Source organism: Pygocentrus nattereri, chromosome 5 (assembly GCF_015220715.1).
Source record: "Pygocentrus nattereri isolate fPygNat1 chromosome 5, fPygNat1.pri, whole genome shotgun sequence".
In the NCBI taxonomy this organism is placed as follows: Eukaryota; Metazoa; Chordata; class Actinopteri; order Characiformes; family Serrasalmidae; genus Pygocentrus; species Pygocentrus nattereri.
The window spans coordinates 45,146,820-45,279,252 of record NC_051215.1 but is presented as its reverse complement, the minus strand read 5'-3'; the positions used below and the strand labels follow the sequence as shown (position 1 = coordinate 45,279,252).

Sequence of the window (132,433 nt, the reverse complement as noted above, 5' to 3'; positions counted from 1 at the left end):
CATTATATAACATTTATATATATATATATATAATTTTTTTTTTTGTTACTTTTTTGTTTTTTTGTTCAACTGTATGTGAGAAACCTTTTTTGAGATGCCAAAGATGGCAGAATGATATTTGGTTCACTAAAGAACCTTTATTTTTTATATAAAGGAGAGGAGTGAGCATGAAAACCTTTTTAAATTGTGAAGAACCTTCCAAATAATGTAAATGTTCTACACTAATTGAAGTTTATCTTCTTAGAACTGTACAGCCAAGCTGAAAACCTTTATTTTAGGAGTCTATTAAAATCATTTCCAATAACGATATCTTTCCTTTTACTTATGTCTGCCTCTTAGGCACTTTAAACCACACTGCTTGTGTCAGGTCATGTGATCCCTGCTGATGACACATTCTGTGGAACCTGCTGAGATGGAGGCAGATGAAGCTGGTGTGCCAAGTGATCAGTGTCAGCAGGGCTCTGAACCATAGTGAGCAGAGTGAGTCATCAGCATAGCAGCTTCTGTATGTTCATCCAAACACTTAAAAGACTATCTATCTAGCCCCAGGAGAGCCAGAGATACTGGTGGCTGCAGAAAAGTGATAGTCCTTTGGCTCAGGACCTCAGCCTGAGTGCCAGCCTGACGCACATAGCCTCAAGCGGCAGATAAAAACAGTGAATAAAGTGAGAGAAGAGCCTTCAAGGGCTTGATGTACCTGGAAATCATCCCACTATAACACATTTGTCAGAATGATTTTACTGCATTCATGTAAAATAAATCTATTAGCGTTGAGGTTCAGGCCGATGAATTCAGCATAAACTCCACTCTACAGTTAAAACTTCGTCATAAGCAATGTTCACATTACAAGCCTCATTGCTCAAATCTGATCTCTCTGACAGGATGGGACTCAAATCTGGCCTTAATGTGAATGAACCGGCGTCCTGAAATGGCCCGCGTGTGCACATCCTACTCAGTAACGTCACGTGAATGAATCACGTGTGTCACGTGCATCATCAGCAAACAAACTAACGAGCAGAACGAGCTTCGCTGTGAAGATCATTAACTCTGATCTGCTCTCAGCTTCATTATTAGAGAGAGACGAAGGAGAAAAAGGTGAGATGAGCTGCTTTTCCACCTTTCACAGGCTTTAACCCCTGTTTGGCTCTGCTGCCCTGGTAACGCTGATTGATGGCGCATGCCCAGTGGAAAAAAAAGCCCATGAATTCCGATCTGAGCATCACATTAAGGTCGCATGGCCCCTACTGAGCCCCGCTGGTGACATCCTGTGTAAATAAAAATAATGCATGGCCACGCCTTGTTAATGCGTGGGAACAAGATCCTAAAGCATGGTCATGACTTAGTAAGGCGTGGGAATGAGGTCCTAAGGCATGGTCACGACTTAGTAAGCCGTGATCTCGCCTTACTAAGTCATGACCACGACTTAATCATCTCATTCCCATGCCTTATTAAATCGTGGCCACATCTTAGGATCTCGTTCCAAAGCATTAATAAGGCATAGCCACGCATTACTTTTAATTATATGGGCTGTCATCAGCAGGGCTCCATACAAGGCCACGAATCAGATACAGTGCTAACGTATTAGATAAATACATTTTAAAATGCATTTAAAAAATATATTTAATGCATATATTTTGGCCATTTTTATACATTGCAAAAACATATTTGATGAATACATTTGAAATATGTTTTAGTTCCATATGGGGAAATGGTGCAGAATTATTTGGAATAGAATCTAGTACCATTAATGTACATGTAGAACAGCTGCCATTAATATAATCTATACATATAATCTATAATATAATAACAGTAACAGCATCACTATATGAGGTATAAGCACCAACTGAATTGACAGTAATACAAGAAAATGGACAATGTTTAGAGTGGAAACTCCAACTTATTAGCAACACTGTGAGAAACTGGATATATTAAAGTGAACAACAAGGTGCATCTGTGCTTATGTGAGCACCTAAGCTAACCAGGTCCAGTAGTTATGATGCCAATTTGCATCACTCGTTTCCTTTTCATTTGGATGCCTGCAGTAAAGAGCCTGCGGTGTCGAGGCAACAGGATTCTTTCCTAGCTATGTATTGTATCTCTGATCTGTCAGCAGAGCACATGCACCTCTGTGTTACTGATGTCGCTCTAACGCATTCAGACCTACGGTTGCAAAAGGTTTATTCTTTGGTGAAGGAATAAGGAATATAGCTGTGACAATCAAGACAAGAAGCATGTTTATGTTTGACGGATCAAGTCTTAATTCCTGACAAGGAAAGTCAAGACCAGCAAGTTTGGATGAAGTTCCAAGTCAGAATGCGTTCACCAAATGTGCTGTCATTTCCGCGTTTACCACCAGAGAAGATATACAGTATATTAAACGAACCATTTTAAATGTTGCCTTTAAAATAAACACAACGGTGTCCAAAGAGATGAATTTTTCAGTTTTTTAAGTGGCACAGAGATAGAATAGAAGCTGCTAGTCAGCTACCTCACTAACATTATCCAGCTCTACCTAGCAAATTGCTTAAGCAAGAATGTTTGATAGGTTTAATCAATCAAGTGGCCGTGAACCTCCTACTTTGACAATAACATCAGACACTGACCAAAAACATCCAGGCATAATTGCATCCTATATGCAGTATCCTATGTGAAAGGCCTAATGGACCCAAAAGGAAATCTTTTAAAGCAGGGCATACTGGTGCTGCAATCTCTACAAGCAGCAGCAGATTTATGCTTTCTAAAGCTTAAAGTCCAGCCAAATCAACAGCGCCGTTTGAGCTGAGGAAAAATATGACATGACATCACTGACACGACTATAAATAGTTCCAAACACAAAGACGAAAACACAAACACTGTCCGCACTTCATTGTAAATGTCTTCAGTAGCACTGTACAACTGTCACACACCGCACACATCGGCCAATGATATCCTAGCTCAACACACAGATTATGCATTAAAAAAGAAATGAGAAATAAAACTGATGAATTATGATTATTGCCAATTATTACTGGAATGAATGCCATTGCCATGTGAGAAGATGAACCGCTTGGCAATAAATGCTGAGATAAATCGGGTCTCTGAGGCCATGGAGACCAGAGTCACCTCACTAACACTAACACATAAAGCTGTAGTAATAATAGATGTGACATAATAATGCTGTAAAATGAGACATTTAACAGGTTGTAGTGAATCAAACCCATTGTGATAAAGCTGAGATCTGTAGTGTCCTGCCAATGAATAGAGGACCGCTCAACTAAAGGTAACCCATAACGTAAACAGTAGATATTGGGCAGGTGCAAGCAGTGAAAAGTAAAGGCTAATTTACAGTTACCTTACACAGGCTGAAGATACAGTCGTGCACATATAGACAGGCTATGGAATGGAATACTAGGGGAAAAGATTTCTCCATACAGACTTCAGATGAAGGAGCGATTCCATTTCAGATTCTCAACATAACAACACGTGTTTTAGACGGCATGATAATCATGTGGGCAGCAGCTTATCTTTGTGAGGACTGATGCTAGGTTAACTTCTTCCAGCAGGCCCTCTAGTGGCCACTCCACCAGCAGAATACAAATGGACTCAGATATTTTAAATTGATATACTCTAATAACAATAGTATTTTTTTCTCATAACTATGTTATCAGTTTAACTAGAACACTGTTTGCACCCTGTGTTGAAATGTTGAGCTGCTATCGAGCAATGAGGTATGAAGGTACAGGACAGGAAGGTGTGCGCACCCCCTGATGTAAAAACAAAACTGCACAAAGACAGCTGGGCTGAGATGAAACAGACAACATGACTGCTATTTTCTTCATATCAAACAATCATGCATGAGTAATGTCTTCAAATATCAATGGTTTTTATCAAAGGGAATGGTTCTATTTAGAACCATGAGTCTATATATAGAACTCACTGAGTTCTATATATGAGTTTGTTGGACATCCCATTCCAGGGCTATGGGGATAATCTGGAGTTGCCAAGATTTTGGAGTGTGTCTATAGGAATTTGTGACGAGTCAAAAGATCATTTGTGAGGTCTGGCACTGATGTTGGACGAGGGGGCCTGGCTCACAATGGACAATCCAATTCATCCCAAACATGTTCAGTGAGGTTGAGGTCAGGGCTCTGTGCAGGCCACTCGAATTTCTTCACACCAAACTCATCAAACTAGGTCTTTATGGACCTCACTTTGTGCCCAGGGGCACGGTATTGGGAACAGGAGAGAGCCCTCCCCAAACTGCTGCTACATAGTTTGAAGCATAAAACTGTCTCAACTGTTTTTGTATGCTGTAACATTAACATTACTCTTCACTAGAACTAAGGGGCCAAACACAAACCCTGAAAAACAGACCCAGCCCATTATCCCTCCACCGCCAAACTTTACTGCCGGCACTATGCATGCCAGTAAGTAGCATTCTCATGGTATCTGCAAAACCCAGACTTGTTCATATGACTGCCTGATAGTAAAGCACGCTTCACTCCAAAGAACACATTTCCACTGCTCCAGAATCATTTTACACAGTGATCTTAGGCAGAGGTGTAAAATTCAGGTCCAGAAAGTAAAAATCCTTCCCAGGATTTTGTTACAACTGCCTGGACAGCCCTACTGGTGGTGTGATCCAACTAGAGAAGCCAGCCTGCTGGAACAAAATCCTGGATTTTTACTTTCTGGCCCTGAATTTTACACCTCTGATCTTAGGCTTGTGTACAAGTACTCAGCCATGCAAACGAATTTAACAGCTCTCGTGCTGATGTTGCTTCCAGCGGCAGTTTGGCACTGGTGGTATTTGAGCTGCTGTTCCTTCTAAATGCTTCCATTTTACAATAGTAACACTCGGTCACTGAACTCTCCAATATGATCCATTCTATGTGCTTGATTTTATACACCTGTTAGAAATGGCTGTAGCCGAAACACCTGAACTCAATAATTAGAAGGGGTGTCCACATATTTTTGACCATGTAGTGTAAGTGTACTGATTGCTTTACAATGCCTTTGCAAGTGGGTTGGCCAATCAAATTTTACAACTGAAATACACTTTATACATTTTATAATTGAAGTTCACATGGACGTACAAGTCTGAATGGGTTCGTAGTGGGCCTTGCAAATGATTGCTGTTAAGCGGAGGTCTGCCAGCAGCAAGGAACATAGAACAAAACCCAGCAGCTTGGGAATGACTCACCTGGGTGCTCACATCACTGGACATAGCAGCATTGCTCAGCAAGACATCAGCTCACTTATCGAGTTGGTCAGTGCTGTGAATTGATTCGTCCACATCTATACGGCTTCCTTTGAATTCCCTGCAAAATGACCCGAATGGAATGAGTGAGCTAACAACACTGGAGAAGGGGGCAGCACAGGTGTTATTCTCTAACTTTGTGTGGACGTCTATTATAGCAGTAATTCCTTAGACTTTGAGAACAGCATCCCCTGGTGGATATAGAATACCACTGCAGCTTTTAACATACAAGGCCTAGAAACTCACATCAGGTGTAGTTAGTTAGTCAGAAATGTGCAATATTTATAAAACCAGAACACACTGGATTTAAATCTTTGTAGTTGTCAACATGCATACAAATAATTCTGTCAACTGTACACAATTTTTGATCCAAGAAAGCTGCTGTTGTGTTGTCCGTTTTTGATTTTCATGATCATCTTTGTGGGGGATTTGAAGTATTTTCACTGGAGGGGGTTCTCACCTTTCACTGCTCCCTAGCAGCTCAACACGGCCTCACAACATTTCGCACACAGAGAGCCAACAGTGGCCTAGTTCATCCGATAGCAGAGTTACAGTTAAATCTTTTATTTGACATTATTTATAAAAATATGAGTCAAATGGGGGGCGGCACGGTGGCGTGGTGGGTAGCGCTGTCACCTCACAGCAAGGAGGGCCTGGGTTCGATTCCCCGGTCGGGCGACCGGGTTCCTCTCTGTGTGGAGTTTGCATGTTTTCCCCGTGTCTGCGTGGGTTTCCTTCGGGTTCTCTGGTTTCCTCCCACAGTCCAAAGACATGCAGTCAGGCCAATTGGACGTGCTAAATTGCCCCTGGGTGTGAGTGTGTGAGTGACTGTCTGTCTGTCTGTCCTGCGATGGACTGGCGACCTGTCCAGGGTGTATCCTGCCTTCCGCCCAAAGACTGCTGGGATAGGCTCCAGCACCCCCCTGTGACTCTGACGGAGAAGCGGCTTAGAAAATGGATGGATGGATGAGTCAAATGGCCACTAGGGGGCTGGTACAAAGCCCATACACAATATTTCCGTTTGACCTCAGCCAAGACTTGTCTGGTGTCTGAAGTTTGCTTCTTCAGTTTTAGCTCTGGATGAAGTTATGAGGATAATGTAGCAAATAAGGCATACATGTCAGTCCTCGCAGGTCAAAACGCTGCAGACTTCAGCACATTGCCTCATTAAACACACATTCAGCTCCTGAGCGAATTAGCAAGGCCTTCATGAACTGAATTCAGAGCATTAGTTGAGGGTAAACGCTAATCTCCGCAGCACTTTGGCCCAGAAGGTCACCACTGACCGAGCCTTGACTGACTGACTTATTTCACTTCAGTATTTTCTTACGTGTAATTTTTTGTCGATATCGTTTTAACAGATTTCAGAAGCAGTTTTCTGTGTGAGCTCCTTACTGTTAGGAAAAAAGAACAGCGTTTTTAGACATCAAACACTGTATTAATTAGTTTGCAGAGTACAAATTATTCTTCACCTTGAGCTGATGTTGAATACATGAATCATTTCTGCTGAGGGGTCAGAGAGCAGCTCCCGCGCACACCATTTAAAAGGCATCGTTTAAAAACCATTCATGCGCCAGCGGGGACAAATATAATTGAGTCATTGTCACACTTTCATCTGTTTGCACTCTGCAGTAGTGGCCCCTGAGCTGTGCTCATGTTACGGTACAGAGCTGTAAAAGGATAAACAGTAAAACCCCAAAAAAAGAGCACTGAACCTGAATAAATCAGGGCAGACTTGTTTCTTGTTAAATATCATGAATTGCTGAGCCACTCTGTTTTTATTGCCTTCATTTTTTATGTATCCATCTTTTCATATGTGGACATTTATGTGTAAGACATGCTGTTCGCCCGACTGTCCTGCTGGAATAATGTCACAGTCACTTCTTATGTAATACAATAAACTAAGCAGCAAATGAAATGTCAGACTCTAGTGTTGATGCTGCGGGCTTGTAAATCTCCCATTCTAAACGAATTCACGTCCAAATGAAAAGAGGATACAGCCGGTCAGATCTCTTCTGGATAATCACCGAATGTGTGTGTATCCAGGAAGCGAGAAAAGGATGGTTTAAAATGCATATTAGTTATTTCATTTGGAACGTACTGTGCAAAAGTCCGGGACCCCTTCGTTTCTTGTTACTAGTGAAAACGACTGGAACAAGTGCAAATTGCTTCTCAGAGTCAGTAAAACAAAAAAAGCAGGAAACATACAGTGGGGTCCAAAAATCTGAGCCCACACTGAGATTTCAAGGAATTTTTCATTTAAACCTGAGAATGAAAAGTTAAAGAAAGGCAGGAAAAGCAAAATGAATACAGTGAAATAGTCAAGACGCCGCACTGTTTATAGGTCAATACATTCACGGCATTTGGCCGTCTTATCCAGAGCGACTTACAATTTGATAATTTTACACAGGTAGGCTAAGGCGGTGTTAGGAGTCTTGCCCAAGGACTCTTATTGGTATAGTGTAGGGTGTTTGCCCAGGTGGGGAATTCCTAGTCTACAGTGTTGAAGGCAGAGTTGTTACCCACTACACTAACCAACCACCAATACTCACAGCAGGTTTGTGACATTGACCCAGGTTATAAAAAGGTCAGGTTTTTTTTTTTGTCTTATCTCTTCCATTCAAGCTCGTGTTCACTCACAGGTGGATTTCATCCGCTCATTAGAGGCTTTTACATAAACTTGTGAAGTCCAACTCGAGTATCATTTTACTGTCCCAAACACTAACATGTGTGTTTAAATTCAGACGACCCAAATGGTCATGCTGATAACACCATGTGTAGAGAAGAAAGCAAAACAGAAGCATTTTCATGAGTGGCCTCAGATTTTATTTTGGAATATCAACTATATCAGTTTGATTTTAATTCTTTCATTTTATTTGTCTGTTCTTTACTTTTGCGCCACTTTAAGATTTTCATCCCTCCAATCTGAAACCCGATGTACAGCTTTATTGCAGTCTTCTGTAAAACTAATTAATCATAATGGCCCGAAAGCAAACATTATTTGTAAATGGAGCTTTCCTCACAGCTTGATCAAACTCACAATCACAAAGCTTTGCAAATGGATGTAATGGATATCCAGTTTAAACTTCAGGCTGTTACCTTTCTATATCTATATAGATGCATCAGACAAGAATTAAGTGGAACAGCTAAAAGGATGAATCAAATATGACCACAAATATGAATGTGATTAGATAGAGGCTGTTCAACAGGTAGGCTAATTGATCAGCTTTATATGCTCTATAATTTAAAATTGCTTTAGGAGGCTGGCATTGTATAAGTTTAGTTATCTGGACAAAAGCAGCAGCTGAATCATAATGACAGTTGTTTCAGCTTAAAGAGCAGCATTAATAATGGCTAATAAATAAACAAACAAATAAATGAAAAAAATAATGGAATGAATCAGAAATCAAAGCCTTTCAGTTCTGCTCCTGACTAGAGCACATTACAGCTTTATTGCAAAAATACAAGTTCCATTTTCTACCACAGCATTTACAAAGATTCAAAGTCCCAAAGATTCAATTCACCCCTTATTGAAGATCAAAGAGTACGGATATCTGTACATACTTATATTTATTTACATCATTCACTTTTTTGCCTTGTCTGTTTCATTTCATTTCCATAAAAAAAAAAACGAAGCGAGAAAAAAAAAAAAAAAAAAAACTAAGTTAAGAGATTTTGTATCTGTGGTCTCCTGACCAAAAGCAGGGGGCAGTGTTGCACTGCACACAGGCTAAGGCTCCAACCCTGTCCCCCCACAGCAGCACTACACTCCACAGGCACTCTCCCCTCCACTCTCAGGGCCTTTCATCTGGCTAAGCTAAGCCCTGTTATTTCACATCTCAAACCAAACCCACTCCAAAGACCCTTTCAGTGTAATGCAAAATGACCTCATCTTCAGACAAGAAAAAAAAAAATAATTTAAAAACTAGCCTTCACTAAAAGTTCTTATTAAACTGAGGGAAAAATATATCATTTAAAATATGTTTTCAAAGAATTACAACTCTGTAAATGTGTCTGCTTAAGTCATGTGAAGAACCACAGATTTGAATATAAAGCGATGGCTTTAAACTTCACTGCTACCTTCATGCTGTGGTTCCAAAGATTTCTCTTGTAGCCTGATTTCATTTTACATTTATACTTTATATATTCCACACACAACCCCAATTCCAATGAAGTTGGGACGTTGTGTAAAACAAATAAAAACAGAATATGATGATTTGCAAATCCTTTTCAACCTATATTCAATTGAATACACTAAAAAGACGAGATATTTAATGTTCAGATAAACTTTATTGTTTTTTGTAAACACCCATTTTGAATTTGATGCCTGCAACACATTCCGAAGTTGGGACAGGGGCGTGTTCACCACTGTGTTCCATCACTTTTCCTTTTAACAACACTCAGTAAGCGTTTGGGAACTGAGGACATTAATTGTTAAAGCTTTGTAGGTGGAATGCTCAGCAGTCCGGGGTCTCCGTTGTCGTATTTTGTGCTTCATAATGCGCCTCACATTTTCAATGGGAGACCGGTCTGGACTGCAGACAGGCCAGTCTAGTACCCACACTCTTTTACTACAAAGCCACGTTGTTGTAACACGTGCAGAATGTGGCTTGGCATCGTCTTGCTGAAATAAGCAGGACATCCCTGAAAAAGACGTTGCTCAGATGGCAGCATATGTTGCATATGGCCCGGAGGACACAACGTCCATGATTTCCAAAAACAATTTGAAATGTGGACGCGTCAGACCACAGGACACTTTTCCACTTTGCGTCAGTCCATCTCAGATGAGCTCGGGCCCAGAGAAGCCGGCGGCGTTTCTGGGTGGTGTTGATATCTGGCTTTCACTTTGCATGGCAGAGTTTTAACTTGCACTTGTAGATGGAGCAACGAACTGTGTTCACTGACAGTGGTTTTCTGAAGTGTTCCTGAGCCCATGTGGGAATATCCGTTACAGAATGATGTCGGTTTTTAATGCAGTGCCACCTGAGGGATCGAAGGTCACGGGCATTCAATGTTGGTTTTCTGCCTTGCCGCTTACTTGCAGAGATTTCTCCAGATTCTCTGAATCTTTTGATGATATTATGGACTGTAGATGATGAAATCCCTAAATTCCTTGCAACTGGACATTGAGAAAAGTTCTTAAACTGTTGGACTATTTGCTCACGCAGTTGTTCACAAAGTGGTGAACCTCTCCCCATCCTTGCTTGTGAACGACTGAGCCTTTCAGGGATGCTCCCTTTATGCCCAATCATGACACTCACCTGTTTCCAATTAACCTGTTCACCTTTTGAGCATTAGTCAGCTTTCCCAGTCTTTTGTTGCCCCTGTCCCAACTTCTTTGGAACGTGTTACAGGCATCAAATTCAAAATGAGTGAATATTTGTAAAAAACATTAAAGTTTATCTGTTTGAACACTAAATTTCTTGTCTTTGTAGTGCAATCAATTGAATATAGGTTGAAAAGGATTTGCAAATCATCGTATTCTGTTTTTATGTTTTACACAACGTCCCAACGTCATTGGAAATGGGGTTGTAAATCAAACTTGGATGTCAACAAAAACTGCTTTAAAAATGGCACATTTTGGTGCTGCCATTAGAACCAGCAGTCACTTTACTAGTACAGCGTTCTCTGTTCTCACCTCTCACACAAAACTAGAAACAGAATGAGCCAATTACCAGTTTTAATTCTGCTTCCCTATTTTAACTACAGTTCAGTACTTCAGCAAATACTGACTGGCTGTATACTCTGTGTACAGCACAGAAACTTTGTGTATATTGTTACATATAAGATATAGATCTATAGATTACGCAGTTACACATATAAACATCGAAATATCTTGAATATCCCATAATTATGGGAAACATTACAACAGAGGTACATTTCTAACTTAACACTTGTGAAGTGCACTAAATCAGTGTTAACATAGTCAAGCAAAATCACACAACCAAGTAGGGTTAGTATATGCTGCTCATTTAGAGGAATGCAGGTCTTGCAACATTGCATATGTATATATAAATATATATTTGTATATATAAAAATGTAGCTATTGTAGCTGAGCAATAGTAACTGTTCTAAGACGTCTTCTAAGACACAAGCATCGCTGTAAGACATTTGAATTAATTCAGTTGTAGTTTACCGCTCACCCAAAAAAAGCCCAGCAGGTCCACTCGCATCACCTTCTGGTCCAGGTCAAGATGATATAAGTACTGTATACATCTAGCTGTGTTTCAACCACTTGAAATACATAATGTTTACTTGGAACAATTGGACCATACGCTTACATTAAAGCACCTATTCATTTCTCAAACTGTCTAGTATTACACAACTTTATTTAAAGCAGAGTCTTAGAAATGTTTCTCAACAATGCAGTATCAACTTCACAGAGAAGACCACTTGCTATCAAACTCACTGCTAAAAGATGTTATTTGAGGCTTAGCTCCCTGACTAGTCCTGTGACCTAAGAAAAAACTCATCCAGTTCAAACTGTGTTTCAATGTAATTACTGAATAAGTAAGACTAAGAATTTAAAGGGTTAAAAAGTGAATTACTTTGAATTGTTGAAGTGTGGCGTGTTAACACTGTTCATTCAGATTTCAGAAATATTATTCATGCCTTCTCCAGTTCATTACTCACCCAAGTACATAGACAGGCCCATTATTTTTCATGTAGCGCATTTCAGTTGCCACATGGCTGTCATGACCCTGGTCAAGAAAGCGTTGCCTCTAGCAACTCTTAAAAAATAAAGCCATTTTCCCAGGTCAAGGGCTGTTACGACTCCTCACTTCTTGTCACAGTTTAGCATTCTATGTTACTGCTGTAAATGATTATACTCAATTCTCACAATTCGTTCTAAATAGTATGCTTTAATTGAACATTCTGCTTATTACTCCATTAAGCAGAGTAACATTCAACAATCTGTGCTACAGGAGAAACTACCTGCTCTTTAATGCAGGCCCATGATTCAGTAATCAAAAAAATATATATCTCAGTTTTTAACTTGAATGTGTGCTTTCTGTCCTCAAAACATGCTCTTCCCGTAGTTAAAACACTGTAGCTTTGTTAATAAACTAAGTACTAAATACCAATCGCACACTGGCAAAGCCATTCAAGGAATGGATTAGGTTCTAACCTCAGTCAATAATTCAACTTTAAAAAGCTTCAAACAGCACAGATTCCAAAATAGTCATACTCTTCGGCCAGCATGGTGCACACAGTGCAGATCTGAAGCAATATAGCTCCAGCTAGAGGCTGTTCTTCATCAGTAAAAATGGTAGCATTAAAAAAAAAACCCACAACAAACAGGGACAGGTTGAAGGAGCAGGCTGTGGAAATTGCCTGGTACAAATCACCTTCAAACCTTTTCTCACTGAGGCACCTGAAGCAGTATTAGATTGGCATGTGTGTGAATGTAAAATAAGAAGCTGGCATCTTCGGAATGTGGTGTGCAACACTCAGCTGATTGGCCTGTAGTGGTTCATGTAGACTCGGCAGGCCTGACAATGGGTGATCCCATGTTCAGGTGGGCTCTGCTGGCACAGTGAGCAGAGTTGGGTTGGGGGGCCATGAATTGGTCTGCTGCGAGGGTCTGGTCTACAGAACGGCGGGGCGTCCATGGGAGCCGTTCTGAAATTGGCAGTCCTCCAGTCACCCTCAGGGGGCACATCCAGGCGCATGGGTTTGACTGCAGGCTCATGGTGCTGGGGGATCATGCGTGGAGCTGCTGGAGCAGGACGGCCATGACGCTGAGGCTGCTGGTAAGCGGTCTCCGTGGCTCTGCTGGCAGGGTCTGAACGGCGTGGGTGAGTCAAAGTGGCATAGCCGGAGTCCGGGTAGCTCCAGGCCTCAGGGCCAACTCTGACGTGGGGAAGGGAGAGCCCAGATGGTGCAGGCCTTCGGGGAGCCCGGGGCAGCGTGCCATAGCTCAATGCGACACTGTGGTAGTTTTCGCGAGTTTGAGCTTCACCCCGGTCAAGCACAGCCAGAAACTTGTCGACCTTTTGGGAATTTCCTGTAAAAGTTATTTAGTATTATTTTCACCTCAAAATCACACAAAATAAATAAATAAATAAATAAATAAATAAACAGGGCAGTTTTAGGGTTCAATATATTGACCAGCATATTCACAGATAATAAGAACAATTAAATTACTACTGTGGGTCTGATACTGGAAATAACAGCCAATAATTACAATCACTCTGTGCCCCATTTTTGCTCTTGCTTGCACTGACACATGCATAGTCACACTGATGCTGCTTTTCCTAGCCTAAGGAACAACTTACTGTCTTATTCTTTTATTGAATTGCACTTCTGAGGTTTGCAAATGCCTTTTTTCACATTTTTGCATCACTTCCCATTCAAGTGAACTGACTTTCACCAGGCAAATAATACTTGCTCACTTAGTATGACTGCAGCTTTACAATCACTGCAAGTTGTATATGGATATGAATAATATGAACTTATTTTAAAATGCAAAGTTATTGGTATTAGTACAACACACAATAAGGTGTTTATCTATTAACATTATCAGGGCTGAAATTCCTGATTTTAGAACTTATTTTGAATAGCAGAAACAACTTTAGAGCATAACCCTTGAAACAAAAGTACAAAACTTTATTCTTGGAAATCTACTGCCCTGCACAATTTAGCTCTAACAGGAATCTAAAATACAGTAGTATTGGCTAGATCAGCTACTGAGGATTGAGAACGCAGACTAAACTCTATAGGATGATGGAGTGGGGCTGTGCACTATGGATTTAAAACACCATATGCATGTGTGACAACAGAGTGCCTTAATGGAAATGAAAGGGATATCATTACGACAGGCATTAAAGGAGAAGACTGACGCTGGCCCCACTCTAAAGACCCAGACGAGTGACTGTCTGAGTGTGTGGCTGATGTGATGCAGCAGAGGGAGATGGTTACCTGGGTGTCCACGAGAGGGCCCCAGTGTGCTGGGCCGTGGTGCCTGCTGGCACGGAGGTGTTGGTGGAGTACGATGCTGCTGGGATGAGTGGAGGTACTGGTGCTGGGGCTCGTGGGTGAACACTGAAGGATTGTGGGGAAAGGGTGCAGCATGCAGGGACGTGCTAAGGTGACGCATGCCTGAACGTGGGTCCGCATGCTTAGCCATCCTTGTGGCAGGTGGTTCCTTTAAACAGGTGCAAAAAAAAAAAAAAAAAAATGGGGCAGGAGGATAAACAAAAATTTCAACAGAGGTATGAAAGAACAAGTGAGATAATGTTGAAAAGAAAAGAAAAAAAATATTAGCTGGGGTTACATAAATAAGATGATTTATAAAATAATATTTGGAATGACAAAAATAAATGATAAACAAAAACCTAAAGATGAAAACTACACAACACAACAGTAAGACCTCATGACAAACGCATATCCTGACATGAGATGGATGAATCAAGGGAGGACATGGGTAATACACAGCTGTCCATATTGCATGTTTAATCAGTGTGACTGCATATGCACCTTTGTACACCTACACTACTCACAAAAAGTCAGTGATATTTGGCTTTCGGGTGAAATTTCAGGATGAACCTAAAATGCACTCTAACCGTTACAGGTGAACTTAATGTGACCTTCTATAAACTTTTGAATGTACATGTCCAACTGTTCAATGTTTCAGTACTTTTTGCACAACTTGCTGTTCTCTAACAAGGAGTCTAACAGCAAAATTCACAACAGGTGTTTGATCCATGAATCAACCAATAAAGTTCCTGTTCAATTAGAATTGGTATTTAAACAGTCCTCCTCATCATGCAGTTCACATTCTGACATCATGAGACCAAGACAACACCTAACAGTTGATCAACAGTACCTCGCCATTGCGAGGCTTCAAACAGGATGTTCTCAGATGGAAGTAGCCACTGAGCTTCATCGGCAGGTTGCAACAGAGATACATAGAGACTGGATGAGTCACAGAAAGGCATAGAAGTGGACGTCCTTTGGCCACATCCCACACTGATGACTGCTTCATTGTGAATAGTGCCCTGTGGAACAGGATGATGAATGCCACACAACTCCAGGCACATTTAAGGGAAGTGAGAGGCACCCAAGTGTCACGTCAGACCATTCGAAACCGTTTACATCGGTGTAGTCTGCGTGCTAGACGACCTGCAAGGGTACCTGACCACACTGCCAGGCACAGGCGTCATCGTCTTGCATCGGCCAGGGAGCATTTATGCTGGACGAGGGACCAGTGGGCCTCAGTGCTGTTCACTGATGAAAGCTGATTCATGCTGAGCAGAAATGATGGCCACCAACGAAGTTGGAGATGTCAAGGAGAGCGCTATGCATCCGCCACTGTTGTCACCAGATTAGCCTTTAGTGGTGGTGGCGTTACTGCGTGGGCAGATGTGACTAGTCAATACAGAATTACCCTACACTTTGTGAATGGTACAGTGACAAGCCCATACTACTTGAACAACATCATTAACCCAGTTATTGTGCCTCTGCATGAACAACACAGGCCTAATGTCATCTTCATGGACGACAATGCTCCAGCTCATCGAGGTCGCATCATTAGAGAATGGCTACTGGAGACTGGGGTACCTCAAATGGAGTGGCCGGCACTTTCTCCAGACCGGAATCCCATGGAAACCTATGGGACCAGCTGGGTCACTGTGGAGAGGCTCGTAACTCTGTACCCCAGAACCTCAATGACCTGAGGGCCGCCCTTGTGAACAGCATGAGACATCGTTGTCAAGCTGTAACTGATTCTCAAGGGCACATGACAAGTTACTGAGATACTAAGATTTTTTGTTGGGGTATACCCACCACTGTTGTTGGCTTTTGTTTCAATAAATTGTTTGAGATGAGGAAATCACCATTACACGCTTATACTTAAATGCCCTACTTTCATGATATAATATCACTGTAGCGGGACCTTATTACGCTTTCCATGAATTTCACCCGAAAGCCAAACATCCCTAACTTTTTGTGAGTAGTGTGTGTGTTAGGGATAAGCTTTTTGGTCAAAATTGATATTTGTCACATCCTACTTCAACTCCTTCAACTCATACCTTTTAACTCATAAAAATTAGTTTGAGAAGTTAGTTAGCTGATCTCAAAATCTGATAAATTCACTTAAATGGTAAATCTTTTATTCCATTACATCTATACAAGTATAAAATGAGCACAGGTTTCTGGTTTATCTATGCTTTTCTGTGATGCTACCTATGTGCTACACAGCTACTATCTGTACTATCTGCTACCAGGTGCAGATCTTCTCTTCTGATATGCAGTAGTATTTAGCCATCTTTCGTTTTTTTGCTTCTTTGGGCTAAAACATTTAAACTCTGACCAAAATGTAACATGCAGGCTCTACACTGCCCTCTGGAGGAGCATAGACATGCCATGATTTTTCGATAAAAGATTGTAAAACCTAATTTGCATATGAAAAAAACTTCAATGTCTTAAACTTTCTTGGCTATTCAAATGTTTGTAGATTCTTACTCCCTTAGTCTTACTCCAACCATGTGTGTTTTTCAAGGTAACTAGCCACGTGAAACTTACAAAGCTGCGAGAAGGGACCAGGTTGTCAGATCGTCCTCCTATGACAGTCCCACTCAGACTGCGAGCAATACGACGCAGATTCTCAGCACTGTACATTTCATCCTCACCCACTGGTATCTCATTCACTGCAGCCGTCACAGGCTAAAAAAAAAAAAAAAAAACACATGCATGCACACAGTTAACATTTTTTACACCCTAATTAGCATAACGAGCATCATCACTTCTTTCAGTGCCAATTTACCTCAAGCACACCGATGTGCGCAAAATGCTCACAAAGTTCACACAGGGAAAAAGACAGAGTGAAAGCTTACTCTGTGCGCTGGAGAGCTTGTATATGCTGGCGTCCTGTAGGCACTCCGCTCGATCTCGGCGGTAGGCGTTTTGGAGCGGCCGAGGCTGCCAGAGTGTCCAGATGTGAGTCTACGAGCTGCAGCAGGGCCTGCGGAGACAGATAACAGCCAAACAACCCTTAGCCTGGCTGAAATCACAATGAAGTCAAAATTGGTCACAAAATAAATATTAATTTAATGATACTGTAGAGAGAGGGCTTTAGATAAAATCTGAAGTGCATGAAATTTGAGTAATAATGACACATTTAAAAAAAATACATTTTCTGCTTGTAAAAAGGAAAACACTGAAAATGAAATCATTTAACGAACGAGGTTCATTAATAGTACCACTTAATTGTGTGTGCATATTCAGAGGTTTGCAAGATGCCAAAAAACATGGCAGAAATAAAGCGTACTGTTATTTTAATTAAATTTTTTATTTCATTGTACTATTTAAAATCAAATGACTCAATACCTTGTCTCCCAGTGGGCTGTGGACTGGGCCCACGGGGGCCTCGAGGCATGCTGGGAGCCTGCAGACTGGCCCTGTACAGCGACTCTAGCTCAGATACCTGCTCGCCGGGTGAGCTGCAGAACGACTGCAGAGCGTTTTGGGAGTTATAATATTTAGTGACGTTTTCAGCCCAGCGCTCCACAGGCATGGGCCTGGCTGGATGATGCTCCAGTGGGGGAGAGGGGTGGTGGGGGGCAAGGCAAGGGTCTGCTGGAGAGTAGAGCACAGAGTCCTGTTTTGTTGGACCTGTGTCTAGGTGCTCGAGGATCCTGCAGGGCCGGCTGCATGGAGCTGCGGGAGGAGCAGAGCGAGGGCTGGACTCTCTGATGTCAGGTACAGGGCTATGCTGAGAATGCGGAGGGCTGCAGAGTGATGGCTGGCAAGATTGGAGCCTTTCCTCCAGATCATAGTGATGACTGGAGGAAGATGAAGGAGTGCGCGAGTGTATGTGAGGGGCACTGAGGCTCTGGGACACAGGCGGGTGTTGGCTGGTCCAGTGTGTTTGTGTAGCAGGGCTGTCTCTGGGCAGGGAGGAAGGCTGAGGTGTGCTGGGTTTACTAGTTGACTGTATACAACCACCTGGGGCAGTGGAATGCTCCCATGAGTCTGAGCGTGACCATTCATTCGGTCTGTTATCAGCTACAGCAGGGTGGTCAGGGCTGTCTCCTGAGCCGCTTTGGTGCTTGGGCACCAGGCCTAAAGAGTTGGAGGGTGAAATGTGCCAGGGGCTGGAAGGGGAAGGGGAAGTAGAAGGGGAAGAGGGAGCAGTGGAGTGAGGCATTATGGGGAGAGATGAAGGTGGACCTAAGGAAGCTTCTGAAAGTGCTTCCACAAACTCCTCTTGGGCTTCCGTCAGAAGTATTTGGATCTTGATAGGCTGTTCACTGAAAAAAATCAGAAAGCAAAAACAGAAATGACCACTTGATGGTAATGAGCACCTATACCCACTTCCAATTAAGTTTAGGAAGCAAGCAAGTGTGCTTGAGACAGGTCACTATATATTCTGCATGTGATGTGATGTTATGTCTCTGCAACCAAAGCAATCAATAAGTCAAACAGACAAATGGCTTTTTATGTTCTCAGTTATGTAAAACCTGTGTTGTTCTCTTGCCCATCGCCTGTTTAGTTAAGCACGGTGTCTTTTTTTTTCCCCCAGAGGTGCATGTGTAGGCCCCTGCAGCCTTCATCAGGAGGGTGTCCACACGCACACAAACACACCAGAGGCAGCAGCAGGTACCTGATAGACAGCTTTTGCTCTTGCTCTTCCTCTCTCTCCTCCTCCTGCTGCTGCTGCTGTTGTTGTTGTTGTTGGTGCTGCTGCTCCTGCTGCTGCATGCGTTGCTGCAGGCCTCGTGCTCTCCTCATACACTTTTGCAGTCGGGCCTCAGCCACTGTTCTGCCCTGCCCGTTAGCACTGCTCTCATGCATGGGATGCCTGAGTTTGGCTTCAATAGCAAAAACAAAATGAGAAAAGTAGAAAAAAAAAAAAGGAAACAAAAAGATGAGGAAAAATAAAAACACTGACTCATGGGATGCATGCAAACCTATCTGTTATGAACTTAAGTATCACACTGGGTTGGATAATGGGGGGGGGGGGGGGGGGGGGGGTTAGGAAAGAACAACACTGGAATATGTTGGAAAACCAAGAGAACTGGGAACTAATGCTGTAGATCCCCACAGATTTAAACTGTAACCTTTTCGGTACAAAACAGTTAAAAAATATGAAGGACTGAATTCATCAAATTAAAATGAGTTGTATTTGATCATGGAAATTAAAAAGAATTGTATTCAGCCATGAAACCAAAAAACATACATAAATAAAAATAAATAAATTAAAATGAATTTGGCCTCCCTCTGAGCTTCAGTGCAAGCCTAGTTGCAGTTTAATTACAGTGGCATGAGAGCACTATTCTAGGTTTAGTGGACCTGACAAACATCTAAGATTTCTCCTACACTACACAGGAGAACGTGTTGAACAGGCGGAGGAGCAGGGTTGAGGTGACACCACTGGGATTAGCACAGGAGGAAGAACTGTGGGTGCAAAATGCTGTGTGTGTGTATATATATGCACTCATATTTTATATATATATATATATATATATATATATATATATATATATATATATATATATATGCGTGCACGTGTGTGTCTATCACACTTCAGGAACATCATATCTAAACACAGAACAAGTGTACATGGAGACACACACAGAAGAGAAAAAAGCAGCGCTGAAACCCAAGAGAAATCCATCAGATGTTGATAACAGAGGCACAGAAAGAGTCTTGATGACATTTACAAAGCAACACCGGCACACACTCCAATGAAGCGTTTTAAGAGGTTGCCACAGCATTAGGCACTACCCCCATTCCCCTTAGAGGCTGGTTGTTGCTATGGTGATGGGTAAACAGTCTTCTGAGCGGTTTCATTAAGATGAGAGCAGAGGCCTGTGATTTCTACAGCCACTCGAACAGTAAGGAACAGTATCCCCTACAATTACTAACTCCAGTGAGACACGTCTTTGCAATCGTTTTAGTGTTGGACTGGAAAATGAAGAAATGTAAAAGCTGAATGGAGACAAAATTTGGCCTGTGTACTGCACAATATATCTCTGGGTGACAGTCAGGCTGCAGGACTGACTGTATGTCTCCATAGTAGGGCTGCAGCAACTAGTCAACAATGGGACATTTATTAGTGTGTGTACGTATGTGTGTGTGTATATTTTAGATATTACACACACACACACACACACACACACACTCATATATATATATATATATATATATATATATATATATATATATATATATATATATATATATATATATATATATATATATATATATATATATATATAAAAATGAGAGAGAGAGAGAGAGAGAGAGAGAGAGAGAGAGAGAGAGAGAGAGAGGATCCAGACTAAAGCAGTTCAGTCATCCCAGGGATAATAAAAAATAGGTCACAGGATGAGAAATTGGTTTTAGGATGTTTTAACACTTAAATTCTGTAATATATACATAGCATTGATAAATGCAGTAGGCACTGATGCATGACATCCTCTATGCAGACATGCCCCACTTTAAAACATTTTAATAGCAATTACACCACATGCTAAATAAAAGATAAAACCACCTAATTATTAACTGTTTGGAGACTTCAGCACTTAAAGGCTTTGACTTAACAATAATTTCTTGTATTCAATCATACTTTTTGACTCAGAAGCATATTTTCTAATTCAGTTTTCTTGTACTGATTAAGATTTTTTTTCGCACCCTTGCCCCGATAAAGGCAAGAACTCCACTGCTATGCAAAAAAGTCAATGAGGAGGATTCCTGTTAAATGTCACTGTAACATATGTGATTGCCTTAATTACCATGTCTGATTTAGTGAAAATGGGTTATCATATCGACCACAATGTGTTACCACATTTAACTGTTAACAGTTATTGGCCTAGAAATTTTATTTTGTTGCATCCCTAGATCGAGTAACAAATGCAACTGGAAGAACGCATGTCAGAATAATGTTTGTAAATTAATTAAGAATCAAGGGGCATCCCAAATTAAACAGCTAAGTTTGGGCTTGTTGCAGTGCTTGACATCCTGGTTCATAGAACAAATCATAATTTCTGGAAATACTACTAACAGTAAGAAAAAAAAACTGCATTACTCCAATGTAAGCAAAAGATATTCTGATTCTGTCTGTCTCTCTCTCACTCACACATGCATATGTGGTTAAGATGGTAAAGATGGTGGCGGTTGAGGGCAGAATTCTGAGGACTGGATAGGGCTACTTACACACTGCTTCATTTACCACAGAGAGAGCCGCAGCAACCTCCCCTGCCTGCTCCAGCCTCAGAGACTGATCTAAAAGTGCTTCGGCCTCCAGCACACACCGCTCAAAACTGTCCCCCTTCCCTGCAAACAACACACACCAAAGCACCACAGCGCTGAAAAGCTCAGAAACCCACATACCCGCATGCACATACGGTCATTCGTAGGTCAGTGCAGGTGTCCATAAACAGACATCTCACACAAATCCCAGAATTACACATGGTCACACCCTGACACCTAAACTTGTAACTTTTTTTTTTTTTTTTTTTTTAAATAAATCAAGTATGAATCATTATTAAATATTTAATTTCAGACAAATCTTTGCTCAGCAATAAATGACCTCTGTTAGCAGTTGCTAAAATGGCTTTATAATACCCCTATGGGCTAAATGTCTATGCCTCAGTTAAGCGTGTCAATATCATGAACTTTTAGCTGATTATAGCGCTTGTGCCAATTATTTACTCTGTTAATGTTAGTATTTAGCAAGCTTTGTTTTATTAAGCCATAAAAAATATAACCTAAACTATAATTACTGTAACATGTAATGAGAACAGTCCTTATTAACCAGTTTTACAGAAGGTTTAGAACGTGTGGTTCAGTCAGTAAGGACCGAAACACTGATACGTGTATCAGTATACGTGTTCCGTCAAAAAGACTACTAAAAAATATTGATGTACTGCTTCTAAGTGTGATTTTGAGATCAAGTACTTGGGCACGTACTAAAAATACACTCATTACACATTCTGTTTGTTGTGATATACAATCCTCAGTGCTAACTACTGGAAAATCACTGCTGTCAGCTTAAATATCTGCAATAAGCTCAAACAAGGGAACTGGGAAATCATGTAATAACTGTCTCAGGCCATAACCCCAATACTGTAGTACTATATATAAGCAAGGCAGATGGTTTACACTATGCCGGAAGACAGATCCTATATATTTAAACACTACACCTGGTGTGTGTAAACTCTCTAGTTGAGGTATAGACCTCTAATTGGATTCCAAATTTACTTGGAGTTGGCCCTTGTGTTAATCACACCACACACAGCACACTCCCAATCCTACAACCTCAAGCAGCAGCAAAGCCCCAAGAAAAAGCCTCTATCCTACCACCTCAGAGAGCATGCAGACTAATAATAGGCTGGCTCTCACCTTGGTTCTGCAGCTCATCCAGATCCATGAACTTGCTGGGTCTGGGGTTGAAGCCCATGGCTGCTTCTCTTTCCTTCTCCTTCTTCCTCTGCAGCTCCTGTTCCTTTGCCCTGCGTGCCACCTCCTCTTGCAGCTCATCCAGTTCACTCCTGCCCTCTCCCACTACACATCAACACAAAACAAGGTCATTTATTTCCAAATGCAAGTGTAAAATAAAGAGCAGTATACATATTGTATATATATTGACACTGGCACAAGCACAAACAGGCCAGTTACCTAGGTTACATAACTTTCAATATGTAGTTGAATCAGAATGCAAAAACATGCCATTAATGGCACACATACATACACACACACACACACACACACACACACACACACATATATATATATATATATATATATATATATATATATAAATATATATATATATATATATATATATAAATATATATATATATATATATATATATATATATATATATATATATATATACACATACACACACACATATATATATATATATATATATATACACATACATACATACATACATACATACACACACACATACACGTATGTACTGTGTTCACAGATCATTACATTATGTACATTTTAACAGTATGATAAGGGTTCATTAGACTATGTACAAACACTAGCTAATGACCCAAATGCTTACGTAAACAAATGAAAAGAGACCAAGGCATAAGCAGATCCTTGATGTGTAAACTGTTTTCACAAACAAATGCAGTGTACACACCTAAACTCATGTGACTGCTTCCTTTGACGGATGCTTTAACATCCTGCAGAAGGGCACTGCTGCTCTTGGACTTCTGCACACTCTTCCATGAAGGACCAAGACCAGACGGAGGCTTTATCAAGACCGTATCTTTCAAACTGAGAAACATGAAAGAAGTAATGTTACGTTTGCAAAACACCAGAAAGAAAATTCTTAGCTGAAACCAAGATTTACATTCAGGACATGTCAGAACAGAAGCTGGGGGGCAGGGATCAATTTTCTCTCCATCTATATTTGTTTATTCACCAGTTTCAGGCACCATTAGAGAAAGCTTAGCTTTTTATTTATACTTCTGAATGAAACATTTATCTACACCGTAATAACAAATGCAATTAAATATGTTTTTGTCCCAGACACTTTGTTGTAGACCTATTTCATCTCAACTAGATGGAAAATATGGAACAACATTTTATAACATCAGTTGCTGTGCTAAAGAGCCCTTCCTCAAATAGATGAATCTAATGACTAAGCACTTTGAAAGAAAACCTGAAAAAGAACTTAATCAAAACTTGAACGGCATACTTTTCAAGAATAGAAGTGAATGCTCTACTATTGCAATCATATATCCATTACTATAATGCTGATTTTGCACTTGAGATGTAAACATTCATTAAAAAATAAATAAATAAATAAAAATTTAACATTTCCTTTGTTTTTACGCTTTTGGGAGAAAAAGAAAATTTGGCCTTTTTGTCCTTTAAAAAAAAAGTTTATTGCCTGAAATTTTGGTGCATTCCTGACGTGAAGGGTGCATGAAAGTACCTATTCAAACCGTTACTGGCTGCCTCGTTCAGAGGCATGTCCAGACTAACAGGACTGTTGCTGTTCCTCTCACTGCTCTCATATCCACTCTCCATTCTCTGAATGAGCCGTGGGGGCTGCTCTGACCCCCTTCCCTGGTATGGTGGTAGAGTCTTGGATGCAGCATTGCTGTTGAACGGTGTCTGCCCGAGAGACCCCAGTGACTCTCTCCGTGTCCCCACATCCTCGGGTAGTGAGGTGCCTAATGGGCTGTAGCCAGCCTGTCTGCGCCGCTCCCTGCTGAAAATGCTGTCAATGTTTAGAGCCTCACGGCGAGGCTTCCAGGCTGGCCGGTAGCGCCCCCCAGAGGAGCTGGACTTTGACTCGCTGCTGGTGCTGTCAGCCTCCCAGTCATGACTCTTGGCACCAGAGTCAGGAGGCCCTACTGAGCTGGAGGAGGAGGCTGAAAGAGGTCGACTGAGGATGATGCTGCTCATGGTCTCCTTAAAATCCCGCAGACGGCTGGAGCTCTTGGGAGTGGCGCGAGGGGCCTGCTGCTCTTTTAAAGTCTCCCCTTGAGAAGAACAAAGGCAAGGAGGGTGTCATGTAATTTCTGGAAATTATGCAATTCCATGACAATAAAGTAGATGAAAATAATTATGATTTTTATGATTATGATTACAGGACCAGTACAACACTGACCACTGTTTCTTATTAAAAGCAGTTATCTGGTACTTTAGGGACTGTCACGGTTGGCTCCTCCCAGTCCTGTCCATGTGCTCATGTTTTGGTTTTGTAACTCCGCCCCTGATTGTTATCACCTGTCCCTCATTGTTCCGTGTATTTAAGCCCTGTGTTTGCCCCTTCCGTTTGCCAGTCTTTGAATCTTTGTATCGTTGTACCTGGTCTTTGTTTGTGTTGGTTCTGGTTGTTTTCGTCATGTCTTACCCTCAGCGCCAGGGGATTTGCTGTCTCCGGCTTGGTGGCGTTGGGACACAGCGAACTCGGGCTGCTTTAAAACAGCCGGAGTTTCGTCCCAACGGAACAACCACATGCCGGAGTCTCGCTTACCTGCTGCGTCCTGTGGTGGCCAGTCTTTCTGTAAGGGGGAGCGAGGAGGCGGACGCATACGCTGAGATAAGCGAGATTTATTACGGGCAAATCCAGGGTCGTAGTCAGAACAGTCCAGGGTCAATGAGCCGACACGGACAGATCGAGGGTAAGACATGACGAAAACAACCAGAACCAACACAAACAAAGACCAGGTACAACGATACAAAGATACAAAGACTGGCAAACGGAAGGGGCAAACACAGGGCTTAAATACACGGAACAATGAGGGACAGGTGATAACAATCAGGGGCGGAGTTACAAAACCAAAACAAAACATGAGCACATGGACAGGACTGGGAGGAGCCAACCGTGACAGGGACACAAGTTCCTTTCTATTTCTTCACTGCTTCTTTCCTCTCAAATCATTATCAATAGTGTGATATTCATCGCTTTAAAATTAGGTGTTTGTGTTGTGTTGCAGATCCTGCTGAGCTCTTAAGCTGCATACCCTCACTGTGGTATCCTGCAGAAGACACCTCATCAGTCTTTGAGCCCCGACTCCTTTCTTCAAATCGTCGAGGGCGACTGGCACTCCTCTTCCTGTCAAGGATTCCGTTCTTCCTGTCTGCTGTACCACTTTTTCTGAGTGTGTGCCGCTGTGTGGACTCACTGTCAGTCAAAGGACCTTCACAACATACCACAGTCATAAAATCGACCAAAAAATAGCAGGTGCTTACACAGTAAAGAACATCACATTACAACTCATAGAAATGGCATTATTGTCAAGAGTTAAACAAAAAAAGCTTCATTATAAAAGGATCTAGTACTGTGAGAACATTATGTAAGCTGCTTAAAAGTATGTGAATGTGTGTGCATGCTTGAGTGTATGGACACGCATGTACCTGTAGTGTCTAGGCTGCTGTGTGAGGCAGAGTTTTCAGTGTTGCAGACAACAGTTCCCTGAGAGTCTGAGGAGAAGTGTGAGGCCAACGACTCATGGTGGGAGTGGGAGTGTTTATAGCTATAGCTGTCCGTCGAGGAGTCTGTTCGTGTGTCACTCGAGATGGACGGCTCACGGCCTGATAAAACAAACAATACATCCACAGCTCTAAAGCAGGTATAAAGGCAGATGAGATCAGTACAGTAACTTATAAAGTTGTCAGTTACTAAAGAATGCACAAAGAATATTCAATCAAAGCAGGGTGCACAGACATGATGCAATTCCACAGCAATGATGCAAATGAATATGATTATTTTAAGGCCAATAAAAATTTTAACTAGAATAGTGCTTTCCTGAAGAGATTGCAGAGAGATTGTGCAGCTTAAACGATGTAAGAAGGATTGCTAAAATGGTGCCAGGCAGTTGCTATGGTATTTTACATGGTTGCTAGGGCACTGACAGATAGTTGCTGTGGAATTCCAGGCAGTTGCTGAGGTGCTGTTTGGTGGTTGCTATGGTATCCCAGGGGGTTGCTAGGGTGTTGCAGGAAGGTTGCCATGGCATCCCAGGTGGTTGTTAAGGTGCTGCTAAGCAATAGCCATGGTATCCCAGGCAATTGCTAGAGTGGGGTTAGGTAGTTGCCATGGTATTAACAGGGTGTTTATTAAGTCAATAGGGGGTTGCAATACGTTAAAAATGAAACAAGGAACTGCAAAACAACACAGTGTGTGTCAGTACTACTGGGAGTTAGAGCCGAGGATGAGTATGCACAGTTTGGTAGATGCCGGGTGAAGGAAATAATAGGACTTAGATGGGGGATGGAGTGCCCTGGGATAACAAGCTTGGCTCCCTCTACAGCCCCCCTAAATGAGGAATGAGTCTCCTCACTTATGTCTCTTTGAGAGCCCAAAGCGACAAAGCAGCACACCAAAGTAAAAATACATTTTCCCTTTGAAATCTTTTAGCTGTCTAAGTGTGCTATGTGGTTATATAATTCTAACGATCGTTTAGGCTGGTTGCATTATGTACATGGATAAGTACATTATATACCTACATACATGTATAAAGTTAGTCAGCTAATACAGAAATCTTATAGTATTTGCATGACATTTGTTTTCTGCTCCATTTTCAAAATGAAGAGGAAAAATTATATTTATTTGCACTTCCACAAAAAAAAGAGGAAGTCAAAAAAAAAAAAAAAAAAAAAAAAAATTAGAAAGAGCCAGATCTTTTAAGTGGTGGGGGAATAGCCTAGATGACCACACAGAATGAGCAGGAAGGGTATATTGAAGAAACTGCTTTGGACAGTGAGGACACAGTAAAGCAGGTAGAGACAGAAGGACGTTCTGGAAAGTGAGGCTGAGGGCAAGGTGGAAGCAGAGAGGGGGGGGGGCATCAGGTTTGTGACGTTAAAGAGCTCTCTGTTAGTAAGTTTATAAGGCGTCTATAAATATCTAAGTTTGTGATTGCCCGTAAGGAATTTAAACATGTATGTAATATTCTGATGTATATAAGGTTGACAGACGTTTACTGTAGTGTTACTTTGCTATACAAAACATCTGTGGTATTACACAAATTGAGGTTTTGTTTTTATTTTTTTACTCCAGTCCAGATATCATCAAATGCAGAGATGATCTTCCATCACAGCCAATGTACCCAAGGACTCTGATGGGAGACAGGGGGAGGAGTTTCAAGATGGCCTAGTACAATATCCACCCCTGGCTTGAATTTTCAAAAAAAAAATTGGCTCAGCCTATTGCTTTGTATGCAGACATTAATCCTCACATAAGCTCACAGAACATAGTGAAAACTGCATAAATAAAATAGTGACTTTTGCCCACATTGCACAAATAGCTACTGGCCCCAGCTTGGCCCCCCAGTTCAAATGGTCTACAACCATCACTGTATACAAGCACACCATTCCTGATCAGGACAAACATTTTGGAGTTGATGTCTCAAAAACTGTGGAACGAGTTGGTGACTAAAATCCAGCAAAAGAAAAAAATAAAAGAAAAAGAAAAATCGGATAACAAGTGTTGCTTTGCACAATCACTAATTTAAAAATTCCTTGCCACAGCTGCTAACGTTTGTTCTAGCCTACATCATGTAAACTTTTAGCTCAGATCTGAAGTTAATAATAATAATAATAATGATTACCAAGCTCAGATTCTATTCTGATGTTGTGATTGTTGTGGCCATCTTTGAACATGTATCCAGTAACATACAACTAGCAAAACATGAAAATTAATTTCATTATTTCCTTCAAACGCAAAAATGTTCAAACATTCTGGTAATTCAGCTACCTGAATCCTCGCTGTCATAGTAGGTTTTGGTGTAGTGGTGCAGCTCTAGGCGGGAAGCCAGGTCCTGCACGGACACTGGTGTCCCCCGGGGGTCAGCATAGAGCAGCAGCAGCGGCTGGTAATGGCCCTTTATACAACGGGACACAACATCCCTCCACTTTGGTCCAATCTGTAAGCAAACAGAGAGAGCAAAAGTCAGAGTTTAGTGGAAATACGAAGAATGAGAGAAGAAAATGTCATTATTTCAATTAACCACAAATAAATCACGCTTCTTACCCTTAATTAAAGCATGTTAAGCAACTACAGAAATATAACAGAGACCAGTAAATCACTATAGAGTCCTAGCAGACCACTACAGAGTCCTTATTTAAAGGATAAGACAAAAGCCTGAGACCCTTACCCCCAGCAAAGACTTCCTAAACTGGAGACTTTTTCTACACGCTGTTCACAATCAAATGGAGACAGGATGTCCAGCGTTGAGAGTATCAGATGAGAATGAGTGAGATTGGGTTTGTAATGTAGAGAGAGAGAGAGAGAGAGAGAGAGAGAGAGAGAGAGAGAGAGAGAGAGAGAGAGAGAGAGAGAGCGCGAGAGAGAGAGAGAGAGAGAGAGCGCGAGAGAGCGAGAGAGCGCGAGAGCGAGAGAGAGCGAGAGAGAGCAAGAGCGAGAGAGAGCGAGAGAGAGCAAGAGCGAGAGAGAGCGAGAGAGAGCAAGAGCGAGAGAGAGCGAGAGAGAGCAAGAGCGAGAGTGAGAGAAAAATGTGCAAGTAGGTACAAGAGAGAGCTAAAATGTGTGTGATGGGCTATCAATGGCGTCTGCAGTGTGTCTGCACTGGCCACACCCTGCCCCTGTCCAGCTGGGAGGGATAAACAATAGAGGGATATCCTTGTTTTCAGTGCACTTTTGTCCAGCCCCTGTGTGCCTCACGTGCTGCCTCTGTACTGGTCAGTCACTCTGAAGAGAGCAGGAGAAAAAAGCTGCTTTGTGTGCAATTGTCCTGGATCCAGAGTGCAGGAGTGTTGTTGTGGAGACAAAGCCTTGCTAGGCCCAAACCCAGCGTAGGACGGCACACTGCCTACACATACATACCACAGTGCAACTGAACTTTAGCCGTCGGTCCATGGAACAAACACTGAACTCCAAATTCAAGACCAAGAACTATTTAATATAGCAGTTACCAGAAAATCCATTTTTAAAACTGGTAAAAATGGTCATTTTGAACACTTGCGCAACTCATTATTTACAGCCGTGCTGTATGATCAGAAAGAGGTACCTCCAGAGGCCTTTCTCAGGTTTCCTGACTCCATAACTCTCAAATATAGCAGGCATTAGTCCCAAAATGACATTGGGTGCAGAGCAATTACAGTGTGGGCTAGAAAGGACTGACAGCCAATTATGCAAATGCTCTGACGCACGAAAAGATCTCAAGTGACAGCATTGTGTACCAGCACCAATAGTGTTTTGGGATACAACCGTGGTTCTGTAGAATAAAAAAAAAAATAATAATAATAATAATAAAAAAAAAAAACAAGACTCCTATTTGGAAATCAGTGCTTAGGGAGTATGGGTTTATCCATGCAAAACAACTTTCAGCGTGAAGTTCACTTCATTCATTTGGTCATAGTGGCTGGAATAGAGCGCCGAATCAATAGAAAGGCTACAACATCCCCTCTGCTTCTTCTATGATCCCAAGTTCTATGATGCTTTTAAGACCTTCTGCTGCTTACAGGCTTTTTTGTTTCAGGTATTTAAACTCATAAAGAATTGTGGAGTCTCAAGTATGTGTCATAAATAATGCTTGTTCTAAAATTTTATTAAACCTGGAACACCTCTAATGATACTATACATCTGTTGAGAGAATTCTCAACTGCTTAGGTAATTCTTCTTCAAATTCTGCCTCAGGCTTGTGCCCCAAGCAGCCATAGCAATCAAAAGGATTTACAACTAGAAATCCTTTCAGCTTCTTCTTCTGTAAAACAAAGAAAGCCAACCCAAAACACACTGGGGAACTCCTAGTTCCCTTACCTCCTCATGATGTGAGCAAAGCTGGCTCTTTAGACTACACAGCCTAGTTAGTAGCCAGGTGACAGTCTTAAAGACGGAATTACAGAGTATACTTCTGCTCAAGCTATAAGCACAGGTCACTCTGAATACAGATGTACCAAATCAGCAAAGACATGAAACCAAGATGCCCACATTTTTTCCAAAAACACATCCCTAAAACTTCTGCTCAGATCGCATCCAGGTAATCTTTGAGGTTGCTTAGACATATCAATGTGGTTTAGAGGACTGTGTGACCTACTATAAAATTGCACATAACTTCATAGTGTAGCCAAACACTGTGGTCAGCCACTTTAGATCATTCTACCTTCCTTGCAGAGTCCGGCTCCCTATTATATGTGCGCAGGTTAAAATTGTGATTTCTATTATTTCTATTTTTAAACATACCTTCATTTAGACTGTTGAAGATTAACCATTACATTCAGTATGTGAACAGAAACACAGGTCAACCTGACAGATTCACACATGCCAACACCAACCACTCTAACAATGTTTAACCCAGATTCACAAATGGCTCTGGATTCAAGTAGACCTAAGATAGTCTTACATTAGCCAACCACATCTACATTAGCATGCCAAACGTATCTACTGCATTGAGGCAAAAAAAAGACAACGTATGAAATATTACCTCTTTGACATGTGCGTCATCAAAATACATCCACTTGCGGATCTTAGTCTGGAAGAAAAATGTGGAGTAGTGTTTGCCGTAGTAACACACCATGCCCACTAGGTAGAGCTCCGCCTGCCTGGCTTTCTCCTCAGTCACCCTGTAGAAAAGCTGACAGAAACATCGGAAAGCACAGGTCATTTACACACTCAAACAATATGAAACGAATACACACTAGATATGTTTCTATAGTCAAAAATAATAGTATACCAGGAAACTCAATACACAGAATACTCGTTTTGTAGACACTTTGAATATTTTTAGAAATGCAGAGCAGCACTGGTTCAAGAAGGTCCCCATGATTCTTTTTGATGTTTATACAGCTGCTTTAGTGCATTATTGTTGTGAGGATCAAAGACATGATGCCCACTTAGATTGTCAAAAAAACGAAAAACATAACTCTACAAATTAATGCTACACCATCATGCAAAGTGGCATCATCAAGGCACACAATACGGTGATATAATATCTAACCATGATAAATGGTTAGGTAATTATCAGGTATATTAAATATTTATATTGGTGCATGTCTAACACACATGCCCACACAAAGAGAAAAAAATGGCAACTGATATTAACCAGTAACAACCCCTGATGGCAGAGTGTAATTCTATTAATTTAGTCATTCACATGACGCTGTTTTAAACAAGAGGAGCAACATGTCTCGTACTTAAAAAGAAGCAGGACATCCTTTTTGAAGAAGGTTGACATTTGATTGACAAGTAGGTAAACAAGACATTGGTTTAAGTGGATGACAACGGCCAAAACCACTGAAAAACATTTCCTAACAGACTTATATAATCAAAAACAGAAATGACAGAAAATAGTTCTACAGCAAAACAAGAAAGAACACAATCAATTATTTAATAACTTTAATTAATTAATTCACCATATTTCCATAGTGAAGACAGACTAGAAAGAAACCTGATTGGTCAGCTTTGATGGCATATGGCCTTTTTACAGAAGTACAGCTGAAAAGCTGAAAGTTTCTCAAGGTAAACACAGTTTAAAAACAGCAGCTGGGAGTGCTTTCAGTCATGGCACACACTGCATCGAAGATAACAATGAAAAAAAGCATGCTTTAAAAAGCTTTAAAAATGGCATCATCTGAACATACCTCTCAGCTTTAAAGCACATCTTACTCTGTGTGCATGCACTTATTATCCTTAGTTACTTTCCGTGATGCTGCAAGCCTGTTTGTTTCTATTTGTTTCATCTTCGTTTCCATCAGCACTCACTCAGAGTCATCGTCTCCAATGACCACACACACACACACACAAACACCTTTTCCACCTTCTATTACTGGGTCACACACCATTTAAATTACCTAGGCGTCAAATGCTCTTTTACAGCTCTGTCATGGTCAAAAATTCCCAAGCTTTCTGATTTTCTGGACCACAGACCTCACTGCCTGACCCAGATAGAAGTCTAATATTAGACCAAGAAGACTCATAAGAATGACCAGTCATTCATTCAGTCATTCTTTCTGTTTAAAACCAGATGGAGCTCTGGGTGTAAAGCTGGGGTGTGTGTGTGTGTGTGTGTGTGTGTGTGTGCACTAGGGGTGTGCTCAAATATCAATTCAGCAATATAGCATGTATAAGGTCATGGCAATACAAGTATTGATACAGTGCTGGTTATATTGATATTTATGAATTTAAACTGAAACTAATACTGCATTCAAGAGCATTTCACTCGGATCAGCTCTGGAGAAAAACAGAGCGCAGTTTATTTACTGGCTTATCGTCTGCTATAGTGAGTTAATAGTCTGCAGCTGCTATGAGCAGTGCTTAGCTGTTAGTACTTTGGCGACATGTTTGCAAGACTGCTTCTGCTGTTAAAAACTAAACTGAAGATGTTAGCGTGCTGTGAATGATCGGTGATGTGTTTGTGACCATTTAGTTGTTCACTGATAGTTTTAGAGCCATAGTCTCTCTTGCACGTGCATATGTGCCCAAAGACTGACTACTACTGTGTTGTTGTTGCCACCTCTGTGATAAACAGTGCAGAAAGTTCACTGCATCTCTGCGCTCTGGCCATCACCTCAGAGTAAACCACACTTACAGTTTTTAAAAGATCCTCCAGCATGATTTATTCATTATTCATGTGTTTTTTTAATAAGATCATTTTTAAGGTAAGAAGTAATACAAAAATCTGTAATCATTATTTCTGTGGTTTCAGAAGAAAATTTTACGTAAACACTGACCAAAAACATCTGTCCTGCATTGCATCATATCATAACTCTTGAATCGTGATCCGTATTGTGTCGTGAAGTTGCTGACAATAACCAGCCCTAATGTATGCACATGTGCCTGTTCTTGCATGTCTTGGTGGGGTGGGGTTGGTCTTACATCTCCGAGGCGCAGGATGGTGCCCAGGCTGTGGATAACATCCTCAGCTAGGTCAGAATGGTCAGAATCCCACACCAGCCCAATGGTGATGATCTCTGGAGAGTTCATGAGCACACGACGAATACGTAGCTTCTCTCCACAATTTCCCTGTGTATGTATGAAAGAGAAAGAGAGCAACAAAGAGAGAGAAATTCACCAATTTTAAAAATTGTCATTTTAAAATACAAATCTGTGACTCTGGAGCCAGAGCCATTTCCAATAACCAAAGACAAGCAGAACAAAAAAGTTTATTCCGAGGTTAAGGGTTTCATGAGTTTAACAAATGCTCTACAATACTTTTAGCTATAAAGTGCAAATTAATCATTACTAAGTGCTACACCACCTCCAGGACAGGAGTTTAGTAAAACCGTGTATATGGATGTTTTAGAGAGTGCTGTGCTCTGTCTTTTGAAAGACCCTGTTGTTGTTGTTGTGCTTACGGAAAGAAACAGAAACACTCATCACTCCATGGCTGCCATCTTAACCTGATTCCTCACAACCAGGAACAAACATTTTGCTCTGTGTGTGTGTTTGTGTGTGAGAAACCAGGGTAGGGAGCAGGCTGCTTACAGACCCCCTGATAGGTAGGGGGTGTGTGTGCCAAATCTGCAGTGAAGAGTGAGGGCTTTCTCACAGCGAGAATTCCCTCTCTCACACACAGCCGAAAGCTACAGAAACGTATATTTTCACCATTAATTTCACTACATTTGAAGCTGAAACTCCAAAGCCTTTGGTGAGAGAGCAGAGAATGCTACAGAATAATATTTTGCACACAAATGTTTCCACATAGTGTTTAAATGACTGATTCATTAGAGCGCAGTCACGTAACATATAGATCACTGCTTCGCTCAGTTTTAGTTGTTCAGTGCCTTTTATGACAAACCACCTCAGGAGTAGGAGTGCTTAGTGCTTATTAGTTTTTCTGATCATGAATTAGCTCTAGATCAAGGCTGCTCTTTGAAAACCAGCACAAAGTAAAAGTGGATGCAGAGTTGCCAATGAAATGCATTTCAAATAATTTCTCAATCATTTTTAGCCAATGTAACTGCCACTGAATGTTTGTATGCTTTTTTTTGTTTTTTTTAGTTATTGTAATTATAATTATTAGTGATTGTAATTGTAATTAGTAGAGCAAGTGAGCAATGGGGGAGGGTGAGAGAGAGAAAGAGGGGAGAAGTATGAGAGAGACACACACATACATAAGCCTGGCCACCAAGGCCATCAGACAAAATAAAATTCCACTCATCCTTTCTTGGTGATTAATGAACAGGGACACTCCCAATCCAACAATTCAAACACAACACTGCAGAGAGAGAGAGAGAGAGAGAGAGAGAGAGAGAGAGAGAGAGAGAGAGAGAGAGAGAGAGAGAGAGAGAGAGAGAGAGAGAGAGAGAGAGAGAGAGAGAGAGAGAGAGAGAGAGAGAGAGAGAGACACTCACAGGACAGTTGCGGAGGTCTCCCATAGTGCTTGCATTCCTCAGCAACTCCCCAAACATGTCTGGAGTTGGCTTCTCCCTGCTCTCCAGCATCCGTACAGCCTGATTACTGCAGACAAACAGTTTAGTTCTGAGTATATTTTCTTTGTTTTTTTTTTTCTTTTTCTTATACATAAATACGTGCATATAAATAGACATTGACATAAAAGCAAACAAACAATGTCATCAAGGACAAAATGCAATACAACAACAAAAACAATAATAATTGATTGGAAAAATGTGTATATATGATTGTGCCTGCAAGGTGACTTCTCATTGCTGTTTGCCCTCATTCTGCAAGGCTTCTGGGAGCAGTGAAACACACACACACAAACACACACACACACATCAAACAGACTGCACTGCAGAAGCAAAACTACCCCTTTCCTTGCCACAGACTTGGGCTGGTCTGCAGGGACAGGCACATTCTGTTGGAAACCTGCAACCAGGATAAGCTCCTCCTGAAGTGTGAGTGTGTGTGTGTGTGTGTGTGTGTGTGTGTGTGGGTGTGTGTACCAATCAGTGAGCACACTCACCCACCCCTACTCGCGCTACAAAATATTTTCTAGCACTTTATCTGGCAGTATTTTTTCCACCATGTGCTCTCTCTGTATGAGGCAGTGAAGCAATGGCTGACTCTGCACTGGATGTGACCCAAACCTCTCGTACCCCAGTGTCTCATCCCATCACACTCTGGAAAGATCCATAGTCCATTACAGACTTTATGTGGTTCAGTGCTTATACTTCGTCAGTCATTTTCCTGTAATATATAACTCTGGGAGTAATGGAAACTGAGCTTGGGATAGAATTTTTAAAGGTTGCCATATCTTACTCTTAATGGCAGTGTTGCTGCTGCAGGGTAATACACAAAAATGGGCATCAAAGAGACCCAGTGCATGTTCTAGATAGGAATGGGCATTCTAGGCAAAACTGTTATTTGACTTTTTGAAGCAATATTCAATAAACAGTCCATGATTTTTTTTTATTATGAAAATATTTTTTAGCCCAACTATATCCATGATGATATGTAAAGGTTAAAACTCAAACCTTTGTTGCAATACCAGCTCATATGATAAAATACATCCTAGAAGAGAAATGCTGTATATTTACCCATCTTAAAGCATTGAGGGCAGAAGTTATTTTCTTGCGAGAATCACATTTACACAACATAGATCACATTAGACTTAAAAAAAAAAAACATGGATTGGCCAAATTTTTAATTCCAGTTTCAATGCAAGAAACCGGGGTACTGCTATTCTGTTTTCAGCCCAAAACATCGTCTCTGACCCTCAGGGAAGATGGTTTTCTGTTCCATACTCCAGTACTCCTTATAAACATTTACGCCCCTAACTGGGACAATGTTGACTTTGCACATAAAATAATTTTTTCCATAGCCGAAATAAATACCCACAAATTAATTTTTGGAGGAGAACTAAACTGCATGATGGACCCTGTGTTGGGCCATTCTAATCCAAAAACATTTAAATTTGCTATATATATATATATATATATATATATATTTTTTTTTTTTTTTTTTTTTTTTTTTTAAGTTCTGGCTATGATGTAAAATAAGACATTTGTGTAAACCCACAAATAAAAAAATTTTAAAATACTGTAAGATACTCAAAGATATGCTTCTGCACTGTATTCGTTCAAGTGGCACTATATTTTACCTTTAGCCTTAGAAAAAGCACAGGCTTGGCTATGAGAACGTGTCACCTGCTTCTGACTGCAGGCCTGTGGAATTGAGAACACCACTGGCACAATTAATAAGCGGTAATGCAGAGCACTGCTATTCCCCAGGAGGGCTGAGGTTTAACCTTGCCTGTTGGCTGCTTTTAACTATCAAGAGAAATGTTTCCCTTTGGATGCATGTCCCCATGATGCCTTTTGATGTGACAGAACAGCCATTTGCTCTGCTGAGAGAAAGGCAGGTGCTCTGAGCAGCCTGTAATTTCCAGACCTGAAGAAGTCTGAAGTTTACAGGTACTCTTTAAGCAAATGACTGCCAATTGACTTCAGCCTTCAAATGCAACATTAAGCAGACAGCTGCTTCTGGCCTAGGAGACATGCTGAGGTGCCACCAGCAAGAGATTTCAATACTTACCAGAGAGAGGTGGTGGAGATGTAGTGCACCATCTGAATGAAGGGCAGTGGGTCTGACGATGCTCCGCAGCTACCGCAAACACACTGAGGGAAGAAAGAGGACATTGGTATGTGCATAAAATATGTTGCTGCAGCACAACAAGAAAAAGAAGTATGAAGTTATGTCTGATACAAAAAAAAAAATTTACTAGCTGGAGGGCAAATGGGACAAGCATGCAGCAAAACTTTGGAAACATACAAAAATAAAAGAGAGAATGAAAAATAGGAAAAGAAATGTAAGGGAGAAAGTGGTACTCCGAAGGGGGATGATCTCACCTGCTCAAAGAGTGTCATGGCAAACTTCTGGTGTGGAATGCAGTGTTTGGCTGTACAGATGTCCTCCTTGGACTCATCCGCAATGTGAAAGTGGATACGCATTAGGATGTTCTCCTGTGAGCGGTACAGAGAAAAAGAGCCAGAGTCATTTTAAAATGGTGTTTACATGTCAGTATTTGAGCGTCCCCATGAGACCCCATTTAAAAAGCAATATTAAGGTTTCAGTGGGGCGTAACTACCTAAGGGCTCATCCTCTGGAGATCACAATTTCAGTCCCTGGTGATGCCACAGCCACTTATGTCTAAGAGTTCAAGACAGCATAATTGGTCCTGCTTTCTGGGTGCAAAGGTTGGCACTCCCTCCATTACTCAGAATCACAAGGGACTATTAGCTCAGTTATTCAAGATAAACAATGAGCACTATCATTGATATTGATCTTGATGTTAACCACTGCTATTGAGATGCAGGTACGACACATGTGGTAGATGTCTTCAGGTAACTCAGGGAAAGCACGTACCAGCTCTTGCACTCACCTCAGCTTGGAACAGTCATGTAATGGGGGAGCCCTAGCTAGAGGAAGGAACAGGCAATAACTAAACTGAAGAAGAAACCTGAAATAAGCAAAATATACAAGTTTTGTATTTGATGAACTGCAACAACTGCCCACTACATAATGAGAACATGACAGGGAGAAAAGACAATACAGGACGACAGGAAGGAAAAGCCTAAAGCAGGATCATGTTCAAATAAATGAAAGACTTTCATAGAACATGAGACACTGAAATATGAGCCAAGAGAAGAGCAGACAGACACTCTGTCCTTCATGCTTCATGCAAATCGATTCTTGCGGTCACAAGGATTGTAGGTAAGGCTCTCGCAGCTCTTTCTGCTTTGAGGCAACAGGAGCACTTGTCTCCATGTGGAAAGAGGCACTATTCACTGAGCTCCCAGTAAATACAATGGTCAGAGAACAATAACCACAAGAAAAAGAAGAAACACTGCAAATAGTAGACTCCAGCTGCAGCTGCTGGTGGTTAGCATAGCCCACAGACCCAGTGCTGGAGCTAGAGGCTTGTACAGAGGCAGAAAGCCAATCCTTTGGCTGACTGCCTACATATGCCACAGCTTTAGAAATGTGCTTATCAGGAGGAAATACAGTAACTGCAAGCTCACTTTTAATGTTGGAGGAAAAAAAAAAAAAAAGAGAGGCAATGTACGATCAAACACAATTCTTCCTTCTGCTTCCCTTGATGGATCCAAGGCACCAACAAATGCCAGCCAAGATAAACGGAGAGATGGCACTGTGGTATGAGAGCAGAGGCTTCTGCTCCAAGCTGCTGCTCTCCAAGCACGATGACTTTTTTCCAGAGGACTTTTAACTCGAAAATGTAATTGGCCATTCCAGGGCTTGTGCTTATGACAAGAGGATGGGGTGGATAGGAGAGCATGAGGAGGAGAGATACAGAAAGGGATAAAGCCCTAATAAGGATGATCACTGACTCCTCTTTGGGCTTTCGAATGATGTTTTTCCACACTTTTAACAAGTAACACGATGCTGAAACAATACATTCTTGTTTATGTCTGTTCAAACATATACCATTTATCCAGTTCATTCTGAATTCTGCTTTTTTCTCGGCAGACTAGTTATACTGACGCACATAAACAGGTTGACACTGACTAATTCAATTCGATTAAGCCTATTCACGCCTAAATTCCACCTGAGTCTGTCTAGCTTTAATGACACTTACAAAACACTCAGCAGCGTCGTCCATGATGCCCAGCTGGAATCGCTGTTCGTCCTGGAAGGTCTTGGCCAGAGCAGTGCGCAGGGCATCTGATGGCAGCACCTTCTCACTGCTGAATTGGAACTGGGCAAAGATGCTCTGCAACAAAACAAAACTTTATATGAGTCCTAGAAAATTGCCATAAACAAAAGAGATAAACAGGAAAAAGTAAAACAAAGCTATAAGATGTGAGGTTTTGTCCTAATACAAGTATCTGTAACTCTAGTGACATATGAATGAAAAATGAATGAAATATTAGAAACAACAGAATCTAGGCAGACAAAAGGAGAATGGGGAAACGGAGAATAGAAGGAAGTCTGTCAAAATAAGAAAAGTTCAAGCTAGAGTCTAGATGATGACTTGTACATCTGTGAAGATTGCCCCATTAGTGCTAAATGATATATACAGGTTCTAACATAAGCTACCATCCAGACGGCGTCTTTTTCAGGGCAGGCCGTTCTTATTTCATCAAGACAATGCCAAACCACTTCACACATACTGCACCAGCATGATTCCATAGTAAGAGAGTCCAGGTGCTAACTAGCCTGCCTGCAGTCCAGCCTGCCACCCACTGAAAATATCTGTGTGTGTATACACATACACACACAAACATATATATATGTGCGATGGCCTGTATTTCCTGTCAAGTAATTGCGTTTCTCATGGAAAATACTGCTGGCACTCTAACCCATTAGATAGAATGTACTGAAAAATAGAGCAAACGCAGACACAAAGAAGAAAAAGTGAGTGCTAGAGAGAAAAAAAGACTGGAGTAGGGGAGAAATAACTGGGGCTGCCTAAACTCCCATCTGTCATATGGATGATACATCTAAAAGAATACAGCAAGTGTTACAACCAAAATTGTATGTTTCCATTCCAGAAAACCTGAACACAGATGAAATGAATAAATTAAAATTGCAATTTTTGTCTCCACATAATTTCAAGTAGCTATGAAATATCCACTTGTTCCTTAGACAAGCAAAGCCTGTGCAAGAAAGCCACAAATATAGTTCAATGGCAATGCAAGCATCCACCGAATTAATTTAATTTCTAGTTCTAAACTGGTGAGCTACTCTTTAACCCCTGTGCCTGCTTTACCTTGAGAGCACAGAAGATGCACGAGTCCTCCATGCACTTGTGTGTCGTTAGTTGCCGGAAACTTCTGCGGAAAATATCCAGATGCCAGAGGACCTGTCAGAGAAAGATAAAACATGACAAAATGCTTCATGAAACACAGCATTCAACTCACCAGCCCATCTGTGAATGACTGCAGGAGCGATGGAAGTAAAGCAGGGAATGAGGAAGGTTTTTAGTAATTCTGAGACATGAGCAGGAAAAGGCATGTGTCAAATGCTCTCCTATAGTCCTCCAGAATGTCTGAGCAGCATATGCCATCAAAAATGCAACATACTCCAGCAACGCTTTCTGTTCTGAAGTCCCTGATGGTGCTTCTCATTCCTTAGGAAGTAAGACATCCAACCAGCCCCAGTTAAGAAAACAAGATGATTTCTGTTATAGTGCCCCTTGGTTTGTACTCCATCAAAGTCCACACAAAACCATACCTGATGGAAGATTCTGCTGAATCCTGAATCCACAACAAAAGAGTAAAGTACAACTCTGAAACCCTGCCTATCCCTTGCTCTGGCTTCTCTATTAGGAAAAGCACAGATGCTTCACATATCACTTGTCAGGCATCTTATGTATTTAATAATACCTGCAGGAAAGGATGCCCGCTTGAGTGGGGAGAGAGAGAGGGAGAGGGAGGGAGAGAGAGAGAGAGAGAGCGCGAGAGACTGACATAAAATAAAAAAAAACCCAAGGAGTGGAGGAGATTAAGCAGTAGTTTTCCAGGTAAGGCATGATGCGGAGTGTCAGCAGAACAAACACTGCTCTGATAGCTTTCTGCTGGTCAGGACCGTCCTTCATACAAATACACTGACTACAGACATCTGCCCATGTAGAGATGACTCCAGGCGGGAACCTGACCACACTCGTGTGACCCGTGTGCGGGCAGCCTGTGCCACAGCCCTGCTGCTCCCTGTGTGCATGTCAGTGCAATCGAATGCTGAATTATAGAGAGAGCTGTCAGTCCCTGTTAACACAACAGTCTGAATGCTGCCTCACCTCTCTCATCTTTCTTGTACAGATGTTTACCTTGTCTGTTACTCCTCTTCATCAATTAACCTTGGTTAGCAAGGGCAACCATTCTATAAAATGCTATTTAAAGCCTACCACAGTTTCCAAGCACAGAATTTAAGTAAGGATAGGACAAGCCTCAGGAGGCGTTTGTGTCTTCTTTCAAGTATAAATAACTGATCTCACAGCAAGTGTATAATCAAATTCAAGCCCCAACTCAAGTGTGAAAAGGAACTTTTCTGCTCAAGCATAAGTAAAGGCTGACAGAAAGTGCGCCATCTGAGCACAACTGTTTGATTGGAGCAAGGAGAAATATGTCTCTGCTCATCTTTCAGGCTTAAGAAAAGCAGCTGTTCTGAGCCTCATTCCTGCCCACTGCCTGATGCTGTTCTCTACTGTTTTTCTGTTCACATTAGTCAAAAACTGGGATGGACAAAGAAGAACAAAGTACTAAAAGAAATGGAGTCATATCCAATGATTCATCCTTTCTTTTAGCTACTTGTTTGACATTACAAATGAAATTCTGCATGCATATATATCATTTACATTATGATAGTACATCATTGAGGTCGAGTTCTATACAAAAAAGAGTGCCACTGACTAAAGAATAAGTGGGCAGTCGTGGGCTGGAGGTTAGGGAACCAGCCATGTGACCGGAAGATGGCCAGTTCAATCCCCTCGGATGACAGTCCATGACTGAACTGCCCTTGAGCAAGACACCTAACCCCCAATTGCTCCCCGGGCGCCGTGGATAGGGCTGCCCACTTTTATTTTCAACTGAAAATGATTAGAAGGTGTCATTTTGTGTTGTCTGCTGAAAGAGAAAAGCTGTCAAACACATTACATAAAAAAGGTATACAACAAAGAATTTTGTGAAGTCATAGACACTTCATCAATGAGGAGTAAAGTAATAGTTATTAAAGTTTATTCCTTCCCAACGTTTTTTTCTTCTTCTATACTTGTGAGTGCAGATACTTTCAAATAGTTTGAGCAGCAATAGATTGAACTATTCAGGCATGTGAATCTATTTCCCGGTTTCTATGAGGGACATTAGATGATTCGTAATCTCTGTTAATACTATGCATCAAGCAGAGGTACAACACAAAAGAACTTCTCCATTACAGATTTGATATTATTTAAAAAAAAAAAAAAAAAAAAAAAAAAAAAAAATCACATCCTGCTGAATATGCAGAAAAGCACAAAACAACACAAAGCAAAGAAAAATATTTACATTTACAGCATTTAGCATGTTGGAGCATCACCAATTTGCTTCCTTACAGCATCACTGCTCTAACAATTGGAAATATCCACAATGGATCACCAAGTCTCATGATTTGCCTACACTCCATATCAATCTATAAAAACAAACCAAAGCATGTCGCTGTTGTCAGAACAAAACCTCATCTACATTTTGTTCTTTTTCAGTTTTTGACATAATTTGAAAATTCCTGTTGTCCTTTACACATGTGGAAATTCCATGATGAACGGACCAAAAGGAATGGCCAAAAATCAGTTGGAAAAAATTCTGGTTCCACTGAATGCTTTAAAAGTAAAGTATGTTTTTTCCAACAAGTTATAATTTTGGAGATACAAAAGGTTTTGTTTTGTGTACAAAGACAGCACAGAAAATGTAAAAATAAAGTTGTTCTAAATTATTTTGTCAGTGTTTACAACATGACTACACTGTATTGAAACTCACAGGACAGAATAGCCTGGACTTCAATCACACTAAGACAAATGAAATGTTGCTTTACTAAGCACCTTATTATTAATAATAAACATGAGAAATCATTTTCTGCATATATATATATATATATATATATATATATATATATATATATATATATATATATATATATATATATATATATATATACACGGAGTGTCAGCAGAACAAACACTGCCCTGATATCTTTCTGCTGTCAGGACCTGATGTACTTGATACTGATGTATTTGTACAACTCACTGGTGATGTAAAGAGATAAAATCACTGAATAGCTGGATAAAAAACGCTGGAAAAGTGGAAAAATGTTGTCATTTAAATAAATAAAGGGGGCGATTCCCTCTCTTAATACTATCATGACGAAAACAGCAAAGATAGGATTAGCAGAAAACTGTCAGGATAGTGGAAAAAAGGCAGATTAGTATGAGCCACTGAGATCTTATGTGCACTATGGAAAAAAATAATGGCAGGTTTCAGCCCTTTTCCACAGTCACCATATTTTTCATTTCCATGTTTTAAAGTCCCAAGTGAAGTACACATCCTCTTTAAAGAAAGAGATTCACACTGTCAAAAGTTTGCTGCTCTCCAAAAAAGCATTAATATGAGCAGATTAATCATCTGTTCAGCTGACTGATTTGTGCATCAACACCATAGAAAAGCCAGCTCTGTATTGATTGGTCCTCTTTATATTTGTGAACAATAACTGTTTGCCTTCTGAAGGTGACATTGAATGAGGTCAACACACCAGAACACAAGGCCAGTGGCCATGGGTATCCCACTGGATGTCTAGAAATGCTGGAAACAACATGGAGATACTGATGGCCTTCCGCCACTGATTATCTAATTTACTAAATTAATCCAAGGTTAAAGGTCCCATATCTGACTTTCTCCCTTAGAATTGAGCAGGCTGTTTTCATGCATTTAGGAGTGATATATATATGTAAATGATCTCTGTTCTGATTAGCCGTTCTATATTGTGCCTCGTTTAAAGCCGTCCAGGGCTGAAACATTCTTTATAATGTCAACGTGAATGGGCAGCACTATGCTGCTGTAGGATATATGTAATTTGCCCTGGTTTTTAGCGACATTTTTGTGACAAGTTCAAAATGGACCATTATTGCAGCTTTATTTAGATATATGGACTGTATGGACTGGGGAATGAACAGTACATTCTGAGACATTGACAGTGTTTACATACCAAGTAGGTAGTCTTTTTTTCGTTGCACATAAAAAAAATTATGTAGTAATTCAGGGAAGTAAACATATAGTTGAAGTATGCTGAATGTAGAGAAAAAGACCTCTTCTTGTTAATAAATATATATATCAGAGGCATTAACTGTACAATGCCAATGCACTCCAAAGCATTCTGTCCAAGAAAACAGGCTATATAAATTCCACAAGTAACCATCATGAATCTGATATGAATGAATATGCTGCAGATATTCTTACACACCACAACTAACATAACTGATAGTACACCAGGATTAAAGGGGAACAGTCACATTTGGCAATTTTTTAAACTTTTTTTAAGTGACAGAAAAAAAGGTAGCTGTAGTACTTGAATCGTACAATGGCAGAAACGGGTATGACCCATCGACTGCAAGGAACTCTGGTAGATGTAGGAATTATGCTTTCTATGTTCGGGAATAAAAATGTTTAATATCTCCCAAACCACCTCAAAATATCATGATTTTTGAATGTTTATTTAGACAGGGGTGTCACAGTAACTAGCAATGACCAAAAAGACTGCAAACTCGTGATAAGTAGCTGCATAGTGACCTTGGCCTCAGCTGTTCATTAGTGTTATATTCCCAGACTGACCACTGTTTCTGTGACCAGATGCCAACTCCGCAGAAGAGCATTGCTGGGATCCCTGAGTTCAAACAAGATCCACTTCAAAGGCTTAAAAAGGAAAAAAACTCCTACATTTGAAGTTTTCTAAGCTGCAAAGACCTACATATATTTGACCAGGTTTATGGAATAAAGTGTGGATTAGGTCATCTTCATACAATATATTCAAAAGAAAGTTAATGGATTACCACCTAATCCTGGCTTGCAAATAATGAACAAAATGAACAAAGGTAAGGAGGCTGAGGCAGCCATCGCCTAATAGGCATAGAGTTCCCAAAGGCCTGCTGCTCAATGACTCAGGTAAATGACTCAGAAGAGCTGCAAATTCTGCAGGCTGAATGGCTCTGAAATTGTACAGTGCCCATATAGACACCACAGCTCATTACCATCCACATTACATGCATGAGATACAGGGAGGGGTAATATATGTGAGAGAGAGAGCGAGCGAGCGAGCGAGCAAGCGAGAGAGAGAGAGAGAGAGAGAGAGAGAGAGAGAGAGAGAGAGAGAGAGAGAGAGAGAGAGAGAGAGAGAGAGAGAGAGAGAGAGAGAGAGAGAGAGATTTAGAAAGAGAGAGAGATTTTAGAAAGAGAGAGGTAGAGGTAGAGAGAGGCAGAAAGAGAGAAAGAGAGAGAGATAGAGAGACCGAGAGAGAGAGAGACAGAGCGAGAGAGAGACAAAGAGGTAGAAAGAGACAAAGAGAGAGAGCCTGAGCCCCACCCTGTTTAACATATACATCAATGAACTGGCTGGAAAACTTGACCAGTGTGATGAAGTACATGGCCTCTCTACGGGAGACAGAACAATTAAATGCCTCCTCTATGCCGACGACCTCGTCCTACTGTCACCTACCAGAGAGGGGCTTCAACAAAGTTTAAAAATCTTGGACAACTTTTGTAAAAACTGGGCTTTAAAAATAAACCATCAAAAAAACAAAAATAGTAATTTTTCAAAAGAGGTCTAAAAATTAAGGAAATTATATTTACACAATTGACAAGCAATCTAAAAAAACCATCATCAAACAATCTAAAACATACACTTATTTGGGCATTACTATTAGTTCCACAGAAAGTTTTAACTTGGCTATGAAGGAGCGAGGACAGCTCTTTTTGCCATTTAAATAAATAAATAAATAAATAAAATTAAATTTGAAATACCAATTACAATCTGGCTAAAAATCTTCAACTCAAATCAAACCAATTGCACTATATGGCAGTGAAGGCATGGGACCCCTGACAAAAAACACAAACAAAATACAAATTGGAACAAACATCCAACTGAAGCTCTGCACACAGAATTCTGCAGAAACATCCTCCATGTGAAGAGAAAAGCACCTAATACTGTGTACAGGGTTGAATTAGGACAGTATCCACTAATATTACATATTCAAAAAAGAGCTCTAAATTTTTTGAAAACACATAAAATACAGTGACCCCCAGGCACTCCACTATAAAGTACTGGCTAGTCAGCAGCTAAACATTGACAGGAGTCGCCTGAGCCAGCTGGTTCTGAGCCTCAGTAGCCACTTTACATGCAGCCTAATAATCCGTTAGCAATCCGACTAATAGCTCAATCGGAATAGAATACATCCATGTAAACACCTCAATCAGAGGCCATTCGGAACACAATTTCTACCCGATTGAACGAGATGGGTAAACCTCTAAATAATCTGTTAAATAGAAGAATAATAGCAGAATAAACGCCTGAATCCAATTACATACTAATTCGTAAGTACGCTCTGCGTATGTGCAGTGTGTCATAGTGAAAGTTTATAGCATTCAACATGGAGGAGCAGAAACTGGTTTGCAGAAGAGATGAAGTTTATGCTCTGATCTTTAAAAGACAGCGGTGGGACGGACGTCCAGCTTATGTGTCTCAGAGCACGATGTCTTCCTCTCAGCCTTCTTTAATAATGACAAGTGAAGGACGTTTTTCTGAGTCTAACATCATTTTAAAGCAATTAAAAACACAAGCACTGCTCACTGCTGCTCATCTCACTCTGACTGGACGCTACTCCACGCATGCACATCATTTTGCATCGGATTACTTGTAGCGAGCATGTAAACGAAAATTTTCCATCGGACTGTTGAATAGAGTGTGCATATGAACACCTCAGTCTGTATTCAATCGGATTGGCAAAAATCTTTGCATGTAAACATAGCCACTGACCTACAACCCAACGACAACACCGACACCAATCAACCTGACCACATGCTCGCCCAGAAAATCAGACCCAACCAAATTACCACCAAACAAAAACAAACCTACATCATCCACTGGACTAAGACCACACATCAACAACACAAGCTTCAGTGCTATTTGGCCCTAAATTGAGATTACATATTAGCACCATACCTCACAGCTGATGGACAGAAAACTCAGGAAAGTGCTGATGATGTAGACTCAGTGAGCACAGTCTAGCCATTGAAACTGGCCAGACCTGGTTACCCAGAGAGGCTAGACTGTGCTCTCACTGTGAGCTCTCAGTTGTGGAGACGGAACTGCACTTCCTCACATTAGAAAGGAGTTCTATGAGAAGAAGAGCAGCATCTGTCCTGAGTTCCAGCTCTGCAGTTACTCTGAGAAACTGCCGTATGTGTTGGGAGAGAAGAGCTGATCACACATGCAGCGTGACATGCCTGTCACAACCTGAGGGACAAGCAGTGAGGACAATTGTGACAATTATTTCCTTTTCTTTGACTACTAATAACTCTGTAAATAACTTATTGTTATAACTAGTGTTCTATTATGATCTATATCTTTTTCTTATTCAAGTATGTCTTTCTTATTAATTGCTTTGGTGCAGAGAGAGAGAGAGAGCGAGAGAGCGAGAGAGCGAGAGAGGGAGGAAGGAAGACCAACAGCACGGTCACTTCCATTACTCATTTTTGTCTCTAGCTACATCTGCTTCCTGCACTGTGTGCACATATGGCTTTGTAAGCTCATTTAGCAAAAAAAACAAAGCAGTTTTGTGATAAAACCTGTACTATACCTAAAGTCAAAAAGTAAGCTAAACCCCCCCCCCCATCCAACTTCCACAGATTTACAACACACAATTCTTAAAATTTGAACAGGACTATGCCTTTAACATAACAGGAAAATGCTGATTACATATCCTGAGCTCCTCTGTGACATAACCTACCCTTGACTCAGCAGGAGAAAATAAAACTTTTAATAAATACAAGTGGACTAGACGCAACATTTCCCTTCACTTTCCCTGCCGCTTTCTTTCTTTATTGCTTGCTTTTCCCCTCACAGTGTCCTTGGTTGATTTTATTGATTGACCTCATGATTGAGTAGTTGAAGGCCCACTCTGCTCATTCATGTCTATTCAGATATGTCCACTGTCTCACAAGCTCAAATTTATATTTAGCTTGGTTACGATATGTGCATTTGGAGCACCGATGCCAAAATTTTACCATTTTTTTTACCATTCATGCAAATGCCTTCTGATGCACGCTGAAGTAGCTATGTTGCAGAGTCACCAACACACTTTGTGCTTGTTCAAAGAAGGCAAAAGTCATGAATTTGGGAGGCAGAGCTTGTGAAGGAGCCCTGGAGGGAGGGGTGCATTTGTCTTGCTGTGTTCAAATATCAACTCTCATCTCCCTCAGAATTATAAAGTGCAATGAGCTCGCAATGTTCGCAAAGTTCGCAATGAGCTATCTGAAGCAGTAAGTTACAGCACACACTGGAATTTTGAGTTTTAAAGACAACATTACATTTCCAGAGAGGCAACAGCACATATATGATTAGAAAGTAGCACGGTTATATTCAGAGATCTAGTGTGGTTTACGTGGATTTAAAAACAAATAAATAAATCATTTTTAAAAATTCACTAACACAGGACTTCTTTCACGCGAAAGCATCGTGTTGATCTGTCACAAAACTGTGTCAGTAAAAATACAACGCTCTCTTCAGTGTCCCTTAAAAAACTCCACCCTCCCCTAAAATTCATGGTCAAAAATTCAAAACAATGAGCAAGAAAACTTTTTGTTCATGGCTATAAAACCTTTTGCAAACATTGTACGGACAAATACCATGACATTACATTAGAGCAAAACAAGCACGCAAGTAAGGTAATAAACATTAGCTAGGTGGCAAACTGTCACAACTGCTGCTGCAAAGCTAACCAGCTGCTATCACAAACTTTAGCAAACATGACAAAGCAATACTAAAACATGTTTTGTGAAACAGTAAAAATAAGTTAATGTATCCCACTAATCAAAGGAGCAGCCTCCTCATCTGTTTTCATGTCTTTCAACGCTCGATGAAGCTGAAGCCAGCTTCTTGTTTGAATTTTCCTGCTCTACCTTAAATGGGGCAGCAGTTGTGTTCTGGTGTCTCAGTTTCTTGTTCGAATTCTCCTTTTCCACCTTTATTGGTGAAGTCAGAATGGGACCTGATTGTAGAACGAGAAAAATGTGAAAAGGAGATCAACTCAAGCCTCATCAATTGTCATGGTTCTCTCTCCACCATTAAAATGCCTCACTGTCAACTCTCAGAGGTCTCTAAACTGCTGAAAGTCATTTCTCTCATCTTTGGCCGTTTTCTCAGTTATCTTTCCTTCCGGACAAAACGTGGGGTTTAGCACATAGCCCCACCCCTTGCCCCTGTCCTGCCCCCACAAATGCCCCTGTTGCTGATTGGCTGGAATAATGTGTCTTGACCTGAGTTACTCGTGACTGAGTTTATTTCATGTTGACAGAGTCAGGCCTGTGTAGAAAAACTGGATTTTTTTTCCAGCGTGCACACAGAACAGAGCTAGTGGACCATGAGGAGACAAAAAAAGTACACTAGATTGAAATTGTTTACACTCAGAAAATGCTTTAAGGCAGAAGTAGCTTTGGTACAAAAACAACAAATTCACACTGAACCAGAACCTTGCACCCATGAGTTTGGCTGTTTTTCAGTAACATAATAATTAGTCTATTTTGTGCATACAAATAAGTGAAGATAAAGGAGTCAAATTTAATGTTTTGACCACAAAGGCCATTCTTTAGTGAATGGAGACAACAGAGTCAGTGGAGTGTAGGCAGGAATATTCCAAGAGCAAGTGTAGTAAGCTCAAGGACAAGTTTATGAATGCAAAGCATTTCTTCTTCATAGGTGTAGTACACTTCACATATACATATCCTTCTCTCTGTTTCTGGGGCAAAACAAAAAAAAAAAAAAAAAAAGGTGTGAATGTTTGCAGCAGCGCTGTATCTAAACTCACCTCACACCCGCTTTTAAAGACATGCATGACAAGATATTACAGCAAGTGTTTCTGTTAGTAAACTCGGCGCTAGTCCTGGACCAACTGCCTCATTGCTGTCCTGGCACTTCCTGATTAGGGATTTGACTTGCAGCATGAAAACTTTTCATGGGCCTGAAGTTGTACTTAAATCACATAGAACTGCAGGCAGAAACACAAAACTCAAAAAAAGTGTTAATAAAAGCTTGCTAAAGCACTGCATTTAGTTCCAGACAAAGAAATTACTGTTTTCACCCCTGGGCGCTCAATTTGCTGTCTCGACATATTGTCATGCCTCAAAGTAGCAGACAATACAATAGAGCAGCTCACCCTCCTCCTCCCCCTGCTCATAACTGACGCTAATTTGTAGCTGAGGAGGTATTATCAGCTAGCTAAAGCTGCTTTATTTTCATATAGCTGATTATACAGTAATCCAAAAATAGAGGGGACCTAATGGCAGGTTGCTGTGCAGGGTAATTACTGTCCAGCCCAGCATCTGTCTGACAGTTGTTTGTGGAGTCTATTGCAGACGAGGTTTGAGTCATCACTAAGTCCATCACAGGCATCACTGAGCAAAGAGAACAAAAAGGCAGGCAGGTTGTGCACCCTGCTGCTCATGCGTGAGAGAAGAGCTAAGGGCAAAGCACTAAGCTCCATCCATTTCAACCTGTGCCATTTGTGGCTATTCAAGGAACATGTTGCTCCAAATAATCACAAAGACAAGGAGCTAAGACTTTTCAATGACGGGTTTATACATACATGTCAAAATGCAAAACCTCTTCCTGTGTAAGTACAGAACTCAGCCTATACCTTTGGGTTCACCAGTTATGATATGGCGATAAAGGCACTCGATACAGATACAGCGGCTCCCCCTGTAGGCCAGACCACAACTTGTTGAACCTCAGTCCCTGGTATGTACCATTGGTGAAGAGTCAGCCTGTGACCACACAAACGGTGAGTAAATGGTCTGAGGAGACTTACGCGGCACTGCAGGATTGCTTTGAGGCTACTGATTGGCTGGCACTCTGTGAGCTGCACGGAGAGGACATCGGCTACATTAACTTGTGGATTCCACTGTCCCAACCAAGACTGTTAAATGTTATCCAAACAACAAGCTGTGGGTAACAAAGGACATTAAAGCTCTCCTTAACAAGAAGAAGAGGGCCTTCAGAGCTGGAGACAGAGAGGTGGTGAGAACAATCCAGAGGGAACTGAAGACAGCTATCAGGGAGGCTAAGAACGAATATAGGAGGAAGCTGGAGTGGAAACTCCTGCAGAACAACATGAGGGAGGTTTGGAGTGGAATGAGGACCATCACCAGCAACAACAGAGTAGTAGAGTGCAGCGTGGACAGGGCCAACAAGCTAAATCTGTTCTTTAACAGATTTGACTCTGCAGGCTCGGACATCCCCCGTCCTGACCCCTCTGCATCCCACTCCATTCCCCCTCCCTCCCCCTTCTGATAGCCTGCCACACTCCTGTGACTGTCCATCTCACACCGCCACCCCTCCCCCACCTCTACAGTGAGTCTCACTGCTGACCAGGTGAGAAGACAACTGAAAAGACTCTACATAAACAAGGCTGCAGGCCCTGATGGGGCCCTGTGCAAGCCTGTGCCTCCAAGCTTTGTGGAGTACTGCACCATGTCTTCAACATGAGCCTGAGTCTCCAGAGGGTCCCTATGATGTGGAAGACGTCCTGCATCGTTCCTGTTCCAAAGACACCGCGACCCTGTGACGCCAAGAACTACGGGCGCCAAGGCACCGGTGACCCCTGTGTCCATCAGGGGGGTCAGTGTGGACACTGTGGAGGATAAGTTAAGTTATCTGGGATAATAATAATAATAAACTGGACTGGGCTAAGAACACTGACGCCTTCTACAGGAAGGGCCAAAGACGTCTCTATCTTCTGAGGTGCCTGAGGTCCTTCAACATCTGCCAGACTATGCTTAGGATCCTCTAGGAGACTGTGGTGGCGAGCGCTATCCTCTATGCTGTTGCATGCTGGGGAGGCAGGCTGAGGGTGGCAGACACCAACAGACTCAACAAACTGATCTGCAAGGCCGGCGATGTTGTGGGTGTGGAGCTGGACTCGCTGCCGGCAGTGTCGGAGAGGAGGACGCTGTCTAAGCTGCAGGCCATTATGGACAATGGCTCCTACCTACTCTACGATACAGTGATGAGACACAGGAGCTCATTCAGTGCAAGACTCATTCTACCAAAATGCACCAGAGAGCACCACAGGAAGTCATTCTTACCTGTGGCCATCAAACTCTATAAATGCTCCCTCAGTATGTGATTCACAAAGGGTGGCGCATCTGTGCAATACTCAATACCAAACTGTACTGTTCGTGTGTAATAATAATAATAATAATAATAATAATAATAATAATAATAATAATAATAATAAGCAATAACTCAGAGGTACAATAATTTGAATTGCTTTATACAAGATGTTTCATATTTATTATCACAGTCACTGCCACTTTACTGTTTTCATAAGAACTTAAATCTCATGTACATATTGCAAATTTCTCTTTTTGTTTTAAATTATTAAAGTGTTTATTCTTTTACATAAATGTTTGCAACTGTAATAACTGCAATTTCCCTCTGGGATCAATAAAGTATTCTGATTCTGATTTAAGCAGGATGATGAAAACAGGCTGTTGTAATGTAACCTTGTTGAGCTAAAGGACTGCACTGCAAAACTTTTCAGAACAGGGGTGTCAGGCCATCACCAAATTTTAAGTTCACCAAATTATCTGTGATAATACTGTCACAGATTGTTTCCTGTTTATTAATTATTAATTATTTTTGAATAATGAATTTCTGACTTTCAAATTAACTACAGTATGATTCAGAAAACTGATTTTTATCTGGCAGAGAAGTGAACGTATAATGGTAGAAAATGCAACTTCTGGCTTTGGGAAAATTGCAGAGTCTCTCTGTAAATGCCAAGCACCAAGTGCTTGAATCAGCCTAGCCAGAGAGAGAGAGAAACTGATTATTACAATGGGCCTGGAGCCTCTTAGCAATACAAATCTATACCCAACAGAGGCTCACAAAATAAATATTGTAAATCTAAATCTAGAAAAACCCTAGAGTAATATTTCTTTACACTAGGAAAACAAATTTTAATAGATAACTTCAGTAATAAAGGCCTATAAATCTTTTTCTACATTTCTCCTCAGCACATAGAACCCCATTTTCAAAATAAAAACTTGATGTGCAAAAAAATGTTTAAATCATTCATTTAATTGAAAATAATACACAAACAACATATCAAAATGTTTCAACTGAAAAATGTTGTTTTTTTAGTGTTTCCATTTTAAATTAAATGCCAGCATCATCTTCAAGTAAGTTGAGACGAGGCAACAAAAGACTGGTAAAGTTGTGTTAATGCTCACAACTAATTGGGTTGACTGGCAACAGGTCAGTAACATGACTGGGAATAAAAAAGAGCAGCTGAGTGTTTCAGAAGAAGAACCACTCTGTGAAAGACTGCATATTATTCAAGAATAATATAAACAACTTTGGACACAGACACAAATCTGTAATGGAAACCACCGCATGGGCTCAGGAACACTTCCAAAAAACACTGTCTGTTAACACAGTTTGTCGCTTCATCCACAAAAGCAAGTTTAAACTCTATAATGTAAAAAAGAAGCCACATATAGACAGGATCCAGAAACTCTGAGCCCGATCGCATTCAAGATGGACAGAGGCGAAGTGGAAGAGTGTCCTGTAATTCGATTAATCAAAATTAGAAATTATTCTAATTCACAGATGCTGCGTCTTCCAAGCTAAAGTATTAATTAATTAATTAGCTAAAGTATAAATGTATAAACGAAAACACAGACATGCTTTGGTTTGCTTTAAAGTTTACCTATAGCCGCTTTCCTCCCATCTCCGCCAGGACTAACCAGAAACTAATACCGTAGAAAGAACAACTGGTATATCACTCCCTACAATTTCCTTAACACTAAATACTAGCATTAACTTTACCACAACAGTCCTCAACGTAGAACACACTGTGTAGGATAGGTTTTATTTTTTTTTAAATAACCCCCAGACAGACACTTGTGCATGCAGGTGTGTATGTTAACTAGGGTTTGTGGGATGACGACCAACCTCATGCAGATCATGCTTTTATTTAATACTTCTGCATAGCAGCATTTTTTGATCATTAATGTTCTCTTACACCATGTTATGAACATGTGTAACTGTAATTTGTCTCACTTGTGAATTACAACCTGCAGTGCAATAAAGTAAAAGGTCCATTGGTTGAATGGTACCCTCTTGCTTCACAGCTGTGCATTTGCTTACAGCTACATTTCTGCACTACATATGTCCCCTGAATAATGAAAAAAAGAACTGATGAACACTGACCAGCTGAAGCAAACCCAGGTGTAATTCTAGAAAACTGCTTGTGCATGGAATTTAACACAATTGATTCAAATCACCGGCCAAACGCTTGTCTGGTCAATATGTTGTATGTGTGCAGCAGTGAAAGAAAGAACAAACTACTGTCCTACCTGCAGAGCACTGTTGAGAAAGCAGCTGTTTTGACCTGGTTCATTGCTGAGCCCCTTGCTTGGAGCAATAGAGGTCATGGTCCGTGGGGTAAAGATGCCCTGCAGCCCACTGCTGCCAGATGCAAAGTAGTTCCTTTTCCATGACATGGTGGAAATCGCTTTCAGCAACTTGTCTGTCCCAGTAATACCAACAACAGGGACATAGCCTCAATAAAAAGTAATAAAACACAATATCATGTCGAAAAAGAGATTATTCCTTGGTTTTCACTGGTCTGGAGAGTTTCAGGCTCCAGAAGAGCATCAGCAAAGATGGAAGGCTTAGGGAGGGGGGGTGCAGGAATGATCCAGGAATGGCTAACACATTTATTCTCTACTTTTCACACTTCTCTCTTGTCCACGCCCTGTCTCTGTAGACTTGTTTGTGGAATCTCACAGGCCTCTGCCAGAGGGGCCTTTTTTTGTAGAAGGTATGGCGATCTCCACTGTAGACTCCTCACTCCAAAACCACAGTAGTAGTTTCCAATAAATTTCAGGGGGCGGAGGTTAGGGCCTTGTCCTTCCCTTGCTCAGTAAATCAGCAGAGCATGAATCTTCAGCAGATCTGGGAGAGGCAAGAGATAAGAACATTTAGGTACTGCTTCTGGTCTATCCATAACACCACTCATTAAAGGCCTCTACTACTGGAGAACACTCACTCAGAGGCTCCACTCTTCTCACACAAATCTCCCAGCTCTCCTTCACTTTCAGACGGTTTATGTGACAGACGTTCACTACACAAACTATGGGAGGCAAATTCACCCAAAAAGGAAATGAAAATGAAAACAATAAAATGTAAATGCAAACCTCTGCACAAATATGTGCCAAAATTGAAAATGAAATGAAATGCCTTCAATTTCATTTTTCACATGAGCACAAGCCGTTTGTGACAAAAATAAAAATAAATTAAAAACGCCTATTTGTCATTTCATTTTAGTCGTTATTCTGTTTTTTCACAGCAAAATCTAAAATGATAAAGCTAACAGACAAAAGAAAAAACAAACTTCACTTTGGCTTTTCTTCGTGAAATGCAGAATTCGTGTCAAAACTAAAATCAAAATGCAAAGTTTACTTTCTTATTTCTTTTTCATAGCGATCGGCTCCAAATCTGACTAAATTAAAATGAAAATCAAAATGAATAAATCAACAGCAAAGTGACCGTCTGTGATTCAGTTTTCAGAATCGCCATCATTTCTCAAGATAAAAGACTTCGAGTCTCCAGATAAACCGCCGTCATGATCTGGTAAAACTGAACATCAGACCAAACGCCGTCATACCAAACGGCCTCAGAGAAAAGGTTTCAGACCAAGCACAAGCCTGGTCGAGCACAGACTGGTTCGTAACTACTGTGTATCTCTATATAAATGCCAGCGTAACATTTTCAGTTTTTTCTGAGGCCGTTTGGTCATCAGATCTGAGACATGATGGTGTTTTTTCTCAGACGGCTTGGGCTGTCCTAAAATGTACCCCGTAGCCCCGCCTAGTGCTAATTAACATATATTTGCATGTTGGTCAGTTTGAAAAATAAAATGAAAGGTGGAAAATGAAGAAGTGACTCTCCAGCAGGTGGCGCTGATGTTCGTTTTCATTTTCCTTTTCATTCTGACAGTTAAAGTGCGTCAGCACCGAAAACTGAATCACAGACTGTCACTTTGCTGTTGATTTATTCATTTTGTATTTTCATTTTGTCAGATTAGGAGAAAGTAAGCTTCGTGTTTTGATTTTAGTTTTGACACGTATTCTGCATTTCACAAAAAAAAGCCAAAGTAAAGTTTGTGTTTCCTTTTGTCTGTTAGCTTTTACATTTTAGATTTGGCCGTGAAAAACCAGAATAACAACATGAAATGAAACGATAAATAGCTGTTTTCTATTTATTTTTATTTTTGTCTCAAACGGCTCGTGCTCATCTGAAAAATGAAATTCCAAATGAAGGCATTTCATTTCATCTTCAATTTTGGCAGCATATTTGCACAGACGTTTGGAAAAAGAAATGGCAAAAAGAGGTTTGCATTTACATTTTATTGTTTGCATTTACATTTTCTTCTTGGCTGGGATTTGCCTCCCATACACAAACATGCTGAGAAACGTCCTAAACAGAGTTCTGGACTTTCAAAAAGTGTCACAGGTGTGTCCGGTAAAGTTCATTTTTCCTTTATTGTTAGCCATCTTATTGTGTTTTTAAATTGTTGCTTAATACTGTAATATTTTTTTACTTTATCATTTCATCATTGGTTAAAATGACAAATCATTTCATCCCTTACTGACAGATATCACTGAGACACCACTCCAGCATCAAAGAATGACACAATGAACACAGCTTTCTCACTGACAGGCTAAAATAAGCAATACATATGTTTTATGGCAAGTGAGAGCGTTTGGCTTGTCATTTACAATTACAATATTCAACCCATTCAACAGTCAGTCTCACCTCCGGTCAGGAGGTAGAATGCTGAACCTTCAAGGAGTGCCTCTGAAGTCAATTTTAGCAAATCTCTCTTCAGCCATCAAGGCATGATGTGTTTTTAACAAAGACAGACCTGAGGGCTTTGTTCTAGGAACTAGCAGAGTACTGTGGAGGAATGAGGACAGGGGTGGAGAGGAAAATTGTCAGAATGGAAAAAAGTGTGAGGAACACATTCAATGATAGAAGCATTTGGTTAAACTTTTAATCATTGTGTAAAGTATTCATACTGACATTACAATGACATTGAAATCACAATCAAAAATGTATATCAGACAGATTTATCTAGATTTGACTAATATTTCAATCTGATGACAAATGTATCGTATTCTAGAAGAGCAAAAGTGTTTAGGTGACTTTAGACCAGATGCAAGGATGTCTGAATTTTATTCATTTAAATGCATTTGTAATCCTCTACAAAGAGATGTTATGTTTCTTTTCAATGATAATCCAGAAAAATTTAGTCCCAATTTGTACTATACATACACATTGTACTAATCATGGACATATTCTGCCAAGGCAAACACCACATTTTTAGATCTTCGTGGCCATAAAACGATTTGCAAATCGTTTGCAATGCCATGGTATAACAGAGCGAACAAGCCAGCAAGCAATGTAACTAATGCTAGCTAGGCTGCAAGTTAGCAAACTGTCACTACAATTGCTATTGAGAAGCTAACCACAAACATTAGCACTTGGGACAATAAAGTACTGACTTAATGTCTCTGTAAAACAGCAATAAATAAGCTAATGTTATCCACATTAAAGCAGAAACAGAGCAACATCCTCATCCCTTTTCATGCCTTTCAACTCTGGACGCTGGGAAGCTTCTTTCGCAAAATCAGAGGACAGAACAGTGCTACAAGGAAGGGTTTGTAAATGTACCGAAAAGGTTAACAGGGCTAACATACAATTGCTTTCGTAGTTCTGCGTCTTATTTTTATTTTCAGCCCCTGCCAAAGCCATAGGTCATGAAGCTAGTGCAGGATAAGCTAAACTAAGATTAGTGCTTGGATGCTAATGAGTTACCAGAAATGAATCTTCAAAGCTCTGACAACAAACCACATTAATTACAGGTCTACACGTTCACACAGTGAGTTTACAGCCACACAGGAGCCAAATATGTAATATGCTTCAGGAAAAAATGCTTTTCATTGGTGAAATAGATACAAGAGAAGTTTGGCTTCCTATTTGCCAGTGTCTTGTTTGCAGGTTTCCAGTATACAGGAAGATTCACCATTTGCACAAACCCCCAGACAACAGCTTTTAATTTTACACAATAAACAGGAACAGCAACATCAAGCTCATTATAAAATGGGGGGGGGGGGGGGGGGGGGTAAATAAATAAAATTTAATTAAAAAAAAAACAAATACATAAAAGCTCTAATAGCAGGCTATTCTGCTCTGTGTATGGTAGGTTGAGTCGAGTGGCAGGTCAGGCCAACAGATTAGGCCGATCAGACACTGGGATTAGTCTGGCCTATTGCTTGAAGATCTGTCTGGCGGGAAAACCTAGCCGGGAAAGTCTCATCTACTGTAAGGACCTCCTTAGCCCCCAGATGGTTCCAAGTCTCTATGGGCCTACAGTAAGTCCTGGTAAACAAGCATGGTCACATGGTTTTTGGTGAGCCACAAGATGCTGGTAAACAAGCTTGATTCACAGTTCCAAGTAGGGAAGCACAGCCCACACTCCCTCTCTTTTTCTCCCGCTCTCATATACTCACACGCGTTTGTCCTACATTACCAGTCAGGACTTTCAGTGACTTATGTTCTCCTCCTTATTTGATTTTTGTATTACTATAGCCAACTAACACCCAAACCCAACCCTTGATTAACCTCAATTTCAGTATGTAAACGGCAATTTTCTGCTCTTTCAGTTTTTCCAAAAAATGTCATTTGTGGTGAAAACACGTGTGGTGAGGATCAGCAAAACTTCCTCACTTGAGCACGCCATTTCCCATCAACGTGGGGGCATGTAGTCCCCACAAGGATATAAAGATGAGCACAGACACACACACAGGCACACACAGGCACACACAGGCACACACAGGCACACACAGGCACACACAGGCACACACAGGCACTCCTAGATCAGTCCTCAGAAATGTTTGCTGTGGCAACTTCTGCTATGTCCTTAGAAATGTTTTGCTATGACCCTGTGTACTGTGACCTGTGTATAGAGAATAAGGTAAGGTTTTGTTCTCCAACACTTAAAAGAGCCAGTCTTTAGACAATACATGTTTTTAATGCTAGCTTGGCAGCCTTGGCAAGGCCGCTGGTTTTCACAGACACAGAAAGCAGCCTGTGTATACATTCATCATGACTTAAATCCACATTCAATGGCTATTTTTTTTAAAGTTCATAACAAACAGCAGCTTTTCCCTAGTGCCACCCAGCTTGGATGAGATGATGTAACAGGCAAGCTAAATTCTCTATTATCTGTTAAATTAGCCATCAATGCATGTGAACACGCAATTCGTAGTCTGGCACACGTCAGTATATCTATACAATATAATTGTATATGGTAGAGGTAAACTTTCTTGTGCCAGAGGAGCGGCATCTGGCTCTAGTCTTTCAGCTTTAGTCACAGGCTTCAGAATTTCTTGGCATTAGAATTAAAATTCCCCGGCCCTTAAAGAAGCCACTTTTTTGCTAATTGAAATACAAGCCTGGGGTTGTTTTAATTAAATACGGTGTTCAGCAAATGACAATAAAAGATGTTAAACTCAAACTTTCATTGAGTACAGCCAGTAAGAGCCCACAGTTCTGGATGTTTGCAGACATAAACAATCAACTGCCTATAGCATTTCTCAAGCCCTAGTTATCAAATGCAGATCTATTGGGGTTTTTAAGACTGTAGTCCAAACTATATTTGGGCCTAATCCCATTTCACCCCTTGCCCCTACCACTTGGCCCTTAGCCCTCTGTTTGCACATTTACATCTAGGGTTAGGGTGTCCCAATTTTTGTTGAGATAGAGGGGCAGGGCAAAGCGTTAGGGCTATAAGGCCCCCCAAACTAAGGTTTTTCAGAGGCGCACTCCAAACAGAGTGTTAACGGGGAGAAAAAAAAAGGAAATACCGGCAAGATGGTTGCGCAAGCGACCAAAGAAACCCACAAAAGTATTTTCACTGCTAAAAAAATTGCAATAACTATTGTATTATCTTAGTTTAAATGTTGTTAGGATGTAATATAGTCATTTTATTCATAAAAAGCATAAAAATCGCTAAAAGTCTGCTAATGTCTCTGTAGCTCGCTATCTAATATTCCCATTCTACCTTAAATAGTCCAGCAGAACTGACACATAAAGCACCAGAATGTAACTGCTGCAACATTTAAGGTGGAACAGGAAAATCCGAACAAGAATAGCTGACTTCAGCTTCAAATCACCAATGAATTAGCGGTGGGCGATAATAAATAATTGTCTTATAGCCTCTCTTTGAAAGTATGTTATCCTAAATATAACTAAAGCCCAGCAGTGAGGTTGCTGAACTTTTCCCTTCTCTGTTATCACTGAAGACAGGCGAACCGGCCTACAGAGCACCGTTAGTAGTCTGTGAATGCAGCAATGTTTTATTATTTTTTTGTTATTTGGGGGCTGCCCCATTTCACGGGGCAAGATGTTAACCACTATTCCTTGTAACTCCATTCCAAGGGTTTAGGGTAACTTAACAAGGGGTAGGGGTAAAAAGAAGAAATGGGATTGGGCCTTAGTGTTGGTTTAAGAAACTATAAACACTGTTCTTATTCATCTCTATACACACATGCAAATGATCCTTTTATAAGTAACTGTCATAAAATTTTTTTAGTAACAGTCAAATATGCTGTGCACAGGTATCATAGCTGTTAACTCTTTTGCAGAGTTTCAGAGTGCGAAGGCCAATTAGACTAATTCAGAGGAGATGGTCTGGCATATTAATAACAAGTGAAAAAAACACAAAAAAACCACAGTAACAACATTACAGGGCAGCTGAAATTACCCATCATTTATACCAGTGTAGACAGACATACATTAGGCAGGTATATGTACTTTAAGGGCTTAAACTGAAATTGAGAAGCTTTATTATTCCCACAGAATTAAACATTTATGTATTAACGGTCACAAGTCAGAGTGAAGCCCAATATCATGTTTCAAACAAGCTCAGATTAAGAAAATGAAATCTGATGAATGCAATAAAACATGAATATAACCCCCCCTCCTCCCTTACACACACACACACACACACACACACACACACACACACACAATCAGCTTATATTAACTCATCAACTGGGGGTGAGGACACAGCTCAACCTCTGCTTCCAAGTGCTCCCATGGGAGTGCAGCTCTTAACAGTTATGCAACATGACAGCGTATGGATGACTGCAGCCAAGCTTTCCTCCAACGGCCCACTATGTGCCTCTAATCACCTCTAATGCCTCAGTCTGGCTGAGCTCCAGCAGCACGCTACCGCTACAGACAGGCACTCCACAAACTCTGCCCTCAAGCATTGGATCCTGCTGACACCACCAACACAACAAGCCACCCTAACAGGAAGGGAAGCAAAGGTTCACAGAGAACATGTCCTGAAAACTGGCTGAGGCCAGGTTCTCAGGTCTATGGCATAAAAGAACTTCCTATGCCCCATCACAGCAAGACTACACTAAAGTGAACAGGTAGAAGTGACTTGTGTAAATGTAACTACAGCAGAGAAGAGCTGGTGCGGGCTGAGAAGTGAGCTACTCCAAAACAAGCCAAGAACTGCATTCTCCAGACCACAGGGAAGCAATGGGTCACTTGGTGACTAATAAACTCAGCTGGGAAAAGAAGCAATTGTTTAAAGTCATCAGAGGTGAGAAAATTCAGTCCCCACCCACCTTTTGACGCCACTGTCTGACATTTTCACACTGGCAGAGTACATGAGCACTACTAATGAAATCCGTAATGTCTCACCGCTGCGCAGCTTCACACTCCAGTCTAACACCACAGCTTCTGTTCTTGCCAAAACTTCACTCGAACCAACAGTGAGAAAATATCCAACAGGGACAAAAGCTAGATACAGACAAGCGGATAAATAGCTATAGTGCTGTCAGACAGGCCTGAAGCCACACATTTCCTCCTCTAGACTTCCTGTGCCTTGGGAACATGCCGTTGGGATGCAGGAAGTGTTCTGAGCATTTTCCTTTTTCATTTCTTAGTTTTTTTCCCTTCAATTTAAAAAGGTCAGATTTTAAATGTACACATCCTTCATCAATTCATCAGTGATGGCCAGACCAGACAGGGTATCCAGTAGTTTATTATTACAGCAATGAATCATTCTACACTACAATGTTATAATTACTATTTTATTGTAACCACACTGTAACATAGCCAGGTGCAGAATGCTAACCAATGTCATCCTTGTTCAGTCTGATTACTCCGGTGCTGTAGCAACTAAACCTGGTATTGCCGGACCACATCAGACTGGAGAAGCCTAGCATTAGGGATGCATAAAGATATCGGAATCAAATCAGTATTCATTGATATTTGCTTTAAAAAACAAAACAAACAAACAAAAAAAAATAAACCCCACCAAATGTTAAGAACGATAGTGCAAACTGATATTTTATCAGATTTCTTTTCATGTTAATTTACATTTTAGTTTAAAATTTGACAAACTGTGTCAAATAAGGTGGTTTAGAAGCAATACAAGCTGCTGGTCCTGAGAAAGTACATTATACATGTCCAGAAGTTTGTAGACACCAGCTTTTACCTCAAATCAAGGGTAGTAAAACGGAGTTTGTCCCCATTTGCTGCAACAGTAGCCTCTACTCTTCTGGGAAGGTTTTAGACTGAACACAGGACCATTGCTGTGAAGATCTGATTGCTTTCAGCCACAAGAGCAATTGTAAGGTCAACTAATGATGTTAAATGCTTAGTTCTTGATCACCACTCCAACTCATCCTTTAGGTAGTGTTCTATCTCTACAGAGATCTCAGTTTCACTGCTCCACTAACCCTTTAGCCAATGGTTGGCATCAGGCATTGTGACTTTAGGCTCATGTGCTACTGCCCTACAGTGTTCAAGTCTATTGCTATACTTTTCTATTGAGATTATACAAGCTGTGTGCAGAAACTGCAACATGTCTGCAAAGCATGCACCTTAAAATAGCTGAATTCACCAATAAGGATTGTGTGTGGACACCTTTGGACATACAGTGTATTTCACTCTGCTTTCTCACAATCACTGCTATACTGACATCACTTCAGCAGCAGATGTATGATCTTGACACAATGCCATAATAGGTCAGCATTTACTTTCCACTATGCAGATACAATAGCAAGACTGACCACATACGTTGCCACGGAGACCCAGACATGATGCCATTTTTTGAAGGGGGAGGTGGCGACAAGAATATGCAGAGAAATAAATTGCACATTATTTCATGAGCTACATTTTGATAACTCGGACCAAGAAATGTTACAGGCAAAAAAGGACCAAGGAAAATGCATAAAGAGACACAGCTAATGTTCCCTGAAATGGGGTAAAGTCAAAGCTACTGTGACGCTTTACAATTGAAACAATAATTAACTGAGAACAGTGGAAATGTTTCATGTACACACACATCAACATTAGTCAGGGTGTGTCATCAGTGCTCCTTAATCTATGGGTCATTTCAAAGAACAATAACTGAGAATATTGTGTAACAAACAAGGATGTCATAACAAAAAGAGAGGAGAAATAACCCATTACACTCCCGCCATTCCGTAACACATAAAACATGACACTATTACACCAACAGCTACATCGGTTGTTTGTTGATAGTCTTCAAAAAATCTCATCAACTGAGTTATACATTACAGTAGACAGATACATCTATATTTACAGCTGATCCGTCTTCTAACTGACCTGCCTTTGACAGAATACTCTAAACGGCTGTATCAACTACTCAAATTATCTTGACCAAGAACCAAACTCGATTCCTTGCTACACTGATACTCTTTCAATTACGCTATTAAGACAAAAGTGGACTTCAGCCACGAAGTCAATGTATCTTACGGCCAATATTGTCATCAAACATACTAAATCATACACCCACCAGCCACTTCAACTGCTTGTTAACACAAATAGCTAATCAGCCAATCACATGGCTTCAACTCAATGCATTTAGGCATGTAGAGGTGGTCAAGACAACTTGCTGAAGTGCAGACCGAGCATCAGAATGGGGAATAAAGGTGATTTAAGTGACTTTGAACGTGGCCTTGTTGTTGGTGCCAGACGGGCTGGTCTGAGTATTTCAGAAACTGCTGATCTGCTGGGATTTTCACGCACAACCATCTCTAGGGTTTACAGAGAATAGTCCGAAAAAGAGAAAATATCCAGTGAGCGGTCAGTTGTGTGGACGAAAATGTCTTGTTGATGTGAGAGGTCAGAGGAGAACGGGCAGACTGGTTCCAGATGATAGAAAGACAACAGGAACTCAAATAACCAACCAGAATCTCTGAGGAATGTTTCCAACACTTTGCTGAAAGTGTGCCATGAAGAATGAAGGAAGTTCTGAAAGCAAAAGGGGGTCCAACCTTTTACTAGCAAGGTGTACCTTATAAAGTGGCCGGTGAGTGTATATTCTACCTACAATTAACAAACATACTAAAGTCCCAAAAAAAAAATACTCAGATGGTGCTTTGAAAAAGAACGTCAATTACAACTTTATACTAATAAGAATATTGTGGTCACGTTAGCCACTAAGGTGATGTCAAATTCCAACAAATTTCTGGTTTGATGCAATGAAGCAAAAAAAAAAAACACACAACTCCAAAGCAGTAGCAAATTGGACCAAAGGCATTTATAACAGCCAAAAATGCAAAATGTGGCCAGCATCCAACCCTGCTAACAGAGTAATTTAAACATTTTTAGCTGAACACACCACCAGTTTACTGAGCATAACACACAGGTTATTAGAAATATGATATACGGTCTGCAGAAGACCGAGAAACACCAGCTGCAAAATATCTTCCACACAGGACAATTTTTGTTGCCGAATATAAGCAAAAGTTGACTCCATAAGGGCCTGAAACTTGCTCCAAATAAAAATTGATGCAACTAGTACATCTGAGTGACTGAGTGAGTGCATGAGCGAGTGAGAGAATCAGAGAGCAAGAGAAAGAGAGTCAAAGAATGAGTGAGGGCTGAACTAGTGAGTCAGAAAGAAAGATGGCTGGAGAAAGGTGAAATCAGACGAAGCTGTTAGCACACAGACTCACATCACTTTCGGGTAGTGGGGAAAATGATACCTCTGCCACATAAGTCAACGTCCAATTGTCAGGGATGCCATCTGACCTGGAGTAATCACAAATTAGCCAAGAGTGCCCAGAGCAGTTAACTCACTTGATCACCCAAGATCCTCTACAAAAGAACAACCTTGAGATATCTGTGATGTGCAAAGACAGAAAAAAGAAGGATTTATATCACACAACTTGCTCATGTGTGCCAAAGCTTGTTAGCTGGATCTTTTTGATCTGAAGTCGACCCCATTGTAGGTTTAGTCGGATCCCATGACAACGCAATAAACATGTGACTACCACTGACCTCCAAGTGGCCAGTTTAGAGGCCACTGAGGCAGTTAACAGTTCTTCAGTAACATCAAGCCATAAACTATGGGAGCATGTTGTGGTGAGCATTCAAGAGATACTATACATTAAGAACAATGAAAATTAAATATGCACAAGCACTGACAACAGCTTTTAGCTTTTATCATCAGAAGACTGTCACAGATTTGGCCAAATTGACCCGATTTAAGCTAATCTGCCCAAGAAATCAGCTTCTCTCCATCACACTTTCAACAACCGTGCATGAGATGCTTATATTTGGATCAAGACAAACTTCTCTCAGACATCAACAGAAGATTCAATGAGCGGAAACAGAGACCTATTAACAAAGGAAATAGGCTGAGGGTCTCCCTTCCTTGCTGTACAGATTGTAAGTGGCCCCACAACCAACCTGTAACTTATAATTTGGCTTAACTTCAATAAACCAATAAATAACCCGTTGCTTTTCAGTTTTTCAAGCACTCTCAGCTACTCACACCTAAACAGCAATGCAATAACATTTCTTTGCGTGATGAAGTTTGACCTTGGTGAATTTTGGCATAATGTTGGACCTTGACATTGAAGATCTTCAATGGTTCTTTAGCAAAGACAGCAGTTCTATATAGAACCATGAGCACTCAAACAACCAATTCCATGCTTAAACTGTTCTTTGCATGGAGAAATAATTCTTCAGATTGAAGAAAAATGTGTTATATATGATTCAAGATATCCATCCATCCATTCTCTAAGCCGCTTCTCCCTCAGGGTCGCGGGGGGTGCTGGAGTGGTCATCGGGCGGAAGGCAGGACACACCCTGGACAGGTCGCCAGTCCATCGCAGGGCAGATAGACAGACACACACAAATCACTCACACACTCACACCTAGGGGCAATGTAGCATGTCCAATTGGCCTGACTGCACATCTTTGGACTGTGGGAGGAAACCCGAAGGGAACCCACGCAGACACAGGGAGAACATGCAAACTCCACACAGAGAGGCCCCCGGGAACCCGGCCAGGGAATCGAACCCAGGCCCTCGTTGCTGTGAGGCAACAGCGCTACCCACCACACCACCCACCTGATTCAACATAACCATTGTAAAGATAGTTCTATATAGCAGTAAAAGGGGTTCTGCTATTATTACAAGCTCGACATAATAACTGTAGCAGAACCCTTCTGATGCTATACAGAACCATTTTCAAAAAGGTTCTATGTAGAATCAAATACAAAACATTACCCATCAATCTAAAGAACCGCTTAAGCATACAAAAAATGCCATTTGAATGCTTCATCACGATGGTGCTCTTTTAATGACATTGCATTGATCTTAGTCATGTCATGCCTGCTTGACAAAGCACCAGCAGCCACGGGACCACGCAGGTGTCTTGTTAAGTTAATGCAGATCACTGCTTAAAAGTGAGGTGACGGGTTCAAAATTCACTGAAAAACCTAAAACCATATTTTACCTCCATCAGACCGTTTCGGGGTCTTTTTGAAAAACGTTTTCTTCTTCCATCTCAGGTCATTAGTTTCACGAATTAACCACTCAGGAGGAGCTGTGGCTGAATTCTCCATCAGTGGGCAGGGAGCCTGGACTTTGCGTGATACTGTGCCTTTTCACGAACATTCAAACGCGCTAACAACTCCATACGTAGCCGACCAAGACAGACAAAGAGAGAAGAGACAACTCTGGAAGCATTGCTGACAAGTTCAGGCAAAACCAGGGCGATTTATGAAAGGCAGTTACAATATCTCGCCTATAAACTTCGTAATTTCCACTCTGGGAGGTCAGTCACTGCAGAAAACGTTCATTTGTTAACGTTAGCTTTGCTGCCAACTTCCCCAGCGTGTGCGGGTAGCCTCCCAGCATTAGCTGCGTGTACTGTGGTGCGAACAAACCGCTACCAAAGTCTCCAATGAATCAGTAGCCGAACACATCACGACTAAAGGTTGAATATCTTACCTTCCTTACTTAAAATGTTACGACACTAGGATCCTGAACTGCTCGAAGACGCCGCTGCTCTGCCCCTCATCGCCTCAGCGGTGACCGTTAGGCTCACTCCGTCTCCACGCAGCAGCCGATTTAAATTTCAGCACGCGCGCGGCGTCACCTGCGCAGTGCTTTTTTTTTTCTCCCACCCGTACTCCGACAAATCCCGCCCCGCTCCGCTACGATTGGCTAATAATATCGCGCCTCCATCGCTGCGATTGGCTGATATCGTGCGAGCATTGACTACTAGGCAATCCTAGCGCAGGAAGGCAGAGTTTGTCGGAAAATAGGTGGGGAAAATAAGGCTGGGGTAATAAAAACACATTACAGGTACGTCATGTTAAAATACGATAGCGTATGGTTTGTTATTCGGTTTAGTGACTGAGAGACAAACATGAAGAGAGAGATAAAAAAAAAAAAAAAAAAGAGTATGTAGATATTTATGGTAAGAGTGTAATATATTCACGTCTTATTTCTGGTACAAATATTTCTGTCGCGGTTTTAACACTTGGTGTGGTTTAATTCTGTCCTGTTCCGACTGCGAGTTGATTCTGCGGTCTTGCGGTTTCTAATTATAACACGGGCGCAGAGGGAAATTATTGATCTTTGATTCAGCAACTGTAAAAATCAATCCATGGTCGTTCGTACGCATTGGGGTGTTCTTGATTTGACGCGATGTGATTTGACTGGGCGTGCACAGGCCGAGAAGTGAACGACGGGACCAAAACAAGGTCTGGATCCCTCTCGCGTCCTCCTGAAGCCGTTAGCTCCAACATATCAGGAGCAGAGCGTTGTCTCATTTACTATGAGGCGCCTCTGCTAGAATAATGCAGGACATATTCGGTGTGGATGACAAGAAATGCATGACTAATGCAAGAGAAACAAGTTAAAATCTCGGTCATCCAGCAGACAAGGAAACAGCCCATAAACCCAGAGCTTAAGGACAGTCTCAGCACTAACCACATTCTTCAAGAGCTGCAATTTCCTGAGACCGAACCATTTATTGGCTGACTGATGACTGAGTGAAAATAACACTTTGGGCCTCAACTTCTCTCCCCACCCAGAGATAATTAACTATGCGTAAGTTACAGTTTAACCCGGTGATTTGCCAAACTGGCAACTCCTTTCCAAGCCCCGTGTCTGAAAACGGGCAGTGAGGAATGAAAAGGTGTCACTTCTGTGGACAGTTTTCAAGTCCAAATGAAAAATAAAAATAGATTTGCCATCACCGCCAAGATAGTTTTACAAACAAATGAACTGTGTACAGAATTCGGTTCATTCTAAATGTATAAGTTAATTACGTTAAAAAAGTTAATACACATGAAGAAAGGTCTGGCATTACACCAGCAGGTAGAAGCAGTACTTTGGCCAAATCAGCTACAACTAATCTGGGAGAACATAAAAATGAATAAGAAAGGTTAAAAAAAAACTGTTTAATGCGCTGGAGACAAAGAGCAGTTATCAGCTCAGCAAGTGAAGCACTTACGGTAATGGATCAAAGGGAACAAAGCTGCACTTTTACTCTGAACTGTTCCAGACTGCCACAGTTGGTTTTGAGTGAACTCAGAGAAGAAGGAATGGAGGGAGGGAAGGCAAGCTTACATTCGGCTTCATACTGGCAGACATTAAAGTTCTTTCTATTATGAAACAGACCGATATGATGTCTGACACTCCTAACCAGGAGATTCAGCCACACTAAAGTGTGAGGCATCAGACATATGAAGGCCGTTTCTAAAGCATCAAGCAACAGGCAAGCAGCAGAACATTTGCACAATACACTCTAAATAGTATGAGTACAAAAGAGGGTTCTTTGAAGCAATTTCTTTTAAGGTTCTTTTAAGGTTCACTTAAAACAGTGGTCCTCAAACCAACCCCCAGGGACCCCTACACGGTCCACATTTTTGCTCTACGTGTTGGGAGTCGAAATGGAACAAAAATGATTATCCCTGAGGACCAGTTTGAGAACCAATAGTCTGAAGAACCTTTCAATTGATGATTGTTTAAAGAACCATTTTTGCCCATCAGATGTGCAAGTGTGAAGAACCTTACTAAAGTTTAAAAGCACTTTCATATAGTGTAAAGCTTCTAAACCAATCAGGTTCTTCCTACAACCACATGTCCAAACCAGGAACCTTTTATTTTTAGGAACTCTTCCTGCCTCATAGATAAAATGCTTCTCCGGAGGCCTTTAAATCACAGGGGACGAGGGCCAGTCCAGGGTTTGTGCATGATTTTGATCTCTGATGAATTCCAAGGAGCACACACTGTGTACTTTACAAACAGATTAATATGTTAGAAGCACAAATGTCAGAAAAGCTGTTTTAAGAACCTCAACTGCAGCCCTTTGCTCTTCACGTCAAAGTCCAGCCCATTTACATTATTAGTGGTTATAACGTTGACCCAAACTTATCAGGGTACACATGTGGCTAAACATGAGCTTTCGAGCCAGTAAAGTGTTTTGAGTGAGCTGGTTATGTTTTTGATCTTTGTCCAGCAGACGTTTGATGTCTCAGCGGCAGGTCTCTGATTCATGCCTTCATCAGCAGCAGGCATAACGAGAGACGGAAACACATCTAAAGGCCGAAGCTCCAGTCCAGCCGGGCTCACCCCATACAGGCAAAAGCAACTTCCTGAGAGAACATAAGGTAGGCAGAAACTGAAACCAAGCCAGACATGAGCAAATTTACAAAAAAAAGGCTCAAAGAGAGAAAAAAAACAGAATTTCTATCACAATTTCTTTCAACTGTGTCAGTGAGACTGGAGGAGGGAAAAGAGAACAGTTTCCACACAATAAAGCTATTCAGCCGAAAACAAAAGCCGATGCTGGAAAACAAAAGGCTTTCCTGATAACAATGCATCCTCCCTCAGTTCAAACACCAGCTTCCTCCCCTCACCCCAAATGCCAGACTGAGCTTCCTGCAAAAGCCCATAACTGCACCCGTTATATCAGTTAATGAGGCTAGGTCTCTCCTATCTGTGTCATAGATGCAAACTAGAGGTCTGCTATCTGACTCTGCTAGCCCTGAGTTCAGGCCAGTTTATCCCCTCATATAAAAGTTTTTCTCATTTTTTCAAATGTGTACTTCTCTCTCTCTCTCCCTGCCTCTCTCTCAAAACAGAGTAACTGTTTAAAATTCCAAATCAGATACGTCTTCTGTGTGGAAACATTATGACATCAGATATAAAGCACACTGGCCACAGTGTGTGGAGCTTAATAAATACTGAGATGTGATGGGAGAACTGGCACACTGTGACATTTTTTAGCCTACTTTAAATTGATAGAATTGTAAAAGGAAGGGAAAACAGTCATTTTATGACAAAGTTGGTGTGAAGCACAACCGAATCAGAGAAGCCCTCATACACATTGTCGTCAACCTTTGTTAAGAGGGCCTTTTTTTGACACACTGCAGTGCTTAGTAGGGAAATTTCACGTTTTCAAAAGACACACTCATTTCATCTCCTTAAACAAATTTGCTTGCAACATCATTCATAATTATTACTTATATGTAGGGCTGGGCAATACAATGATAACCATGATTTCGCAGTTTAACTTTAATTAAACTTTTCCTCGATCGAGCGATAAGACGTTTGATACATTTTCGATATAATACACTATTCTCACATTTCCATGTGTTAGCGTTTTCTACTGCAAGGAAAGCAACACTACTCCGCTGTGGCCAAGAGAGGGTGCACTTCCGAGTTGACATGATTAGAGAAGGAGGGGCCACAAGTAAAATAAAAAGGGTCGCCAAGTATACTTCATAAGTGGCGTAACTGTACTGACCTACAGTGAACTCGCCTCCTTCCTTACATCCCAACAAGCTTTAGCAGCGTTACATCATGTCTGATACAACTAAAGCGCTGTTACAGTGCTCAAAAAGTCTCATTTAAGTATTAGTGCATTCCCAAACAACGAAAGTGAAAGAAAGAAGTGGGTTCATGCAAGTTACAGGCCTGATTTAAAAGAAAGTAAACTGAGGAAGCTGTGAGGCACTGGAGAGTGGAGAACACCATCTTTACAGGCTAGCTGTTTTCAGCAACTTGAAGCAGTGCTCTGTCACTCGCATAACATGGCAAACTGATGATACTGTAGATCAAACAAGACACAAAAGCAATTTAAACATACCTAAAAGGAGGACTCTGTCTGTCTGGTGTTGATATATTGCAATTCACCCCTTAAACTACTGCGACAGAATAAAGAAATCCCATCGTCTGCCAGCTGGTGTTGGAATACTGTGATATGCTCTGATATGGACACGGTAAGACTGATGGCAGAAAGGCGGTGGGATTCATCAATGACCTACTGAGCCCGCAAATGTTTGATGTTCGTACTCAGTTGACGTTGAGAAACTAAACTGTTTAGCACTATTGTTTAGCATTTGTAACGGGATAGCCGAGCGCTCGCCACCAGACAGCTAAAATTAATCTTTTCTTTCTTAAATTATGACTATTACAAAAACTGTGGCCTTTTCCAGCTGATTAAAAACAGCTCGCCAGAAACTTTCTCCCACACTCCCATGACAGATTTGTGAAATGTTCCACAGTTTGGTGAGTGTTTGTCATGTTCTGACCATACAGGATAGTTTAAAACAGCAATTAATCACCAAATCAATGATTTGAGATTTATCGAGATATGTATCGATATTGAATTACATTCTTTTTGTTTATCCTGACAACATTTTTGGCCATATCGCCCAGCTCCACTCGTATGTAGAGCATTCAGTTCAATTAATAAAAATACAAATCAGAAATATTTGCTCATCTGCCTCATCAGTGTGTTTATGGGAATTTCTGACCGTTCTTCCAGAATCGCATTTGTCAGGTCAAACACACGTCAGACGAGAAGGCCTGGCTCACAGTCTCCGCTCTAATTTATCCCAAAGGTGTTCTATCAGGTTGAGGTCAGGACTCTGTGCAGGCCAACCAATTTCCTTTACACCAAACTAGCTCATCCATGCCTTTATGGACCTGCTTTGTGCACTGGTGTGCAGTTATGTTGGAACAGGAAGGGGCCGCCCCCAAACTGTTCCCACAAAGTTGGGAGCATGAAATTGTCCAAAATCTCTTGGTCTGCTTAAGCATTAAGGAGTTCCTTTCACTGGAACTAAGGGGCCGAGCCCAACTCCTGAAAAACAACTCCACACCATAATCCCCCCTCCACCAAACTGTACACTTGGCACAATGCAGCCAGACAAGTACCGTCTCCTGGCAACTAAAAAACCCAGACTCGTCCATCAGATTGCCAGATGGAGAAGCGTGATTCATCACTCCAGAGAACACGTCTCCACTGCTCTAGAGTCCAGTGGTGGCACTTTACACCACTGCATTCTCCGCTTTGCATTGCATTTGGTGATGTAAGGCTTGGATGCAGCTGCTCTGCTTTGAAAACTCTTTCCATGAAGCTCTCTACGCAGTTCTTGAGCTGATCTGAAGGCCACATGAAGTTTGGAGGTCTGTAGTGATTGACTCTGCAGAAAGTTGGTGACCTCTGCACACTATGCCCCTCAGCATCCGCTGACTCTGTCATTTTACGTGGCCGACCACTTCGTGGCTGAGTTGCTGTCGTTCCCAATCGCTTCCACTTCATAATAATACCACTGACAGTTGACTGTGGAATATTTAGTAGTGAGGTAATTTCACGACTGGACTTGTTGCACAGCTGGCGTCCGATCACGGTACCACGCTGGAATTTACTGAGCTCCTGAGAGCGACCCATTCTTTCACTAATGTCTGTAGAAGCAGTCTGCAGGCCTAGGGGCTTGGTATTATACACCTGTGGCCACGGAAGTGATTGAAACACCAGAATTCAATGATTTGGACGGGTGAGTGAATACTTTTGGAAATATAGTGCATGTATTTATTGTGTTTTGTATGACTCACATTCCAGCCAAGATCGCTAGTCGATCGGTCACAACAGGACAATGCCAGGTCCATTTAATAAGGTCAGTATGGATGCCAACACCGATCCAGTGTCCTGGATCAGTGCATCACTAACACAACACGCATGGGTCATATGTATGAAGTCCTATGTAAAATGTACATAAAAAACAAATCTAAATCTAGACATTACCTCATGGACAACCATTATTGTATAATAAACAAATGATACAAAACCAGATCCTATGCTCCCTGTGGTCAGATTCACTGCAAACAAAATACAAGCAAGCTTCAGCTCCAGAGAAGAACAGTTCAATAGGAAACTAACACTTCCTAACATTTCCATATCCTAACCACAAAGTGCCCGGAACACAACTAGGGGGCTTTACGCAACACAGAACAAACAGGCATGTGCTGTGAACGATAACGATCACCGCAAAAGGAGCAAAACCTGCACATCCTGGTTCAGCATGTGAGATTCGGCCAGGCTAACTAACTACCCTTTTGCTGGAACTACTTCCTACATGACATCATCCTCTCAGTGACACCTCCCTCTCAGCCACAGGCTTTACTCACCGTCATATGATTACCTAAGCACACACACACTCGCACACAAGCAATGCTAATCCCACACAACTCCATGACAACAGGTAAGCAATAGGAATACTCACAGTACGCACACACACACACACACACACACACACACACACACACACACACGGCCATAGGCTGACTACAGCTATACCTCCTACACAGTCAGGCCTTCATGTAATAAAACATAGCAAAAAGCACAAACATTCTTCCTCCTCTCTGCCTTCCTCAAACATCAACAGTTGATGCATTTCAACAAGTTCATGTCAACATAATTTGCAGTTATTATTTGCTCTGAGTCATCCTCAGGTTTACAGCAACAGCATCATAGCATTGATATTCAAACCAGGTTAGGCTACTAAACCATTAAAAGAGGCCACACAGCTGAGGAATGAGGAGCTCACACACAGCACTTTATAAAATAGTTCTGGTTATAAAATCTGATTGGCTGACTATGTTTGAAACTGTAGTGAAGTACTCAATATATTGGCTTACATATATGACCGCAAGCATAAACTGAATTCTGAATAATGCATCAAATATGATTCATGGAATAATCTTTGACAGTCACGTTAAACTAACAGTTAACAGTTAATAAACTATCAAATTTGGTGGAAAAGAGGTTTATGGAGATTATTACTACTAATAAATGAAATGATTTATAGAGCATTGGTGTATTTTATTATATTGTGTTTTGTCCTAGTTTTATAAAAGCAACAAACCACTCAATAAGGGTGGGTGTTATGGCAAAAATATTTCTGCCACACGTAAACACAGTTTCACAATACATAACATATCACAGTACTTTGATACACAGATACAATGCACTTATAAAATGCCATAAAAAATTGAGTACAGTCATATGCAAAAGTTTGGTTGGCCCTGGTTAAACTGCAGGTTTTGTTGAAGTGAAATTTATTTACAGAAAATATAAAATGATGTGCTGAAGTGAGGATCAACAAATCATGTAAGTGACTGGGGCACCCAAACTTTTGAACGCAACTATACTGTACTGCTCCAAACCCAAATAAGCTATTACTATTATGCAATTAATTAAGTAATGTTCTCTTTTTAGTGAATCATGCAGTTGATCAGTGATCTTTAAGTACAGTCAATACCTACAATATGCTCAGAAAAACATTTTATCACGATAAAAGAACTCGCAATGATGATAAGAGACCCCATCGCCCCGCTCTACCACCCAAGGCTCGGTTAGTGATTTTACCACATCAAATCCATGGTAGAAGCACTGCAACGCACAGCATCGAGAGACTGACTGCTTTAGAAACACACTGCATCCTCTCATCCACTCTGCTCTTTGACATTGTAAACCAAAAGTACATCAGATATTTGAAATATGAGACACCCACATAAGTACGTTCATTCAGCTGACCTGTTATGCTGGTTGCAAAGCTGGTTCAAGTAATTGGTAACATGATTCACAATGAAGTCCATTCAGCTAAAAGTACCGCATGTAGCTTACACTGCACTGCGATGCGGCATTTTAGAGAACTAGAGCATTGCGCAACACAAGCCGCAGAAAAGATCTGTTTCTCAAGCACTTTTACCTGAATGAGGTTTCTATGATGTTACACCTCAAAAGCAACTTTACTGAAAGCTTCAAATACTGCAGTAACACGTGTCACCTATGGCTCTCAAAAAGCCCTACTGTTCACCCCTGAAGAAACTATTTAACTCAAGTTGTGAAATGTTATTATACTCACAGCAGGTTGACAGGTGAACCGGCGCCTAGCAGCAGCTGTGTGGATGTGTTGCCGGCCAGCATTCCAAATAAGTTTTTCCAGGTGATCCTGAAAGGATGACATCATCCTTATCGGCATGCACCTGTTTCCTCAGGAAGCTCCTCCTACCTTTCTATCTTTAAAGGGACAGAACCTACATAGAGACAGGAACTCCCTACTGCACTGTACTGACCTCTGAATCAGTGTGGAAAGCCAATGTCAAGCTTTCAGTCACTGCACTAACACTGGCTGTAAAATTTAGCATAATTACACTTGCAATTCTTTCCCAAAAGGTTGGTGTCTTTTCCGTTTGTAAAATAAAATCATCTAGCTATCATCCCACTAGTATCACCTTAACAAAACCGTCCGTGAAAAGTGTTCCATGAAAAATGTATAGGTCCATTATTAATTCTGACACTCCTACAGAGTCAGGCAATAAATTGTGCAGGAGAAGCCTTCGCTGACTGGCGCATTATTAAGCTATTACTTCTCATCTTTTAATAAGAACCTTGTTGGACCCAGCGCACTATATGTGACAGATAGGAAGCAATTTCAAATGCAGAACAGCATGAACTATGTCTGGCCTCAAAAGAACCAACGTGAAGTGTTTTAGTGAGGAGTTGGGCCACCATGAGCCATGAAAAAAAGCTTCAGTGTGCCTCCGGCAGCAGCACAACTCCTGGAGGGGGTCGATCGCACGTGGTACAGGGGGTCTACAGCGAGACCAGGCGAACATCTTTAATCTTTAAAATATTTATTTGGCCCTTTATATAGATATTGACACAAGTCTGATTCCACACAGAGCTAACAGAAAGATCTAATTTCATAACATAACTCACCAATTGGCTTCCATTAACCTAACACAGACAGCCCTGATGTCTGTTTATCTCACTAATAACGCGTCTCATCCACCATTTTCAAACCAATCCTTCACCATCTGCAACATGAAATATTTATCATTTATTATTTTAAATTCTTAAATAGGCAGCCTAATGTAAAAATGTAAGTTGGTGGAGGGGCCTTGAGACAAAGCAGTAGCCAGTTTTTTTATCAACTGAAAGCATTGTCGTATTGGTAACACTTATTTTTTATCCAGTGCTAACATGTTGGTCCAAAATTTCCCACCGTTGTTCAATTGGGTTGAGATCTGGTGACTGCAAAGACCGTAGTATATGATTTACAACAGTTTCATATTCATCAAATCATTCAGCGACACCTGCCCTGTGAACTGAAGAGACTACTCCCACTAGGAGTATCCCTATCCCTTCTATCCCACAGGATAGAAATGTTTCATCACAGGATAAAGGGGTCCGGTCTGAACAACTTGGAGAACATAACTGATTTTATTTCTGGCCATTATTGTGACAGCGATTTTAACTGCAATTAATTTTTTAAAAGTGAAGTCAATGCCTTTTTTTGCTGGCCAAGATGACCATAATATTCACTTTTTTTTCCTGGCTTATAGACTTAAACTGAACATAGTGTCCCAGACTGACAAGTAGCTGTGGTTGTGTTGTCATGTACACAGCACATGGGTGTTTGGTTACTTTTAAGTGGTCTGACTCATCTAGAGTGTGTTAGACTGTGTGTGTGTGTGTGTGTGTGTGTGTGTGTGTGTGTGTGTATATATACACACACACACACACACACACACACACACGCGCACATATATATATATATATACACACACACACACACACACACACACACACACACACACACCGATGTGCCAAAACTAGTATTGTGTAGGACCCCTTCTAGCCCAGTGAAGTGCAGCAACTCGACATCGCATCCATTCCACAAGTGGACTGAAGACCTCTGGAGGGATGTTGAATGTCCAGTCCATCTGGCACTCACTATTATGTCTTGTTCAAACTCCAATAATTCACATTGCCGTACCATGAGCACGCTTCCAGTGTTCAGCCTCATTCACAAGATAACACATCACAACTTACACAGGTGTGGGTATTCCCAAGTCAACGCCACTACTTTATCAATTTAAATACGGCTATTCCATGACTGCTGGCACAATGCTATACAGTAGACACAACTGACAAGTCTCTTCAGTTTCTCAATTGCTACAGACACTTAACATTAACTGGGATGGCACCATTCAGATAAATTAAAGTGCAGGTTACTAAGAAGTAGGCTTTAGCAGTATTCACTGGAGTCCAGTTGTTTCATACCTTAAAACCGTCTCCATACAGCATCACCTTGGGGTGGAGCGGGTGTCAATAAATGTCAAACCATCTAACAATCGCCAAACAGCAGCTCTTTTCACCAATGAACATGCCTGATTCTCTAAAGCACCAACACAAGTGTGGATGATGATTCTAATCTGAGGAAGTTAAGTGGCACAAAAGGACAGAAGCTCAAAATGAAATGTGCACTGTGTAAGATTTAGGCCCAATCCCATTTCACCCCTCGCCGCAACCACTTAGCCCTTACCCCCCCATTTTGCACATTCACATCTAAAGGGAGGGTGTCATCATTTTTGTTGAGATAGAGGGGCAGTGCGAAGTGTGAGGGCTACATGGCCCTGCGCAAGAAATAAACTTACAAACGTGACAATGTTCTCCATTAAAAATTATCTATTTACTGTATTAGTTTAATGTCATTTCAATGTATTACAGTCACTTTCCTAAAAACAAGCAGAAAAAATGCATATAGTATGCTGATGTCTCGGCAGCTAGCTGGCTATATTTCATGTTCCACCTTAAATGGTGCAGCAGTTACATTCTAATGCCTTAGAACAAAAAGCTGACGAACAGCTGACTTTAGATTAAATGAAGAATTAGATAAATAACTGCCCCACTTTACCGCTCCTCTGCCATCACTGCAAACCAGCAGGCTTGGCTACAGAGCAGCACTAGTAGCCTGTTATTGAAGTAACAGGCTTTTTTGTCCGAGGGTTGTCCCATTTCTCAGGGGAAGACTTCAACCATTACCCCTTGTAACTCAGTTCCAAGAGGCAAGATGACACACTGATAGGGCCTTGCTTTTTTCATCCACCTTTGCTTTTTCTTCTGTTAAATAATAAACACGTTCTCAAACTTCTCACAACACAGAAGGGTTAGCCAGCACTGGCAGCAACCACTGATTTTTCTTCTTTGTCTTCCAACTGGGGCTACACAGCGTTTGTCCACTCTGGTCTACTGTAGAAACATGTCAGCACAACTCTCTGCTGGAAGGGGACCCACTGCTTATCTAGATAAGAATGCCTCATTCTAAATTAACGAAAGACACATTGATTCAGAGTTACAGGTCATCATACACTGATAAAGATTTGGTTTTGGATGCTCTAGTCCCTTTCTGCTTACACGTTCCCCCTTAGATTCACTTACACACTGCATGTTTACACCTGTTCTGTGGTGTTTGGGTCCATAGCTTGATCAGCTAGCTTAATGTCAGTTTAGCAAGCAGGCTACAGACCCCACAGTACAGGTTTGATTCTGACTGACTGGCGCTCTGCTGAAACATTTACATTTATGGCATTTGGCAGACGCTCTTATCCAGAGCGACTTACAGTTTGATCATTTTACACAGGTAGGCGAAGGTGGTGTTAGGAGTCTTGCCCAAGGACTCTTATTGGTATAGTGTAGGGTGCTTGCCCAGGTGGGGATTGAACCCCAGTCTACAGCATAGAAGGCAGAGGTGTGAACCACTACACTACCCAACCACAAGTATAGATGATAAAAACAAATGTCTGAGAAAGCAAAAGTTGACTGGTGTTGGCTTAGTTAGCTTTGTTAGCAGGCCAAACAAGGTTACATCAGAGCAAAGACTTGGTTCCAGCTAACGCTAAAATGACACTCATTTAGAGAACATCGGTGAGCGCAATCAATGAAAGCTGAAACTGAACGTGTTCTGTGGTGTGTGTAGCCTTAAGCCCTCACTGAGAAACTGCCGTCAAAGTCCTTATAGGAAAGTTTGGGCAGTTACTTCCAATCACAGGTGGCCGGGCAGTCATTTCATCATACAAGACCAGATTCCATCTGTTTGAATGCTCGAAACTGAAGGCCAAGTGACTGTTTGAAAAACGTCATTTGAAATCACTGGTAAAATCTTACAAATTGTAGCGTTTGGCTCAAACAACACACAAACTGTGCATTTTCAGCTCACTCTGGCTACTGTGCTTGACAACAATATGGAAGAATAGAAATATATATGAAAATATCAGCATCAAATTTAAATGCCATGGTTCACCGTAATACCGTCATAACGCCCAACCCGACTTACAAGATCCTTACAATAGTGACTTTACAAGCAATTCAATCTAAGCCAAACAGATTATTTCAAGATAAAAGTTCATTGCCTAACTGTGTAATTCTCAAGTTTGATAAATAAAAGAGTCTTTGTGGAGTCTATTTTCACAACTAATTTGTCTCTAAATTACATTGTGAAAGAGCTAAGCCTCTTTTCAGCCTGGCACCATTATTAGACACAATTACAACAGAGTGCTTAAACACTAATCAGGCTACCTGTCGCTTATCTGTCGTGGGCCACTCTATAAGGTCACCAAAGAGGACCAGCACTCTAATTTCACTCTCAGCTATGGTACACAGGAGGAAACGGGTACTAGAGGGAGATGTGTGGTCTGTATTTTGTTGGCAGTGCGTCTTCTGCTCAAGAATAAACATTTGTGTTTAACCCGTAAACTGCATGGACATCTCCAAGATTATTTCAACTCCCTCTCAATAGAGCTCATCGTCTCCCTCAATATCCCACAGCGTGTGTCGGAGCGCTGCAGACATTTAAAAGGCAATAAAATGCAAGTACACTTTTTGCTCCTCTGCGGATGCTATTCCAAGTTGTATTGTAGAGTTGAAATTCAGACGTAGGTTTGTTTTTGTTTAGCATATGCAGACAGAGAAAAAGGAATAAACAGAATCACCAATATATGGATTCAACAAGCACCGCCCAACATCTCAAATCATAGCAAAATGGCTGACCCTAACCTGGCCTATAAGATGATCACAAACTATTCCTGCATTCACATGTTTGCGTTGGAGGGTAAAAAAAAAAAAACTCATTCCGTCCTCGTAGCAGTACGCAGCTGATGGTGCCTTGAAGCCATGCAAATGTTAGCATGGTGACCACAGTGCCAGCGAAAATGTATGACTATCAGAAGAGAGAGAGCTTAAGCATGTATTGTTTATTTAAACCGCAGGAGGACACTCTGCACTCTTTATTTTGTGTGTAACACTGGATTTGTCTGAAATTCAACAGCAAAATGTTTGGCATCTATGGCTCTTTTAAAAAATCAACTTCCGGTTTATTCTACTGCTGCGGTCGACGGCAAAAGTTGGAAAATTGAACTCTAGATCGTCCCGCTTACAGCTGCTGTCTGTGGAATGCCGTCGCTGGCAGCTCCGGAGAAAACAATGGAATATTTGGTTTGCCATCGTCCGTCTACCGCACACACGAGCACAGCATAAGAATATGCAAGTGCAGCCCTAAAGGTTTGAGGATGTTTGCTGAGAGTACATCAGGACAGCTCAGCTGTAACTATCACCGTAAGACATCCGTCTCCTCAGGTGGCCATTAGTACAAGTGCATGACCACTGAACCAAATGCAAACGGGCTTTCAATGTGGTTCCTGCTCTCGTGGCAGTTCTTAGGGGCTTGAGTAAATACAATGCAAATGCTTTTAGAAGAGACTTTTCTCAGGATTACGCCTTGCAGCGTTTGTCAGTGTGTCCAGACCAGAACTTCAGCGCAAAAGGACTTAATTACTTAGATGTAGAAGTGAAGGTTCTGTGTGTATCTTGTGTCTGTCTGTCTGTCTGTCACTCACATACATTTAGCAGCTTGAAAATTCTCCACACTGGGGGACTATTAGCACTCAAATGGGGCTTCGCGTTAATGACGCTGCGTGCCTTTGATTACGGAACATTCTTTATGGGCCAATATGACACACGCTGGCGGCACGGTGGCGTGGTGGGTAGCACAGCGAGGAGGGCCTGGGTTCGATTCCCCGGCCGGTTGACTGTGTGGAGTTTGCATGTTCTCCCCGTGTCTGCGTGGGTTTCCTCCGGGTTCTCCGGTTTCCTCCCACAGTCTAAAGACATGGAGTCAGGCCAACTGGACATGCTAAATTGCCCCTGGGTGTGAGTGACTGTCTGTGTCTGTCTGCCCTGCGATGGACTGGCGACCTGTCCAGGGTGTATCCTGCCTTCTGCCCGAAGACTGCTGGCATAGGCTCCAGCAACCCCCCGCGACCCTGATGGAGAAGCGGCTTAGAAAATGGATGGATGGATGGATGACACACACTTCCCCTTAAAAGTGTGAACATCTTTAATTTTTTAAAAACACCTTTAGCTAGTATTAACTAAGATAATTAATAAGATAATTTTTCATAATATTTAAGGCAGGTTGTTCAACATCTGAGTTATATCAAAATAGACAGATGACATATTTACTGAAATACAAAGTCTCATTCTAAATGGATCCATTATGGTGAGCTGCTGTGGGAACATTATGGGCAAAGGTCTGAACACCCCTGGTCAAATTACTTAAGTCAAAGTAAGTTAATACATTGTCTACAGAGAATAAACTTAAGTATGACATTTTTTTGCTAATTTTAATGCACAATTTTTAGAGTTATTAACTTCGGAAAAATTAAAATATAAAATGTGCTATAACATTTGCACAGACCACATTTTGTGTGTTTTTTTTGTTTGTTTTTTTTACACAATATGTTCTGTTTTTCAAATATGTAAAGTTTTGCAGGACCAAGCTATTCAAATTCGAACTAATATTCAATGGACACACTTTCAGATCACGGTTGCTGATACAAGTCAAGTTAAAAATGAAACGTTTTTAGAGACCATGGCAAAACATCCATACTAAGCATGTCAGCTGAGGCCATATCAGTCCACCACAGAACTCTCAAAAGAGAAAAATTGGTTCTTTCATTACTAACAACTATGTTATCAGGAGTAGACTACGAAATATGCCATCACTCACACACAAAAAACTTGAAAGCTAAATGAAAGAGGCTGTGAAGTGATACACAGTTTACAGGGCATTAGATGAGCAGAATCTGTTATGTAATTGTCTAGACTGAAAGCACACACACACACACACACACACACACTCAGATATACACACCAACACATGCGATGATGCCTCACCAGGTGACACTGACTGCACCAGGAGGCTAATACTAGGCAAGCATGCTTCTGGGGCAGCTCTAAGACAAACACCTTCTCCCACACACATACAGACACCTCTAAATGATTCCCTTTCATATTTACTCTATTGCATCTCTGCAGTTCTACTCTAGCCCAGCTCCAGTAACTAACATTATAGCTGACAAGGGGACAAAACACCTCTCCTTCCACAGCTCTTTGAGAAAATGAACAAGCCTATGTGTAATGAGATGATAGCCCTGCCTGTATGGATGTAATCAAAAAGTGATGGGATAAAGGCAGGGCAGCTGTAAGCCAGACTACACGTAAAATCAACATTCCTAAACACAAAAATGGAATCGTCCGTCTCTCTGCACCCTCAATGATTTAACAGTCCACAAGAATGCCCAGTGCTTTTATTTGTGTTAATGTCCCAAATAGCTGAGGGAAGAAAAGAAACAAACCAGCACCCAGTTTTTGTCCCAAAAATGCACCACAGCTTTAAAACAACAGTGTCCAAAATGCCATCATCTTTTATAATGATTTAGGGAAATTAAACGTAAAGCTAAGATGCAAAATAATATCTAAGTGACTGTTTCCAAACAGCTAAAGTTAAGTAATCAAATCCACTTTTGGCTCTATACAACTATATTACCTCCTGTTCATTTTAGTTAACATGTTTCAAACAAAGTTAATATTATTAACAAAAACCAGTGCAACGCAAACAAAAATGAAAACGTATTACCAAGCAAAACTAAAACAAAACCCACAACTAAATAAAAATTTAACTAAAATAAAATAAAAAAAATTATTTCTTAATAATAATCAAAACTAAAGTAAAACTAAAGCAGAAACACAAAACTAAATAAAAACAAAAACTAATTCCATTTTTAAAACTATAATAACACTGTCTATCATGAGTTCAGCATTATATACAATTATGCTTATTATCCTGTACTATTATCAGCCAACACAACTACAACAAAATTTATTATCATCTTCCTACGATATACAGACACATCTAAACTGGGGTGGAGAATTTTAAATTTCATTGTTTCCATAACGACTGGTTATAACAAAGGTTACAACTGGAAACAAACTACATAGTTTGGCAGGACAGTGTAGTGGTTAACACCTCTACCTTCTATGCTGTAAAGTGAGGTTCAATCCCCCACCAGGGTAAACACCCTGTACTATACCAATAAGAGTCCTTGGGCAAGACTCCTAACACTACCTTGGCCTACCTGTGTAAAAATGATCAAGTTGTAAATCACTCTGGATAAGAGTGTCTGCCAAATGCCGTAAATGTACAACGCAAAAATGATATTTTAGCTTGTACAGGTTTAAACCCCCTCAATTTTATTCCTGCAGGGACATCCCAAGACCTGAGCTTGTCAAAGTCTTAAAACTCACATCTAAAAATTCTCTAGTCTAGAAAGTTTAATAAAGTCACTCTCATTGGTGTTTCTGTCTTTTCCTGAGAGATATTACACTCCTTTGAATGTCTGTCCTAAATCCTACAGGCGTTTCATGATGCTTAACCAATTAGTTTGACTAAAATGTCTTTGTTTACCCTTTCCCACCTCCCCCTCCCCAAAAACTCCTAGCACTGAATGCATGGGAACGCAGAACACAGGGCCACAAGAACTGACCATCAGTATGTTAATTTATTCATCTTTAAATTTTACATAACAATCCGTAGCCTAATTTAGCATGCATACCAGAGCTCACATTTACTTCTCACAGTGAGGTGGCATTAGAGAAGGGCTGAAGAGAGGAGACTGGAGGAAGCTCTATTTAATCTCCTTTTTTCCCCACTCCTTAATAAACACTGCATTTCAAACATGTTTACGTAAGCACTTCATTCCCAAACATGTATTCCAAATCAAACTCCAATTAGAACGAGTGAAACATTCCCATGTTACTTGTTAACAGGTCATAAGGATATTACTGCATGCAGACAGTTCTATTCAGGACTAACCCTTCAAACCGTTTATCCACTATCTTAAATATAAAAAGTAATATACTTCATTTTTTTGACTTCTGGAAGCTTTTTGTTCATTCAACCAAGCCAGCCATCATTTCTATATCTCTTATAATTCACTGCAACATGACTTGAGACCAGAAGCGTCCGTATTTTTATTTAGGACACAAGTCTAATGTCTGTGGTGGGCAGCGGGGCAAAAAGAAAACAAGCCAGTTAGCAACTCTTTAGCTTTATGTTGTCACACGCTGCCAGAATTCTTTAAATGCTGCAATGGTTTCTTTCTTTAAAATCAGTGAAAAGATATTTTGCACACTGATGGTCTCCACACACCACCCCCTATTACCTATATAAATATATTTATCATTTAAAATAGCTCAAAATAAAATTGAAATACAAAATAAGTAGCCAAAAAAATACGAAGAGCATCAAAATGCTTGTTTATTGGGGGGGGTGGGAACCTTTACGGCAAGCCAAATCAAGAATCCTTCAGGGCCAACGTTGGCCACACTTTGCGTAGCCCCGCTGAAGACTTTCCTTAAAGGGTCTTTCTGAAAGCAAACTATAAGCAAAACCTGCTTAGATAGTGTCACCACACTTATAGGACCATTGTCCCAGACCCTGGTTAAGCCTAAACCAAGATTAAAAAGAATGTCCTATGGTGATTTACTATTGGCCCTGTGATTAGGCTTAATACATATCTAACATCCAACCTTTAAAGATGAGCTACAAGATTTTAACCATTTAAATGTGTTTCCCTTAAAAACTTAATGTAAGTCTAAACAGCTAGCTAAATGTCAAGGTAAGCCATTTCCAGTTCCAGTTGTTTTTACCTGTGACATAAAATGGTCATAATCTCAGGTCATAATCTGATGCGAGCATGACAAGCTCTCAGAAAAAGGGGTGTGTTCAAGTAAGGTATAAAATCTGTCCCTGTGTAGGTGAATTAAAGCTGGGTTTCATGGCTATATCTAATGTTATAGTGATAAATTACATCACGGTTTGTCACAATATACATTTCTGAGCATATTCTGGACCTCGCCAGTACATAAAAAGACTTACCAACTGCATGTTTGATTAACAACAGAGCACTATCAGTCCTGTTTAGTCAGACTTAGTGCAGCAGAGTGTGTGAAATACTGAATTCCAATAATTGGATTCATTGTTTTTGATAGTATTTTCAACATGTGGCACTACTTTGCCTGTTCTAACTGAGTCTAATGTTCCACACTGATACACAAAGTCTATTATCTGTATGCAAAAGCCTGTGTGTTATTTTTTTATCTGTTATTTCATTCTTAGACCTAAATATGCTAGCACTTTGTGGGAGCACTGATACTGCACAGAAAATAATTCAATCAGTAAAAAATACAGATCTAATTAACTGCTCCAGAACCAGCATGTAGCCTTAAGCATTCTTCATCCTGGAAAACACATACTGTAGATTACCAGGTCAAAATCCTAGTATAATAACATCAATATGACCCCAAGGTTGAGGTAAACTTTACTGCAACCTTCAGCACTTCAGCCAAAAAGTCTTAATTCCCCCTTTAATCCATCAGAGATGTGAGCAGTGCTGCTGCCACATTTAGTCTGGCGATCTTAATGAAATAATTACAGGGGGAATTCTCATCAACATAACTATGACGATCCAGTCATGTTCTCCACACCTGTGACCAGGTCAGTGTGAGGAGATTACATGGAAAATGCAAACACAGCACAGACAAAATGCACAAATCACATAGCATAAAATAACAGAAGCAGTTTGAAGGATTAAAACTTGGTAGGATGGGGGCAAAGTTCAGTACTGAAGGCATTAATCAGCCCTGTGATGTGGGCCTTATTCATCAATTCATCTGGCTTTTTAAAGCTCGGCACCTTTGAGCTTGAAGCAGGTGGCCCATACGTGATGTACACATAGACCAGGCCATATGTACAGCCAGTTTATGACTCCTATGATGCTCTATTCAGTATCATGTAACGGTCATAACACATTTCTCTAGACATAACAAAGATGATGTGTCTGCTCTGCCCATCTGACCGACCTAAATTTCTCTTTCTGTTGACTTTGCCTGGGTTACTCTCACTGTACTACTACAAGGACAATACAAAACAGCTCACTACGTCATCAAAAAAAAAGAGCATGCAGTCTGGTTAAGGGTCCATTTCTAGTGCACCACCAAGAGGGGGACACAAAGATGATGTTCGCTCGCTTCTTTCAGCACATCTGGTCCCCCCTGACACCTTCTTATTAGCCAGCTTCTTGTTCAGATTTCCCCGTTCCGCCTTAAACTGTGCAGCAGTGCTGCGCCATTTAAGGTGGAACGTGGAAATTCGAACAAGACACCAACTTCAGCCTCGTGTGTGAAAAGGATCCAGGCGGCACTAGTGGCCAGACTCGGTAATCCAGCTGAAGTTGCGGCTTTAGCTGCCTAGCTGCTGCAGCCCCCCGAGCAGCTTCGTCAGCAGGTTAGGGGGCTTCGCGTTCAACGCTGTGCCCCGCACACACGCAAGCCTAGTTTCACGCACACTGCTCCACTGCACCGCCCCTCTTCGTTTTACACACACCCAAGCGCACATCTGCACGCAGCGCGCTGGAAGCGAGCCGCGCATCTACGCTGGCTGTCATGAACACAACGGCTCTCACTCACTCACTCTCTCTCTCTCACTCTCACGCCCGCTCCTCCTCAAAACTTCTCCGCGCAGACGGAACGCCTCCATCCCGCTCCGGCCGCTCTCAGAGCCGCGGTGCTCGGTGAACAGCTGCCGTGCTCCATGTAGTGGGAATGAGTGCGCGCGTCTGCCCGGCTCGACCCCCTCATACCCGCTGCACCCCCAAACAGCCTTCGGCGTCACTGCGTGCTGCAGCCAAGGTAACCAAGTCTCGCGAGATTCGCTCAGGTAACGAGAGGCAGCAGCGAGAGGAGCCGAGATATACAGCAGAGATGTGTGATGACGCCACTTCACCTTTCGATCCGATATTAACCAATCGTGATATCGTGATATCGACACAAATACCGAGACTTAAAAAAAAACTTATGCAGCATATGAAAATGGAAATTAATTGTAGGCATGTGTTCTGCTATGATATTCGTATTTGAGTAGTAATTTATTATGTTTTTTTTTGTTGCAATTTTATCATGTATGAATTCATTCTTCTTCTTCTCCTTTCGGCTGCTCCCTTTAGGGGTCGCCACAGCGGATCATCTGGCTCCTTCTTGCCCTATCCACTGCCTCCTCTACTTTTACACCAACCATCTCCATGTCCACCTTCACTACATCCATAAACCTTCTCTGAGATCTACCTCTTCTCCTTCTACCCGGCAGCTCCATCTCCAACATTCTTTGACCAATGTATCCAATATTCCTCCTCAACACATGTCCAAACCATCTCAACCTGGCCTCTCTGGCTTTATCTCCAAACTGCTCCACCTTCACTGCCCCTCTGATCTGCTCATTTTTAATCTTGTCCAGCCTTGTCACTCCCAACGAAAATCTCAGCATCTTCATCTCCACCACCTCCAGCTCAGCCTCCTGTCTTTTAGACAGAGCCACAGTCTCCAAACCATACATCATAGCAGGACGCACTACTGTCTTGTAAACCTTCCCTTTCACTCTCGCTGCTATCCTTCTGTCACACATCAGCCTAAGATATTTGAAGTCCTCCACCTTTATGACCTCTACTCCTTGCATATTCACCTTTCCACCTGCCTCCCTTTGATTCACACACATGTATTCCGTCTTGTCTCTACTGACCTTCATTCCTCTCCTCTCCAGTGCAAACCTCCACCTCTCCAGATTCTCTTCCACCTGCTCTCTACTCTCACCACAGATTACAATGTCATCTTGAAACATCATGGTCCATGGAGCCTCCTGCCTGACCTCATCTGTCAACCTGTCCATCACCATTGCAAACAAGAAGGGGCTCAAAGCTGATCCCTGATGTAGCCCTACCTTCACCTTGAAACCAGTTGTCACTCCAACTGCACACCTCACCACTGTCTCACTATCCTCATACATGTCCTGCACCACCCTAACATAGTTTTCAGCTACACCTGACTTCCTCATACAGTACCACAGTTCCTCTCTTGGCACCCTATCATATGCCTTCTCTAGATCCACAAAGACACAGCGTAGCTCCTTCTGACCTTCTCTGTACTTCTCTACCAACACTCTCAATGCAAAAATTGCATCTGTGGTGCTCTTTCTGGGCATGATACCAAACTGCTGCTCACTGATCTGAACCTCTCACCTTAGCCTTGCTTCAACAACTCTTTCTCATACCTTCATGGTGTGGCTCATAAAAAATTATTATTATAATTTTTTAAAGCTTTAATATGTTTTTACAATCAAAATTGTTTCACTAGTATTTCTTCAGTCCCTGATTTCTGTACAAGCTCAGCTACATTGTAAATGAGGGTCACCCTCAATGCACTCCAAGTTTAAATAAAAGTTGATTGATTGATTGCAGTTTAAATCCTTTGCACTAAGCAAGGCAAGTATATTTGCATCACACATTTCATACAGGTGAACCCCCTCTGCTAAGAATTCCTTACCCTGTTAAAAAGTGACAAAAGTCAGAAGCAAAAGAAAGATTTTATTTTATTATTTTATTTGGAACTTTTGGCACAAACTGAACTTCACACCTACTGATGTAATCACACATCACACTGATTCTGAAAAATCAGTGGAATTCTCCTTTAAGGAGCCTGAGAGGCACAAGCGAACAGATGTTTTTGAGATGTCCGAGATGTTTCCTGAGTCCTTGCGCATCTTACATGAGTAGTGCATTGGTAGTAAATGAACTAACTGTCTGTTTGTTAATATAATGCTATACAATCTGCCATCGAACAGCCTTTGCTGTGTATCATGGGGCTGTGTCTGTGTATGTATGTGTATGAAGTGCAGAAGAAGAGAGTTCCTATCTTGCACATTCATTTGCTACAATAATGTTTCACGTTTTAGCACCAAGTAGACAATTAGTCCTATAAAACGACTGATATTAATTCACATCTTATGAAAAACACATATTCTCAATATTTTGATGTGAGAGTTGATTTTCAGAAAGACATCAGAATCAGAAGAATCAACATTTCAGCATTAGAGAGAGAAGTCAAGAGGAGTAAAAAAGGACTACAGAAGATTTTAAACTGTTATATGAGCTGATTTGCTTACCTTTCTCTTTTGTTTACACTCATGTAGGCTTATTATGAAGTCTTTTTGGCCTGTTATGACTTAAGACCTGTTCCCTAGACTGTGCATGTGTATTCAAATAAGTCAATATTACAAAATCTGAAGGTATTATCAATATCATAGAACAGTTCCTGTATCTTTTCTTCTCACGTACACCCATGTAGCCTGCATGCAGATACACATGGTAGTGAAATCACTAATTCTAATAATGACTCCTATGAATTTGTCATAACCCATCTGCACTTTTGGCCGCTCTCTGCAGTTTATTTGAATGTGTAAGAAGAAAGTAGACATTTCAATGATATCAAATGTGTGACCTTTTTTAACACTGTGCACTTTGTGTCTGTTCCTGGAGTTGATCTGAACATGTATTCAAATACACTATTATTACAATATTTGTGGCTATTATTAACACCATGCTGACTAGGGTAGAAAGTTGTACATAACAGCGGATGTGCTAGAGTCTGTAATTGTAGGTAGAACTCGTGTGGTGGTGATTTTCTAAGCAAGTGAAAGAAAGATGACAGAACAACAAATGTCAGCTACCGAATGTTTATTAAGTTGAGGTTGAGCTTTGAGGATGGGGAGTTCAGAGATCAGAGATGATTTAACTTTAACCCCATATAGTGGAGTTCGCAAGACATGCAAGAGCTTGTCTTGTAATTTATTATGTCAAATTGTAACAACGATGGGTCAGTGTGTTGCACGATTAAACAAAAAATCAGGTCAGTAAATCATCCATAGCATGTGTTAGGTGAGGCACCCCTCTGATCAGCTAGGCACTGTTAAAAGTACTTTTAAAGTAACTAACTACTCTTATCTGCATGGACTTTACTGTCGCTTAACTACTTTCAGTGAAGATGCTACCTTTCCTGGCAATGCAGTTCACCAACATTAACTTCACTACTCACTGTCCAAAAGTCTTCATCAATCCTCCTCTACAGTTCAACATGCTGAATAAACACAAAGCGAAACAAAAAACTTTACTCTCCTCACATTCAGTAGAATCTCTTAGTCAACTTCATGCATAAACCTGTTCTTTGGCGCACAGTTGGACAGCAGAACGTTGTACATTGGGACAGTGTAGGTTAAATGTGTGCATTAAGGAAATGGTGGTACACGTGCTGGATTGCTTGATTTTAATAATAACTTTAGTCACAGTTCTTCCATTTAGTATCATAAATGTATGTTGAAGAAACAAAGCCTACTTTGGATCATTACTTACGTCACACACAGTGTGCTATACATGTTATAAAGCTGATCCGTGAGACGAGTGTTGATGGATAGGCTTATGAGAGACAGACAGAGAAGGAGAAAGAGAGAGAGAGGAGGGGTTGGTAAAAGGATGGGATGGGGCTTAAAGCAGGAGTTGTTGGGGGTTCATGAGGTTCACTCTTCACAGGTCATCGGTCTCCCCATCGAATGGGATGGTTTCCATCTCCAGGTGAATGTTACCTGGTTCCCCACTGCCCACCCAGCCAATGGGAGTGCGGTTGAAGGAGGGTCGCGAGCTGATATCATGCTGATACACCACTGCAGGCTCAGGTTCCTCTGTCACCACGTCAATGTCTGGCAGCTGGAAGGTCATCAACTGGGAAGCTTTCTCAAAGCCTCCAAAGGGCATAGCGGTCCTATGGACAGATATACGGGCCACACATTTATGTTTGCAATCGACTTCCTGAAATTAAAATATTTGTTTTAGTCATTTCAGTCAGATACATTTTTTTCTCATTGTGGTAGTTGTGAGAAATAGGCTCTGGAATTAGGATCAATACTCTCAAAACAGTCTTATTGTGAGAAATAGAAAGTACATTGACTATGTTTAAGATGCTCTCACTTGCCAAGATATCATTTTTTGTAGTGATGGCAGTGATTTTTTTTAAATGCTTTAAAAATGTTGATTTTAAACTTTGGAACATTATTGTAACAGGTAGCATGAATGAAAATGCACTGCCATGTAGAACCTGTTGAAGGTCTTGTATTTCGGCAGGTCACGTTGAACACAGGGACCCGGCATATGCGGCTTCATGGTAGCCATGAGCTCCTGGTTGCCCTTCATGGCTCGTTCCCAGGGGGATATGTATGTCTTCACGTATTCCTTTCTTTTTTTAGCCTTCTCTAAAGCAGCCTTAGCACTTTCCTCACCTGCAGAGACAGTGAAGTTGATGAAAAAAATAAGCAGGCAATAAAGGCAAATTAACTTTACACACAATAATTGCTCTATATTAGGACTCTCAAACTACTGGAAGGTCGTAGCACCATATTGTTTGAAGCATCAGATACCAAACTGAAAGACCACCGCTCAAAAAACAATGAATTCCAGCCTGCTGCTTCTCAAATCTGAGTAGTGAAGTATGATCTGTGCTGAAGCGTATGATTCAGGCACACGTTTATCTCCATATGGGCGCTGTTGACTTACATAGATGTGAAGTCAGTGTGGGTGAGCTGGGCAGTGTATGGAGGTCACCATCTGGACCCTTGTCTGCTACTCACTCTGAGAGGCATCTGCCAATCCAATAACTATTCCTCCTGCCCCTGCTGCCCCTGTTGCCCCTGCTGCCCCTGCTGCGCCTCCGGTAGCTATTCCGCCTCCAGCTATCCCATATCCTACCCCCTTGCCCAAGCTTCCTGGTTTGGGAGGGGGCACAGGTGCATGCCCGCCAACACCAGCCTGGCCAACCATCTGAACGCCAACCAGACGGCCACCAACATCCATCATCTGGCCCCCAAGGCTAGGCACCAGCCTTTGGAGGTTATCCTGGGACCAGAGGTCACATTCAGAACAGTCAGATCATGTTATACACGCAAGGGCTGTCATTAAGAAAAATGCATTTGGTATTCAGTGTGGGGTCTGTGGAGTAGTGGTTTCTCACCATAGACTCAGGGCTGAAGAGGTCAGGATTATTCTCATAGATGAACTTCTCCACACGCTGCTGCCTCATTTTGAACATCTTAGAGCCTTTGTTCTTCATCAAGGACAGTTCCTCCAGCATGATGTCCTTGGGTGCTCGGATCTTCGTCCCCAAGTCAAACTCTGAGGCCTCAGGCTCTGACTCATACTCTATTGCAGGACAGAGTGGTGAGTAGTTAATATGCTTCATTGCTTTGCCTTCTTATGACTGTGTTCCTATACATGAGTCCCAGTACATCCCCATACATCAGTCCCATAACTCAAGAGTACCTTGTTCTCTGAATTCTCTTAACCAATGTGAGGCTGTAATATTTAGTCATTGGTTGCATCTCAGTTTTCTACAAAAGTGTACGAAGTACAGAGCAAAAGCTCAAAGTAATTTTTATTACTTTGCTATTTCTTTTCTAAACTCCTCTGTTTTCTAACATCACAGTTCATTATTAGATTGAACCCCTGGGTATCCAATTCTTCCCAAGTCAGAATTAATAGGGTTAGGTATAAATCATTATAATTCAAAAAGGGTTAAATGCATCATCACAAGAGTCACAAGAAGCTGACAGTAGCTTCACATCCTGTATCACATCACATCCTGACAGTAGCTTACATAGCATGGTGGAGGTCATGCTTCTCAAAATATTTGTCCTTTATTTCCTTATTTAATCCACATATTTCCAAGAAACCCAGGAGCAGTTTAAGACTTTCATTCCTCGCTCTAATAACTACATATGTTGTTAAATTACTTCTCTAGAAGTCCTTGAAAAATGCATTGTATTTAATCAATAATAAGCCTTAAGACTAAGAACTGGAAAGCAAGCCTGGATGGTAAGGGGTTATCCTGCGTATGCTTTGCCTTGGAAAATCATCCTCCCGGATTCAGTGGAACGCACAGGGAGTGACAGAGTGAGCAAGGAAGCCGGAAATTACATTCGGACAGAATTGCGTTGGTCTCAGAACTGGCAGATATGCAGTGAAACTGCAATTTACTGTAACTGAGAACAGAAATCTATCTGAATTATTCATCACCTGGAAGTGATTGTGGTTCGGGCAAAACAAAGCCCAGGCACTTCAGAAATGGTGAAATAACAATAAATGCTGAGATCATAGGAGAAAGTCAGATGACAGCATACCAATTATCTCCTCTATGTTAATACCTTTTTCTGTTTTCATAATGGGAGAAATATTGTATACATTACGGAAAGGAAAACATGTTGATTAGCATTATTTCCCAGCTGATCCTGTTTATAGTCTTGCTGCACAATACAGCTCCCATGCGGGAATGAGAGGTACTTGTGTGATAATTGGAAAGACAGCTGGCATTTCTGCTGTGAAATCTGTGGAATAAGCGTTTGTGTGCGTGACAGTCTTCCCCTCATTAGAACATGTACAGTGTAACCATGCAGAACGTCTTTGACAAGCTCCCAAACCTTGACAGTGCCTCCCACAGACAAACTAATTGTGCTATAAATAACTTCAATCTTTTTTGTCTCTCCGTTTGACCTAAGCACATAGTCACAGCGGACTGGCTCCATGACTAGCCGCTGAGTCAGAGGCCTCGCCTCAGGCCCTTTGCTTAAACACTGCCTCTGCTTTGTGCTCCACTGATAATCTCTCTCCTCATTCACCATATCATCACTCAGTGAGTGTGGTTCACAGATGAGGTGAGCTGAACAAACAAGTGCCACATGAAAAAGACTTCAAAAGCAAGAGCTGCTGGACTATCACTGTCTGCAAATCAGGAATGTACTGTTGGTTCTCATTAGCCTTTTTGCAAATTAGGAATGAAATTCTACAAACTAAAGCTGTACTACTGTCAAAACAAACATGTGTTGCACATTCTTTACACCAAGAACTTCCAACCCCGTTCCTGGACAGCTGGCCTGGAGTAGGTTTGAGGCTGGAGATACACACTTAACACAAAGGCATGTCCTGCAGGCTCACCGTTCTGAGTGACATGGGAGAGGTCAGTGATGATTCTGGATGTTTTTTTCCTCTTGTTGGGAGGGGCAGGTGTTCCAGAGAGAGGCATGATTCCAAACTGGGGAAACAGAAAAGGGTAAGACTGACTCAGCACAGCCTACTCGGAGTCACTCGATTTTAAAGGGTGTATCCTGCCTTCCGCCCGATGACTGCTGGGATAGGCTCCAGCACCCCACCCCCCCCGGCAACCCTTACGGAGAGGCGGCTTAGAAAATGGATGGATGGATGGATGATATTATATTTATTTATTTAAATATCTTACAATTAAGAGGCTCCTTGGAAATTCAGAATATATATATATATATATACACACACACACACACACACACACACACACACACACACACACACACACACACACACACGTGCATCTGCAAACCAAACAGTTATGGGTACCCTTTATCCCCTCAGGAACATCGGTTGTACTCTACTTATTGCATTGCATTGTGGGATTGTTTGAATGCACTGGATATTCTGCACAATGTGTTCAGACACCACCACAAAATGATGAAACCTCAAAGTTGTGCATTACACAGTTTCGGCCATGAAGGGGGGAAAAGCTAAAGCTAGTGAGTTTTTCAGTCTTACCTTCTTTTTACTAGCCTTGTGCAAACTAAACTGTTTATATGCCTGTTTAGATATATACTGTACTGTATATATACTATACTGTTTAGATGCCTGATAGCCAGTTCTTCAGTTTACTGGTAGTTTAAACATTAAACACAGCAATGCTTTGGGTACTAGATTAGATTAGTTACTGTAGCTAGCAAAGTTTGAATTGGAGTTCACTTGAATCAAAACAACATGATTTTAATGGCAGCGGTGCTATACAATATAATTCATAAGTTACTACATTTGGTTTGATCAAAAAATGAAGATTTCCGAGGAAATTGGTCAACTACGGTCGACCAACATTAACAAGTAATATTAGCACTCTAGCCATGAAGGCGTAGCTCTAGCCTGAATAGGCCATAACCTATGAAGAGCTCTCTGCTGTATTCAAGATTAACAGTTGTTGCTAAAACAAAACAACAGAACTAAACTGAAGTGACTACGCATAACTCTGTGTACGCAATAGGGGAGTCCGGTTTTAGCACTGAATTTATGTTTAAAGTGGCTGCCATCTGAGTGCAGCTACATGGTGGAGTTTTGTCCATTTTTATTGTGCACAATAAGTCATAATATGCTGTAAACCTCATTATCAAGTCTCTGTGACCATAATGAAGACCTGAATGCAGGTTACGAGAAGTTTTGACATGTATTTATGGAAAAGGTCTGGGTGTCTGTTGACTATTGTTTTTAATGAGCAGCATTAGCCTCCCAGCTCCCGTGCTAAAGAAGTTAAATTTGGACACCAGACATGTCTTGGCTGATAGATTACTAGGGTAAGTGGAAAATTGTGAAAATTTGCGAGTCATTTCTTGGAATTCCCGTCTAAACAAATACAGCAGTATAAAAAAAAGGACGTGACGTACTGAGATGGCTGTGGGTGGGTTTACTGAGTTATACTAATCATACTTGGGTGCTTGAAAAAGGAAAAGGCTCACCAGTTACGTCGACAACATCCTTTCGGGTTTAAGCAACCCTCAAAAAAATGGAACCAGTTGACCAGGAGTACTGCACCACTGGACTAAAAGGCCACTGTGGTAATACACATGCAGGGTAGTTGATGTGTATGTGTCTGACCTCACATTCCACAAATTCCAAGGTGAAGCCTGAGAAAGGAAAACCTGTAACCCACCCCTGCCTTCAGTTTGTTCGTGCTCTTATCATCTGACACAAGCGCTAGACACAACTCTCAACAGCCTTCCTTCAGGTGGAAGGACATGAGCAACCTCTGGAGTCATCACATAACCAGTGAACAGTGGGATATATTGGGATTATGCAGCTTTTTAACGTCTGTTGTGTGTTGTGGGTCAAACACACCTTGTTCAGTTATCAGCATTTTTCATTTTGCATGTCCATGTAATGTTTAATGTATATTTAGTTGAATCATGCATTTTAAATGTGAATAACGTACAGTATCTCTGTATTCTTAAGACTCTGCTAATGGCAAACACTGCATTGCAATGACATGTCTGTAACTCAATCCACTCCAGCTATTTTTAAACACCATTTTGGAGCGAGACCTTTTAGCAGCTAGTGGTGGCGTCAGTGACACATCAGGTGATTGGATTCAGACACCCACAAACTCACATAGGTGCACATACTGACATAATTCTACAAAGAATTTGGGAATCCTCCTCAAAGTTGAATAATTACGCTGGTGTGTAAGTGGCGGGATATGGTGGCGCTCTTCTATGGTCCTTGCGAGCTGTGAATCACTGAGCTCAAGTTCCCCCCAGCTGGATATTCCAGGCTTTACACTCCTTATAAAATCAACAGCCGGGCAGTGGAGGGAGGGCAGCCCAGCATTTCTCTGGCTGCTTGTGTCTTTAAGGCATGCACCCAAAATCAAATGCTTATCTAAAAGTGACCATGCAAGCTTTAACGAGACTCAAATATATGTGATGTGTCTGATTCATGTCTAATTCTAGTCATAAGAAGTAAGAAAAGATTAATGTCTGTGTTAATATTAATATATATTATAAATATGATATATTAATTTGTGTATCTGGCAGCTGATTGTTAACGGGTGCATGCAGTTGGTTAGTAAAGACAGCCCAGTCCACTCACCCAGGTTCAAGGCTTCTCTAAGGAAGTGATCTCAAGAGGAAGAGGTAAAAGCTTCTGATTAATCAAAAGTTTACAAATCCCAGGGTGCCTCTGACCTGTGGCTGGACCAAGATCCCAGGGAGTGCAAAATCCAGTCGAGACTTGGACGGCAGATCTTCGAGGAGGGAGGGAGAATTGGTGTGGGTGTGAGAGAGGTGGGGGTGTGAGGTGGAGGGGTCTCTCAGTCTGCCCTGCACGAAGTGCTGATGGTGATATCAAGAGACTAATATCTTTCTTGCAGATGCTTCATGGACTAAATATAACAGAGGGGGATGGAGAGAGAAGGAGCAAAGATGGCTCTACATATTGGGGGTGGTGATTGACCTGTCCCGTTTCCTCCTGCCTCAGGGAAGCTTTTCACCTTTTCCATCATATATACGACCCCAAGCTGTCAGTTGGTGTTGATTTACAGTAACTTCTCTGTTTTCTGTTTGGTCATTATTGTAACTTTTGTCTTAACACTAAACACCAGGACAACAGTAGGAAAGAGTAAGATCTCACCAAACCCACAATATAAAAAGCAGCTCCTAGACTAGGAAGCTGGTGAATACTCCCCCAACCCCCTTCAGAGAATTCAGAGGGTTATATTGTCATATCCTGACATAATCAGGATGTTGCCATGCTTGTAAAAATAGGAAATGTACTATCATTAAAAAGTAGAGGGACATTAACTGCCTTAAATATAGGAGGAAATCGTGCAGGGATGTTGTCAGTATACACTGCAAATGTCTAACTGTGAACTGCACCTTCCTTCTACACATTGTGCTAGAGTGTTGAAAATAGACATAGACTACTTTTAGTTTTCCAAGTGTTGTTAAGTGATGGGCCTCACAGCACGCTCACATATAAGCATGCATATACATATACACACATAGTGGTGTTTGAAAGTCTGTGAAGCTTGTAGAAGTTTCTATATTTACGCATAAATTTGACCTAAAACTTCATCAGATTTTTACACAAATCCTAATAGTACAACTCCAGTTCCAAATAAGTTGGGACTGTGTAAAATGTAATTAAATGTAAATAAAAACAGAATGCAATGATTTGCAAATCTCATAGACCCATATTTTATCCACAGTAGAACATAGAACACATAATCAGATGTTGAAAGTGAGACATTTTACCATTTCATGAAAAACATTAACTCATTTAGAACTTGACAGCAAAGCGTCTCTAAAAAGGTGCAACAAAAGGATAGAAAAGTAAGTGATACTAATAAAAACAGTTGGAGGAGCATATTGCAACAAGCCCACATGACTGGGTATAAAAAGAGCATTTTAGAGAGGAAGAGTTTTTCATAGGGAAGGGCAGAGGTTCACCAACCTGCCATAAAATTTGAAAAAAATGTGGAACAATGATAGAAAAATGTTCTTTAGCATAAAATTGTCCTTGGAAGGCATTGGATATCCCACAGTCTACAGCATATAATATCATCAAAAGATTCCCAGAACTGATGGTCAACAATGGATGTTCGTGATCTTCAGGCCCACAGGTGGCAATGCATCTAAAACAGGCATGATTCTGTACTGGAATTCATTGCATTTTATGAAACACTTCCAGAAATCATTGTCTGTGAACTGTGCAATCCACAAATGCAAGTTAATGCTGTGTCATGCAAAGAAGAAGCCATATATCAGCACGATCCAGAAACAACACCATCTTCTCTGGGCCAAAGCTCATTTAAAAGGGACTGAGGTAAAAGGGAAAACTGTTCTGGGGTCAGATGAATCAAAATTTGAAATTCTTTTTGAAAACCACAGACACCACGTACTGCAGACTGGAGAGAAGAGGGACCTTTCAGCTTTTTATCAGCGCACAGTTCTAAAGTCTGCATCTCTGATGATATGGGGTTGCATTAGTGCCTATGGCGTGAGCAACTTACACATCTGCAAAGGCATTATCAACACTGAACAGTATGTAGAGGTTTTAGAACAATATATGCTCCCATCCAGACAGCATCTCTTTCAGGGACGGCCTTACATATTTCAGCAAAACAGTGCAAAATCACGTACTACCTAGATCACAACAGCCTGGCTTTACACAAGAAGAGTCCTAGTGCTAAACTGGCCTGCCTGCAGTCCAGGTCTTTCACCGATAGAAAGCATTTGGAGCGTCATGAAACGAAAAATCCAGGAAAGAAGACCCAGAACTATCGAGCATCTGACAAGAATTGGACAACATTCCTCCAGCAAGTGAGCTCCCGACTTCCCAATTACAGAAGAGTGGATGCTACACAATGATTGACATGGCCCTGTCCCAACCTTTTGGAGATGCATTGTTGCCATCAAGTTCTAAATAAGTTAATATTTTAAATGAAATGGTAAAATGTCTCAATTTCAACTGAGATATGTGTTCTGATGTGTTCTATGTTCTATTGCAAATAATTTGCAATCATTGCATTCTGTTTTTATTTACATTTATTTATATTTTACACAGCGTCACAACTTTTTTGTAGATAAAAAGAACCAAATTAAACAACTGAGATCATTTTTTTAAATTTATTGAGGTAAATGATTCAGTAGTACATATCTGTGAGTGGCAAAAGTATGTGAACCTTTTCTTTCAGTATCTGGTGTGACCTCCTTGTGCAGCAATAACTACGACTAAATGTTTCCAGTAACTGTTGATTAGCCCTGCACATCAGCTTGGCTTTTTGCTTGCAGCCCTGCAATGCACACCATTGTCTTTTAGTGATCTCCTGATTGTGGACTCATGATCATGAGCCTGAAGTTTTCCTGGGCTTCTGTGTGAGCTCACAGACTGTTCCACGCCTTACTCTTGGTGTGATCTTTGTTGGTCAACCACTCCTGAGCCGTGTAACAATGGTCTGGAATTTTCCAAAGTCCAAACTCTTTAGAGATGGTTTTTTATCTTTTCCAGCCTAATGAGCATCAACAACTGTTCATCTGAGATCATCAGAAATCTCCTTTGTTCATGTCATGACACACTTCCACCAACATGTATTGTGAAGATCAGACGGTGACAGATCCCTGTTCTTTAAATAAAACAAGGCGGTCACTCACACCTGATTGCCTTCCCATTGATTGAAAACACCTGACTCATGAATTTCACCTTCAAATTATCTGCTGATCCTAAAGGTTCTCATACTTTTGCCACTCACAGATATGTAATATTGGATAATTTCCCTAATAAATAAATCACCAAGTCTAATTTTTGTCACATTTGTTTAAGTTGGTTCTCTTTATCTACTATTAGGTCAAATTTATGCAGCAATTTACATACATTGTAAAGAGCAATGGGTATTTTCAAATTATGTTAAAAATGGAGATACAAGGTTTTATATATTTATAGATTGCTTTGTTAATTTAAGTGAAAATAAGTACCACACATCCTCTCACAAGCTTCAGCGTGCTGTAAGAGTATTCAAAAATAATTCGGTCCAAACATGGCAAAGGACGTCTTCTGGGGATGTAAGTCAATTACCCATAACAGCATGGCTTTATAGTAAAAGAGTAAATTGGCCTGCCTGCAGTCATTCTGAGTCTGTGCGTGAGATGTTAATGTATAAAGACATACAACCCCGTTCCCAAGAAAGTGATTTCACTGTGCAAAATGTACAGAAACAGAACGCAATGATGTGCAAATAATTTCATTGAATTTTTAATTTATTTGAAGATAGTACACAAAACAATATATCAACTGTTGAAACTTAGAAATTGTATATATTTTTTTTAAATATATGCACATTTTCAATTTGATACCAGCCACACATTTTGAAAAGGGGGGAAAATACTGGTAAAGTTGTGTAATAGTAAAAGAAACACATGGTGCTTTATAGCCAAGACTAACAATTCTCAACAAAGAACTTGGGAATTGTCCTGGGTACATAATATTAAACAATAAAATAAAACAAAAGATTCTGAAAATCCAGTGAAATCTCTGTATGCAAGGGACAAGGCCAAAAACCTACTGGCTAGCCATGATTTTCAGGCCTCTCAGGCAGCGCTGCATTAAAAACAGACATGACTCTCCACTGGAAATGCTCACATGGGTTCATGGAACACTTTCAAAAACCACTGTCTGTAAACACAGTTCATCGCTGCATCCACAAATGCAACTTAAAACTCTACCATGCAAAGAAGAAACCTTATGTAGACAGAATCCAGAAACACTGCCACTTTTTCTCTGGGCCAGGCTCATTTAAGATGGACTGTGGATAAGTGTCCTGTAGTCCAACAAATCAAAATTTGACATTTTTATTGGAAATTATGGGCACTGCATCCTCCGGGCTCAAGACCACCCACTTTGTTATCAGTGCACAGTTTAAAAGCCAGCATCCATAATTATATGGGGTGCCTTAGTGCACATAGCATAAGTGACTTGCACATTCCTGAGGGCACCATTAATGCTGAATGATATATACAGGTTTTGGAGCAATATATGCTGCCATTCAGACAACAGCTTTTTCAGGTAAGGCTTTGCTTATTTCAGCAAGACAATGCCAGACCACATTCTGCACGTATCATAACAGCAATGCTTTATAGTAAAAGTGTAAAACGGCTTGCCTGCAGTCCAGGCCTGTCACCATTAAAAACATTACATTATGAAATAAAAAAATAAGATAAGATCCTGAACTGGAGAGCAGCTGAAATCATATATCAAGTAAGAATGTGAAAATATTTCACTTTCAAATCTACAGCAATTGGTTTCCTCAATTCCCAAATGCTTACAGAGTGTTGTTAAATAAAGAGGTGATGTAACACACAGTCCTGCGATGGACTGGCGACCTGTCCAGGGTATCCTGCCTTATGCCCAGTGACTGCTGGGATAGCCTCCAGCTACCCCTGCGACCCAGAAGGATAAGCAGCTTAGAGGATTTATGCATGTGCCCAACTTTTTTGGAACATGTTGTTGACATCAAATTCAAAAGGGCCTTACATTTTTCAGAAACCAGTGAAATCTCTCAGTTTCAATATTTGAAATGTTATCGTTGCACTATTTTCAGTGAAATATAGGATTTATGTGATTTGCATATCATTGCATTTTGTTTTTATTTACATACTGCAGAGCGCCACAGCTTTTTTGAAAATGGGACTGTACAACACAAAATCTGACCCGACATCTCTGATTGACAGTAAACATTGTCTGTTGCTGCATCTGCAAATGCAAGTTGTACATCGCAGTTGTTGGAAGAAAACCTTGTCTCGATTTTTTCGATGTTTTTGAGTTTTTGACATAATTTGAGAAATCATGTTGCCATTTAAATTGCTTGTAAATTTCATGATGAATGGACTAAAAGCAATGACCCAAAATGTTTTGGGGGGGTGGGGTTGGGGGTTCTGGTTCCATTGACTTACATTAAAAGTTTAGTAGGTGTCAACAGTATCCAGAGATGCTGCCGAGCTCTATGGGCTCGAACTCAGCTAAAAATGAACTGATGCACAGTGAAAACATGCATTCTGGTTCTCCAGGCCAAAGATGCAAAGGACCATCTAGGTTGTTACACTCGTAGTTCGTAGTTCAAAAGCCAGGCTCTGTCGTCCTTTGTGGGGCTGTTATTGGGTAACTTGCTTCTGTGAAATCACCATTAACACTGAACATATTTGGAATAACATATGCTGCCTTTTAGCTGCCATCTTTTTCAGAGACAATCATGCTTATTTCAAAACGACAATGCTAAGAGACATTCTGTAAGTGTCACAAAAGCATGATTGCTAGACAAGCTTGTCTGCAGGCCAGACCTGTCTCCCATTTGAAAATGTGACAACAAAGACCCTGTATGGTTGCACAGTTAAGGACATGTATGACAGAAGAATGGCAAAATAACCACTTTCAGAATTCATCCATCTGTCTCTTTAGTCCCCAGATATTATCAAGTATTGTCAGAGGAAAAAGAGATGTAACACAGTGGTAAACGTGCTCCTGTCCCAGCTTTTTGGGAACGTGTTGCAGGCATCTCATTTGGAATGAGGATATACAACCTCAATTCCAATGAAGTTGGGACATTGTGTAAAACATAAATAAAAACAGAATATGATGATTTGCAAATCCTTTTCAACCTATATTCAATTGAATACACTACAAAGACAAGATATTTAATGCTCAAATGGATAAACTTTATTGTTTTTGCAAATATTCACTCATTTTGAATTTGATGCCTGCAACACATTCCAAAGAAGTTGGGACAGGGGTGTGTTGAAATAAGCAGGGATGTTCCTGAAAAAGACGTTGCTTGGATGGCAGCAGATGTTGCTCCAAAACCTGTATATACCTTTCAGCATTAATGGTGCCTTCACAGATGTGCAAGTTACCCCTGCCATGGGCACTAACACACCCCCACACCAGCAGAGATGCTGGCTTTTGAACTTTGCGCTGATAACAATCTGGACAGTCCTTTTCCTCTTTGGCCCGGAGGACACAACGTCCATGATTACCAAAAACTACTTGAAATATGGACTCGTCAGACCACAGGACACTTTTACACTTTGTGTCAGTCCATCTCAGATGAACTCGGGCCCAGAGAAGCCGGCGGCGTTTCTGGGTGTTGTTGATATCTGGCTTTCGCTTTGCATGGCAGAGTTTTAACTTGCACTTGTAGATGGAGTGACGAACTGTGTTCACTGACAGTGGTTTTCTGAAGTGTTCCTGAGCCCATGTGGGAATATCCATTACAGAATGATGTCAGTTTTTAATGCAGTGCTGCCTGAAGGATCGAAGGTCACAGGCGTTCAGTGTTGGTTTTCTGTTGTTCACAAAGTGGTGAACCTCGCCCCGTCTTTGCTTGTGAACGACTGAGCCTTTCAGGGATGCTCTCTTTGTACCCAATCAAGACACTCACCTGTTTCCAATTAACCTGTTCATCTGTGAAATGTTCCAAACAGGTGTTTTTTGAGCATTCCTCAACTTTCCCAGTCTTTTGTTGCCCCTGTCCCAACTTCTTTGGAACGTGTTGCAGGCATCAAATTCAAAATGAGTGAATATTTGCAAAAAACAACAAAGTTTATCCGTTTGAACATTAAATATCTCGTCTTTGTAGTGTATTCAATTGAATATAGGTTGAAAAGGATTTGCAAATCATCATATTCTGTTTTTATTTATGTTTTACACAACGTCCCAATTTCATTGGAATTGGGGTTGTAGTTACAAAAATCAACATAGCTCATAAAGAAAAACATAAAATGCTGAGTTTTCGCATAGTGCCAATGCAACACAGCTCAAACAGAAGTAACTAATCATTGCTTTCTTTCCATTTTTTTCTCCACCCACCTGTGCATGGAGATGTAATGAAAAGTCAAATGTGTTATAGAGTTGAACATAGGGACAAAAAGGTGGACATTTCGGTGAAATATTATGGGAATACAGCTGTTTTGTCTTTAAATGATATGTGATCATTGAAATGACCAGGGATGTGCACTAACGAGGTAAAAAAAAAAGGTGAATTTTAATTTCAGGTTCACTTTAATTGTGATGTTGGAGTGTTAGACCATGGAAATCAGCAAACTGATGCATCCCATTTCAATAATTTTTCAAAACATGGCCTCATCTACAATGGCAACCACTCAGATGTGCATTACATCTATGTAATACAAATGGACATTCGCAGCAAAAGGAGAGGAGGAGAAAGTTAAAGTTTAAACATAAAGTGGATAAAACTTGTGATTGGTTGTTTTTTTTCTGGCTATAAAAGTTTTAAGCATTCATGTATATCATAGTAGTTAATAACTTAAAGCCCAGCAAATCAAATGTGATGGTTTTGAGATGTTAACCATTTTAAGTATTTTGTCCACCTTTTTTAAGTTTAAAAAGGGAAATATGTGAGTTGCACTGATTTCTGGGCGAGTTCTGCTGCTAAAGTTGACACACGTGTTCACTAGGTCCATCACCCCTCCAAGGGCTTATCTAACACTCTTCACCTAAGGTAACAAACTAAGTAACAGCCCTTAAGATGGCGCAGGGATTCCCCCCAGCTTGTTAAAATCAGCTTGGAAATGAGCTGCTGGACTCTTGTCTTGTTTTAGGCCATGTTTTTCTAACTCAGAACTTGAGATACATCTCCCTCTTGTGGCTGCTTCCTGTCTGGCACAGCTTTGGAAATCTTATCTATGTGCTTATGTCTCTTAATGTGGATAGCGGTAATAAATTAGGGAGGCAGTGTGTTGTAACAAATCAAAGACACACACATTTTGAAGTTTATTTTTATTTCATGAAAAATAATGCTTTTCCATTAAAAGTCATTTAATCTACTATATCGTTGCTTCATAAACACCAATACACATTTACACACACTCTTATTCACTTAGAATTCTACTAATTCAGTTACATAAAGCGCATTATCATCATACAGTAGTGCTGTGTCGAACATACTGACCTCTCATTACAGTGGACTAGAATAGCCACATTCATCTATTGAGCTCCCATTAAATTTTGAGTATTGATCACTATTTAGATTTAATTATAGTTTATAGAAGACAGTATAATATAATGAGGAGAGCAAATAGACAAGCTCATTGTGTGAGATGTTCAATGCCATATCTAATTCAAGTTTTGGCAAGTCAATATCAATAAGCAAATCACTTATAGCCTTAATACCTCATTTCGTAAATATTCTCTCAGTCAAATAAACACATTAGTATAGTCTGATTTCCATACTGTACAACTTTCTATCATTTCCTTCAGTGCTGCCTGACAACAGATCAGCTTTGCTTTCCAATTACCTTCCTATCTAACTGATGGCTTTGAGAACTCACTCAAATATCACATCCAGTTACCACAGACTTTTTTTCAAGCTCCTCTGCCTCATCGTCATCAAACAAATGTCGCTATATGACATGACAGTGGTGACTAGCAATAAGGAACCTGATGCCTAATTTCAGTGATTCAGTAAATAATGTTCCTGAACTCCTGTGGAGTGTTAGCCCAGCAGGTGTGGTGTCACTTGTCATATGAAAACATAGCTGAAATTCTTAGCCTCTCATTTCAGACCATTTTTATGTCTCCAGGTCTGCCTTATCCACAGTACTTTTACCACATACTGGTTTGACCACATAGCTTGTAAAATCACTGTTTAAATAAACCAAAAACATGTATAGTTTTTCTATATCACCTGTTTTATATAATGGGAGTAGTTCATGAATGCCACACAACTAGTCAGGACCCACTGGGATGATCCTGGTTCGCTGTTTACTTTGCTCCCACAAATAGGCTCTGACACCCGTGCACCTGTTCCATCAAGGCTCTGCCAGAAGAGATATCATTTCTGATGATGTGGGAGCCAGGATGGCCTACCTCTACACCCCTAGAGTTGCCTTTTCCCTGTGGACAGTGCCTTGCAGGTCTATTTTGAAGCAATCTAGGCCCCAGCTAATAGACTCCACAGAGGCAACTTTAAGCAAGCCATGGTGAAAAATATGGCAAATCCAAAGTCAATCATTCAAAAAACTCCCATATCCTAAGGATAATTCAGTATTGTCAGTCCACTGTGTGATACTTGTTTAAGTGATTTGCTTGCATGAGATTTTCTACCTGAGATTCTCTCTGTAATTGAGAGGTTTATCGTGTCCCCCTATAACCCCCTTCTGGCAGTCAGTGACTTAAGACTGCTCTGTGAGATGGATCTCCTCTGTGAAAATCACTGCTCTGATTCCTTAAATATTGTTTTACAATCTAGAATTTAATAATAATATATCCATCATGAAATACAATATGGAAGGCAAAAATAGTGATGGATAGACTTTAATATCTCCAGCTTTACAGAAATTCCTGTGAACATTCAGTATTAGTATCTTTTCACTTGAAAGACTGGGAGATCTGTTGGAGTACCTCAATGTAACTACAATCAGAAAGACTGAATTTTCTGAACTGAATTGTTAACTGGAAATGCTTTTGTTTAATTTGCACCCATCAAAATGTCCAACAATGTTAATTACTTTAATGTTTTTCCCCCCACAATTCTCACAAATGTATTATTTAACTGAATCTGTGATATACAGCTATAATAAATTCCCATTGTTCAAATTCTTTAGATTGGTGGTTTGTTGGAACCAAGGGAGGGGATGGCTTCGGTCTTTCCTTTGTGTCCTCTCAGTAGTGCAGGGCACCAGGCCTCCAGACATGAGGCTGTATGCCAGCCCGTGAGGCAATAAAGTGAGGTTTAGGTACCTGCACTGGAGCCCTCAGGGGACTGGGCGGCAAGGCACTAAGTTCAGGGGCACTCTTGAACTGTTTAGCAGCCTGGAGACCAGGGTAGCTTAAGCTCAACATGCTGGACATGGGAGCTGGGGGTGAGTAGGGTGTAGGGTGAGGTATGGGTGTAGCAGAAATTTTGGGGAGCTCTGGCAGACCTGGGGCTCGTGCAGGTGTTGCTATGGGCTCAGGAACAGGCTGAGGTGGAGAAGATGCTGGGGGTGGGGAAATCATATTTGAGCGAGACAAAGGCTCACCGAGTGTGGTTTGTGCACGAGGAACGATCACAGTGGGAGCTAGAGTTGAGCCTGACATAGGTGTAGGTGTGGAGAAGCGTTTGATCTCATACACACGTGCTGTCTTTACTGGTACTTGCCTAGGTGGGGTCAAGGTGTGGCCCTGCTGTGCTTGCCTCTGATATTGGTAAGAAGGACCTAAGGACTGTGTGCTTGAGCCACCTCCAAAACTGAACATGGCTGGGTTGAGTTGATAAGGCTGCCGCCTCATAAAGTCTATGGCCTTGATACCTTCCTTTTGGATTCCATAACCACTTCTACCCACCCTGGAGCTTCCCTCAGAATGCTTTGCACCCCCACGCTGTAGCCCCAGGGGACAGGAGGGGGATAGCAGAGGGTTGTATCCAATGGGTGGAGGAGCACGGATATTTGGGGAATACTTCCACTCTGACTGGTTAAGTGAAGGCTCTTGTGGCTGGATCATGGCCATGACTGACTGGGCTTGTTGAGGCTGTACATGATGCTGTTGTGGCTGCTGCTGCTGCTGCTGCTGATGATGATGATGATGATGATGATGCAGCTGCTGAGGGCTTGTGGGTGTAGAATCAACCACGAAGAGATCCATGCGACTCTGTCGTCGTGCAAACAGCTCTGCTCCCTTCCCCTCAGCTTGAGGAATCTGGGACATCTCTGGGATAACACGTGGTTTAGGAGCCACTGGTGGTGGGATTCTTCCCCTCCTGTTGTCCATGCTATAGGAATCATCTTGAAAGGCAGCTACAGGCTCGGAATATGAATGAATGGGTGAACTATCCAGATTATGTACCATAGATAGCAACTCAGGGTTGGGCGAGTTCTTTTTGTTATCAAGCATCTTGAACATTGGCTTATGGGCACTACGGTGGCGAGCCCCTTGAAGAATGCCCGTTCGACCACCAGCTCCTGAAGAATTCTCATGGTACACTACAGGAGACAGAGGTGTCACAGGGCTAGCAGGAGCTATAGGACTTTCAGGGGTCACAGGGGCAGCAGAAGCATGTGGAATCATTGAGATCTCAGGAGCTGGGGTCACAGTGGGAGCAATTGATGTTATAGTAGTGGGATCAGTGAGCCCAGCAGAGGGAGCAGCAGCAGTAATGATGGCAGCAGGAATAGCTGAATCAGCCACCACCGCAATCTGTGCTGCAGAATTTGCAGCTAGATTGTGGTTCACTGATGCAGAAAATTGTGCAGGAAGGGAAAGCACAGGATCTGGTACCACAGCAGGGTGAGGGTGATGGCCAGGAGACATAGGGGCTAGTGAGGAGGGCATCCCAGAAGTAACTGTAATACTCTGACCAACTGTTAAGATGGTAGGGGCAGCATCCACAGGTTGCTCTTTTGGTGTTGTGAACGGAGGTGCCACCACTGCAACCGAGACTGGTCTGGGAGCCTTTTTAGCAATGGTGGGATGGAAAACAACTGGTGCAGTGGATGCTCTGTGGCTAATGAACCCAGGGGCAAAGGGCCGGGCTGTGCGATTCAGCACTGAGCTAGCTGGCAACTCTGGTAGTGGAGTAGGAGGAGGGGGCATCACAGCAGATGTAGGAGTTAGTGGCTGGTTTGTTATAGGTACTTCAGAGATAACTGGTATTGATACACTGGCAATATTCCCGTTTGTAGAAGGAGTGACTTGGTGTAAGGGTACTGAGATTAGGGGCTCCGCAGCAGGTGCGTCCTGTTGCAGCATTAATTCTGGTGGTCTGGCAGGTTTTGGTGCAACTGCTGGTGGCTGGACACTGTATTTCTCCATTGTTTCTGTTGGTACAGACAACTCTGGTGCTTGTGTTTCTTGTTGTGTATGTGTTTCCCTCTGCATCTGACTCAGTTGCACTTGAGCAGTGGCCATCTTCTTTGCATGCTCCTCAGTTCTCTTCCTCTGTTGCTCAAATAGCTGTGCCCCCCTCCCTGTTGTGTCACTCAGACCAGGGCTAATAGCATCCTCTGCTCCTTCCCCTTCTAGGCCTCTAGATGCTGATCTCTTATCCAGCATCTCCAGGACTTCGCTGTCCCAGATAGGATCAGGTGCTGCACTAAATCCATCTTCATCAAACTCTGATTCACTGCCAGGGAAGATACCGTCTTCCTCTTGGGAGTCTGGCTGCATGTCCTCATCCACGCTACCATAACTTGTAAGTGTGTACTTCTTGGAACGCTGGCGGCGTTTTTTGAACATCAGAACACCTTTGGAGTGGGGGTTAGGTGCATCAGTTAGAAGGGAAGCAATAGTGCGACACTTGGTCCGGGCCTCCTTCACCTGTTTGTCTTGCAGTGACTCACCACGGTTCAGCTCTAAACAAAGAAAAAAGAAAACTATATGTCATCACTTAGCACAAGGCAAATTATGATCAATGAGAGAGAACTCATTGTATTGAGGTCCTTCAACTTTATGTTATTTGGACACGGTACATTAACGGATATTGCTCCCATTGTAGGGAGTATAGCCTGTGCAGTGTGCATGCAGTATTACTAGTATCACTGCATTTGTTGTATTCCTGGCAATACCAGTGCAAGATGTAGTCACCCCTCCAAGGATTACTGTTGAACTCAGCTGCATGCTCTGCCAGGGATGGCCCTTTTATGGGCTGGCACAGAGTGTTATGATCAGATTAATGGCCTCCTCCATTGATAAACAACCAGATCTAACCTTTAAGGGTCATGATGTCAGACCCTAAAACAGCCTGCAGAGTTCTTTTAACAAGCATTCATCCTTTCACGTGCTAATGAGGAGTATCTTCTAAGCTCTATGTCTTTTAACCATGACCTTAAAATGCTTTCAAGGCCCCTAACTTATCAAATTACTTCCATTCTTTTAGGCCTTTTTCTGAAGTGCATAGGAAAATAGACATATATTTTAGTTCCATTTTAGTCTGGTAACAAATTTGTTTCTATAGTATGCTTAGTTGTTTATAAATGGAGGTGCCACAGATTTTTCAAATTCTCTGTATAATTAAATCGTATACATGTAAACAGCCATTCACAGCTATTTTCACAGAGGTGTTAATAGGAACCAAACATCTGAAGAGTTTAATGCCTTTAAAAGTTCCTTCACATAATGATGTTACATGAAATCATCACAAATATGCCACCTGATGCCTGAGCCATTATTTTACAAAAGTTTTGCTTTTTTGCCCTAGCAGAGGTGTACCCTCACCGGCCACTTTATTAGGTACACCTGTTCAATTGCTTGTTAACAAATAGCTAATTAGCCAATCACATGGCCGCAACATGCATTTAGGCATGTAGAGGTGGTCAAGACAACCTGCTGAAGTGCAGACCGAGCATCAGAACGGGGAAGAAAGAGGATTTAAGTGGCTTTGAACGTGGCGTGGTTGTTGGTGCCAGACGGGCTGGTCTGAGTATTTCAGAACCTGCTGATCTACTGGGATTTTCACGCACAACCATCTCTAGGGTTTACAGAGAACGGTCCGAAAAAGAGGAAATATCCAGTGAGCGGTCAGTTGTGTGGACGAAAATGCCTTGTTGATGTGAGAGGTTAGAGGAGAACGGGCAGACTGGTTCCAGATGATAGAAAGGCAACAGGAACTCAAATAACCAACCAAAATCTCTGAGGAACGTTTCCAACACCTTGTTGAAAGTTTGCCACGAAGAATTAAGGCAGTTCTGAAGGCAAAAGGGGGTCCAACCTTTTACTAGCAAGGCGTGCCTAATAAAGTGGCCGGTGAGTGTATATACAGAGCACTATAGCATAGGCGAAATAGTACTTCAGATGTACTTGAGAAGACACTTGGAAGACACACGTGTTTCTTGGTTGTTTAGAAATTAAAATAGCTATATTATGTTGTAGTCATCATGACCCCTGACTCCTATCACCACCGCTGTAAAGAGAATTTGAGTCAGTAAATTTCTGCACAGTGATCTATTTCACATCAAACTGCTCTGAATGACTATTTGCACTCTCAACAAATTAATTATGCAGAAATTTTGAAAAATGTATGTAATTTCTCTTTAATGGCACAATCCATATTCAGGACTGGAATATGTTGGAGCTTAGTTAGTGTTGTCCGGAGATTTACGGGAGTTTATTTATTTTGCCTCCTGAAACAGAATATCCTCAAATAGCTGTGGGCCGCAGGAGCTATATTTTCATGCGGCTATACAGAGTTGGGGGCACAGCCGGGCATTAGAGCCTTTTTATTTCCTGAATTAATTGTTAAATTTCAGTGTGATCACTGGGCACGCCCTTGTAGCCTTTGAATTCTTTTATGTAATATTTTACTGCCCAAGCCAATCTTTATGAGCAATGTTAATTTAATCCAATTACAATGAATACTGCTCTCATAACACACCTCCAAAGACAAACAACCATGAAACTCAAAGCCCTGCTGACCAGCTGCTCTCGGATCAACAAACACATTCTTTAGCTAGGCTTTTTGATAAGTGTCATAACTCTAACTGCTTGTTACGTCTGGCAGTTATTGACATGCACACGCTATAATTAGCACATGAAAATATGAGTGTTAGCGGGTCTGTCATGTAGTGTGCACTGTGGACAGTCGGTGTGCAAAAGTGGGAAATTCTGAAGTTAAAGAATCGAGAAAACTATTTCCATGTGAGATTGTATGTCTATGTATGAGAGATAAAGAAAGTGAGAGAGACTCTAACTTGAAAGGAGAGGTGGAGAGGTTTGACGAGGTGAGATGGTGGTGTAAGAGAGGGCTGGAGAGAGACGGGGACGCTGCTACTTGACACCAGAGAGCAGCTGGAGATGCTTTGGCCATCCCATCGAAGCAGTGCTCAGGTTATCCACCCACAGAACCACGGGACAAATATAGACCCGTAGCTTGGCTCAACGCGCCAGCGCAGCCAGCATTCTTCCCTCAAGAGGTCTCATGTAGACAATCACATTGCCATTTAAAAAAATATGCTAACTACATTACCTGAGACAAGTGATGACATTCAAAGCACAAGCCCCACACAAAGGCGAACCAGTTGTTCTAGTGGATTTTTCTGGATGTGATCCAGGCTACAAGTGCCACTTCAATGTCCTTGCTAAGGAGCAATTTATTCCAAGTAAAGATACCCGCATAGAAATGCTTGACATGCATCTCAGTGATAGCTTACATCAGCAGAGATTTCATTATCATTTTACCCTCTTTAGATGGTTCTTCAAGGGTTCCTAAGTAAAGACAGTGGGTCTATATACAATCATGGACACTAAAAAAATCTAAAGTGTTCTTAAAGTGTTTCCTGCATCATGAAATGACTGGTGGAGAATGTGTTGTATATGGTTCTATAGAGACCTTTTTTGAAAAGGGTTCTATATAGCACCATGAAGGTTCTTCTATTGTTACATTATGACCATACAAGAATCCTTTTAGGTGTGATATAGAACCATGTACAGCACATTCTCGATCAATCTGAAGAGCGCTTTCATAAGGCAAAGAACCCTTTAAGCATGCACATGGTGTTCATGGTTCTATATAGAACCATTGTCTTTATTAAAGAACCATCTTTTTAAGAGTGTAGGTTTATCATTCAGTTATTAATCTAAAATCCATTTTTCTTGCATTTTATTTTTAAACCTGACTTCTACTTTTTGTGGGGGTTTTATATGTAATATAAATATGTATATATGTAAGATATGTAAATGAGTTGGTTCTTTTGACATCACAAAAACAATAAATTCAAAACAGGCTGTTTTGCAGATTAGTTTCCGTATATAGACTGAATGAATGGTATGTTTTGAACTGATGCGGGCCCTTTTAAGATTTACTATTCAGCATGAGCCGATAGAGATTAAGCCATTTTAGCACACAATTGTCAGATACTCACTGGCTTGTTTTGCTTTATCCATGTAGGTCACTGTAAGCTCCTCGTCCACTGGTTTGTCGACTGGCCCCACCATGGGCACTAACTGTCCCCGTGAGCTCAGCATTAGTGCCTCCTTTGCTCTGTCTGGAGACACTAGTGGAACCACGCTGACAGGCTCCTGAAACCCATTGTCCTCCTCCATCACTGCAGGGTTCTGGTCATCTGCACTCATGGAGGAGGTTTCAGTGGAGGTGTGGGAAGACCAGGCTCCAGCTGGAGGGGGCTGGTAAACCACTTCTCGGCGAGTCACCCCAGGTAGCGTGTCTCCTCCTGCCTCAGATCCCGTTGCCGTATAGCCCTGGGCATCAGGAGCGCTGTCGTAGCCGCTCATCTCTGATGTCTCCCCTCCCTCTGGGGAAGTGCGGCCTGCTTTTCCTGGTGAGTTACTGGGGCTGCGGCGCTTCTGCCTGCGCTGTTTCTCATGCGCCGCCACATCTGCATCACTGTCTGTCTCTCCATAATAGGCCTCACTGCCTGGCGGGGACGTCAGACCACTGTGGCCAGTTGAGGAAACCACTGAGTCCTGGTAGACTTGCTGGACGCTGGACTGCTGTGGTCTGGAGCTGGATGGGGATTTGGCCCTAAGGGCAGCACGGTACTCTTTATCAATGCGGGGAGAAGGGGCTCGTTGCACCAGAACTACCGACTGGAAGCCAGCCGGCGCCCTGACACACGTGTAAAGGAGTAAAATGGCAATAAGGTAAGTAACAGGACAACACATGGCAATCTGGACTATTGACCTTTGCATGACTGAACACTGATATGTTTTTATTATTACATAAAATGAAAATATTGCATAAAATGTATATTGAATGGTTTTGAACTACTATTATCAATGTAGAGAACAATTATTTATGTTTTACACTCAACAACAACATACACATTACATCATCGGAGCCTAAAAATGAGACTCATCGTCCGTTTTACGATCTTGCAAAAGTACATAGGACTTTAAAAAGCTTGTGTTTTTTTTACAAAAGGAGAAAATGGTTTACCTCTTAACCCGGATGCGCAGTGCTCCAGGGATGCTGTCAATGAGGTTCATGGCCTGAGCGTGGGACAGACTCCCGCAGGAGCTGTCGTTGATGGACACCAGCTCATCCCCTTCTCTCAGCCCTGCCCTACATGCCTTGCTGCGCTTACGGACCTAGACAGGCAGAGGGAGATGGCAGTTATAGACAATTAGAGACTTAAATATTAAATATTCAGCTTTCATTACTGTTGAAAAACAAAATGGAATTACGTGCCTTACAAAAAATTACAGCCAGAATCAATGATATTTCATGAACATACAGTGTGCTCTAGAGTTACTGTCAGTCTTGGTAAAGAAGAAGGCAAATGAAAATGTTGCCTCAAAGAAAAAAAATCTCTCATGGATTTTCAGGGGGTTTAGATCAGAGGACTGGGATGGCTACTGCAAAAGCTTGGGTCTTCGGTCAAAAGACCATTTTTGGACCATGGCTCAGTTGTAACTTAGCAGATGTAGCCAGTTTCCAAATTCCCCTGGTATTTTAATGATGTCATAGATCCTAACAAAATTCCCAAGAAAAAAATCTCCACATCTTGGATCCATCACCACACTTCTCACAGGCAAACCACTCCTGCAGGTGTCTAACTCTGATTCTTGGAGAAAGTTTTGCTGGTTAAGCTGTCCTGCACTTCAGGTTTATCACAACTTCAGTTTTTTTTAAACATCTAAATTATTGCAGGCTGTTTTATAAAAGCTACCATTGCTTTGTCTAATATTGTATTGATGTATTTGTACTAATAAATATGTCATGCAGAAAATGTATATTAAATTTGTGAAAAATATATTTTGCATAAATTATATGAGAGTATTAATAAACTCTATACTACATTATATATGTTTTATTTAATAATTTCGCTTCTTCTTTATTTTTAGTAAAAGATAAAGCTGATAAACAGCAAAGACGTGTTTTATAGCCATTTTTGTATGAACTTACCAAGAGACTTTTTGTCACTAAACTCTTTTGTCCCTTTCTCACCACTGACTTTTTCAGTTTTCACCACTGATTTTTGTTGTAATTCTCATGATTGATGGTCCCCTGTACTTTTATTAATAGAGATATCACTTATTCCATAAACTGATTCTGTGCTACATTTTTAGATATTACAATGAACAAAGCGGAACTGCAGAGAAGGAAATAACTGGGAATTGATCTATACCTCTAGTAAGGTACAAATAATCTTTTCTATTAATACACTTCATAAACTATACAAAACATAGTTAATATAATGTGGTACAATATAGTACAGTTACAATAATGTCTACCTTAAACATACTCGACTAGAAAATCTGGAACATTTGCAGTTTCTAGAATATACTGAATGCTGCACTTTAGTCACACGGCGGCTGTGCGTGAAGCTCATCCAGAGAACAGCCGAGTCATTAGGCCTGTTTGTGCCACAGACTCAGACATTAAAATGCCAGCCAAAAGAGGGCAGCGCTCAGAGTCTTGCTCCAGCTGGCATCATCAAAACCACACTTCAGGTGATGACTTCAGTTCTGACCACGTAATTTTCCCAATCCAGGAAACATAAAGCCCCCCCCTTAACATTCCACTTTCCCCTCAGAGGATGGCTACTGTAGTCTCTGAGTCTCATAGCATACTAAAGCCGACATTCTGACACAAGAATCAAATCTAATCTCTAATCTTGGGAAACGGCTCCTCAGTGCTTCCTAATTGTCTTCTCTGTGTTTGTTCTGGTAGAGGACATTCTTACCAGTCTATCTGATGAAGCATCTGCGCAAGGGGAAAAAGGAGGGGGCCAACATTAAGCGGCTATAGCCTGCATACAATGCTAGCAAGTAGAGAAAACACAATACCATTTTCTCTTTCTGGACACCAATATTGAAAACCACAGCGCTGGTTGATACTGGTACCAATCCAATATCACTTATTTATAAACAACTCAGCATTAAAATGATCCGTTTTTAATCGAAGCACTTCAGTAAATATTATGAAACCATGCTGGACATTATTCTACACCCACAGGGAGAAATACCTCACTGACAGCCTCACACAATCAGATTCATTTGATGCTTTTTCCAGTTCCCATATCAGATCCAAAGTTTTCTGCCAATAATGGCCCCATACCAATAACCACTGATACCCAACAATCTGTAGATTTCATACATAAAACAAAGAGCCTGTTTACAACCTGAATTGACATGTTTCGTGTCCAGACTGTACCTGTATGAACTTTGGCCGAATTCCACTTCCACTTTACACTAAAATGCATCCCCAGTGTCACCAGATGGGATTCGATTGAATCCCATCTGTTATCAAGCTCAGCTTGGACACTTTCATTAGCCCAGAGTTTTTAGGTTTGGGAACTCCAGAATCATGTGTCCTCTATTTTTGGTTTTGTTGTTTGTTCTCTCATCTGCTGGTCAGCACTCAACAGATGCATTTCTGCTCATGTAATTCTATACAGATATCAAAAACACATTTCATTTACAATCATGTTAAATGTGGTCAGGATCCGTCTCTGACCATGTTGATGCAAAATGTAAACAGGCCCTACGTAAACAAAGTTAACCAAGTTAGCACATTCTTATGATATCTAATGCTTTATTTTTCAATGATAAAACCTTAAAACAAACAATATTATTAACAGGAATGGCGTATGTGGACACTTATAATCACAGATAATCTTGTAATGTTGATACAAATGGAAGGTACTGAAATTAGCTGTTAGGCTACCTGCTTCACTAAGTGCTGCTGCACGCTGATGGAGACGTGTGTGGAGAGTGTTCTTTTGTGCAGTCACTGTCTGTTTTAGCTTGTAATGACAAAACAATATTACATTTTTGGGAGGCTTTTTGGGAAAATTTATTAATAATATAACGTAATTTTTCCCCCAACTGTTTTGATACCCCACAGAAATGATCTTGCATAATTTCAAAAATGAGATTGGAGAGGACATGTTCCCCTAAACCCCCCACTCGAATTTGCATGAATGGTCAAAAGATATGACAGTAAAGATGGACACAAAAATACCTGTACATACACACACACACACACACACACACCGCCAGTGAACAGATGCTGAATGCCAGTCTTTGATTACTATGAGCTGATATCCCACTGGTGTTCTCTTAAGCTATGAACAGATTCTGGCCGAGAATGACCAGTAGACAGTATTCAGAGCAATTATTAGCAAACATTGTCTTTAAATGTCTTATAATTAAATGTCTTTAATAAGACTGGGGTAACAAAAAAATGGGCAGGGCAGAATGTTATTCTTTATCCAGAAACAAACACCTTCCTTGACATTAAAAAGGTCCACTAGAAGAGCCTAGAATAGCCTGCAATCATAAAGGATTCTGCTTAGCTAACACATTTTAAACCCAGTGGTAACTGTGTGCACATACAGTGCAGGAAACGATATCCTGTCCAGAGATAGGACCCCCGCTCCAAAACGGGTGAAAGTGGATTCCTATTAAATATACCGCTAACATGAAGCTTAACGCTGAGAAAGTTCTTAACAAGGTCAGAGCCTGAGCGAAAAACTACTGCTATGATGTGCACCCTCCACTGCTTAAGACCAAGACATTTTATAACGCTGATTTTCACAATTCCAGGAAATGTGAATTTACAGTATTCACTTCCTGCAAGTTCTGAGGAAATTACACTGCATCAGAATAAACCATTGCATTTCAGGGCAAATGGGCTCCTAAAGTATTTCTACACAGAAACAGATCATGTCCAAGAGATTTCATTACCAAAATGGACTGTATTTCAAAACTATGTAAAGCCATGTATTAATAATCAGCCTGTCATATTGAGAAATGCCATTAATCCAGCAGACATTAACAGTAATTTAGATACTACGGGACTGCCCTGCATTCTGAGAGATAAGTTTAAAGTTCACAGTTCTATCAATCACTTGGCTGTCTTCATCAGCAATCCATTCCAGAAGAGCCACATGACACACGCCTTGCAGCGCTCTGCCTCGGGCCTTAGGAAAAGAATATACGGCTTGGTACAAAGACCAATAATTTGCTTTCATGCAAACAGAAGGTGAGCAGACAAACAAGTTCATATGAAAAAATAAGAGGTCCTCTGGAAGGGGGTACACGTCAAAAACATTCAACTTTGTTTAGCTCATAAATCACTATTGGCCATCATATGAACCATACCTTGGCAACCTGCAGTGGTCTCTGGTGCTCCACACCCCCCTGCAGCCTGAAGCCCCATGGAGCTCCTCCGGACAGTGTAATGATGACCTCCTCCGCCACCATGGCTCAGTATCGGCTCCTTCTGTCTGTGTTCAGCTCCTGGATTCAGTGTGCGGGTCTGGGGGGGCCCTCAGTGCAGAAGCTCCATATTTTGTTTTTCATGGCCCCCTCAGAGGAGAGCACTCACTACGGGCACAAACAATGTTCTTGAGACCACTTTCTGTTTGCCAACCTGAGTCCTCTTGCTCTCTTTCGCACAAAGACCCAAACATGCCCCCCTCCCACTATCTCTGAGCTGGAGGTTGGTGATAGGGGCAGAGCCGTACAGAGAATTAAAATAGAGAGAGAGAGAGAGAGAGAGAGAGAGAGAGAGAGAGAGAGAGAGAGAGAGAGAGAGAGAGAGAGAGAGAGAGAGAGAGAGAGAGAGAGAGAGAGAGAGGCATCCACGTTTGCTTACATGGTGGAATTCAGTGCTGGGTGAAGGGAGGGCCTAGTAACACACTTGTCCTGTCACTCAAAGTAAACTGTCTTTAGAGAGGATGGGGTAAAAAGGGGAAGAGGGCAGAGTGACATTCTAAATATAGGACACCTTTCCAACTGCAGTAGATTTGCAGGCACATCAATGCAATATAAGTGCAAATGATATTGTACTAATACAATAAAACTTTTGTAAAGCCATATTTTAAGTTTTTAAAATGTTAAATTCAAGCAATTTAATATTAAAATGTGCTGAAGTGTGTTTTCTGTAGAGGATGTGTTAACTTATTTTCAGTAGACAATTGACCATTGACCAATTTGACCAGTGGTACCGAAACTTTTCCACATGATCGTATACATGTGCACTTTATGGCCAAAAGTATGTATACACCTGACCATCACATCTATATGAGCTTGTTCACCATTTCATTCCAAAACTATGGGCTTTACTACGGAGTTGGCTCCTCTTTGTGGCTATATAACAGCCTGGAAAGGATTTCCACAAGATTTGGAGTTTGCCTGTGAAATTGTGTGCCCATTCAGTCAAAAGTCATTGGTGAAGTCAGGCACTGATGTTGGACCAGAGGGTCCTGGCCTGCAAGCAATATTCCAATTCATCCCAAAAGTGTTCAGTGGGGTTGAGGTCAGTGCTCTGTGCAGGCCACTGGAGTTCCTCCACACCAAACTTGTCAAACATCTTCATATACCTCACTTTGTGCACAGAGGCACAGTCAAGCTGGAACAGGAAAGGGGCTTCCCCAAACTTTTGCCACAAAGTTGGAAGCATGTAACTGTCTAAAGAGTCTTGGTGCATTCCAGTGGGTATTTTCCTGCCAACCACCAAATCCAGATTTGTCTATCAGACTGCCAGATAATGAAGCTTTATCCGTCACTCCAGAGAACACGTTTCCACTGCTCCAGAGTTCAATGGTGTTTTGCTGTACACTCCAACAGACACTTGGCATTGCATATAGTAATATTAGGCTTGTGTGCAGCCACTCAGGCATGGAGACCCATTTCAAGAAACTCCCGATGCACAGTTCCGGTTACTTAGCACTTACAGTTGCCTGGGGCAGATCTAGCAGGTCAGAAATTTCACAAACGGACTCATGGCAAAGGTATCACCTTATGACAGTGCCATGTTTAAAGTCACAGAGCTCTTCAGTACAACCAATCCTGTCTAGAGAAATTGCAAAGCTATGTGTTTGATTTCATACTCTTGCTAGCAATGGGTGTAGCTGAAACACCTGAACTCAATTATTAAGAGGAGTGTCACATATGTTTGGCCATATAGTGTCAAAACAACATTATTTTTACTTTTTACAGCATTAATACTTGTTTGAATGTATTTCAATGTTATATGGTGTTATGTAAATGGTTTCAATGTGTTTTGTTACATATAGTGCTCTGCAAAAGGCTCAGGCAGCTGAGAAAATGATATTTAAAACCTACTTAACTGGGCAGAAAGCATTTGCATGCTCAGAAAACATTAGTATGAATACCAAAAATAAAAAATAAAAAAAATAAAACAATAAGTAGTGATTTTATGTATGCCAGTGTTTTTGTATTTCCAAACCTTCCCTCAAGTAAACCAGGACCAGGTTTGGTTATTCAGTACTTCATTCAGTTAAATCAGGTCTGCTGCTGATCCATTTAAAGAGTCCAAGTGATGGCTGAGGTCATCAAGGGGAAATCGGGAACCAAGCATATAACTAGCTCAAAAGATATTAACAAGTTTTTTAAACAAGAAATTCTTGATACTGTTTTACTGTAATAATGTTTGTTTGCATTATTGCTATGGATATACAGTGTTTTAAACGTATAGGGTTATAACCAGTGTGCGAAATACTCTGTGGTATTCTGGGGCATTGATGCTACTTTCAATGAAACCAAAATGTTTGGTTCAGCAATTCTTCTCCTGAAGTGCTCTTTTCCAGTTTGGTGAAATGCCCGTTCCAGTATTAATTGTGATCTTATTCATCTCTTCCTCTTTCTTCTTTTCACAGTTCACTCTTTCCATCTCTTGGGAAACTGGGCTTCAGATTTACAAGCATGCTGTGAGATACTGTAAAGTGTTTCAGAGGCAACTGGTTACAGTTGCTAGGTTATGAAGGACCAACTGGATGAACCAATTTGCTCCAGTGCCACCCTGAGGCAGACCAGTGCTACAGCTCTAGTTAGTTAAGAATACCAAACACAGAAACTTGCTAATTGTGGATGAAGCAGCTAAACTATGACCTTTCCCTGAATTTGAACTTGGGTGTCTATTTTTCCCTAAAGAAGAACATACTTTCATAATAAGTGTTTTTCTCAGACCCCCCAGATTTTCTTAGAGGCATTCAGGGGGTCCAAGAGGTTATTTAGAAGGTACAGGACCCCCAGAGCCTTATGTACAGTATGTCACACCCTGATTATAATCCATGTAAGTGATGATAAAATGAACATAAGCAATCAACATAAAAAAGGTCCTTTTTAAGCGTCTGTGACCTTTTCACAGTTCTGTGTGTATCTATTGTTTGTGTGAGCATTCAGAACTCCTGTACCTGTTCCTGTACATGAAAAAACGTTCTGCTAATGAACAATTCTTAAACTTTCAACAGGTAAGTTGTTTAAGTACATGCTGGTTTCCTGACTGCGCAGGGCCAGAATTGCCTTTCTCTGTACACTGATTTCAAAACTGGAATGCATGACCGCTAGAGGATCATCTAGCAAAGCTGGTCAGCTTGCCCTGGATTTCCAAACATTCCCTAGCCCTGAGCAAGCTAAATCCAACAAAGTGACACATTTTTTTCCCAGCAGCAGCACTTAATCTCCATGAGCCACAGTCTCCAAAATACTCATCCTTGTTTTGTTTGTCATGATAAAACATCCCAAAAGGCCATAACTATACGCTCTGCACTGCTAAATTTACTGTATATGGTTGAACACTAATGTTTGTGAATTTCATATAGTAATTTATATGAAAATATAAGCTCATGTTTTGAACCATTAAGGCCCCACAGAAGCCTGTGTGAGGTCATTTTTGTGCCATGTCTAGTTTGGAGGCAGGATTTAAAAAATATGAATAAGTAAACCACTTCTGATGAAATACATCTGCGAATCTGCTGTATGTCAAAGACCACAGACACGTGAAACGTGTCCTACAGAAGCAGATCTGGGCCCATAAATTCAAAGCTTCTCAGCGTAGGTGTGCTGATCTAGGATCAGACGGCCGTACTGACAGGAACATATGCCAGGTTCCAAATCAGCCCTCCTACAACAAAGAGCTTCAAGAATAAGGGCTCTGGTCTCATCTCTTCTGATAACACACTCAGCAGGAGAGCAACTGATGCTTAAATGTTATTATGCCAAAACAGGGTGAATAGATGCTGTAAAATCCTGCAGGACTTCAGGACCCAGTGATTAAACATACAGCTCTTTAAATCTCATCACATTCTCATGAGAACCATCATGAACATGTCTACGCGATATCTCACTCTGAAGTCCTCAGGAGGAAATGTTCAGGCCTGTGTTTAGCACCATGAAGACTTTGTAACATCATATTCTTTATATTTAAGACTTTCTTCTATTGACTTCTCTTTACCTGCCCAGATCCATCGCGAGAGTTTATTCACATTTTAGTTTATTTACATGTCAGAAGTTAACTTTGCAGTCTGAAACTCATTAATAGGCTTAGATCAGTAATGAGAAGCCCTAGAGTGGTAATGAAATGTATTGATAAATGCTACGTGAGCTCGTATCTGGTGTAGAAACATCCTCTCAACAAAATGGCAAAATAATTGCAATACATAGATTATGCTTTTTGCTAATTCATGAATTTATACTTTCAAAGAAATTAGTTAATCAGTTTCTTTCCAGCCGAGTACAGCTGGGCTTGACCCGCCATCCTTCAAGGCGCGTGGAAGACAAGCGTGGAGAATGTTCTCTGTACTGGCATCCAAGTGGTGGAATGAACTCCCACTGGCTGTCTGTACAGCAGAGTCTCTCGCCGTCTTCAAACGGAGACTGAAGACTGTCTTTACTCAGCACTTAAATGAGCACTGAATTAAGTATTGATTGCAATATATTGTGCTGCACTTTTATACACTGCTCAAAAAAATAAAGGGAACACTTAAACAAAACAATATAACTCCAAGTAAATCAAACTTCTGTGAAATCAAACTGTCCACTTAGGAAGCAACACTGACTGACAATCAATTTCACAGCTGTTGTGCAAATGGAATAGACAACAGGTGGAAATTATTGGCAATTAGCAAGACACACTCAATAAAGGAGTGGTTCTGCAGGTGGGGACCACAGACCACTTCTCAGTACCTTTCTGCTTTCTGGCTGATGTTTTGGTCACTTTTGAATGTTGGTGGTGCTTTCACACTCGTGGTAGCAGGAGACGGACTCTACAACCCACACAAGTGGCTCAGGTAGTGCAGTTCATCCAGGATGGCACATCTGTGGCAAGAAGGTTTGCTGTGTCTGTCAGTGTAGTGTCCAGAGCCTGGAGGCGCTACCAGGAGACAGGCCAGTACACCAGGAGACATGGAGGAGGCTGTAGGAGGGCAACAACCCAGCAGCAGGACCGCTACCTTCGCCTTTGTGCAAGGAGGAACAGGAGGAGCACTGCCAGAGCCCTGCAAAATGACCTCCAGCAGGCCACAATTGTGCATGTGTCTGCACAAATGGTTAGAAACCGACTCCATGAGGATGGTATGAGGGCCCGACTTCCACAGATGGGGGTTGTGCTCACAGCCCAACACCGTGCAGGACGCTTGGCATTTGCCAGAGAACACCAGGATTGGCAAATTCACCACTGGCGCCCTGTTCTCTTCACAGATGAAAGCAGGTTCACACTGAGCACATGTGACAGACCTGACAGAGTCTGGAGACGCCGTGGAGAGCGATCTGCTGTCTGCAACATCCTTCAGCAAGACCGGTTTGGCAGTGGGTTAGTAATGGTGTGGGGTGGCATTTCTTTGGAGGGCCGCACAGCCCTCCATGTGCTCGCCAGAGGTAGCCTGACTGCCATTAGGTACCGAGATGAGATCCTCAGACCCCTTGTGAGACCATATGCTGGTGCGATTGGCTCTGGGTTCCTCCTAATGCAGGATAATGCTAGACCTCATGTGGCTGGACTGTGTCCGCAGTTCCTGCAAGATGAAGGCATTGAAGCTATGGACTGGCCCGCCCGTTCCCCAGACCTGAATCCGATTGAGCACACATCATGTCTCACTCCATCCACCAACGCCACGTTGCACCTCAGACTGTCCAGGAGTTGGCGGATGCTTTAGTCCAGGTATGGGAGGAGATCCCTCAGGAGATCCGCCACCTCATGAGGAGCTGCCCAGGCGTTGTAGGGAGGTCATACAGGCACGTGGAGGCCACACACAATACTGAGCCTCATTTTGACTTGTTTTAAGAACATTACATCAAAGTTGGATCAGCCTGTCGTGTTTTTCCACTTTAATTTTGTGTGTGACTCCAAATCCAGGCCTCCATTGGTTAATAAATTTGATTTCCATTGATTTTTGTGTGATTTTGTTGTCAGCACATTCAACTTTGTACAGAACAGTATTCAATGAGAATATTTCATTCATTCAGATCTAGGATGTGTTATTTGAGTGTTCCCTTTATTTTTTTGAGCAGTGTATTTTATTGTATTGCACTGTGTATTGCAGTTTACTGGTATTGTATTGTATGACACAGAGTTCTCTGTTAAACTCTGTTCCTTTTCTCCTGGTATCTACAGTGACTTTGTTTCTAGCAGTATCTGAGCTCAGGACCATCTTTCTCTCTAATCTATTGGTAACTAGCAAAGATACTTTCTCTAGACAGACAAAGCACTTCTTGTAAGACGCTGTGAATAAGAGTGTCTGCTAAATTCTGTAAATGTAAATGAGTGTTTTAGTGATACCGAATGCACTCCAAAAAAAAAATATATATATATATATATATTCTTCTGCAGTGTGGTCCTCAAAAGTATGAGCCACGTTCATGCTCTTGCTAGAAATAATTTGTAGCCGACAAATATTTGAAAAGGCCGTATGTATTTGTCTAAATGAGAAAAGTTCAATAAATCTGACCTTTGTCTTTTTCCATCATTAAACATAAGGCAAATCCACTCATGCGAGTCATTTTAAACCTTCATAAAATGCTTTCACTTTTCATGAGCAGTGGATTTTATGTACTTCAGTAAATACGTCGAATTTCCTACAATATCCTGCCAGAAAAACTTCAGATCTCCAAAACGGAAACTTTTCAAGAGCGGAAAACAACTTTCAATGAAAGTGAACATAAAAATATCATATTCCCATTCATTTTTAATCATTTCTATTGGTCAATTCATAAAAAAATATTCACATATTGAAAAGGGCAGCTAATATGTACTAAAAAAGGTTTTGTTCTAGACAATGACCATGTGCTACAGCAGCATTTGGAGCGTGAATAAGAACGCAGACACTGCTTTATGTTCCAATGTTATTTTTATTAAATACTTTTAGACGTTTCAATAATAACAAAGCTATTATGAAGATCTACTAACATTCAAACAAACACTTGATATTTTTAAACTCATGGTTTTTATTAATCATATGGTCATGCAAAAATCCAGCATCCAATTAAAACTCAAGAGTATAGTCATATGTAGCCCCATCATATGGTTACAATGCAATAAATTGACTAGAATCTGGGCAACATACCAAGCTAAGGCTTTATTGATTTTTTTTTGTCTTTTTTTTTTAACATCACTTCATTTTAGCATTTGAAACAGAGCCATTTTTAAATTACCTCGAGAATGCAGGTAACATATGTGTGTGTATATATATATATATATAGAGAGAGAGCGAGAGATATATAGATAGATAGATAGATAGATAGATAGATAAGATTTCCATTTTTAAGTAAACACAGACAGTGAAAAATATTACCAGAGTAGACATGCATATTTTCCTCCTTCTGTCCAACTGCATATATGATTTGGTTGTTAAAGTGAGTGGCCTTTTTCTTTTTTTTTTTTTTTTTGGAGATATTTCCGTCAGCATATCAAAGCTCTCGTAAGCTAACTAACCTAACTGCACACTAGTTTTTTCTAGAAATTTGCTCCTTTTTCTTAGTCAACGTGAAGTAGCTGTATCGTTTCATGTGAACATTCCTCATGGCTGTGTGGACACATTAGGACGAGCAAGAAGGACGGGCTGTAGGACAGAGCGACAAAGTCATAAGAGAAGCTACTCGGACCCAAAACGACACACTGGAACTGTACATACACTGCATCAGGGCGCATGAAGGAGGAGTCACAGTGCCTCGCTGTGGGCTCTGTGGTGGGTTCAGCTCATGTCTGATACGTGCGAGTGAGAGCAGTGGACTCTGATGTCCTTTTTCCTCCGATTAATCTTTTCGCTTCTTTCTAATTACAGTGGAAGAAGCACAATGGCGTAGAACAAAGAGAAAAGCTTTTCCTGCAGTCGGAGTCACTGATATTCATGCGTTTCCACTTCACCACAGTGGAAAAAAAAAAAAAAAAAAGCAGTATTCGGATCTCGAACAGATACACACACACACGGATATGCCTTAAAGGGAGCACACTGTGTCCGAGTGTTTAACACAGCCACGCCAGGGATGGTTTGCTATGTGAACTTACAACATGTTTCACTTCACCCGTGTACTGGAAGTCCATAAGTGTGTGCGTTTAAGGGTGAAGATGGACAGAGAGGGCTTGCGGAATCAGCACAGCCTAGGCTCCACCCACAACTACAAACGGGCACTGCATTAGTATTTACAATAACGAAAAAACAAAACGTGATCCAGAAAAAACACCAACACCAACACCAAGAACACTAACATTAGAACATTACAACACAAACTGCCACAAAAGGGACCAATAAGCCCAACTGGCTTCAGCATGACCTGGACTCGCTGCTCTTCCTCCAAGTCAGCTTTCCTTTCCTCCGGTCTAACATGCTCAGGCGTCGCTCACAGTGAGCCCCGGAGAAAGCACAGGACGCGAGAGAACACACAGAACGACACGGACGGGACCAGACCTCGGACAGCGGACAGGCAAATGTGCAGGACGCGCGCGCGCGCAGTGAGATTGTGTGACAGCTATGGGCTGGTGTCAGGGTCCACCTGGAGAATGGACCGTCAGGAGGGCGTTCATAACCTGAAGTTGCAGAAGAAGTCCACGTAGTGAACGGAACAGCATAGCGTCTCAGGCTTATGTGCAAAACAGTACAGGCCATTTCAATTCAATTTAAACATGCTTCAAAACTGTATAGAAAAAATAAAACTAAACAAATGATATGCACAAGTGGGCGGAGCCCTGGGAAGTTGTCTGAGAAAGACAGAGAGAGAGACAGAGAGAGAGAGAACAAGAGAGAGAGCCAAGAGCCAGGTTTATATATGTGAGTAGTGTTTATCTCCCCCTAGTGGCCAGAGGGAGACTGTGAGCTCAGAACATACCGATAAAGTGAAGTGAGCGCGTTCTGCAACTTCAGGTTCTGAGGATTCTGATGTCACGGCTTTAAACAGACAAGAAAGCAGGTAAACTGACCCAGCTTCATGTATGGGCTTCAGGCGGGTGAGTATCACTCACTGTTGCTCTCAAGATCTCCCTTTCTCTATACATCCACACTAAAGACTCATTATTACCTTTCTCTTTATAAATATCTATGTATACAGAACTATATTAAACCGTGCCCCGCTTTTAAAAATCAGCTTTTTTTTCCCCTTTTCTTTTTTTTGTTTTGAAAACACAAAATACTTTTTAAATACAGCATCATTCAGCAGATAAAAACAGAGAGTTTCATAAAATAACACAAAATACTAATAAAAAAAAAAGAAAAAAAGTCTATACTCTTTCCCCCATCAAACAAAATTAAAACATTGTTAAAACAACTTCATGTCAACATCTAAATTCTACACTTTGGTGGCTTTACTTCTGATATTAAGAGAAATTTTTGTTTAGCCCCTTCAAATATCCCATTCAGATCATTTATCGCTGCATCCAAAACAGACATACACCTGTTCAAAAAAAAAAAAAGATAGAAAGAAAAAGAGACAGACAGACAGAAACACCACCAGCCACTGAAACAGTGGGTTCCCCCTTTTATGAATTCATATTTCTGATTTGAAACTGCCATCACTTTCAGCCCTGTTAATAGTGTGAGGATTTACGATCTCAATATTGTACAACATATTAATACTTTAAACACTCTCTCTGAACGACGGGCAGAAAAGATGGGATTCATGGGCAAAGGACAAGACAGCGCCCCCTGTGGGCATCAGAAGCATGCAGCATCCGGAGGGCGGGGCCACTGCCACAGCTGGCCCCCCACGTCTAGCTACGGTTGGACTGAATTGGTGGTGGCCACCGTTGGCTTTAAATATATTTATATATTTTTTAAAACTTTGTTGCATTATTTTTTCCCCCTCATATTTTTCTCTTCCGGCCGGGCTCCTGGCGCCAATCCGGCCACTGAGAAGAAATGCTCCAATCATCCAGGCAAGCTGTGGGAGAGACAGATGCATTTTGAAACTTCCAGGATAACAATACAACCTCATCTCCTTCTTGCCCTCCTTCCCTTCTCTACCCCGCTATTACCCCTTGGCCATCCTGAAGTGATGGATCAGTTACACAGCTGGCTAAACAAGTCAAAATTCATGGAACAGAAAATGACACTGTAGAAATGAAAGTCTATCTGACAGCTTAAAGACAGACACAAGCAAAATTCCATTACTGCCACCAGTAAGCAGCAATGACTTTTATGGCTGTTAAATGTAGAGTAAAACTTAAATATTCATGAAATGCAAAGGAAAAATTTGCATATGAATATAGAAAATGCCAATTTGAATATTTAAATTGACCTCTGGTGGTTACAAAATACAAGGAATAACTTGCTGTCTCTCACTATAACTAGGACTTTTTTCCTGACAATGGTAAATGTGACTGTACCAGCGACATATTACAATATAATGTTCAATCGTATGCAAAAGTTTGAACACCCCTCGTCAGATTACATGTTTTGTCAATTTTCCATGTGAAAACACATCCTCTACTGGGAATTTGCTGAATTTGACATTTCGGGACAAAATCTAACTTAAAATATATAATTTTTACACAGGTCATACTCTCAGCCCTCCCCCAATACCTTACATTATTTTATATTACATTTTGCCTTAAATGTGCAACAATATGTTCTCTGTAGATGATGTGTAGTTATTTTTACTTCAACAAAAAATCAACAAAATATGTAATCTGACCAGAGGCACCCCAACTTTGTATTTGACTGTATGTTTGGGAAGTAAGCTGCAAGTTTATCTGCTAGACTAAGTGCTCCAAACTGCTGCAGGTTTGAGAGGGATTCAGTAGGTACATGGTGTGGAAAAATATAACTGCACTTGAGCAGCTTGTTTGTTGTCTTCTCATCTTGAAAATTAATGCATTTAATAAACTATATTCAAATATTCAACAAGCATTCAAGTAAAATTTAAACATCAATTCTGAGCCCAGCTGACAGCGCTACTGACCTGTTTAGTAATTCCAAACATGGGTCCTGGAGGAATCCCTACCCTGTATGTTTTAGTGTTTTCCCTGCTTTTATACCCATTTCAATGAATTAAGTGTTTTAGAGCGGGGAAACACCAAAATATTCAGGACGGGGATACTCCAGCCCAAGGAACCCCTAGTATAATTATTTGACATGGTAGACCAAGCCATAGCTGTTTGTGCTGAGCACGTGTATGGAAGAACTCAGGGCTTGGTGGTACCTGTGCCTGTCTTGGTTCACTGTAAAGGTGCAGCAGGTGCTCCTGAGCAGTGGAAGTGCACGTTGAGCCACTTGGCATCACGGCGGTGCCACACGCGCGTCTCCTCTGACTGGCAGCTACGAGGACGGCCCTGGCTGTCGATGTACTGTGTCAGCCGGATGTAAGCGATGCAGGCTGCGTCCTCTCCGATCAGGTGCACATGAGGGTTTAAGATGGTGGTATGCACCGGCTTGCTGTTCTTACTCAGGACTGCAGAGACATACAGAGGAACATAACGAACTCAGGTCTTCTCAACATCACTCTAGGACACAGCCGACTTTGTTTACTGTCTGATCAACTTTCATAAATGAGCACAATTCACTTCATTAGATTCTTTAAGTCCCATTCACCTCTATGAGGCCAGGATCAGAGTGAGAAAGAAGCTTAGATTTGGTCACTCACGATTCTCAAAGTAGAACCTGTGGAAGTCCATGCCCTCCACCAGATTGCCCAGTGCCTCAGGCTCAAAGGAGGTCAGACCAGGGTCACAAATTCTCCTGAAACAAGAGAAGAGGGGAAAAATTGTCCCAAAATGCTTAAACAGGACTGAGTTTAGATATATATTTGTAGATTGCAAAGGCTATTTATATAGGGACTTCACAGCACATGCATAAGCACTGAATAACCTGTATTAAAAAGTGACATTTGAGCATTTATGAATAGCTTATTTCAGTAATCATAAGCTGACTTAAGACTTTATGTAGCAAATGACACTGCATTGATATTAGGGGCTTATAAGACCTATAACACCATATTAGCTCAACATATTTTCACTTAAGAACAACTACTATTCAGAAGACCTGTGAAGACAGCTAACTATGTCTGCAGCCATGCAGGTCTCCTTAATAGAAATCAATAATAAATAAAACACGAAGAAAATATTAACCCAAAGCCAAATTAATTTACAGTACCATTACTTCTGATACTTAGGTGCATTTAGAATCAAGTAATTTTGTACTGCAAAAAAAGTACCTTCTACTTTTACTGAAGTACAAGATTTTAGTGTGTCTACATAATGTATAGGGTGTATAACACAACATGTATGACACTGATATACGGGCCTCTGCCTCAAACTCCACTGCTAAAAAAGGAATACACGTCCATCACTTCAAGGGCTCTTATGTAATTTACTTCATAAAACATCTTAGATCATCTTGTGACTACTGAAGAAAGACATTACATTGCGCTATGCTATTATGCTAACAATCAAAAGAAGTTAAAAAAGTAATAAAGACCGCAAGCAAAAGGGTAAAAAGCCTCATAATTTGAGATAAAGCCAGTCCGGTTAATAGGAACTCACGTGTAGGCCTCGAAGTCTCCGTTGTTGATGGCCTCAATAAGCTGTTCAGTGATCTTGATGATCTCCTGCTTGCGTGCTGATTCCCAGAGAAATAAGACCGTTAAGAAAGTAGATAAACCACAGTTTGAAGTTTAACTGAACCAGATTTTAACTGCATGCTAATCCACCCCATGCAAGCCCCGGGCTATCTACCCTGAGCACGGATCTTCTTCCTACTGTAGCTGTCCTATCAGCCACATAGGATATTAAACACTACAAGAAGCAGCAAGCATCCTCAAGTATGCCAGCTGATTTTGTCCTTCTGCAGCCATTGCTAGTCTGAAGGTGGATACAATACAGATATGCTCAAAACTAAACAAACCATACCAGTTGTGATGTGTGAATCAGTTGGATTTTCAAACTCGGCACTACTTCTGGGAAAAACTTCGGAACACAAGCTTGCATAAACCTTACACAATAGTCTTTGGAACTAGCTGAAAGGCACTCACTTGCCAACGCTGCATATTACTGTTGCCTAGAGTAGAAGAGGCTCAAACGGTGCAAGTCA

At 41.2% G+C, this 132,433-nt stretch overlaps 4 protein-coding genes across 46 annotated transcripts in view; all 4 read right to left on the bottom strand.

Annotated features, from left to right (window-relative positions):
- Window positions 1–10,902: 10,902 nt before the first annotated feature.
- Window positions 10,903–87,901, bottom strand: usp54a (ubiquitin specific peptidase 54a). 10 transcript variants are annotated; one of them, XM_017715852.2, is made up of 23 exons: window positions 87,716–87,900; window positions 57,166–57,306; window positions 54,702–55,302; window positions 40,322–40,414; window positions 39,188–39,322; window positions 37,440–37,553; window positions 37,126–37,208; window positions 34,983–35,088; window positions 33,505–33,651; window positions 31,115–31,264; window positions 28,426–28,594; window positions 26,085–26,261; window positions 25,691–25,867; window positions 24,151–24,703; window positions 23,350–23,486; window positions 22,589–22,750; window positions 21,401–21,520; window positions 18,846–19,053; window positions 17,570–18,492; window positions 17,077–17,204; window positions 16,766–16,906; window positions 14,162–14,387; window positions 10,903–13,247 (listed from the first exon to the last, which is right to left on the bottom strand). In XM_017715852.2, the coding sequence occupies exons 3-23, from the start codon at window positions 54,846–54,848 to the stop codon at window positions 12,691–12,693; spliced, it is 4,653 nt and encodes a 1,550-aa protein (XP_017571341.1). In that variant the 5' UTR covers window positions 54,849–55,302; window positions 57,166–57,306; window positions 87,716–87,900; the 3' UTR covers window positions 10,903–12,690. The 10 variants fall into 10 exon arrangements, with proteins under 10 accessions (XP_017571341.1, XP_017571339.1, XP_017571340.1 ...); XM_017715850.2 differs by lacking the exon at window positions 87,716–87,900 and adding an exon at window positions 75,926–75,993; XM_017715851.2 differs by lacking the exon at window positions 87,716–87,900 and adding an exon at window positions 67,707–67,788.
- A 2,888-nt stretch (window positions 87,902–90,789) lies between these two features.
- myoz1a (myozenin 1a) lies at window positions 90,790–98,034 on the bottom strand. Its single transcript, XM_017715848.2, has 6 exons — window positions 97,818–98,034; window positions 95,103–95,199; window positions 93,127–93,314; window positions 92,747–93,011; window positions 92,218–92,398; window positions 90,790–91,884 (listed from the first exon to the last, which is right to left on the bottom strand). Exons 2-6 carry the CDS (start codon window positions 95,188–95,190, stop codon window positions 91,650–91,652), a joined length of 957 nt encoding a protein of 318 aa, XP_017571337.1. The 5' UTR covers window positions 95,191–95,199; window positions 97,818–98,034; the 3' UTR covers window positions 90,790–91,649.
- A 7,964-nt stretch (window positions 98,035–105,998) lies between these two features.
- synpo2la (synaptopodin 2-like a) lies at window positions 105,999–119,615 on the bottom strand. 2 transcript variants are annotated; one of them, XM_017715847.2, is made up of 4 exons: window positions 119,277–119,615; window positions 115,105–115,256; window positions 114,071–114,690; window positions 105,999–110,566 (listed from the first exon to the last, which is right to left on the bottom strand). In XM_017715847.2, the coding sequence occupies exons 1-4, from the start codon at window positions 119,376–119,378 to the stop codon at window positions 107,898–107,900; spliced, it is 3,543 nt and encodes a 1,180-aa protein (XP_017571336.1). In that variant the 5' UTR covers window positions 119,379–119,615; the 3' UTR covers window positions 105,999–107,897. The 2 variants fall into 2 exon arrangements, with proteins under 2 accessions (XP_017571336.1, XP_017571335.1); XM_017715846.2 differs by having other exon boundaries at window positions 114,071–114,774; window positions 119,277–119,378.
- A 7,120-nt stretch (window positions 119,616–126,735) lies between these two features.
- camk2g2 (calcium/calmodulin-dependent protein kinase (CaM kinase) II gamma 2) overlaps window positions 126,736–132,433 on the bottom strand; it is a 101,712-nt gene continuing 96,014 nt past the window's right edge. For all 33 annotated transcript variants that reach the window (XM_037538734.1, XM_037538742.1, XM_017715838.2 and 30 more), the window contains 4 exons: window positions 131,887–131,962; window positions 130,989–131,083; window positions 130,548–130,796; window positions 126,736–129,287 (listed from right to left, as the gene is read on the bottom strand). In XM_037538734.1, the coding sequence (XP_037394631.1) occupies window positions 130,564–130,796; window positions 130,989–131,083; window positions 131,887–131,962 (404 nt within the window). In that variant the 3' untranslated portion in view covers window positions 126,736–129,287; window positions 130,548–130,563. The remainder of the gene's footprint in view (window positions 129,288–130,547; window positions 130,797–130,988; window positions 131,084–131,886; window positions 131,963–132,433) is intronic.

Coding starts and splice junctions, on each gene's coding strand:
- usp54a (XM_017715852.2), bottom strand. CDS start 54,848: ATGTCATGGAAAAGGAACTACTTTGCATCTGGCAGCAGTGGGCTGCAG. Junction 28,595..31,114: donor ATGACGCACATGTCAAAGAG/GTAATATTTCAT, acceptor GTTTGCTTACAG/ATTGGACCAAAGTGGAGGGA. Junction 25,868..26,084: donor CAGCAGCCTAGACACTACAG/GTACATGCGTGT, acceptor TATGTTGTGAAG/GTCCTTTGACTGACAGTGAG.
- myoz1a (XM_017715848.2), bottom strand. CDS start 95,190: ATGCCTCTCTCTGGAACACCTGCCCCTCCCAACAAGAGGAAAAAAACA. Junction 93,315..95,102: donor CTCCCATGTCACTCAGAACG/GTGAGCCTGCAG, acceptor GTCCTGCAATAG/AGTATGAGTCAGAGCCTGAG. Junction 91,885..92,217: donor AAATACAAGACCTTCAACAG/GTTCTACATGGC, acceptor ATCTGTCCATAG/GACCGCTATGCCCTTTGGAG.
- synpo2la (XM_017715846.2), bottom strand. CDS start 119,378: ATGGTGGCGGAGGAGGTCATCATTACACTGTCCGGAGGAGCTCCATGG. Junction 115,257..119,276: donor GACCACTGCAGGTTGCCAAG/GTATGGTTCATA, acceptor CTGCCTGTCTAG/GTCCGTAAGCGCAGCAAGGC. Junction 114,775..115,104: donor CTGCGCATCCGGGTTAAGAG/GTAAACCATTTT, acceptor CACGTGTGTCAG/GGCGCCGGCTGGCTTCCAGT.